General features: G+C 41.3%; 12 protein-coding genes and 1 non-coding gene across 17 annotated transcripts; 5 read left to right on the forward strand and 8 right to left on the reverse strand.

The window, feature by feature from the left end:
* The first annotated feature begins 1,118 nt into the window (after positions 1 to 1,118).
* Positions 1,119 to 6,059, forward strand: LOC121976546 (protein PHOSPHATE STARVATION RESPONSE 1-like). Its single transcript, XM_042528738.1, has 7 exons — positions 1,119 to 1,202; positions 4,400 to 4,586; positions 5,014 to 5,099; positions 5,208 to 5,256; positions 5,361 to 5,415; positions 5,538 to 5,607; positions 5,813 to 6,059. The coding sequence occupies exons 2-7, from the start codon at positions 4,406 to 4,408 to the stop codon at positions 5,918 to 5,920; spliced, it is 549 nt and encodes a 182-aa protein (XP_042384672.1). The 5' UTR covers positions 1,119 to 1,202; positions 4,400 to 4,405; the 3' UTR covers positions 5,921 to 6,059.
* Positions 6,060 to 6,443: 384 nt separating this feature from the next.
* LOC121976547 (PRKR-interacting protein 1 homolog) lies at positions 6,444 to 8,792 on the reverse strand. Of its 3 annotated transcripts, none has more exons than XM_042528739.1 (3): positions 8,542 to 8,792; positions 8,151 to 8,446; positions 6,444 to 6,950 (listed from the first exon to the last, which is right to left on the reverse strand). In XM_042528739.1, exons 2-3 carry the CDS (start codon positions 8,415 to 8,417, stop codon positions 6,663 to 6,665), a joined length of 555 nt encoding a protein of 184 aa, XP_042384673.1. In that variant the 5' UTR covers positions 8,418 to 8,446; positions 8,542 to 8,792; the 3' UTR covers positions 6,444 to 6,662. The 3 variants fall into 3 exon arrangements, with proteins under 3 accessions (XP_042384673.1, XP_042384674.1, XP_042384675.1); XM_042528740.1 differs by having other exon boundaries at positions 8,151 to 8,457; XM_042528741.1 differs by having other exon boundaries at positions 8,151 to 8,457; positions 8,516 to 8,792.
* A 2,241-nt stretch (positions 8,793 to 11,033) lies between these two features.
* On the forward strand, positions 11,034 to 12,363 carry LOC121976548 (transcription factor MYB44-like). Its single transcript, XM_042528743.1, has one exon. The coding sequence runs from the start codon at positions 11,169 to 11,171 to the stop codon at positions 12,234 to 12,236; it is 1,068 nt and encodes a 355-aa protein (XP_042384677.1). The 5' UTR covers positions 11,034 to 11,168; the 3' UTR covers positions 12,237 to 12,363.
* A 23,375-nt stretch (positions 12,364 to 35,738) lies between these two features.
* On the forward strand, positions 35,739 to 37,329 carry LOC121976549. The gene is made up of 5 exons (XM_042528744.1): positions 35,739 to 36,130; positions 36,205 to 36,304; positions 36,512 to 36,611; positions 36,911 to 36,999; positions 37,073 to 37,329. The coding sequence occupies exons 1-5, from the start codon at positions 35,980 to 35,982 to the stop codon at positions 37,260 to 37,262; spliced, it is 630 nt and encodes a 209-aa protein (XP_042384678.1). The 5' UTR covers positions 35,739 to 35,979; the 3' UTR covers positions 37,263 to 37,329.
* Positions 37,330 to 37,423: 94 nt separating this feature from the next.
* Positions 37,424 to 38,198, reverse strand: LOC121976550 (30S ribosomal protein S21, chloroplastic-like). Its single transcript, XM_042528745.1, has 2 exons — positions 37,754 to 38,198; positions 37,424 to 37,669 (listed from the first exon to the last, which is right to left on the reverse strand). Exons 1-2 carry the CDS (start codon positions 38,146 to 38,148, stop codon positions 37,558 to 37,560), a joined length of 507 nt encoding a protein of 168 aa, XP_042384679.1. The 5' UTR covers positions 38,149 to 38,198; the 3' UTR covers positions 37,424 to 37,557.
* Positions 38,199 to 39,413: 1,215 nt separating this feature from the next.
* On the reverse strand, positions 39,414 to 42,416 carry LOC121976551 (mediator of RNA polymerase II transcription subunit 11-like). The gene is made up of 4 exons (XM_042528746.1): positions 42,262 to 42,416; positions 42,006 to 42,122; positions 41,359 to 41,547; positions 39,414 to 39,768 (listed from the first exon to the last, which is right to left on the reverse strand). The coding sequence occupies exons 1-3, from the start codon at positions 42,307 to 42,309 to the stop codon at positions 41,377 to 41,379; spliced, it is 336 nt and encodes a 111-aa protein (XP_042384680.1). The 5' UTR covers positions 42,310 to 42,416; the 3' UTR covers positions 39,414 to 39,768; positions 41,359 to 41,376.
* Positions 42,417 to 47,312: 4,896 nt separating this feature from the next.
* On the reverse strand, positions 47,313 to 50,956 carry LOC121976553 (RPM1-interacting protein 4-like). Of its 2 annotated transcripts, none has more exons than XM_042528747.1 (4): positions 50,748 to 50,956; positions 48,275 to 48,694; positions 47,694 to 47,897; positions 47,313 to 47,622 (listed from the first exon to the last, which is right to left on the reverse strand). In XM_042528747.1, exons 1-4 carry the CDS (start codon positions 50,751 to 50,753, stop codon positions 47,587 to 47,589), a joined length of 666 nt encoding a protein of 221 aa, XP_042384681.1. In that variant the 5' UTR covers positions 50,754 to 50,956; the 3' UTR covers positions 47,313 to 47,586. The 2 variants fall into 2 exon arrangements, with proteins under 2 accessions (XP_042384681.1, XP_042384682.1); XM_042528748.1 differs by lacking the exon at positions 50,748 to 50,956 and adding an exon at positions 50,475 to 50,728.
* Positions 50,957 to 53,908: 2,952 nt separating this feature from the next.
* On the reverse strand, positions 53,909 to 55,116 carry LOC121976554 (ethylene-responsive transcription factor 3-like). The gene has a single exon (XM_042528749.1). The coding sequence runs from the start codon at positions 54,842 to 54,844 to the stop codon at positions 54,215 to 54,217; it is 630 nt and encodes a 209-aa protein (XP_042384683.1). The 5' UTR covers positions 54,845 to 55,116; the 3' UTR covers positions 53,909 to 54,214.
* Positions 55,117 to 86,719: 31,603 nt separating this feature from the next.
* LOC121976556 (cytochrome b-c1 complex subunit Rieske-4, mitochondrial-like) lies at positions 86,720 to 92,740 on the reverse strand. The gene is made up of 2 exons (XM_042528750.1): positions 92,553 to 92,740; positions 86,720 to 87,593 (listed from the first exon to the last, which is right to left on the reverse strand). The coding sequence occupies exons 1-2, from the start codon at positions 92,719 to 92,721 to the stop codon at positions 86,950 to 86,952; spliced, it is 813 nt and encodes a 270-aa protein (XP_042384684.1). The 5' UTR covers positions 92,722 to 92,740; the 3' UTR covers positions 86,720 to 86,949.
* A 564-nt stretch (positions 92,741 to 93,304) lies between these two features.
* LOC121978658 lies at positions 93,305 to 94,210 on the forward strand. The gene has a single exon (XM_042530972.1). It carries the CDS (start codon positions 93,305 to 93,307, stop codon positions 94,208 to 94,210), a length of 906 nt encoding a protein of 301 aa, XP_042386906.1.
* A 3,967-nt stretch (positions 94,211 to 98,177) lies between these two features.
* On the reverse strand, positions 98,178 to 105,175 carry LOC121976558 (pyruvate dehydrogenase E1 component subunit beta-1, mitochondrial-like). The gene is made up of 15 exons (XM_042528753.1): positions 105,031 to 105,175; positions 104,747 to 104,801; positions 104,570 to 104,647; positions 104,155 to 104,235; positions 104,047 to 104,073; positions 103,902 to 103,964; positions 103,714 to 103,800; positions 101,838 to 101,963; positions 100,512 to 100,645; positions 100,361 to 100,433; positions 100,191 to 100,256; positions 99,089 to 99,127; positions 98,881 to 99,005; positions 98,687 to 98,801; positions 98,178 to 98,563 (listed from the first exon to the last, which is right to left on the reverse strand). The coding sequence occupies exons 2-15, from the start codon at positions 104,795 to 104,797 to the stop codon at positions 98,495 to 98,497; spliced, it is 1,134 nt and encodes a 377-aa protein (XP_042384687.1). The 5' UTR covers positions 104,798 to 104,801; positions 105,031 to 105,175; the 3' UTR covers positions 98,178 to 98,494.
* A 1,254-nt stretch (positions 105,176 to 106,429) lies between these two features.
* LOC121976557 (serine/threonine-protein kinase PBS1-like) lies at positions 106,430 to 110,791 on the reverse strand. Of its 2 annotated transcripts, none has more exons than XM_042528752.1 (5): positions 110,403 to 110,791; positions 109,833 to 110,035; positions 109,431 to 109,620; positions 107,820 to 108,211; positions 106,430 to 107,161 (listed from the first exon to the last, which is right to left on the reverse strand). In XM_042528752.1, the coding sequence occupies exons 1-5, from the start codon at positions 110,521 to 110,523 to the stop codon at positions 106,682 to 106,684; spliced, it is 1,386 nt and encodes a 461-aa protein (XP_042384686.1). In that variant the 5' UTR covers positions 110,524 to 110,791; the 3' UTR covers positions 106,430 to 106,681. The 2 variants fall into 2 exon arrangements, with proteins under 2 accessions (XP_042384686.1, XP_042384685.1); XM_042528751.1 differs by having other exon boundaries at positions 109,833 to 110,038.
* Positions 110,792 to 137,504: 26,713 nt separating this feature from the next.
* Positions 137,505 to 137,614, forward strand: LOC121978844. The gene has a single exon (XR_006111183.1). It is a non-coding gene; the product is annotated as a small nucleolar RNA R71 (small nucleolar RNA).
* Positions 137,615 to 142,135: the final 4,521 nt, after the last annotated feature.

A 142,135-nucleotide genomic window follows, 5' to 3' on the forward strand; every position in this document is an offset into this window, starting at 1 on the left:
CAGAAACTATTTCGAATGCCCTTGCTCGCCGGCATTGCTGTGTGAAGTCCGAGACTTACGCTTTCCTGCTATTCGTTTGGTTCAGGTGTAAGTCACTTATTTCAGTTGGAGGAGGAGGAGGAGGAGGAGGAGGAGGAGGGAAATATTGGGGAAGTTTCTTTATTTCTCTGGGCTGAAGCATTTTTGGTTGCGGGAAAGGAGAAAGAGGTAACAGTTCGTTTAACAATGATTGATGCACTGGGTGGTCTTCGAAGTTTTGTTAACTTGATTTCAGTTACTGAATCCTTGAGTTGGTTTCAATGGTGTTACAGTATCATTTTTTTTTCTCTATATTGTAATGGGGGTGCTTCTATCGACAGCTGAATTCTTGGTATTTCTTTTCCATTGACTATCACTTACTCATGCTGACAGATGAGATCACTGTTTTTTAGTTTTTTCATATCATCCAAGTTCTGAAACTTCTTAGACATACTAGGTGGGGTGGGTCATTGATGCAGCTCCAATATTAACGGTGGCAGCCAAGTGCTCAAGTAAAGGTCTTAGCCATATTGTGGACTGAAATTAACTGGAGTACTTCTAAATTTCCAACTCTATGCATGATCATGAGCAACTTAATGATTGTTTGCGTAGTTAGTTATCAATATATTAGAAACAAACTGTTGTAATGCCAGTAAAGTTGGTTTGTTATTGGTTTCCATGGTAACCAGGTTCCTTTATCTTTGGAAACTACTGCTGAAAGGTAGCCATTTTGGATAGTGGTGTTCACACTCATTGTCTCTCTCATGGATGGAAGGAATTATTTTGGAAGAAAATTAATTATTTTATTGAAGACAATTAAACTTCTTAATGTCAGCTATTTTAGTTTATCAAACATGTTTCTTTTGGTAAAAGTGGATGAGATCGAATTGTTTCATATTCGTACAATGCTAGAAGAAGCCAATTATCTTTGTCATCAGCAGTTACATGTATTCCTTGTTTGTTATGTTATTTATATATTGAAATAACTTGTGGTAATTCATATGTTCATCAGGACTTCTATAACAATTTTCTACAGGTCAGTTTAAACATTTTTTTTTAGATTCTATAATTAAACTGAGCTGAGTTTTTTTATCAGTTAACTTCGACATTACCTCATTCATCCAAGGGTTGTCGCTGGTCTGCATCGGGAATCAATTAACCGGGAAGTGATTAGGAAGAAAAAGGTTGACCAAATATACTAGTACAACTCCATTATTTTTATTTCTTCTTATATTACATTACGTTGTTGTACATAAGTAAAGATTGTTCCTGGTTTTAAAAAAATGTAACAAGCTCAATTGTGTTTGCTTGTTAAATTTTCCATATTACTTCATTAGCATAATTATATTCAGTCCACTGTCAGTGGCAATAGGATCTTTTCGTTGTATTTTGAAGAATCAAGTAATGACCCTAAGGTTGTTATCTTTAGGAGTGTGCATGGATCTGATTGCTTCATATTCTTACCCAAAGCAAACTCGACCCAAATTATATTGGGTCATTCCAAGCGTGGTACCAGACTTAATTACTTGAAGAACTATTCTGTGGCAAATCTGATCAGTAGAGCCAATCCCACAAATCATTTGTGAAATATTTACTTGATAAGATGATTCTATATGGTAAATATCATGCTAAAGATTACTAAAAGAAAATGAAAATAAAAAATGTTCTATATAGAGTAAGTCATGAAGGGGAGTCTTGGCGTAATAGTAAAGTTGTTGCTGTGTGACCTATATGCCATGAATTCGAATATGGGAAATAGCCAGTTACAAAGCGGGATAAGGCTGCGTATAATGGGCCCTTCTTAGGACCTGTATTGACAAGAGCACCGGATTGCCCTTTATCTTCTACGGAATAACATCTTTCTACACAATGCAACTTCTTTGAAAATCATGAGTATGATATAAAATACCTTTAAAATAAAGTAGGCTTTCTAGCTTGAATATCAAGAACTTGTACTAATCCTACATATTGTTTATTTGGAATTAAAATCAAACTTATTGGTGGAGTATTTATATTATGTAGAATATCTTGATTCATGCAATTAATAATCATAATAAACTCATCTAGCTAATGAATCCACCTCTTACAATCTACACAATCTGTTGACGGTGATTTGAATTTATTGGTTTAGTTGTGCCATATAATCCTTGAAAAGGTATTTTCATTGAGTTATTTCAACTCCATATCCTCCTCTTGTATCCAACTTATAAAATTAAATCTCTCGTGTAGGAAGTTTCACCTTAATGATTAAAAGGTAAAAACATGATTGATGAAATTTAACAAATCTAGGTCCTAATTATTATTTATCAAGAAAGCTAGCTCATAGTGATCATGTATCAATTTTTTGGACAAATATTTTTCCATCACCACAATTTTAGGGCACATAGAAATGCCACAATGACATGCTATTTTAGTCTCTTCTTGCTCTTGAGTGAGTTATGAAAATACAAGACATGACGCACCTCCCTATACTTTGATTGGTTACCTTTTCCATCTTGGTATACAAAATTGCCTAGTCGATCTCTCATACCATACCAAAGATTAGGATGATTGGTGTTCACTAGCGTACACTATTATGTCGTCTACTACCATAATATTGACAATATATTTCCACCATTATCAAAAGTTTCATTGGGAAACTCTTGTGTCACTTGTTTCTAGGGACTCGATTGATTGTACCACCTCTCCGATTGGCTCTTATCTTCTACGCGGTCAATTGTAGGCTTCTGTGACATCCTTTAATGTCATAGAAATAGTATTGATATTAAATTCTGGCACCACAAGTTGTACACCACTCTACCTGCCTAAGTCTTCAATGCTTTTTTTGTCCTTCTTTTCTAAGGAAGCATGTCAATTATTTCTTACATTAACATTGGATCACCCATCCACTAGCACATCTCTCTTATCCACCTTGCTACCGTAGCTGATCTCAAAACTCTACCAACTTATATTTGTTTTCCTCACTCCAAATCATGACATAATGTGCTAGTTATCTACTACCTTGGTTCTCAATACGTCAATCATATCGCTCATCATTTCCTGTGATGGAACACATGTGAAGCAATGACATGCTTTTGCCTCTTAAATGACAAGAAGATTCAGGTTTATAAACCGACTCCTTATGTAACCTGGAAATGGAAGTTAACGGTTGTTCTTCCTTTGCTCTTTTGACCGGCATAGGAGACTTGTCATGGGGTGGGTATGGGGTCCTATATGTGCTCTGGTATGAGAGGAGCCACAATTTGTAGATGTTGTCTTCCTATGGTTCATTGCCAAATCAAAAAACTGGAGAGTCCCTTGATACTTCACTCTTCAAAATCTGACATGGCGTGTTCATAGAGAAAATAGTTTCTTTCTTCTATATCTTGCCTCTGTAATTTGTACATTTGTAGTAGGGATAAACCCCTCCATTTTACTATACACTTGGCAAATTACTAAGTAAGCATCTTAACCACCATATCTTTGAGAAGATATGGTTATGTTTTGTGGATTACATAGATTTTTATATCAATGTGATGTAAAAGAACTTTGCAGTAGGAATCTTTCATCTTGCTAAATATTCATTTAACTTTTAAGATTTTCCATAGATGAATCTAATGCCCGTCTTATCCATTCCTCTCCATTAAAAGATTATAGCTTTTCAAATTAAATGAACAGTAATGTTGACAATGAACTTCTATTTAAAGAGCAAGGTTATGCATTCATGTACTGTGATCTCTAGGAGAATCAAGTATGTCTATTTAGATTATTGTAAGTTGAGAACATTTTTAATATCTTCATTTAAGAACGTCTTCTAATATTCCTTTCATATCCATGATTATAAATGGAAAATTGATACATTCCATGATCTCTTCTCTTAGAATATTTTAAAAAGCATGCTCAAGCTGTTAAACATATTGATTTATATTCTCATCCTCAAATCCAACAGTGTTTCTTTCTTTCTTTCTTTAGACTGCTTGTCTGGATTATCCTGACTTGCAGTAAACATGTTGCTTCCTAGTTTCACTCTCAAATCCGACAATCATAGTATTGTTCTATTCGTCTAGATTATCACTAGCGCTTGTACAGTTGAGTTAGTTAGAATTGAGGTGTATTCATAATTCAAATTTCAGAGTAAGATTAGCATGATTCATCCGATAAGATATTGTATTTTATTATTGTATTACATAACAAACAAGAACACTGTTTTTTTTTCAATAATACTTGGATACTAAAGATTGTGTTGGGCATTAATAACAGAGGTTAAAATACCAAGATTGTTTGTAGTTTCTATTCTCTTTATTTTGTAAAATTTACAGCTTAAAGAGTTCCATGCTTTCCTACAATTTCACATTTATGATTAATTTCTCACCTAATTAACTTAATCTCAATGGTTTGCTAGAAGGAGATGTCTTACAATCAATTTCAAAACAATGGATTTACGATGCCCAGCAGAGAGAACTTATGCCCAGTTGCCGCCACACACCCATTAGGCACATCCAAACAAAATCCAAACTTCCGCATTAAGTGGACTCCTAGTCTTCATTGGATATTTGTCGTGGCCGTTGAGCGGCTTGGAGGAGCTACTGGTCCGTGTTCTTTTCTTGAAATTCATAGTAAATTACAAGTTTTACAAGCTTTTCTATCATGCATCGCAAGTATAATCCTAAAAATCCTTTAGATTGTGAGTCCTATTGAAATGATTTCAAATGGCAATAAACTACTCAGATATCAAACATAGACATTTCTTGAATTTTTTTTTTATTTTTATTTTTATTTTTTTTTTTTTTTTTGGCGTTCATAAGTTACTAGTAAGCAGTAGTCCTAGCATTACATTTACTATATTATACTGGAGTCACTTGATGAGTGCCATTTATAGTTTGCATCTCGTTGATATCCAATAACACTTGGCCTGGCAGCAACCACATTCAGGTTTTTCGATGCAGAAAATTTGTATTTTGTGTGCTATGCACATCTTTGGAATGTTTTTTTAAGAGCAAATTGATAAAATTGCAGAGGCCAAGCCTACAGCCATCGTTCAAGCAATGGAAACAATGGGAGTTTTTGGCCTCACCCTTCAACAGGTGAAGAGCCACCTTCAGGTACTTACGTGTGTTTATGTTACCTAACACAAGAAAATTACTTGGATGGTAAACTTCATGGAATTTTGTTAACTAAGTACTGATTTTTCTCTAATATTATACTATCAGAAATACAGGAACCAAAGCAAATATGAGAAGAGGGAACAACACAAACATGGTACAATTACCTTGGACTTTCTATTTTCTACAAGTTTTGAATGACTATCATTAATATCTTAATCTCATATCTGCTATTGAACACCGCCGATGGTGACACTGAAGGAAGTGAAAGTGATGAAACTTTGTCAACCTTTTTGGTGCCATCTCCAGACATCAGGTATGATGAGCCTTGTGTCGGATAAGCTTAAAATGTCCTACAGTTCTTCATGCGCTTACTACTAAGCATATTTAGAGGTGAAAAGAACTTCTAAGCGTGACGGGATGTACTGATATTTACAGGGACCATGAAGTTCACGCCTGCAAAACAAGTCTGACAGAAGTAGGCAGACAAATCCTGGAAGAAATAGAGGTAAAACGTTTCATTGCATGGCTTCGAAACAACAGAGTGGAATTCTATACATATGTATGTGTATACAGAGTATTAGTCTTGCTCTTATAATATTTCTGAAGATATATTTATCAGTAAATTAGCTAGGGATCTGCTATTCACATCCTAGTCTTAACTGCTTTTAACATCCATAACTGCAATATTTACGTTCTTCCTCTGGAAGCAGGTTGAGGACTTCATGCTGCAGCTTAACGGAACCCCACAAGACACATATATGGAATCTTTAGTCGAGGATCCATATGATAAGGCGATTAGAGAGTTTCTGAATGCTTAAGTATTTAATTTACTCCTGAGTGATCTGTCTAGTTTACCTTGTCTCCTTATTACTGGGTGTGTATGACTTAAAACTAATCTTATCTTGAGAGTTCTATATATACATAAATGGAAGACTGCTTGAGTATTCCTGTTGCTGATGAGTAGTCGTAATTCAAGTGTGTAGTGAATCCCTTGCAGTCAGTTTAAGATTAGCTGCAATGCGAGTGTCTGTCGATCATATGTTATGATATGGATTGATAATCTGTTCACGCTATCAATTGCAGAATAAGCTTTCTTGTGCTTTGCCGATCTCACGCGAGATAGATTGGCAAGTTGAACCTTAGATTTAGAAAATGTAGATGAATTATAAATTTAATAAACATACGTAGAGCAAACGAGAACCATAGAAACAAATTGTTCCAAATAGCAAGAAAAAAAACACTTGTAAGAGCTAACAATTTGGGATGTCATGCGATTGAGTTATAAGGGAAACAATGATTTTCCATAAAGAAATCACAACTTCGGACCATTACCCCTTGATATCTATTGAAACAGTCAGCATCCCTTTGGTTATCTTCTTAAAATAACAAATTTCGCTGTTTAGGTGAACCCCAGAAAACCAACAGCTACAGCATCTCTACATTAACATCATGTCGACATTTCATCAACAATAAATAGAGAGAATCTAACATGTCAACTGAATTATTTCAGTTCAACAAACATCTTGGTTATCAGTTTTAAGATACAATGATGCCAGTGTGTTACTTCTTCAATTCTTCATCATCATCATCATTGTCGTCGAAGTCTTTATCATCCGAGGATTCTTTCTTTCTAGTTTCTTCCTCTCCTCCATGGCCAGCTTGACTCTTCTTCTCCCTCTTCCTTTGTTTCTTCTTTTGGCGTTTCAAACGTTTCTTTGACGTCCTTTCCTCAGCAGCTTTCAGCCTTTCTTCCCTCCTCATATTGAACTCTGCTATCTCTTTTCTTTTCTGGTAATCAACATTCATCCTTGCAAGTCGATCTTGCTCTTTCCTCCTCATTTGCCGGTACTGTTAATAAACCATTGTCAGAAATGGACAAACACCAGGAATGATATACCAAACTAAAGTGAGAATATTTAGATAGGCAAAACACAGTTGAATGCCTAAAACACAGTTGAATGTCTCCATATCATCCTGTTCTACTTACAGACAGACAAAAGAGATCTAAATAGTACTAATTATTTCGTAGTAGCATGCAATAACTGGAACTCACACAGCTTGATGACAATGACAGAATTCTGATAGAGCATTGAGGTAGACAAGTAGCATAAGTTGGTAGTCTCAGTGTTTGAAGATTATAGAGGCATGGTTGCAGTAAATAGCATACAAGCAATTGCTATATGTAAAACTGAAAATAATAAAATGTTTGGCCTAGTTGCTCTATCAAGTTTGACAAAAGCTTCAAGATTATATCGGCAAGCCAAGTAAAACAAGGTCATAGTTTGTTCGAGTGTTGTGAATATAGACATTGAATTGCAGAGCATCAAATCTTTAGTTAGAATTAGTTGGAACATTTGCTGCAATATACTAATTTGGATGAAATTTCACCAGAAGTGTCCTCTATAAAACATAATGATTTAACCGATACACATGGTCATATGTACATAGCATACAAAACCGTTAACGATCTCAAATCCAACCAGTGGCTTGCCATGCATAAATCTAAATTAATAGTGGTTCACTTATCAACTCATGCCACAATGAATTGGCCCACTATCTCCATAGAGGACTAAACTAGGGTGTCATAATCTTGCTCATTTAAAACTTGGGTATCCGCAGCAAGATCCAAATTCAGCTCATAACTCAGAACCATTCCTTCTCAGCAGCAATAATATTTGCACCATCAAACAGGCAACCATTTCCAAACATCAAATCATGGTTAGGACTTGGATTAGGATTAGGTTTGGTTTGATACATCAGTAAACATCAATATGAAAAATAACACAAGACTAAATAACCTTGTCAATTTCAACCAATGACTCAAAATCCTCCAGTGCAAGTTAATAATAATTTCCTCATCTAAGCTAATAAACACCCTTGCTCAAAGCAGCAATCCTCAATTTTATGGTGTAGAAACAAATTTGAGATTGGAATTCAAATTCTTAGCATTATTTGCTAACACGCAATTCGAATGCTTTCCAACATGAAGTAGTTCCAACCAAACTGAGTAACAAACAAGAAAAGAGGAAGGAGAGAGGAGAGATATACCTGATGGAAATCGCCGGAGCCAGATCCAGCAGAACTCCCCGAGGTGTTGCTAACACGGACAGGAACGTTCTCCATGATCCGTCTAAGCTTGACCTCAAGGTCCTCTTCGTCCTCCCTCAGAACAGGCCCGCTCTTGGCGTACTCCACAATCGCACCATCCCGTCCTCCCGGCGCCGCTTCCGCGACGGCGCCAGTCTTGGAAGAAACAGCAACCAACTGGAGATCGCCGAAATTCCTGCCGCCTCCGTCCCCCGACGCCCCGGACATCGCGATGGATGAGGAAGGCGTATCCTCCCCTGTAGTAAAGCTAAAACACCGCTCAATTAGCTTCCGGAAAGAATGATAGGAAACAACTCAGCGAAAACCTAGAAGTAACAGCCTAAAATGCAACCGGCGAGCGTCGCCGGTAACAAGGAGATAGATAGGGTCGTCGATCGGACGACCCCGGCCAGAATCGGACTAGGGTTTTGTAGAGATAAAGCCGCCGTAGATGCGCGGAGCAAACCGGCCCGGTCCAATTCGTTTCGGGCGGAGCGGGCCGGCGAATTTCGCTTGGTCTAGGAATAAGAAGGAAATACAGTGATGCCCTCGGCGACGGCGAGCAAGATTCGCTGAAGAAAATTGGTCGGCGACGGAGATTCACGGACGAATACAAGATTTAACACATAGAATAGGATTTTAATTTATTAAAATAAAATAAAATAAAATAAATTTCTTTTTAATTTTAATTTCCAAATCGTATTTAATTTTATTTATATATATTTTTTAAATTCTTGTTAGCTCGTTTTAAATTCCATCTTAAATATTCTTTTATATTATAAGTAATTCATAATAAATTCATTTCTAATTTATTAAAATTTAAAATATATTTTAATTCTGTTTTAGAAATGAATCTTTGAAATAAATACAGAGTTCTCTGGGCAAGATCGAACCTCGCTGTGAGATCACTAGTGAGGTTCGATTTCATTGTGAGGTCGTCACCGAAGCACCTGTGAGTTGTGACCTCGCAGCGATAGTGAAGACTCACTATTTTGATTTACTTTCCTTTTTCCTTATTTACTTTTATACTTCATTTTTTTCATTTCTTTTTTAAAAAAATATTAAATCAGATAATATCAAACTTGAAGCACTAGTCTGATCTATAAAAATTTTCTATTACTTACTACGGACGATCTAGAAGTTAAATATCCTGTTATTGTCCGTCCATGTCTACTTGCACGACTGCACTCTTTAATTTATTCCCCATATTATTTTATAATCTGAATTCATCTAGAAAATAATTCAAAATGCTATTTATATCATTAATATCATATCAATTGGCCCATAACACTCATGATGGAGATGGAACCCACAAAATTGCGACATCTGTAAGAACCTGTTGACGAAAGACGACGGGGTGTTAGTGATTGGATCATGAAACCAATTATATGGTGCCCAATGGTTGGCGCAAGATGGCAACAGTTGAAGTTATGGCCATGAAATGGGAATTGGAGGAGATCCCCAGATCCGAGTCGGCCATTAGATACACCTCCCCTGGGACAGATTTCAGTACGCGCAGGTACGCAGCGTGACGACGTCAATTAACGCGTGGGAAATCGATCGCACCTATTCAACTCACTTTTCCCACGTGACGCTGGGCCCCACATCGCTGAAAACTCCAATCGGTGAGAAACGCATCGCAAGCCAGAGGGCCACGTCGCCGATTCTCACTGCTTTGGGGACATGCGGGCCCCCCGCATGGGCTGGCACTACTACTAGTTCCTGCTTGATCCATATCCTCTCCGCACACGTCACCAAACTGCCTGCCGGTGCGTGAACCACAACCGAATCGAACGGCGAAGGAATCCAAACCGTAGCTTCTCGCCGCTTTCCTCACACGTGCTGTCCAGCGCGAAATGACTTTTGCACCCTTCTCCGATTAGCACTGCAAATTAATCTACATTTATTTATTTAATTTAATATAGTTTTCGATCCAGGTAATAAAATGAATAAATAAATTTTTAGCACTTTTAACGTGGTGGCGAAAGTCTTCCCACGTGTGTCGGGAGACAACAGCGACGCGGGAGCACGTGCTGAGTAACTGCCCTCTCTGTTCTCTCCGCGGACAGCTGTCAACATGTAACCGAAAGTACGATTCCGAAATCTCGCCTCTTCCTAAATATCTGCTTCCGCACCGGCCACCGCCATTTTAAAACGGACGGAGGAATCGGCGGTTCAATCAGAGACCCGGTCCAGCTGAGCGACTGGGTCGGTTAACAGCCTGTCTTGATGGGACGGCTGTGATAATCCTTAGCTGGTTTTGTCGCTTTCTCAATTATATGACACAAGACCTATGAAATATATTTTCCAGGATATATAATTATTTTGCAGCAATATGCTCTCCAGCCTGGTTTGTCTCTTCGAGGAAAAAAATAATTTTTTAGTTTTTAGAAAAAATATCGGATGTTTAAGTTCGTCGGCCACTGCCCCAACAGCTGTCCCCAGATTGGCACTCGTGTGTTCGGTATCGTACGCGAGTCGAGTACGTGAATGAGTACGGAGGTGACGACGGACGGCAGGGATCGGGTCTCCGTTCTGCAGGTCAGGGGCGGTGAGAATACCGCGGTGCACCGGACTTGGTTTAAAGAAGCAAATGGATCGGGATCCGTACGATAGCTGGGGAGGCCGTTACTGGTATTAATTAATTTATGGTCAAAAAGGCGCGGCAGCGAGGGTGACGGTTTGCATGGACAACCGACGCGTGTCCACGTGCCAGCTGTATTCTAGTAGCAGCTTACGTGGGAAAGGCGGGTGCGCTCGACGCCCTGCGATCGGTCACCTCACCGGCTATTGCCCCTCAACTCGCCCCCGTTTGTTTCATCCTCTATATAGATACCATCGATGAACGCACTAAGCCAAGCCACGCCGCGTTAGAGTGGATTAGAATAAACAAGGCGAGGCACTTGAAGTCGTACCTTTCAAACGAACGATCGATCGATCAATCGTTAGGTTTTGCTTCGGCCGGCGGTGTTGAGCTCGATGGCGGAGGTGGTGTATAGGAGCAAGGATATGGATCGGATCAAGGGGCCGTGGAGTCCGGAGGAGGACGAGGCGCTGCAGAAGCTTGTGCACCGCCACGGGCCGAGGAACTGGTCATTGATCAGTAAGTCGATACCCGGGCGGTCGGGGAAGTCGTGCCGGCTCAGATGGTGCAACCAGCTGTCGCCGCAGGTGGAGCACCGCCCTTTCACGCCGGAGGAGGACGAGACCATCATCCGCGCCCACGGCCGCTTCGGCAACAAGTGGGCCACCATCGCCCGAATCCTCTCCGGCAGAACCGACAATGCCGTCAAGAACCACTGGAACTCCACCCTCAAGCGACGGTACTCGTCCTCCGCTACCGCGGATGCCGACGACAATATGGTGGAGAGGCCGCTCAAACGGACATGCAGCGACGGGTCGGGCGTCTCGTCCGGTGGAGCAGAGCGTAGCCTGAATGCCGGAAGTCCATCAGGGTCCGATCTGAGTGATTCCAGCCAAAACGTGCCGATAACTTCTCCGATCTCCACTGTTCCCCTGATCTACCGGCCTCTTCCGAGAACAGGCGGCGTATTTCTTCCTTCTGCCGCCGCCGCCGCCAACTGCCAACAGGCCGAGCCGTGCACCACCGCCACGGCTACCTCCCCATCTCCTCCTCTTAAGAGCATGGAAGATCCGGCGACCTCTCTCACTCTTTCCCTCCCCGGTTCAGACATAAAAGACGCTTCCCACCACAGCCGGACCTCGGACGGCGGCAACAACAATAAAAAGCAAAACAGTCTGACTCTTCTTTCCACGGAGATGCCAGCTGAGGCGCGGTCAGCGACTCCGGCTACGAGGTCCATGGACGATGGAAAGATCTGGGAGGCGGAACGGCGACGGCGGGCGTTGTCGTTTCCGTTCGGGCAGGAGTTCCTTGCGGCGATGCAGGAGATGATCCGGCACGAGGTGAGGAGTTACATGTCGGACTTGGAACGGAGCGGCGCTATCCCAGGGCAGTCGCCGTTGCAAGCGGAGAGCGTTTGCAGTGCTCTGTTTAGGCGGATCGGAGCATCAAGGATGCAGTAAAGTCAAAAGAGAAATATAGTGGGGGAAAATAAAAAGAAAAAGAGAAAAAGTTCTCCTTTGTAAATTTTCCTCCTTTATTTCGCAATGTTAGAAGAAATAAACCAGAGAGAATGAATGGGTTGCTAAATAGAAGTTTTCGCAATTTGGCTAATTTACCAAGAAATTTATGTAACTTTCTCATCCCCCTGGGAAATGCCTAAACAGGATATGTTAATATTATATTTTAAATATAAAACGTGTGTTATTATATTTTTTGAATAATTACGGGACAATGATCCTTATTTACAATATGTGACGTTAAGTTACGTATTTGTCGATATTTTCCTTTTAATACGACGTGGTTATTGTAGACGTGTAACCATGCGATACATTTATCTGCGGTCAATAAAAAAATTTTATGAACCGAATAAATGCATCGTGACTCCCGAGTCAATCTGACAGTCCGTTGAGATAAACAGGTGTGAAGATATTTTTATTTATGTGGGGCCATTTTGAAAGGGCGACGGTTTTATGAATCTCCAATCGGTTCGGTTCACTAGAGGACGAGCGGGTTAAAGAAGCATGAACTGAGATCGCGATCGTTAAACCCGAATGAAGATAGGGCACGCGTTCAGGCTGCTCTCGTCACCGTCTCATTTCTCCTCCGCCTCCCAAATCCCAGGCTTCTTCCCCAAGCAGTTCCTACAGGCCTGCCTCCTCCTCTTCTTCTCTTTGCCGGTGCAATGATTCATTCATGTGATGGATGTTGTTCCTGTCGGATCTATCCTGTAGCTAGATCTTCGTCTAATTCATGGCCTTTCTTGGCGGGTTTTTTATATATATTTTTTCGTAGGATCTTAGGGTCAGTGTTTGGTTGTAATTAGAGGAAGATCATTCTTTTCTTTTTCTTTAGAATCGTTCTGTATTCTCTTTTTTGGGAGGAGTTGGATTTTGGTAATTTGGTGATCGTAGCAGACGCTGCTGCAGACTTGTGGCTGCAGGCGAGAGTGGAGCGATGGGGATCCAGGATTATCATTCCAATGGGGATTAATCTTCCGTTATTTTCTGTCGAGTTAGTTATTGCATTTGGAAAAATTGCCCTCTTGGATGCCTAATGGTAAGATGGATCTCTTGTTCTTAGAACAAAATATCTAAACAATATAGGATATGGCGCCAGCGAGGCCGATTTCATCAAACTGACCATTCCCTTTTCCCTTAGACATGACCTTGGTTAATACTAGTTGGTAACCAAGCATGTGCATCCTCTTCACCACAGCTGTCGATCAATGTCTAAATTGGTCATCACCTCAATTTCAATCACCACCAGATTGAAATATTGGCATCCATCACTAGTGCTAGTTGATGTCTCCCAATATTGATAGATTCTTAAGTTTTAAAGTCTAGTCTTTTCTAATTACCTTATTAGTTTATTTGTTTATAAAATGCAAAAAATTCTGTGCATGAAAAAATTCATCCGTGGTTAACTTGAGAAGAAGAAATTCTAGTACTAAGGCAAGAGATTTCCAATGAGATGCAAAGCGAGCTACAAATTTGAAGCGAAGTATGAAACTAAATTTATGAGATTAACTCCTTGCTAGCAACCTTCATCAGAACATCAGAAGTACAAAAGATCTGGCACTTAACTATTCTAGCTCAATCACTGAAATGCTATGCTCAACAAACTATGAGATGATTGTTAACGTACTCTGACAACTACAACAAAATAACTAGTGACAACTATGTCAGAATTCACTTGTTTGGAAACCTGTAAGGTGTTACTTGTCTCATATATTTCTCATCTGTAACCCTTTAAAGTGCGATTACTTGGTCGGAATGTTTCAACTTTCAAGACTGTTGTTTGAATTACTCAAATGGCTTCTGGAAGAGGCATCAGCCAGCTCTTGAGAGTTGAGAAGGCACCTTTTCTTCCAGTCATCAGTAAATACCTCTTTCTTACTCCATTTTAAAAAAATTTCTCCTCGCAGTTAGTTTGGTATCATATGCTTTTGGACATCCAAGGTCAACATCTTTTTTTTTTTTTGCCTCAATTGATATAGACACTTATGGGTGAAAGGATTATGTTAGATTCTTCTAAACATGCGATTATCTGTGTATCTTCACATCCTTTGAGGAGAATCAAATGTTTCAAGACACTTCTCTGACTCCATCTCCTCTTTTTAATTTCTATGCTTGCTATTTTTGTCAATCCAGAATAGCCAGATATTCAAACAGTTAATAAATTCTCTATTTATAATAGGAGTTTTTTTTTTTTTTTAATTTTTGTGTTGACTGTTTTTGTCAATCTAGGTTAATGTCACAAGGGTAAATTTTCACCTTATAAAATTTCTTGCGCGGCAATCAAGTCCCGTACTTGACTCAACCTACCAATGAATGCACCATCGAGGTATGAAGAATGTCTAATGCAAAGGTACAACAAAAGCCTCAAGAAAGCAAACAACACCAACGAGTACGAGAAAACTCGCAACCTTTATTATCCCTATTACAAAGGAATATAAGTGGAACAATACAGAATTGCTTACAAATCTCTCATGATTCGTCTATACAAATCCTTCACGATCTTACTCACAATTCTTCACGATTCGCCTAGACAAAACCCCCTTGGCACTTGCCTAGAATCTCGCCCAAGATTTGCCTCAATGCCTCTCCCCTTGGCTCTCCTTGGCACCACTCTTGGCACCCTCTTGCCAATAACCCACCTTGCCTATTTATCATGCATAGGTAAGTAGTTACAAGGAAGTTACATGGTAGTTGTCCCAACCACTAATGTCACACGTACAAAATTGACTCAACTTCTACAAAATCGTTTTGTCCACATGTCTTAGTTGCATTGGCTCCATGCCAAGTGGCAGCCTACACACCTTGTGCTTTGTCTTATCATCATGCTGCATTGACTCATGCCAAGTGTCAGCATGCACCGCTTGTGCTTCACCATGATCTGGTTTCATTAGCACCACGAACAAGTTCGTCTATCCACCCAGTGTTCGCACAATGACTTCTTATCTTTGGCACCACGGACAAGTCCATCTGTCCGCTTCATGGCTCTACTTCTTTGGCCCCGAGCCAAAGTCTGTATGCACACCAAGTTCTCGGCCCATGACTCTATTTCTTTGGCACCACGGACAAGTCCATCTGTCCGATCCCTTGGCGCCACAAGCAAGTCCATCTGTCCGCACCTTTGTTGCCACAGACAAGTCCATGTGTCCACTCCTTTGGCAACACGGGCAAGTCCATCTATCCGCACCACAGACAAGTCCATCTGTCCGCTCCTTTGCTGCTTAGAATGCCTAGCATACATGCCTTGCTCGCATGATCACCAAGTCTGCTCTTGCATGTTTGGTGCTTTGGACAACACCCTGCGTACTGTCACAAGTCTCCACTATTTGGCATGTCTTGCGTATAGGCCATGCTCGGGAGATTGCCAAGTCTGCCTCCTGCATGACTTGGGCTTAAGTAGCGCACCGCTCCAATGCTTGGCATGCCTTGCGCACATGTCATGCTCATTGGATTGTTAAGTCTTTGCCTTCTGCATGACTTGGGCTTAGGCAGCCCCGCGCTGCCAATTCACTGGCTGCTTGGCATGTCTACGCACATGTCATGCCCGCTTCTTTGCAAAGTCTGCCTCCTACAAACTTGGGCTTGGGCAGTGCCCCGTGCACTGCCAAAATCCTTTGCCGCATCTAAGCATGCCTTGCACGCACGGACATTTGTCAAGTCTTCCTCGTGTAGACTTGGGCTTGGACAGTCTCGCGTTGTAGCTTTGCTTGGCATGCCTTGTGCACATGTCACGCCTTGAACATTTTCTAAGTCTGCCTCCTGCAAGACTTGGACTTTGGATAGCACCTCGCGTTCAGAATCCTTACTGTTGCTCGGCATGCCTTATGTGTATGCCCGGTTCGGATGTGTGTCAAATCTTCCTCCTATAGACTTGGGCATGGATAGTGCCCTGTGTACTGTCGCTCCGCTGCTTGGCATGGCTTGCACACATGTCACGCCTGCTGGTTTGCCAAGTCTGCCTCCTACAAGACTTGGGCTTGGACAGTCCCGCGCTGCCCAAATGCTTCGTTGCTTGGCATGACTTGTGCCCATGCCACGCCTGTTGGAATGTCAAGTCTACCTCCTGCAGACTTGTGCTTGGACAGTGCCCCAAGCACTGCCGGTCCGCTGCTTGACATGGTTAGCACCCATGCCACGCCCATTGGAATGCCAAGTCTCCTACCTACAAAACTTGGCTTGGACAACCCCGCGTTGCCCAAAGTTAGGGGGCTAACAGTTAACCAGCCCCATTCAGAGACATTAATTAATTTTTTGTTAATTATAGAAGCATTTTTCCCCTCTGTTTTTTTAGGAACTATACTTAGCAAAATGTTAATTCCTAGAGAACTTAGGTAAGCAATTTTTTCTTAATGGACAGTCTTAAAATATACCAGTTAAAAGATAATGCAGTAAAATATTTCTATAAATGATAATGACAATTGGCATAGAAAGAAATAGGCAATCTATCTAAAAGTTATCCATGTGATACTCTTATTTCAGAATTTACTTAGGAGTGTTTTTTTTTTTTTGGTTTCTTTTTCAAAAAATATGGAAAACCTTACTTCTGTGTTTTAAGGAGCAGTACACCGTGTTGTTGGTGTAATCGACATCTAAGATTTTAATGTCCGATAAATATATTTAAGTATGTTTAATAGAAATTGATTATGGGAAGTCCTAGTCATGACTAAGCAAGGGTGATAAGTCAACCAAGTGACTAGTCCTAACTACGGTTAGACATGGAAAGTCCTAGTTGTGGGCTAGGCAAGGGAAATCTCGATAGATCGTGGAAGCCAGGTGGATTCGATAGGTCTGGAGGACCTGATCCCTAATAGCCGAATACTGAGTCCTAGTTGTAGGTTAGGGAAGGGAAATCTCGGTAGATCGTGGAAGCTAGGTGGATAGGTTTGAAGGACCTGATCCCTGGATAACTGAATACTGAGTCTTGGTGAGTGAAGCAGGTGGAGAAAATCCTAGGGGGTGGTAACCTTAGGTTTTGGTGAGTGATGCCAGATGGAGAAAATCCTAGGAGGAGATAACCTTAGGTAACAAGAAGTCTTGGAGAAGTGAACTCCAAGCAAAGTTGATCGGATGGTTTCCGGTCGACCACAAGCGGTTGACTGGACCAGCGAATCTTGATGATTCTAAATTTAGTTTTACCATAGTATTCTGTATTATTATTATTGTTGCTGGCTAATGTAGTATTGCAGGAAAAGTCTTAGTGGATCAGGTGATCAGACATTGAGCAGAGAAAGTCCAAACAAGTCTGGAGGACTAATGTTTGATAGGTAAGTTGAGCTATGCAACTAGAGGAGCGACAGTGAGATCGTGTTCCGGAAAAGACCAACCTAAGGTCGCTGATCCAACTGAAGAAATCGAAAAGGTTTTCAAGTTGAGATCAAGACAGTCTTAACTGTTATACTCATACATATTACTACTCATGTATTATAACTGTGTTAATTTTGTTTTGCAGGAATATTATTGTTATATCGAACTAACTTTATGTTGCAGAATCATATGACCTCTTGAATTTCAAAGGGTCATAACTTTTGACTCAGAACTCAGAATCAGGCTCTGTCAGCGCCCACGCGTCCAGCACTCAGAAACCTTCATTTGACCAAGGGTTCGATTGACTGAACAGGAGGTTCAGTCGACCGAAAAAGGTAATTTATCAGTCGACCGAATAGGCAAAATTGGCAAAACAGATCAGGCTCGCAAACATGGTATCACAGCATAATCGGTCGACCGAACAATAAAAGCATTAATGGAGCTTTAAGTGTGAATCTCGGCGAGAAGGGAAAGTTCACCATTCGGTCGACCGAATAAGGTTATCGGTCGACTGAATCATTAAAGATCAGTTAATGCTCGAAGATCAGACCTCGGTGAATCTCAACAAAGAAGGAAGGGAGCAGATTTGGTCGACCGAACCTGGGGATTGGTCGATCGAACATTGACGATTCTTATAAAAGAGAGCTCGGGGTCCGAAGTTGGGGATGGATTCTGATTTATTTGAAGTGCATCTCTGCACAAGCTACTCATGCTACAAGTCTTCTGCACATCTTCAAGCAAGCAACTTCATCTGGCCGATTGAGCTTCATCTTCTACTCTTGTCGGTATAATTATTTAAAGCTTGCATTGTATTTGATTTAAAAGAAGATAGTAGTCTGTTACTATGTACAATCTGCTTCTTTCCGAGGATTTCGGAAAGAAGGGTTTTAATGGATTGCCCATCGGTGCGGTCAAGGATTGCAGGCCTTGGAGTAGGAGTCGACCTAGGTTTCGAATCAAGTAACCAAACTGAGTATTTTACTTTCCGCTGCATATTCTGATTATCTTTAAAATACGAAAGAAAAGTTTTTTAAAAGAGCGCGATATTCACCCCCCTCTATCACACTCATTCGATCCTACAATTGGTATCGAAGCCCTGTAGCTTTGGAAGTACTTAATCGTTTTTCGAGCACCTTTTAAAATTTTTTCTTTTCCCTTATTTTTTTTTAATTCTCTTTCCAGCACTACTAATCTCAAGACGAAAGTCTTGGAAATATTTTTCTTTTAATTCTTTGATTGCAAGAATGTCGATGTCATATCAAGAAGGACGAAGCATTTACGACCCTCCATCGTACTATCAAGTCTACTTCAATTCCTGGAGGCAAATGATGGAATGTTTCATTGGAAGTAACAATTTTGACAACTGGATCGTAATGAGACAATCTTCTCAAAGCTCATAAACAAACACAAAAGTAATAGATATATTAATTAGTGTTTTGCCTAACAAAATTTTGTGTCAATTAGAAGATTACAAGAACGCATTCGAGTTATGGACAAAATTGATCGAGCTTCACGAGACTTTGTCAAGGCTAGAAGATCAAGGCGAAGGTGAGCTCGAATCAGAGTTTGAATCCGGAGAGCTATCCTTAGAGCCAGGCCTAGAATAACAAGATCAAATCAACTTCATCGCACTAGTGGCTGAGGAGGAGACTGATGGATCTGAACTCGAGTCAGAACAAATGTCCAAGTCCGAATCCGAGACGACAATGACCAAGGGCGAGAATCCTAACGAGGATTCAGAAGGTAAAATTGTCAATTCTAAATTTAAAGATCACATAACATGTTTTGAGTGCAGTGAAAAAGGATACTACAAAAGCCAATGTCCAAAGAACAGATTCGCACAATCGGAGGCAAAGGAGGAACCGATGCCTAGAGTCCGGAAAATGAAGGACCATATCGAATGTTTCAAGTGCAAAAAGATGGACACTATAAATCACAATGCTCGGAAAGAAGATCCAAGGATCCAAGGGAGCAATTAAGGTAAAACAATTTATTTTACATGAAAAATTGCATGCTTCTCGTTTGAATTGTTTTATAAATTTTAAAAAACATGAAAATCCTACATTAACATTACTTAACAAAACTAATTTAATTAATAAAGATTTAAATAATTCAAATGTAATTAAAATTAATTAAATCAACCAAAACCTTAATCAAGACCTAGATCTAATTAATCAGAATTTATTTATTGAAGATAATTTGAATTTAAATCAAAATAATAGTTATCTAAAATTAATTAATAATAAACAAAATTCAACTAAAAATTCAAAAAATAAAAATAAGAAACTAAACTATAAATTAAATACAAAATCAAATTTTAGAAAACTAGAGAAATAATATAATCTTTTGAAAAATAAAATTGATAAACTAGAAAATATTATTAATAATTTTATAAACTCACAAAAGCTAGATTTAAGCTACGAATCAAAACCAAATCTAAAACAAAACTTCTACAAACCCAATTATAATCATGTACCATTTAATTATAAACTAATCAATAATAACAATAATATTAAAATAACAACAATAATATTAAACAAAAATATTAAAACAACAACAATAAAACAATAATAATACTACAATAATAAAACAACAACAACAACATCAACAACACCAACAATTGGTATCATGCATGACTTGTTTGAATTGTTTGACTTGTCATGATCATGCATATACTTATCTATAACATGTCATGCATCTTCTCTTAATTTAGAACGATTAGTTAAAAAGGTTTACCAAACCCTGACAACATAGTATCGGAATGGATTGGGATAATAGTACGTCAAGGAAACTTTGTCGAAGACATGTCTGGGCTGAATCTTGTATATTCTACCTGGTGCACTAGACTTAGTGGATCTGACCGAAGCTACCCCAATCAAACATAGGCTAGTTAAACCAAAACTTAGTATTAAATTTTTTGGACAGAACTATTTTAGAAAGTACTCAGCAAGTGGTCTACTGTTGATACACAAGAAGACTATATGCCTCATTGAAAATTTATCCTTACGAAGTTTGCTTGATTAACCTAAAACTAAGTTTGAATCTAACATGGGTTGAACAACTTTTTCAAAATTCAAAACACTTAACTAAAGTTTAACTTAATTATTAAAACATAATTACATTTAATTAATTATTAATTTTAAAAACTTAATTAAAATTATTTTAAACATAATTAAAAATTTTTTAAACATAATTAAAAATTATTTTCAAACTTATTTTAAAACCTGATTTTAAACTTAATTAAAATTAAACTTAACCAAGTTATTTAAAACTATCAACTTAATTATTAAAAATTTAATTAAACAAATTTAAAACTCAAAACTTAATAAAATAAATAAAATCTAAATTAAATGATTAATCATTTAAACTTTAACTCACTAATTAATGTCCATTCAATTAATAAATTATCTTAACAATTAATATTTAAAAACTTAAATTTAAAATTCTTAATTAAAACTTATTTGAAACTTAAAATTATGTTAAAACTTAATTAAAAATTATTTTAAACTCATTTAAAAATTATTGTAAAAACTTCACTAAATTAAAACTTAATTCAAACTACTTAGTTGAAACTTAAAATTAAATTAACTCAAATCTAATTTAAAAACAAACTAAATCAACTTAAAATTAAAATACATAATCTTTAATGAGTTTAATCAATAAATAAAATAGTTTAAACTTAACCAATAATTTAATCAATAATTAATAATTTTAACTTAATTAAATTAATCATTAATTTTAAAATTTAACGTAATACATCATTAATGAATCTCTGTAATCTTAACTTTAGTTAGCTAATTAAGTATTTTAACCTAACTAATTCTTGACTCAATTAATAATCATCTACTTAATTAACTTAAATTGATCCTTAATTAATTATTTAATTAAATCTTAAAGTTTCTAAAGTAAACATAAATTTATAAATTCAATTAATTCAAAATAATAATAATAATAATGGTATCATCAATATCAACTTAATTAATCTTAATAATATAATTTAACGCACAATTAACTTAGAATAATTCAAGTAAAATTAAAATTCAAACTCAATTTTAACTTAATTACAACGAAATTCACAATCAATAAAGTCATCTCACACAATTATAAGATTACTATATGATCCGGTAGTAAGAGCGGCCCCCCTGTAAAGTCAACGCCAAGTGGAAGTCACCGGAGCAGCCGCCCATCCGGGGAGAGTGTGGTCCGACCAGACGGACGGCCGTAGACGGCCGGTCCGACTGGACTGTCGGCCGGCCGATGGAATTGAATACCCGTGTGGGTCCGGCCGGCTCGCACTTATGGTTGGAAGGCACCCTGTGAAATCGGGGTTCCGACGCTCAGTTGAAAAGGTCATGGACCGAGCTGACCTTTTGACCGATCAAAGTCATAAAGCACCCCTGTTTATTAGTCTCCACAAAGCACAAGTAAACCGCTGCGGATGTCCAGTCGGATGTTAAGGGAGCAGTCCGCCCGGACGACAAGTTTGGAGCAAGGGAAAAGGACAGGGGACTTCTTTCTCTGACAACCGGTAGGTTTCACGTGTGTGCCATGCTCCAAATCTTGTGACAGGGGATTCTGCTGTCCCATCAAGGGCATGCTTTGACTGTAGCGATATGGGTCAGGTAAGCTTTCTGACAGCCGCATACCTAGGAAAGGACAGAGGATACGTATGCACCTCGATACACGTGCCCAAACCCTTCACAGCTCTATATAAAGAACCTCAGACTTCGCCGGAGGTAAGATTTTTTCTACGTATTCTGAGACTTTGGAAGCCACCTTTTTCATCGTTGCTTACCTGACTTGAGCGTCGGAGGGCCGTCGCCGGGACACCCCTCCCGGCTCGGTTTTTCTGCAGGTTCGCCGGAGCACTCGAGGATCCAGCAAGAAGCGCCACACCCCCAGCTTCCGTTGACTCCTGGTTCGGACAGGATCAATTCAAAGTTTCGGAATGTAGATACCTCGTGGAGAGCACTCTGGTCGCCGTTCTTGCATACGAACACAACCGTCCCCTTGCCCATGAGCTCAATGGTTGATCCATCGCCAAACCTCAACATCTCGGTGATGGTTCATCTAGTTCTTGAAACATCTCGCCATGCCAGTCATCCGGTTATTTGCACCCTTGTCAAGGTAGAGATAGAGGATCTTCTTCAGACGAAATGCCAAGGCGAGATGACAGAAAAGGGAAAGCCCCCCGGGCGGACTCATCTCCCGAGCGGATCAATCGCCAATTCTCGGAGGCTATTCTACAAGACCCTCTACCCAAGCACTACGTGCCTCCGACGATCGGCGAGTACAACGGAACAACGGACCCGGATGATCATCTGGGTAAGTTTGATAACACAGCTACGCTCCATCAATATACAGATGGCGTAAAGTGCAGAGTCTTTCTTACCACTCTTTCTGGATCAGCTCAACGGTGGTTTCGGAGGCTGCCGGACGGATCCATCACTAGCTTCAAAGACTTCCGAACGGCCTTCCTCCACCACTTCGCCAGCAGTAGGCATTATCAGAAGACAAGTGTCAGCTTGTTCGCCATCAAGCAAGAGCCGAGAGAATCGCTTCGAGCTTACATCCAGCGATTCAATCAAGTGGCGATGGATATTCCAACGGCCACATCGGAGACGATGATGAATGCCTTCACGCAAGGCCTTGTGGATGGGGACTTCTTCCGGGCGCTCATCCGAAAGCCGCCCCGAGATTATGATCACATGCTACATCGAGCCAACGAATACATAAACGTGGAAGAAGCGCAAGCCGCCCGGAAAAAGGAAACTCCAACCGAGCGGGCACCTATTCATGCCGAACGGAAACAGCACGTCGCTCATCAACCACCGAAAGGACCAAGGGCCGAAGCAATCCGCTCCCCTCGTGCAAGGTCCCAAGTGCAAGAAGTAGCTGCCGCTCGGAGCAAGCCAAAGAAGAAATGGACCCCTATGTTCTGCTCCTTCCACCGGACGGACACGCACAACATGAGGGATTGTCGAAGTCTTCCCTTCGTGGCTAATCCCGTTCCCAGGAGTGCCGAACGACGGTCTCCTTCCATCGATAGGAGACAAAGGATCCATGAAGCCGACCGGACCCGCACCGAGAGACGACATCAACAGACGCCCGATCGACACCGATCTCCAAGACAGGAGAATCGCCGAGCGTCCAGAGATCGGTTCCGACCATCCACTCGGGAAGAGGAAAATAGGAGCAATACTTCTCGGGGCGAAATCAACGTCATTGCTGGTGGGCCGACCGGAGGTGACTCCAACCAAGCCAGAAAGGCGGGCGTCCGACAGCTCCAGATCCACGCAGTCGGTTGCAGCCAAGAGCGGGCAAGTGGACCGGAAATCACTTTCGGGCCCGGGGACTTACAAGGAGTTGAAGTGCCCCACGACGATGCTCTGCTCATTAAAGCGGTAATAGCAAATTACACTATTCACCGCATATTTGTTGACACAGGGAGCTCGGTCAACATCATATTCAAGAAGGCGTTCGATCAGTTGCAAATTGATCGAGCCGAGCTGCTGCCCATGACAACGCCGCTCTACGGGTTTACGGGTAATGAAGTACAGTCGGTCGGACAGATCCGGTTGGCTACCTCACTGGGAGAAGAGCCGCTCAGGAGGACCAGGACAATAAACTTCGTGATGGTCGACTCTCCTTCGTCCTACAACGTCATTTTGGGACGACCGGCGCTCATTCCGCTCTTCCATCAGAAGATCAAGTTCCCCGTGGAGGACAAAGTGGGAGAAGTACGGGGAGATCAGCTAGCAGCTCGGCGGTGCTATATAGAGATGATCCGAGCAGAAGCCTGTTCCGCTCGGAAGGCGCCCCGAATCGAGGTACACGCCATAACCGAGAAACCTCCTGTTTTAATTTATGATGAAAAGGAGGAGGTTCAGATCCATCCGACCCGATCGGAGGCCACGACTTTTATCGCCTCTGATCTGGAGGAGGAGCAGAAGGAGGAACTGATCCAATGCCTCCAACGAAATCATGATGTCTTCGTCTGGTCGACACATGAGTTGCCCGGAATTTCGCCGAGCCTAGCGCAGCATGAGTTGCATGTCCGACCGGACGCTCGGCCAGTGAAGCAGAGAAAAAGGGATTTCAGTGCCGAGCAGAATGCCATCATCCGGGCGGAAGTAGAGAAACTTCTGGAGGCCGGCCACATACGCGAGGTGCAGTTCCCGAGCTGGCTGGCTAACGTAGTATTGGTCTCCAAGCCGGGCGGCAAGTGGAGAGTCTGCATCGACTTTCGGGACTTGAACAAAGCATGCCCCAAAGATTTTTATCCCCTGCCCCGGATAGATCAGCTGGTGGACTCTACGGCCGGCTGCGAATTAATTTGCATGCTTGACGCCTACCAAGGATATCATCAAGTGCCGCTCGCCCGGGAAGATCAAGAAAAAGTAAGCTTCGTAACGGCCGACGGCACATATTGCTATAATGTGATGCCGTTCGGATTGAAGAATGCCGGGGCCACCTATCAACGCTTGATGAACAAAGTGTTCAGGGAGCAGATCGGGCGTAATCTGGAAGTGTATGTGGACGACATTCTTATCAAATCCGTCCGAGCGGCCGATCTCTTCAAGGACATGGAAGAAACCTTCCGAACGCAAATATGGAGTCAAGCTAAATCCCAAGTGCCTGTTCGAGCAAAGGAGGCCGTTTCTTGGGGTACATAGTGACCGAGCGGGAATCAAGCAAATCCCAGGAAGGTGAAAGCTCGCAAGACATGCCGCCTCCAAGAAATACAAGGAAAGTGCAGTTGACCGGTCGGATAACCGCTTTGTCCAGATTCATCTCCAAAACCGCCGATCAAGCCTACCATTCTTCAAGATCTCGCAAGGCTACTAAGTTCCATGGGATGAAGAATGTGACCGAGCGTTCGGAGAATTGAAGACGTATCTTAATTCCTGCCTGTACTAGCCAAGCCGATCGGAGGTGAGTCACTTTATATTTATCTGTCATCAACCGAGCATGTCGTAGGCTCAGCACTTGTGAGGGCGAAGAGCAGCCGGTGTATTTTCTAAGCCACATTTTAAAAGATGCTGAATCTCGTTACACCGGGCTCGAGAAGTTGGCCTTTGCTTTGGTTCTAGCCGCTCGGCGCCTTCGACTATATTTCTTGGCTCATACCATCATTGTCCGAACAAACAGCCCGCTAGGAAGAGTGTTGTTGAATCCAGAAGCGTCTGGACGACTCATCAAATGGACTACAGAGTTGAGCGAATTCGATATCCAATACCAGCCCCGCTCGGCGATCAAAGCGCAATCCTTGGCTGATTTTGTGACCGAAGTGCAAAGGCCAGAGCCGGAAGCTATGTGGAGAATATATGTGGATGAGTCTTCCACTCGGCTCGGAAGTGGGATTGGAATATTGCTGCTCTCGCCTCAAGAAGAAAAAATGCACCTAACCGTCCGGCTAGATTACAAAGCTACCAACAATGAGGCAGAGTATGAGGCCCTCATAGCCGGATTGCAGGCGGCACGGCATGTGGGAGCCGGTCGGGTGACACTTTATTCGGATTCACAGTTGGCCGCTCAGCAACTATCTGGCACCTTTGAAATCAACAGTGCTCGGCTTAAACTCTACGCTGAGACCTTTGAAAAACTCAAAGCTAATTTCCGCGAGGTTCTTATTCAGAAGATTCCCCGAACGGAGAACCAGGCAGCCGATGAGTTGGCCAAACTAGTAAGTTCTATAACGCCGGTCATTATCCCGAAGCCAATTGAACAAGTATCTTTGGTGGCACAGGTTGACCGGATGGAAAGCCTCATGTTTCCGGACAACTGGAGGACACCCATCATGGAGTTTTTGCGCTCGGGCACCACTCCTGCCGATCAGGATGAAGCCCAGCTGCTCAGGAGGAGGGCCGGTCGGTTCACACTCATCGGCGATCAGCTCTACAAGAAGGCTTTCTCTCGCCCGTTGTGTGTGAGCTCGGAAGACTCGGCTTACATCCTCCAAGAGGTACATCAAGGATCGTGCGGAGGACATTCGGGCGGACGATCACTAGCCAAGAAGATTTTGCTATCTGGATACTTTTGGCCGACCTTACAAATGGACGCCGCTCGGACAGTATCTACGTGCCTTTCATGCCAGAAGTATCACAACTTCTCGCACCGACCGGCAGAGGAGATGAAGACATCAGCCGTTTCATGTCCGTTCGATCAATGGGGAATGAATATTGTGGGTCCATTTCCGATGGCGACCGGGCAGAGGAATTTTTTGCTGGTGGCGGTCGATTATTTTTCTAAGTGGGTGGAGGCCGAGCCACTAGCCAGGATCACCGAGCAGATGGTCAAAAAATTTATCCGCAACACATCATCTAGGTTCGGTATCCTCACCGATTGGTTTCCAATGGGCGGCAATTCATGGGAAGGTGCTAGAAGATTGGTGCAAAAGCTACGATCGAGCAACACTTCACGTCCGTGGCTTACCCCAAAGCAACGGTCAAGCAGCCAACCGCAAATTCTGCGCGCTCGGCTCGACCACGTGGGAGGAAGTTCCGGATGAAGTGCCGGGCGTTTTATGGGCCATCCGAACGACTCCTAAGGAAGCAACGGGCGTCACACCTTTTCATCTGGTGTACTGGTGTACGGCGGCGAAGCAGTCATTCCGATTGAAGTCGGCGTCGAGTCCGTCCGGGTCCAATTGTACGATGAAGGCAACGCCGATCGGAGGAACATGGAGCTGGATTTGATTGACGAGGAGCGAGCCAAGGCATCCGTTCGGCTGATGGCATACCGTCAATGAATGAAGCAAAACTACAACCGCTGCGTCATTCCCCGATCATTCCAGGTCGGCGACCTTGTCTGGAAGAAAGTCAAACCGGTTGGCGACGTCGGCAAGCTTGAAGCTCCGTGGGCAGGTCCCTTCAAAATCATCGAAAAGCTCCGCTCGGGCGCGTATTATTTGGAGGATGAGGACGGTCGGCAGTTAGATAGGCCGTGGAACGCGAACCACCTCCAGCCTTACCGGGCGGGGTGAAAGGTGTGCCAATGTAAATCATCCTGTGTATTTTTTTTCGACTGAATACTGGAAATGCAGAAATGAAGAATCAAGAGAACAAATATAAGGCATTGTCAACAAGAATCGAAGGCCCCGTACCGTCCGGACGGAGGTAAATTATCCGAGCCAAAATGTTCGACGAAGCAGACCCTGAGCCGTTCGGCCAGGAGTATGTTCTCCAAGTTGGGTGAAAGGTGCGCTAAATATAAATTTATATACTTTTTGGTCGCCTATGTACTTGCGATGCAGGAAGCAGAAAGATGAACACATTGAGTATTCTCGGCCGAATGGAAGGCCAAGGTCGCTCGACCTGGTAAGGAGTTAGCCTGGAAGGCCGTCTAGCCCAGACGTTAAACCGTAGAGCCGCGCCGACCGGCTATAAATATCCGCGCCGACGAGCTCCGTCGTTAAAGATCGAGAGCCGCGCCGTCCGGCTATAAATATTCGCGCCGACGAGCTCCGTCGTTAAAGATCGAGAGACGAGCCGGCGTCTATAAATGATCCGAGCGGACGAACCGACGAGCTCCGTCGTTAAAGATCGAGAGCCGCGCCGTCCGGCTATAAATATTCGCGCCGACGAGCTCCGTCGTTAAATATCGAGAGACGAGCCGGCGTCTATAAATGATCCGAGCGGACGAACCGACGAGCTCCGTCGTTAAAGATCGAGAGCCGCGCCGTCCGGCTATAAATATTCGCGCCGACGAGCTCCGTCGTTAAATATCGAGAGACGAGCCGGCGTCTATAAATGATCCGAGCGGACGAACCGACGAGCTCCGTCGTTAAAGATCGAGAGCCGCGCCGTCCGGCTATAAATATCCGTGCCGTCGAGCTCCGACGTTAAACATCGAGAGACGCGTCGGCGTCTATAAATAATCCGAGCGGAATATCGTCGACACTGCAATTATCCGTATTCTCCGTCGATATCGTTAGACCGACGCTAAGTTCCGCTCAGACTTGAGGTATAAAAGGTTCTGGTCGGCTTATAACGAGCGATTCTTGCTAGCAACACAGAATGATATTCGGCTGGGGGAAACACTTGCAATAATGCACCTCGAATGTCAAAGGTGTGATAGTAGACGAGCGAGCAGCACAAGTATTAGCAAGGGGACAGTGCAAAAAGATAGAGTACACGAAAGAAAAGCATTTCATTAAAATTAAAACCTTAGGCCGAGTGGCCTAGGTACAAAAAGATTCATGTTCAGCCGAGCGGCGAAATTACAAGAATTACTCGATGTATTCGTAGAGGTCCCTCGGAATGTTGCTCAGGAGCTCCACCTGATCGCCGGCTGGAATATTGGTGGACTCCGGAAGAAGGCCCTTCGACTTCAGATGGGTCATAGTGGCCGTAATGGCCAAGTCGAAAGCTGAGTACATCCGCTCGCAAATTTTCTCCGAGAACTCGGGCGATCGGATATGGCTTTGTCGGAGAGCGGCAACTCGGCTCGGCTCGGCATCTTGGTATTCTTTGAAGGTCGCCTGGGAGCTTGTGAGGGCCTCATTTAGATGTTCAATCTTCTCTGCATCGGTCGAGCGGCCTGCCTTCTCCCGGTCGAGCTGCTCCGTCAGCTCCTTTATCTTCAACTCCAGGCCCCGGGCCTCCACGTTTTTCTTCTCCAGATCGGAGATGGCTGTGTTCTTCCGAGTGGTGGGCATGGGCTTGGTCAGCTGTTTTCTTCTGCTCAGCAGCCAGCAGAGTTTGAGCTTTCTTCAGCTCTTTTTGCAGCTCGGAGTAGGAAGGGCCTTGGGAGCCGCTCGGACCGCCTGCCGCCTGCAGTTGCCTTATCTCCTCGTCCGCCATAGCCAGGCGGCTGGAAACTGCTATCTCTTCCACCCATCTCTGAAGCAAGAAGGCGCAGTTGTTAAAAGCCGAGCGGAAATATTCAGGCAAAACTTCAAAAAAAAAAAAACAACAAACTTACCCCCGTAGCCGCTTGCATGTGGCTGTTGGCTAAGTTCCGGAGGGGGATCATTGCTACGTGCGCCCGAGCGTCGGCCCATATTTCGGCGAGGGGCCGACGCAATTCTTCAGTCGGGAGATGAAGGGTGACCCGTACTGTGCGGCCGTGACCAGGGATCGTCCGACCGGGATCAGAAGCCGGCGCAGAAAACTGCGAATGGATAGTTGAGCTCTTGACCGAATGCCGAGCGGGTGGGCGGGTGCTGACCGGAATAGCCTCAATGGGGGCTTCCGGCTCGTCCCATTCAGAAGGAGTCCGGTCGGACGAAATGACTTCGACCTCTGGCGCCTTGCCTCGAGCGGCGGCGGTTGCTCGCTCGGACGGTTGGACCGTTGACGTGGCCGAGGGCAGAGGAGTCTCCACTCGGCCCCTCTTTTGTAGAGGCTGCTCCTCCTCCCGAGCGAAACCTTCCTCGGGTGCAGTTCGTTCTTGGGGAGGGGTGGCTCCGCTGGCCACATTTTGTTGAGAGGCCTGAGCGACCGACTCAGCCTGAGTCCCGCTCTCACCTTCGTGGGATCCGACCGGATGGATGCCCAAAGCTTCCATTTCTCTGGCCGCCGCGGCTTCCAGAGCGGCCGCCTTTCTCTTCAAAACGCCGGCCATCACCGAGTCCATGACGATGTCAGCTGCATGAAAAGAAGAAGAAATCAGTTAGCAATTAAAGCAAATGCCCAAGCAAAATTCTTACCGAAGCCGGTCGGAAGTGGGGTCCGTATAGGACTCAGCCCAAAAATGTACATCACTCCCTCGTGAAGAAGTTTGTTGATGTCAAGCCGCAGACCGGCTAGTACATTTGCGGCGTGAAGATAATCCGGTCGGGTCTTGAATTTCTTCAACTCTGGAGTAGGAGGTAGACTGACCTGCCACTGGGTCGGAAAGTTTGGCTGACTGGGCATGCGGATGTAGAAATAATAGTCCTTCCAATGTTTATTGGAAGTGGGTAGTTTATTGAAGAAGACCAGACCGGGCCGAGCTTGGAACATAAAGGTGCCCGGCTCGGCTTGCTTAGGGTAATAGAAATAAAAGAAGACCTCCGGTCGGAGGGGAATGTTGTGAATCTTAAACAAAACGACAACACCGCAGAGGAGACGGAAGGTATTTGGTACTAAACTTCCGAGCGGCACGCCAAAATAATTACAGACGTCTACTATAAAAGGATGCACGGGGAACCGCAGACCGGCGGTAAATTGGTCGCGAAAGACACAGAAACCGCCACGCGGCGGTCTGTGTGGCCGAGCGGCGGGACCAGCTAGGCGAACTTCGTAATCCTCGGGGATTTCGAAATTGTCAGCCAAAATATCAAAATCCCGTTGTTCGAAACGGGACCGCATGGTAGTATACCATGGGCCTAGGGATTGTTCTTCGGGATGAGAAGAACTGGCCATGATCCGGACAGAAGAAATCAAAAAAGAAGTTTCAAAGATGAAGAAAAGGAGTTGCAGAGACTGGAGCTAGGGGAAGAAATGCGAATTAGATACCGGAAAGGAAGAAGGAAAGATCCAAAACCTTACTGAGGGGAGAGGGATCGAGGAAAGGCGCTGGAGAACGTCAGAGGGCATAAACAAGATCGCCGGAGCTCCAAAGCGCAGAGGGCAACAGTAGAGGTAACGGAGGCGAGTGAAGGTGAGAAGGAAACGAAGAATTTATAGGGTGAGGGCCGGGCGGCCTCCACCGTCGGATCCAGGTCACGGGAATCAAAGCATGCATCTAGCCGTTTATTTCGAATTGCTTCGATCACATCAAAATATCATGCCACCGCCTCCGTACTCTGATGGCATTGCTCCACGTGGCAGTCAAGCATTCGGAACATTTAATGAGGGTATGATCAACCTTGATGTCGAAGATTGGCGCAGAACGCGAAGAGATCCGTTGAAGGCCATCATTGATTCATTCAAGGATATCTCTACGGCTAATCGGTCGGAGGGTATTAGCATGGAGGAGCCGTTCGACTAGACTCACAGTCCAGTCAGTCGGACTATTCGCCTCCTTCGACTAGACTTGAAGGGGAGGCAAGTGATCCGGTAGTAAGAGCGGGCCCCCCCTGCAAAGTCAACGCCAAGTGGAAGTCACCGGAGCAGCCGCCCATCCGGGGAGAGTGTGGTCCGACCGGACGGACGGCCGTAGACGGCCGGTCCGACCGGACTGCCGGCCGGCCGATGGAATCGAATACCCGGGTGGGTCCGGCCGGCTCGCACTTATGGTTGGAAGGCACCCTGTCAAATCGGGGTTCCGACGCTCAGTTGAAAAGGTCATGGACCGAGCTGACCTTTTGACCGATCAAAGTCATAAAGCACCCCTGTTTATTAGTCTCCACAAAGCACAAGTAAACCGCTGCGGATGTCCAGTCGGATGTTGAGGGAGCTGTCCGCCCGGACGACAAGTTTGGAGCAAGGGAAAAGGACAGGGGACTTCTTTCTCTGACAACCGGTAGGTTTCACGTGTGTGCCATGCTCCAAATCTTGTGACAGGGGATTCTGCTGTCCCATCAAGGGCATACTTTGACTGTAGCGATATGGGTCAAGTAAGCTTTCTGGCAGCCGCATACCTAGGAAAGGACAGAGGATACATATGCACCTCGATACACGTGCCCAAACCCTTCACAGCTCTATATAAAGAACTTCAGACTTCGCCGGAGGTAAGATTTTTTCTACGTATTCTGAGACTTTGGGAGCCACCTTTTTCATCGTTGCTTACCTGACTTGAGCGTCGGAGGGCCGTCGCCGGGACACCCCTCCCGGCTCGGTTTTGCTGCAGGTTCGCCGGAGCACTCGAGGATCCAGCAAGAAGCGTCACACCCCCAGCTTCCGTTGACTCCTGGTTCGGACAGGATCACTATACTTGAAAATTTAGAATGAGTGAGATGTTAAGAAAATTAAAATTTAAAATATTTTTAAAACTTATAAAAAAAAAATTTTATGAAATATTTTTCAAATTTTGATTGATGATTAATTGGGTGTATTATATATAAATTATTGTTATTCACCACTTAAGTCTTTAGATCTTAAAATCAACCATGACCCTTAGATACATCTAGGAATATCTTCCTTATGGGTAACAAAGATATCTAAAAAGAGTATCTGGTTAAGGGGGAGAGACTATACTTAAGGACATATTTTTTTGAAATATTTTTTTTTAAAAAAATATATATATATCTTCAAAAAAGGTTTCAAAAGTTTTGATTTTAAACATTCTTTTTTTTTTTATAAAAATTATTCAAAATCTTACTTTTGGAAAATGTTTTAAAACACTCCTTGGAAAAATGTTTGATAAAAATTCCTTACAAATCTTTTTGAAAATTATCTTTAAAATCTCTTAATTCTTATCAAATATTTTTTTAAAATTACTTTTACAAAATTTCTTTGAAATTGTTTTTTAAAGCATCTTGGTTTTGAAATTAACTTTAAAATATTTTTTAAAAATTTCTTACAAAAGTAACTCAAAATATTATCTTTTAAACATAGCTCAAGCATTATCTTTTTAAAATCATATTCTTCAAACTCATACTTTTTGAAAACATTTTGAAAAATCATAGTTTAAAAAATACTTTGAAAATTCCTTTAAAATTTTATGTTTCATACTTTGAAAAACTCTTTGCAAATCTTTTTGAAAATTATTTAATAAATATTTTTGAAATTAACCTAGAAATATTTTTTTAAAAAATATCTTTATCTTGAAAATGATATTGAAAACTCCTTCAAAAGAATTTTTTGACAGTAAGAACCAATATTTTTCAAAATATATTTGATGCATGTTCAATTTGAAAACCGAATATACATCTTATTATTGTCTTTCAAAAGAGTGAGAGAATACCTTAGGGAATATCTTGAGAATGTTTAAGGTTTTACATTATTGTTGGTGCAAAACTTAGGGATATCTTAGCAATCAATGATATTTATAAAGTATTCTTTTTGATGAATGACAAAAGGGGGAGAAGAAGGTTTTAAGTTAGAAATCTAAATCTTATGAATAGACCTAACTTAAACGTATTTGTCAAATATCAAAAAGGGGGAGATTGTTGGTGCAATCGACCTCTAAGGTTTTAATGTCCAACAAATATGTTTAAGTATGTTTAATAGAGCTTAATCATGGGAAGTCCTAGTCATGGCTAGGCAAGGGTGAGAAATCAACCAAGTGACTAGTCCTAACTACGGTTAGGCATGGAAAGTCCTAGTTGTAGGCTAAGCAAGGAAAATCTCGGTAGATCGTGGAAACCAAGTGGATTCGATAAGTCTGGAGGACCTGATCCCTGGGTAGCCGAATACTGAGTCCTAGTTGTAGGTTAGAGAAGGGAAATCTCAGTAGATCGTGGAAGCCAGGTGGATAGGTCTGAAGGACCTGATCCCTAGATAGCCGAATGCTGAGTCTTGGTGAGTGAAGCCAGGTGGAGAAAATCCTAGTGGGTGGTAACCTTATGTTCTGGTGAGTGAAGCCAGGTGGAGAAAATCCTAGTAGGTGGTAACTTTAGGTTCTGGTGAGTGAAGTCAGATGGAGAAAATCTTAGGGGGAGATAACCTTAGGTAACAAGAATTCTTGGAGGAGTGAACTCCAAGCAAGGTGGATCGGATGGTTTCCGGTCGACCGCGAACGATTGATCGGACCAACGGATCTTGGTGATTCTAAGTTTAGTTTTACCATAACATTCTGTATTACTATTATTGCTGCTGGCTAATGTAGTAGTGCAGGAAAAATTTTAGTGGATCAGGTGATCAGACATTGAGCAAAGAAAGTCCAAACAAGTCTGGAGGACCAATGTTTGGCAGGTAAGTTGAGCTATGCAACTGGAGAAGCGACAGTGAGATCGTGTTCCGAAAAAGAACAATCTAAGGTCGCTGATCCAACTGAAGAAATCGGGAAGGTTTCCAAGTTGAGATCAAGATAGTCTTAACTGTTATACTCATACATATTACTACTCATGTATTATAACTGTGCTAATTTTATTTTGCAGGAATATTATTGTTATATCAAACTAACTTTATGTTGCAGAATCATATAACCCCTTGAATTTCAAAGGGTCATAACTTTTGACTCAGAACTCAGAATCAGGCTTTGTCAGCGCCCACGCGTCCAGCACTCAGAAACCTTTATTTGACCAAGGGTTCGGTCGATTGAACAGGAGGTTCAGTTGACCGAAAAAGGCAGTTTATCAGTCGACCGAACAGGCAAAATTGGCAAAACAGATCAGGCTTGCAAACATGGTATCACAGCATGATCGGTCGACCGAAAATGAGGTTCGGTCGACCGAACAATAAAAGCATTAATGGAGCTTTAAGTGCGAATCTTGGCAAGAAGGGAAAATTCACCATTCGGTCGACCGAACAAGGTTATCGGTCAACCGAACCATTAAAGATCAGTTAATGCTCGAAGATCAGATCCCGACGAATCTCAGCAAAGAAGGAAGGGAGCGGGTTCGGTCGACCGAACTTAGGGATCGGTTGATTGAACATCGACGATTCTTATAAAAGAGAGCTCGAGGTCCGAGGTTGGGGATGAATTCTGATTGATTTAAAGTTCATCTCTGCACAAGCTACTCGTTCTACAAGTCTTCTGCACATCTTCAAGCAAGCAACTTCATCCGACCGACTGAGCTTCATCTTCTACTCTTGTCGGTATAATTATTTAAAGCTTGCATTGTATTTGATTTAAAAGAAGATAGTAGTCTGTTACTATCTGCTATTTGCATTTGTACAATCTGCTTCTTTTCGAGGATTTTGAAAAGAAGGGTTTTAGTAGATTGTCCATCGGTGCATTCAAGAATCACGGGCCTTGGAGTAGGAGTCGACCTAGACTTCGAACCAAGTAACGAAACTGAGTCTTTTACTTTCCGCTATGAGCAATGATATGCACAGGGAAAAAAACTCAATGAAAACCTCAAGGATAGACACATAAAGTCATAGCCCACCATTTCACTTTTTGTGGGCCCCATCATTTTATGTGTCTATCCTTGAGGTTTTCATTGAGTTTTTTTCCTTGTGCATATCATTATTTTTAAAATATGAAAAGAAATTTTTTTTAAAGAGCACATATTCACCTCTCCCTCTATCCACCTCTCCCTCTATCGCACTTGTTGCACATATCATGAGGTGTAAACATTGAATTATTGCTATGAAAATTAGTGTTACACATCTACATTTTGTTTTATCATCATCACTCAAGGGTTGACTGGGATTGTTTCCATTATGAAAAAATTATTCTTGTTATATGAAACAAGGCTAGAGAATGGCAATGGCTTTCCGTCTCTTTCTTCTTCCTCCGTCAAGAATCTCGGAAAGGACAACAAAAGCGAAAGAGAAAGCCAAGAGGAAGAGGAAGGCAAAGCATTGCGTGTGCATCGATCTTAAGCACCCATCTCCTCTTCTTCTTCTGCTTCTTCTCGTCTTCTCTCTCTCACTCGACAGTGTGAATCGAGAGCGAATGCGGAGCGATGGCGAGGCGCGCCGAGCGGGAGAAGCTTCCGGCGTCGGAATCGCACCACTCGACGCCGATTCACTGCCGGCGCAGCAGCTTCTCCTACCGACGCCTCCCCGAGCAGCGCCTCCGCCTCTCCGTCCTCAAATTGGACGGATCCTCTTTCGGTACGTACCTTTCTCGACTTCCAATTTTTTAGGGTTTTTGGCGCCACCGGGTTTCATGGCCGTGATGTTTCCAGATCTGGAAATCGCGAAGGCGGCGACCGTGATGGAGCTGAAAATGAAGATCGAGATCATCTTCGATAAGATCGCCGTGGAAGGGGGTTACAGCATTTCCTGGTACGATTAATTGCTCATTTTCGACGATATGAATACAATTTCCAATCTTCCTGTCATTACTCCACCGAGATTGGAACTGCATTCTTATTCATTTTATTTGACAATTCCAGTAAACTTTCTCTCTTTTCTTCGAGATATCAAGCGTTCTGCCGAGATTTGAAACTTCATACTCATCACCTTGAGAGATGATTTGAATGGTTTTGCCAGGTCTCATGTGTGGAATCGATTCTGCTTATGCTACAATGGGTATAAATTAATCAACGATGGAGAACAACTGATCGGATTTGGAATCAAGGATGGTGATCAGGTTTGTCTGTCCTACTCTTTTACTCTCGATTCGAGATTCTTCTTCAACGGGACTGCATTGGCCTCTGATTTTCGAGTCAACCGGTTGAATCGATCAGCCCAATTTCTTCAACTTTGCTAACATTTATGCATTTAGACACTAGAAAAGCTGTATCTACCTAAGTAAACATTCTTCTATCAGAGTTCTATGTTTCAACAGTTTCTCATTATTCAAAAATGGTTGATCCGAGCCCTACTATATCTATCATCGACTCTATGGATTAAGGTAGCTTAACCCAATGAATCACTCTTGCCATGCAGCTTCATTTTGCAAAGCATGCTTCACCTAACCAAAATCAACCCGAAAGGAAATCGGGAAGTCGAGTAACAGATATCGCAGAGCATAGGATGTAAGATTTTTTACTCAGTTTTCGTATTTCACCTCGAGTCACCATGTAAAAATGCTTTATTTCCTTTTGGTAGGTCATCAGCATGGCAACATGCCGAGGAGAATGATGAACATTTTCACGAAGAAGAACAGCAAGGTAGTATTGTAGTACAGAAGCAATTCAACTTGGTGGATCGCATTCGAGAGTGGTATGGAGGGTGGGGGAGCCCTCGTAATGCAATTGTGAGACATCGCAAAAAGATTTCTTGGGCAATATGTTATTAGTATAATGGCGTTTCTTCGATACAAAAGAGATGGAATTCAAAGTGATATTTGCACTTATTTCCTGGTATTTGCTGTTCTAGCTATCGAGGAAATTCTTACGAGACTGTCATGGAAATGTACTGCTAGCCAGGATTGCCCGTGTGGTAATTTCAGATAATAACTTGACAGGTAAAAACACTCAATGATCAATTCAAAACATTCTTCAGAACACAAAGAGAGCATTGAATCATCTAGATCATGAACATTGTACCGGGAAATAAGTGGAGATGAATATTACTGGCGGATCAAGTAACTTTCAGTAAGGAATAGCACCATCAGGCAAATCCCAGTTGTCGTCGTCTCTCACCTTCTGGGGCGCAGAATCATCTTCCGCTGAGAATGGTGATGAAAATCTTGGCCCAAATCGTCTGAAAACCAAATGGAATAGCTATTTACACACAAACATATATATACAGAGAGAGAGAGAGAGGATTAGGGATGAAGCAAATCACCTCCTGCGGTTCCTTCTTCCGGCCTCCCGAACCTTCCTCTTCTTCTCCTCCTGCTTGTTCTCGAAGAACCTCCTCCGCTTGTACTCCTGGATGACACCCGACTTGGACACCTCCCTCCGGAACCGCCTGACCAGGGCTTCCTCCGACTCCGCCTCGTCCACCACGATCTGTGCGTGGTAGCCCGAGTTGAAGACGATTACCTCCGACTGACGGAGGCCGGGGTCGACGACGGCCGGCTCGGCACGGTCGAACAGTTCGGTGGCGGCCGCGAGGGGGCGGAAAGAGGGGGAGGAGAGTGGGAAGGAGCGGCGAGAGGGAGGTGGAAATCGAATAGAAGGAACGGGAAGGGTTTTGGAGAGGGGGAAGCGGAGGAGATTGACGCCGGTCGCGGCCATTTTAGGGGAAAAGAGAAGACGAAGAAGGAGAAGCTTATCCGTTTAAAAAGGAGCGGAGCTTGTGATTGTAGCTGCAGGAGCTTTTTGTCCACAAGTTTGCTATATACTTAATTCATTAACTTAATTTTTTAAATATAATTTTCAACAATTTATAGATAGGATTTATTAAATTAGTATTTAAATTGAATTAGAAGATAATAATTTCAGTAGTTAAAACTTAATAAAATCTTAAATAATTTTGACCAAACTCAATGAGTACACCATCTTTGAATGTTCAAAATCCATATTATTATGGAAGGAATTACTCTCGTTCATTAAATTACAATAATTAGGTATTAAGGAGGTAAATGGATTAAATGATTCGTGAATTATTCAAAATTCGATTCGATAAAAAATTTATTCGAGTTTGTTCGTTTAGCTTATTGAGCCAAGCTCGAGCTCGACAATTCTATCGAGCCGAGCTCGAAAAGATATTTGGCTCGTGAGCTCATGAACATGCTCGTTTTTAGGCTCGTGAACTCAGACTCGAGATCGGTTCGTTTAAAGGGCTCGAGAACATGCTCATTTATAGGTTCGTGAACTCAGGCTTGAGCTCGGCTCGTTTAAAGGGATCAAGAATATGTTTGTTTATAAGCTCGTGAATTCGAGCTCGAGCTCGGCTCGATTAAAGGGTCGCGAACATGTTCAATGATGTGTTGAGTTTAGAAGTTTAATGTAGTAATTTGAGATGTTTAATGACGTGTTAAGTTTATATTATTATAGTTGTTAAGTTTGTTGAATATTTATTCAAATGAGTTTTCAAGCTCGCTTAACGAGTTAAACTCATTAACTATAATAATCAAGCTAATAATGAATAGAGCTTGAATTACTCACGAGCTCAATAATTCCAAAACGAACCAAACTCGAGCTTCATACTATTCAACTCAGTTCAACTCATTTACATCCCTAACAACAATATTAAGACAATCTAGCATGCATCATATGTTATAACCCACCCTCAAGGTTATCGTCATAGAAAAAACTGCTGAACTATCCATTATGGACAATTTATCCTGTAACATTAAAAACACTTTCATAGAATTAAATCTATCATTTAAAATTAATCGGATTATAAAAACAAAATTTCTGAATTATCATATATATATATATATATATATATATATATATATATATATATATATATACCCAATGATTTCAATTTGAGGTTTTTCTTTTTTATAAAATCTAAATTGAAATATATAATGGACTAAGAAAACAAATTATCAAAGTACAAACATTATAATATAATATACTCAAGGAGATTTATCAATGCATAACATACGATACTATTATATGTTTTAACATTATATCAAAAGTCCATTATGGACTCAGACAATGGTAGCACGTCATGGCTTGATCTCCCAAAAACAAGAGCGTCTCTCAGCTATGGAACATGGTTTCATGGCAAACTAAAATAATTTATGGGGGCAGTTGACTATATCTGAAGTTTGGAAGTTAAACATTCACAAAATTTAGTATCACAGATCATGTCTTCAATGCTAAATCATCATCCAGTTGATCGCCCAACATGAAAGAATCCGGTTAGTCTCATCCTGCAAATATCCGCAGCAGCTGCATCACCTGAACAAGGCAATTTAGGTTAGCAATAGGCCTGGTTGCTTTTGATAAAATCAATGAGCAAAGAGAGCTTCTACTAATCATTGAATCCAAACACTAATTAGATTTATCGAGTATCAACCATGCAACTGTTGTCTCTCTTTTTTTTTTCTTTTTATCTTATGAAGATGAACTCCTCTAGTGCATTGTATACCTCTCAAGAACTATAATAATCAGCATCATCCGATATGAACAATTATGCAAGGGATGTGTGTAAATGTTCACTCGTAATATAACATATGTTGCAGCAAAAAGGGTAGATATGAAAAACAGGAGGAAGAAAAAAAAGAGAGACAAATACAGTATAGGAAGGGGTAGGCATTCAATAAAAATGATCGTAGTTAAGCAGGTGAAGTTGAGAAAGCAAAATATGTCTATTGGACAGTGATGTGTATTTTGTGAAGTCATCTGGCTTATTGATTTTTCTAGTCGTTGAATCTCACTAGACAGTTATCAATTGATGATACTTAATATAGAGAATGCTTAACCAGTAGAAGTTTATACGATAAAAGCCCGAGCAGTATTTGTAAGACACATAAGTGGTAAGGTTTTGCTTCAAGAAAATAATTTTATCAAAATCCAAATCCAGGACTAGATATTTGTGTCTCAGGATCTGTAGTAGCTTGAAAGGTCAAGATGTTTGGAAGTTAATATGGAATGAGGCTTCATACCACTTTATGTATAGCAAAGCTGCGCTAGAAACAACCAGGTAACTTGCTTTGTCTGCATGGTGGATAATTACGCTCAGTCTTTTCAGTTGTGTTTCAGCTCAAGAATCATGATGTTCACCAAGCAGGAATGTACTTTAGCCTCAGATTTGCCTACAGAAGTTCTAGGAAAGGAGGCCAGTTCAACGATGATAATCATTTTACCAAAGAGAACTGTCCAATATGTGGCTTCACTCGATTTATCTGTTGAACTGATCAGTGTTTTTTTCTTCTCTTTTTCCTCCAAGAATCAACAGTAATGCCTCATATTTTTGTAAGATAACAGAAGGTTAGGCTTTATTGCTGCTGATTCCTGACCCCGTACTTCAGCAGCCTTCTTCCTTGGTAACCAAATTATGGACTGCTAAGAGTGCTTTAATGGGGCAAATTAAACACTACTGCTAAGTGCTCACTGTATAGCTAAAATGGTGGAGATTTGTAAATTTGTTTTCCTCTTCTAAGGACCATGATGCAATCTGTAATAACATCCTTGGCCAAGTTCTTGAATTAAAAAGGTTTGTCTGAAAACAATCAAAAATTAAGGCTTAACATACTCTAGAGGATCAGGGTCAGTCTAAGTAGAAGAATATGCAACGCCATCTTAGATTATTAAATTATTTTCAAATTACATGAACTTTGAGCATAGAAGGTAAAACAAATATGCTTTCAACCTTCAAGAACTTCTAAGTCTACATATCTAGGCTACACAGCAAGAGAGGCAAGAAACAAACTTTAACAAGCAACGAAGCTTTGGCCGTCTAGTATCATGAAAAATGTCTTCTGACAAGAGTTGCATGCAGTTTCCATCAAACTAGTCATTTTCAGTGAATGTGGTAAGCATGCTCACCGCAATCAAGAGTGCAGTTCAATCTTCATAATTATCGATGCTTTCTTTCAAGCCATCCAACTGGTCAATGATGTATTCCAGTTTCTTGACGCATATCTCGTTAGCTATTCTGGCACTATAGTCACATTTCTCAAACGGACGATATTCACAAGCACTCTTGATTTCTTCACGCAGTGTTGTCTGAATTTCCTGTAACAAGAATAATCCAGTCTATTAAAGTATTTGCAGAATGAACAAAAGTTGAACTTAACAATTTCTACAACAGAGAACAAATGCCATAAAGCTCCTTCATCAAACATCCAAGACTTAAAGACCAAAATTCTGCACAAGTCCAGCAACTAAAAAGAGCATAGATTACAACCGTCAGCCATGAAAATTTAGCCCAGGTTCACGGATTCTTAAGCTAAATAGCCTTTCTTTGGCATTTGCACAAGCACATTGTATACCTCATCGATTAAAGCAAGGACGACAGATTACCACAGGAATAGACTCCCAATAATTAAAATCATAAAACATTTCCCGAATTCTTAAACAGTTCCCTAGATCGAAGTCTCTTCATAAATTTAAGTTGTTTGCCAAACCCTACCACGATAATCGAAACCCATTTCCTGGCAACAGAAGGTAGTAACAAAGGGGAAATAGGAAACCTTGATGGACATCATGAACTCTCGACAGTGTCCGGCGAGGAACTCTGCTCGGGGCCCGGTCGAACTAGCGAGCTCGTCCATCACGGCGCCGGCGAGCTCCAGTACGCGCACTAAACGCTGTTAATGGAAATTAAGAAAAAGGGCACAAATAGCATCAAAACAGAGGAGAGAAAAAAAAGTACCCTGTGAAAACAGCAAGAAAAGTATTATGCGAATATGGAGGAGAGACGGCTGGAAGGAGGGTTCAAAAAATAACCTTCTCGACGTTGTGGAGGCGTTGCAGAGAAGTTGGTTGCGAATCCATCTCCGATGAGCCGGAAGTAGAGCGATAGTTTGGCCGACCGCCGATGAGCAGCAGAACTGCAGGAGATGGAGATCTCGACGACGAAGGCAACCGCAACCCTATCGAATAAAAGTAACAAGAATACAATAATAGGCAAATATAAGCAAGCGGAATTTTACTATCAAGGATCCAGGTTTTCAAAATTTACCCTCAACAACGTCTCACAATTTTTAGTTACAATGTCTAATAAATTTAGCATTATAATATCATTATTTAGGACTTATAATTGATCGGATTGTAGTCGATCCGATCATAATTAATTATGATCTCTCCTTAATATCATCGTCCCAAGGTTGTTAGACGCTAACGATGGGCAAGTGGTTAGGTTATCGGGCGCCGAGTGGGGGGCGACCTCCGCGCTGCCTCCAACCACTTGTCCCGACCCAAACTATACATGAGGGGTGGTAAACCCAGAAATCCAGAGAGGGATGTTACGTCACCGCAAGTACACGATTACATCGTCAATAATACAAAAGATATCGTATCCACAGAGGTTATTGATTAAGCACTAGTTAATTTCGCACGGCGAATTATCTAGACAATCTAAAGTTGTAAACAAACACTTAAAAGAAAGAGAAGATAAAAGAGAGAAAGAGTAAAGAGTGTAAGTGAGTAAGGGGAATGATAGATACTAGGATTTGGGTTCATTGTGATGCTAGTTAATATCTCTATGCATTGCTCATCTCTCTAACTCCATGCTTATACTCGTGTAGGAGTTCTAACTAAAGTTCGGTATTATCCCGCAAAGATCGCACCGAAGAGTTTAGCCAAGTTCTGCCGCCATTAAGTAGAAGAGGTAATTTAGGAAGTACGATTATAGGGAACATCCTTCTGTCACAAGGGCCCACGGTCCAACGTTCCTAGATTACACAGATCACTTCCTAATAGTAGATTAATGTAATTAAGTAGAAGAAGTAATTTAGGAAGTCCTATTATAGGGATCATCCTTTTGTCACAAGGGCCCACGGTCCTACGTTCCTAAATTACACAAATCACTTCCTAACATTAATTTGGGAGAATTCTCTAAACTCTAATTAGTTTTCCTAGTAGAGAGTTGATCCCCGTTTCAAAGAAATATCGTAGAAGGTAAGGGATACCTTCTGTCACAAGGTCCCATAATCTTACATTCGAGGACTCTTCCTCTACATGGTGATCTAAACTCTACATCTACATGGATTGACCTTATACACATCTCATCAAACGCACACAAGGCACAACACACATAGATGATGATATAAGCACTTCATTGCATAGGAAAATGCCCAAATACATAGTTCATACATTCACAACACATCACAACTACCTCTTATATCCTAAACCTAGAGATCTACTCCATAGCAAAGGATTTACAAATAAGAGACAAGAAATTAAGCATTACACACTCCAAATCAAGAAATAGAGAAGAGAGGAATGCTTATCTATGATCCGCCGGTCTTCTTATTGCAAACCTTGCTCCGGAGGTAGAGGGATTAGCGAAGATGAAGGAGATCTAGGGCCTCCCCAAAGGGGAGAACCCTTCCCCAAGCAATGGGGAAGAGCCCCAAGCCAAAGATAAGCCAAAAGATCCTTAAAGGGGAGAATGACCTCTTTTATAGAGTAGGGCATGGCCACCACACGACCCATGATACGACCGTGTAGATCTCACACGGCCTGGAGGTGTCTGTTCTCGGCCAGGGTCACACGGTCATGTGGCCTTCACACGCTCGTGTCATGCTTCCTCCCTGGATGGCTTACACGGTCGTGTGGCTCACACAGTCGTGCTAATCTTGGCCTTTGGAAATGTTACATCGTCATGTGGCACACACAGCCTGACAATGCTTGGCCTCTGGAAATGTTGCACGACTGTGTAGATCTACACGGCCGTGGCTGGATACATTGCTGAGGTGACACGGTCGGTCTGCACCACATGCCCATGTCATGCTCCCTCTCTGGTAAGGCTACACGGTCGGTCTGCACCACACGACCATAACTTGAGTTTAGGGGTGTAATCGAGCCGAGCCGAGCCGAACTCTTGGATGTTTGAGTTTGGCTCGTTTATAATCGAACCGAGCTCGAGCTTTATTTAACGAATATATTCATGGCTCACGAGCTTATTCGAACTTTTATCGAGCCTAAACGAACTTAATAAATATAAATTATAAATTTAAATATTCATTAAAAACTAAATTATATATTTTTTAAAAATTATAATATTCTTATTAAAATTTATAATTTTATTCTAATAAATAAATTTAATATATTTATCTATGTTTTTCATAAGTAGAGTATAAAATCTTTAAATTCAATATCAAAACTATTATTTTTTTATTTAAAAGTTGATTCATGAGCTTAACGAACATGTTCACGAGCTAACGAGCTGAATATTGTGAAACTTGAGCTTGATTTGTTTATCTTAACGAGCCTCATTAAACGAGCTCAAATGAGATTTTATCGAATCGAGTTTCGAATAGTTCACAAACGGCTTGACTCATTTACACCTCTACTTGAGTTGCCTCTGGTGGGGAAGCATGACCGTGTGGGTCACATGGCCTTGGCTTAATTTCTTCTAAAGATGTTCTTGTGTGCGTTTTCGTTCCATTTTCGCTCCAAACAGCGTCCTATCAATAAAAACAAGTAAAGAGCAGATCTCCGAACAAAATATAATGGAAGTATGACATTATAAAGAAATAGGGTGCAATAAACATAGATTATGCTCATGAAATATAACATGAGGGGACGATAAATTCAGAAATCCAGAGAGGGATCACAATTAATTACGGTCAAATTATGATCATGATCCATCTATAATTATAAGTGGTCAATCTCTTGATCCATTTTTTTATTTTGACCCAAAGATATGATCTTATTATTTAGGACAACAACCTGATAATATAATTAATTGATAATAATTTTTTAATCCAGTAAAAAATAAGTGATTACGTTCCTATGACCCTAATCTATCCTTAATTTATGTGAAAGAAGATAAATCACAAGGTCAATTTATAGTCGACCATCAAATAACTAGGAGTGAGAATTTTTTTTTCCCCAAGGAGATGTCGGCAATTGATTCCTTACTCTATTTTAATAAATCTGTCATCCTTTAGCCAACTGAACACCCTTGTGAAGATGATAATAATTTTTTTATTCAGCAAAAGGTGAAACCTATCACTTTGACGACTACCTCACACCTTTGAGAGGGAGTAAATTAAAAAATTGAAATTAATCATTACATGGAAGGATAATTCCTTTGTTTTTATTTGCTCAATTCATAATAATGTGATAATAATTTTTTATTATCATTTATAATTGTATTTTTTAAAATTTAAATTATTTAAATAAAGTTATGGATGTTTATTAAATTAAAGATAAAAATTAACAAACTAAAAATCATATAAACAAAAAAAATATTAAAAATAGTAGAAGATTAAGAGACGGTTGTCGGTGAAATAAAAAATAATAATGTGTGATTCACACGCATCACCAGCTGATTTAATTTTTTTTTTAAATTTATTTATTTATTTTTTATTTTTTTTATTATAACAACGTCCCGTCAAATTTTAACGTTAAGTCTACTACAGTAGGAAATCGCAACAGTTCAATTACTATAATTATAGCACTTACATATCTATTACTGTTAAAATGTTAAATCTGTATTGTAGCGATTATAGACTCGTAGTTGCTACAACATCAAGGGTAGTCCGGTGCACGAAGTTCCCGCCATACGAGATCCCGGGAAAGGATTCATTGTACACAACCTTACCCTGCTTTTTATAAGAATCTGTTTTCAGGATTCGAACCTGTGACCTTTTGGTCACATGATAATAACTTTACCGTTGCGCCAAGACTCCCTTCACTCATAGTTACTATAACATGATTGAATAAAATCATGACCAAGTTCTAACAGCTACGAACATGTAACTGCTACAACATGAGTAAATAAATCATGACCACGTTGTAATGAATAAGGTAGTAATTGCTACAACGCAAATTTAACGTTGTAGCAACTACAATTGCAGCAGCTACGATTTCATAGTTATTACAATTCAGATTTAGCATTGTAGCAACTATGGTGCAAAAAAGGCGGAATCCGCCGCCCCGACGGCCCCCTACGCCTGCCCCACGGTGATGTAGGAGGAGGGTTAATCAGGGTGAATGCTGGGTTGACAAGTGGCTGGGGTTCGAGGCTTTAAGCCGGCAGACGAGGATATTATCCCACATTGCAACCGTCGACACTCGAACCGTTGCGTCATGGTGCAAACATCCCAGCCACTTACCAACTGATCCAGCCCCTAGGGGCGCATTGTAGCATTGTAGCAACTATAAACTTATAGTTAGCTACAATTCCATATCTACTACTATATATACTTAATGTTTAAATCTAATAGGGGTACTCTACATTAGATTAAAAAAAAAAAAATCTGCTATAGTAAAAATCATGCATAGTACAATGTGAGTCGCGCAACGTATTAGTTATACTCTATATATATCTATCTTGTCTTCATACTTAAAATCTAAAAATCCTTATATCTGATTATTTAATTAGATTTAAAAAATCCCTCCATATCCTTTTACATTTGAATTGGATATCGAATCTGATCCAGATTAGAAAAAAATTATCATCCCTATCCCTAATAATGAATTGTAAAATTTTGTATATTCTCCTTCAATTTATATGTTTTATGGCACTTAGAATTGATGTTGTTTCAATACATTTAATTAATTTTTGACGGCCAAGATTTCCATCTACGATTAGATAAAATAACTTTTGGACATATGAGGAGTAAATTGTAAAATGAGTGCATACTCAACCATCTAGTTGTGCTCACAAAGGATCCACTAATGTTGCAAAACAGCAATTAAATCATTTTTTTATCAACACCTTTCTGCAAATCTTTCTCTAAAAGTCAACAACAGCAGTTTAAATTACCAACAAAGTCAACCCTGCTGTAATCTCAGGTGAAGACGGAAGACTCATGAAAGGGTCATTAAAAGAACAAAGGAACATTGAACACTAATCAATAGATAAGGAACACAGATGAGTTTTCTTATGAATCTTACACTTTGTTTCACTAGATCACTCCACTCTCTCTGAGAACTGAACCTCGATTATTTGAATCCACAAAACAGCAACAACAAACTGAACATATCAAACAAATTGGCCATCTAATACTTTGCTTATATGCATCATCCTGTACATAAACAAGAATGAGTAAACACTAAGGAACCGTCCATCTTCTCGCCTGATGTGGCTTCATTTGATCAGTTAGATGCCCTTGGATGAAAGAATCGACAGAGCTGCAAAAGGATCCATAGGTTTACATAAGATCAATTGTCGAGATGAAAGTGTAGCACAATTTAGAACTTACCCAGCTCCAGAAGGACTTCTTTTGCCTGTGTGACGGGTATGTTGGTGGATGTACAGGCTGAGGGGAAATTGGTGGAATGTGAGTTGCAGCGCCAGCCTTCCTATCTTCTTTAACTTGGTTGAAGATGACTGTGTATCCATTTGATTTAGGATCCGGTGCATCCCAGTCTCCAAATTTGGGAATCGCTGTGGCTCTTTGGCGTCCCTGTCGTCATTAAGCATTGAGGATCAAATGAAGAGCAAGAAAAGATAATGAAGTTAATGATTTTGGCTCATGATCAACTTTACAACAGAAATCATGTTATTATCTCTTTGTTACTGGTAAATCCCTATTGCTATATCCATGCTAAACTAATAGTTTAGCTCTTTTTGTCGCTTGGCCCAACCTGATCATGAGAGCAAGCTTAGACTATAACATGATTTGTTAGACTGCAAATATAGACATCCTTTTCCAACTGACAAAATGAAAAAAATATCATGTAAGGTAGCAGTTGATATAGTCATAAGTTTTTTTTTACAAGAACTAGCATGATATTATTAACTTTAGGATGAAAGCTCATGAATACGAGGGAAAAATCTTACAGTTGTTCCTTGTAGAGCGTTTGCTGCTCTCCTCTGTGTCACTGGTGATTGGGAAGGAAATTGACCAGCTTCTTCCATGCTCCTATGAGTTCCATGGTTCCTACCTTGCTGATCCACATTAGATCGCTGGCTACTATTTCTAGACTGTGGTGGAGCTTCCCTTTCTTCTCTGCCATAGTTTGCTCTCGGATGATGATTTGCCCCATCATACTCTGTCGGTTTGTCCCTGTGGCCTTGATTGGGATATTGAGGCTCTACAGGCTGACCTCCAGCTCTGTGGAGCTCTGCCATCTGCTCTGGATCATTTGGGTTGAGAATGGTTGCTCCAGGAGCTTTCCCCTTGCGTGCCGAATCAAAATATGTTGTGTAGGCAGCATTTTGGTTCCAATCACCAAAACGCGGTACATGTCCACCACGTTGCTGTAAAATTCAAAACAACAGTAGTTGAGTATATTTTGAAAATGTGTGAAGGTCTAGTGCAAGATATCAGGAGTGATGAATTAGTCAGTCGATAAAAATGATATAGCATTGGATTTACTGGTTTGCCACTAGTTTTGCCTCCTATACCAAGTATATGAATCAAAAGCACTTCAAGCATTGAAGAGCTGCAGATTAGCATACAAAATGAACAGTGCAACAGGTTTGCTCAATTTGAAAGATACAGGATGTGTGGATGAGCTGGGAAGTGCATCCAATCTGGGAAAAAACAGGTTAGACCGGCCAGTTTTTATTGATCCCGTAAGACCAACCATTTAAATAAAAGCTGCCCTGGTTTTGTTTCTATAAGTAGCACCCTAATGGTCAGTCAAATCTTCTGTTTTTCAACTACTCTCCCTCTCCTATTCTGATTTTTTGATCTTGCACATAGTCATCCACCAGTACTGCACACACCGTAGTCAGTGTGAACACCTAGAGCTACAAACTCTTCTCTTCCTCATATCTCTTACTTCTCACTCTTACAGCAAAGGAGCCACATCGATGCCATCTCACACCGCCCGGCGAGAACACCCAAAGCAATGGCCTCCAATCTTGTTCACCCTTCACTCTAGTTGTCCTATTCTTGCATTGCAGTCGCTACCTACAGTCAGACATCAATTGTTTCGAAGCCTTCTTCTTTGATGCAGAGCACAACCATCTAAGTTCCTCCATCAAATTCCTTTTGTTGGCTTTAAGATTAAAGTAAATGAAAGAATGCTTGTTTATATGCAACTCTCTAAGACTTTTAAAATAGTTATTTGTACTATCCTCAATTTTTGGTTCTTATGTTGTCTGGATTGATTACCGGCTCTAAAATGAAATCTGACCAATTGGTTTGACCACTGAACAAGTTGACCTAGAGCTTTTCTGGTTGGATTTTTTGGTTCGGTTCTGATAAGTATGTTAAAAGGTCAACTTTTTGAGCTAATCAAAGATAGCAAGTCCATTTAAATATACGTTCTCTAGATCATCAATCTGCATGTCATTGTCATAAAATTGACAAGGAAGCAAATTCACAAGTAGATGAACTTACAAAAGAAAGAAAAATCAATGACAATGATTTTCCATGCTAAAACAAATGAACTCATGGCCTCATACATACCGCAAATTCTTCTCAAGTAATATGCAGGAATAAAAAAGTAATACATGTCAAAATAAAACAAAAACAAACAAACAAAAGCATTTAAACACAGCCTACAACTGGAATTCCAATTTCACGGCCATAATGAATTCCTACATTTGAAATCATAGAAAATTGAGAATTCAAATTTAAGTTGTCCAAAGAGTTGGTTTCTTCAATCCCCCAAAAGTTGTTGGATTTGTATATCTTCCTTTTCCTCAAAAATAATTATTTGTGCATTTATCTAATGTACTAAAGTTCTCTAGCAATGGAAATTGCATGATCAATCAATGCAAACACAATTTTAATGTTTTAATTATCAATAATTCAACAGTCGATGCAGTTCTATTATTGCTTTTATGAATCGATTCCAAACAGGTTGAGAGGAATCAAGTGGTTTATAGAGTTTGACGGAGAAAAGTAATTAGAATAAACTTACCACGCTTGAGCTTTAAATGTTTCAAGCACAAGTTACTAAATAATTATAGAAAAAGGAAGGAACTTCTGATCACAATATCAAAACTGAAAAACAAAGGTAGAAGATTATAAGAGAGAAAAGCACTATTCTTTTTTTATCTGAACACAGAAAGAAGCATCTTGTACCATTAAAGCAAATCAAAAAGCCAGCTTCAGCGAAGAAAACCCAAGTGGCGGAGTCATACAACTACAAGAATAAATGAACGATCTTGCAAGCATTAAAGAGCAGTCTGACCAAAACAAAAACCTAGCAACAAACAAACAAACAAACAAACACCCAATTTATCTGACCAAAGTCCCGCAGCTCCCATTTTTTTTTTTAAATATTAAATAAATTTCGATCATTCAGCAATCAAAACGACCAAACCAAGAAAGATTTGGGCGAAGAAATCGACTCACAGCCATGACGACGCGAGCAAGGAGATGCTTTCGGAAGTTACGGAACCTAGTAGATCGAAAAGGAGATGAGAAGGGAGACAGAGCGCGGCCAGCGAATGGAGAAGACGTCGCCTCTCCTCCTCAATAAAAAACGTGGAGAAGGCGAAGCCAGCCACGGAGACAGGCGACGCGCTGGCGACCGAGACAACGCGGACGCCCACCACGTTGGATTTACTGGCCTGACTAAATCAATCGCTTGTCTTAATAAATAAAAGTCAACGTCAATTAGGCCCCATATCTTCTTATTTTTCTAGAGTTTGCCCCCGTGTTGCGACTATTTTTTTTTATTCCGCCCCTAAAAATTTTAACTTTTCAATATTTAAAATTTTTAAATGCCAATTTGAAAATATAAAGTTTTTCTCTCTCTCTTTCTCGCAGCTCATATACGTTGACCTAGAAGCCTGACTGTTTGCTCTCCCAAGACCTGGCCAAAATTATTGGTCAATTGGTGGACGGTCAGCTCCTCTTTACCAGTTTTGTCCTCCTCTTTGCTACTAATTTACACCCCCAGCCCATCTTGACCGTCCTTACAATATCCTATGCTAGATCAATTTGGGTCAAAATCAAATTGATAGGATGAATCAATTAAGATCGGATTAGTAGGATCGGATCTTTAGGATCTAGAGCCTTTAAGTAAAAAAATAAAACAAAACGACTCAATTTAAACGTCAACAAAATAATCCTCAATAAATGATTTCAATCACTCTTGGATTGATCGGCTACTTCTAGATCGTAGGATCACACACAAAAATAAAGTCAAGATTTTCATGTTGAGAGGCGAAAGGTGTATATTTACGTTTTATTTTTTATACTCCTACACCTTTTGTATCTCAAACTTGAGGGGGGCGGCCACCCCCAAATGAATTTGTCTTTGATCATGCGATCCTATAATCTGAACTACGATTCTATAAACTATGGTTCAATCTATCCGGTCGCCTAGTTTGTCCATCTCACTTGCTCAATTCATCTAATTCGGAGCCTATTTTGAAGAACTTGAGACTTATCCTATAACCACATAATTAAGGTTAAAATAAAACTAGAAAAAGACTATACAACCACCATAATTAATGTATATGCATGATGGAACTAAATCATGTTCTCAAATTTACTTACTTTCCAACCAACCCTTAAACTAGAGATTAAAATAGCATAGAAAACCTACATATTCTTAGCACCTTCCACCTACATGCTTTCCCTAACACCAAACACATTCATCAAATAATCTTTTGGATTATTGTAGAATGAGCAACACAGATGAAAGTTTGATGGAAGGGTGAGTGCTTTCTTAACCACCACAACTTTTTTCCTTTCTAAACCAACCATATAAGCGAATTTACCTCGATTGCTATAAACCAGTCAAGAGTTTGGTCTAACCACTGCATCGACTTTGCTTCGCAAACTGGAAAAGACTCACACAGCACCTAAAGTTGATACTGAGATACGAGCACATCACCAGATTAGGGGTTGCTTGCGATACTTACAGGGAATACAAAACCACATAAATGCCTAAAGAGGCTAACACATACCAGTTATATTTTCTATTGTCAGCAGGAGCTCTGAAAGGTTAGGAAAGATTTAGGTAATGAGTTGGGAATAAAGCAAGCAGCTGAAAATTGAAAGGTGTTTAACATACCTCAGTTGAAGCCTATCGCACGCGGGTCTTGGTTGAATGAACCGAAAAAGAGAGATCTGAGTCTGTAAGTGATAGAATTTTACAAAAGAGAAGCATTGCAATAGCCTTCATAGTGGAATCATATTATGCCATATTCTTAACACCACAACACAATAGACAGAAGAAAAAAGCAAGCAATAACTTCTATTTCAAATAGCCAAAAAAAAGGAAAACTAGAATAAGCAAATTGCCAAGGTGAATATTTCAATAAATCAAAATTAAATACTGATTGGGGTTTGTTTTAGTTCACAAGTAGATATAGAAACATTATATATCCAGTTATAGATTTATGGATTGATAACAATGACATTTGGCACATCAAATTGTAAGGTCTAATGGTAATGTTGAAACCTATTGTAATCAATATAAGACTAAATTAAATGCCAAAAACAATAAATCCAATTAAACATAAGCAATCAACATAAAATACCAGCAGAGTCAAATGGATGTGTAATAATCAAATGGAAAAAACAGCATATTCAACAGCAAAGCAAAGTTGACCATGGTGATATCAGGCTATCAATCATTAGAGTACAAACTGTACTGATCAGGATCCAAAAACACAAAATTAGAAGCAAGAAAGATTGTGCCCACTGTACATTGAATTGTCTTGTAAAATTATGCAACTCAATCTACACCACAAAGAGATGTGAATTCTCAAATTGTCACCTCTGATGCTAATCTCAAGTTGTTTTGTCAAATAGTTAATGGAGAAAGCCAATTTAGAAAATAGCAAGACAACTTCTAATGAGTAAAGCAGTGGAGCATAACCCAAAGTATCACATCAGTTATGCAGTTTTATTTAACAACAAATAACCAGATCAAAGTAAAGTGTCATATAGAGGAACAAGCAACTAGCAATTTTAGAAGTGTGATAAAAGGAGACGATAAACGAGCACTACAAAATGTGATTCCTGGAGTATATTGAACCAGAGCAGCATGCTATTAACCTTAATCATAGCAGACAATGAACAAGAACACAGGAAAATGAGGAACAATGAAAAGATGTCTTGGAGATGTCTAGATTCCAAATACTTGAGCAAACAGTTGATCAGCTAAGCAATTAATATTAGCTCTAATACAGCACAAGAAACACGGATGGCAAAATCTTCCGCAAGTTAAAACAAACAAATATAAGCTTTCTCACAAACTATGCCAATCCAATAGAAAGTAAATATTTAGTGATAGGAGATGAAGTAGATTATCCTTGAAGCAATGAGGCAAATTCCAAATCTATATACTCCCAACACCGAATGCAGATAAACATCAATGGACTTGTGAGTTCATAATCATCAATGGGTTCGGATCATGAGCATCTTTCATGGGGCTTCTCATGACATGATTCAGATAAATAAAATATTCTTCAACCGTTCCACGGAGGCATAGACATGAAGAAGAACATGAAACTTGAGGAGAAAAACATCAAACTATTGGGAAAAACAAGCTAAAGTTAGATTCTTCTTTAATTTTTTTTCCTCTTAATTGAATAGAGATTTGTTTGTACATTGAATAATGAAAACAAGAGCAACAGATCCAAGACAAACCTCAAATCTGGTCTCAAAATACTACCCGATCCATAATCCTACCCCTCATAATTGCTATCACACCTCAAATCCAACCCCGTACATTTAGATCTAGGTATTAAAACCTAAGTCGAATGTATTTGTGAAAGAAGATATGGGAAATCATAAGGAGAGAAGAAAAAAAACAATTTTTTAATCTATTTTGTATCTTCTCTCGGCGGACAGAACGCAAATCAGAGGTGGAGAACTGTGTCCTGGAAGTCTTCGTCAGGAAGGAGGTTGAGATCAAAGGGCAGCGCCTTCCGATAACATGATACGACGTCGCCGACGTCATCATCTACGATGGGGGAGGATCCACAGTCGCTGTGGAAATCACCGTCGCCGTTCAGCACGCGCGGTGGAGGAGGGGGTTTGGCCTGTCGCTTGCTCATTGATTGCCTCGCTCGGATGGGAAACGCGGAGGGGGGCAGCCTCGGCCCGCTGAAGGACTCCACGGTGCTGCTGTGGCTGCTAGAGGCCGGCCGCGGAGCAGGGGGCGAAGGTTGGTGATGCTGGTGATGATAAGGGAAATGACCGGAAGCCGTCAAGGGGAGGAGAGGCGGAATTAGGAAAGTGGACGCGGAGGAGGGGAAATTAGTCCTGGCCTTGGGACCTCGTAGGGCCAGGGCCGCAGCATCGTAAGCTCGGGCGGCGTCCTCGGCAGAATCAAAGGTGCCGAGCCAGACTCTCGTCTTCTTCAATGGGTCGCGGATCTCCGCCGCGAACCGGCCCCATGGCCGCTTCCTCACGCCACGGAACCGTATCTCCACCGCCGTCGGCGCGGCTGCCGCCGGCTGCCCCACATGCGCGCGGCCCTTCCTCATCAGCAGTGTTCAGATCGTCGAAATTGAGATCGATCTCAAAAAAAAAAAAACTGAACTTCTCTCTCCGATCCGACGAGCTCAGATAAGTTCAACGCCGCCTAGAAGCAGATGCAGATGAGGAAGGACTTAGAAGACGAATCTGGAAGGACTTCTCACAATATTTAGACTTTTCGGGCCGCAATCGCCGACGCCTAGAGCTTCAAGCTCTCTCGATCTCGACCTGCTGGCCGTTCCACTTCGCCTCGCCCTCCCCTCTTCGCCGGCCTCCTCCTTATATGGCCTGCCGTCGAGCATTTGGCCGATGTAAAATGACTTCAATACCCATAACAAATTTTAAAAAAAACTCAAAATTTATTTATTTTTGACGCAAAGTCGCTTTTGTCGGTAGAATTCCAAGCTACCCTTCCACTGATTCGTCTTCACGTGGGTCCCAATTCCATACACCGTAAATACGTGACTAGTAATGGTTGGGTTCCATGTGGCTCTGCGGAGACAGCACGATATCGGTTCGGATCCAAACACAGCTCCGAATCGGAATAGGAATCGTGATCGGCGTCACCGCATCACGGCTTGTGGCTTCGGCTAGGCCACAACTCTTATGGCCAGTAACAATTTAGAATATGAATACTCCATAAAATAAAATATTTTTTAAAAAAAAACTAAAAGGATATATATTCAATAAATTAACGGATAATTAAATGGACAAAAAGAAATAATAAATCTCATTCACAATCTTGGCGAGCGATGCGTTTGAAACGCGCAGTCAGTCCAAGTCGGCGCGCAGCCCGCGTGACGCAAAACCACCCGCATACTCGCCAAAACCATTCCCATCAGAATCTCATTCCACCCCGGCGTCTGATGCGGACGCCACAAGCGCACAGCTCGCGCGTCAAGGCACCGATACCCACCCACCCCCACCCACGTCTGAACGGCTCGCATATACAGAAGCAACCGGGAAGCCACCCGTCACCCACGATCCGTCTCTGGCCTGTGACTTGCTCTCCCTTATTTATTGTTGCACACGTGTAGCACGCGGATGAGCGTCCTATAATGTATAGCCTAATTAAATGGAATTATTATTAATTTAAGTTTTCTTCTCTGCCTATGTCGGGGCCATAGATATAAATATCCGATCCTCATGAATATAAGTTACGTTTCATAGGACGTAATATAATTCAGTTTATAATGTAATTAAATTTATAATATAATATAATATAATTAGAATTATATTATTATGTTTGGTGAAATAATTGTATACTATAATTAGGATTATGTAATTTTTTATTATAAAAATAATTATATTATCTTATTTTGTGTACATTATTTTTTATAAAGAATGTTGATCTTGTTTGAACCAGAAGTCAAAGGACGCTGGGGACATGGCGCTCCCTGCTGGATCCTCGAGTGCTCCGGCGAACCTGCAACAAAACCGAGCCGGGAGGGGTGTCCCGGCGACGGCCCTCCGACGCTCAAGTCAGGCGAGGAATAACAAAGAGGTGGCTTCAGATATTCAGACCAGCGTACCTCCGGTGAAGAAATGGAGACCTTATATAGACCTCTCGAAGGAGCCTGGGCGCGCCAATCAAAGCAATCACCTGCTTTCGACCATGCCCAGGTATGGGTCTGTCAGAAGGACATCCATAAGGTCATACCGTTACTGTATCAACCTCTCCATGATGTGACGGCGAGATCCTCCCTCGTGCAAACTTGTGTACGGCATAATCATCAGACACGCCTTTGCTGACATCTCATATCCCGAGCCGAAAGAATAGGCTGCTTGGCTAACCTTTGTATCCTCGCCCTTATCCTGGCCGAACGGACCACCCGCTCGGCCCTTCGGTTCCAGCCGGGTAGACACCCGCTCGGCCATTCGGTTCTCCCGCCTTGGCGTTGGAAACCCAAGCCCATGGCTGGGTTATCTCTGGCTCCGCTCGGACCTGCTTAGCGCGGCCATTACCCGCTTGGCCAGCCCTCCATCTGTTCTTAGGCCGGGACCCTTCAGGAAGTGGGTCCCCCATTCTTACCGCCGGATCACTTGCCTCCCCTTCAAGTCTAGTCGAAGGAGGCAGTGAGTCCGACTGACTGGACTATGTGTCCGAGCGGGTGCTCGTCGCCTTTTGTTTTAAAAGTATTCCACAGGCCGCTCGGTGTGTGCGTCGAATTCAGCCGTTCGGCGCTCGCTCAGATGTGACTTATGCGGCCTGTCGTCGTTGCCTCCTGTCTAAATCCCCTCGGGAACGGCGGCAATCCATTCCATTAAGGCTGCGCGTGCGTGGCATGGTGCACATTAAATGCGCCGAATCGCTCAGCGCCACGTGTCGACCATTGCGTGGCGGCGGCGTTACTTCTGATGGGACGCCATCGTTTGAAATGGACGGCCCGATGGTGTCCTTGTTTCTCGTGACCTGGATCGGACGGCGGAGGCCGACCGACCTCGGCCGTATAAAGCCTCAGTCTCCCTCTTTGGGCGCACGCTTGCTCGCGCTTCGTCCTTCTGCTTCTTCTGTTGCTGCGGCCTCCGGCGATCCAGTTTCTGTTTTTAGGCGGCTATCATCTCACCGGTGATCCTTTCCGCCCGTTTCCTTCTCAGTGAGTCTTCTTCCTTCATTTACTAGGTCTTCCCTGCTCATTTTGCCTCTTTCGTTCCCATTCCTTCGATTTCTTGCTATCCTTTTGCCTCTTTCGTTCCCATTCCTTCGATTTCTTGCTATCCTTTTGCCTCTCCGAGATGGCAAGCTCCTCCGAACCCGCCACCAACGTTCACGGTCCATGGTATGCGACCATGGAGAGTCGGTTTGATGAAGAGGGCGCTCGGCGTCTTGTTCGGACGTACGGGATCCCGGACGACCATGAAATAGTTGTAGCCGACCCGACCGACCGACCCCATAACCCGCCGATCGGTACCATTTGTTTTTTTCTGGACCAATGCGGCCTTAGATTTCCTACCCATCCTTTTGTTTTGGAAGTTTGTAATTATTTTCGCATCCCGCTCGGCCAACTTGTGCCGAATTCCTTTAGGCTGCTGAGCGGGGTGGTCATCCTCTTTAGGCTGCACAGTATCCCACTCGACCCCAAAATATTCCACTACTTCTTCTACCCCAAACAATCCGAGTTGGGTACTTTTATTTTCCAAAGTAGAATAGGCTTCAAATTTTTTGAGAATATGCCGACCTCCAACAAGCACCTTTGGAAGGTCCTTCTTCATATCGACTTCGGCGGCATTCGAACCAAATGGCGGACATTGTCGAGCCAGTAGGAGCTCGGCAAATTGAAGCGATCCGACCTACCTTCATGGCCAAGCGGTTGTCAGCGGTACAAAATCGACCAGTTGCTTCTCAAGGGGGTGTTGTACATTTTTGGATTATCTCCCATTCGGGCCAATCTCCCCTACCGCATGGGTAAGGACTCTTTATTCCCTTCGCCTTTTTTATCTAACTGATTTTAATTTTTTCTACTGCAGCTGAAGTCATGTGGCGCTCCAAGGCTACTGATCATCTGAAATTGAAAGCCGTGGAAATTGAGGCGGCTACCAAAAAAGAACTCGCCGAGCAGGGTCTTATCCCCAGCCGCCCGGCAGATGCAGGAGAGGGGGGGGGGGGGGCGCAGTCCGCCCCTGAAACAGAAGTTGCCTCATCCGCTTCAACGGAGGTTGAGGCGAATCCTGTTTCCTCTGCTCTAGCCGAGCTGGGAGTCCCCAGGCCGGGGATTCACCACTGGAAGTTCGGCGGAAACGTCGAAGAGACCCTAGCCTTCCGTCGACCCAAGAGGGCGAACCACGGGCGTCGATCGAGATCGCCCCGCCCGATCGCACGGAGTCGTAGATCGGGACCCCCGTGGCCTCGCCCACCGCACAGCCCTCTGGCTCTCCTCCACGGACCCGTCGTCGCTTACGACGGTTGAGCGAGACTTCAACCATAGGGGAGTCCTCGGGCCAGGCGACTGCGGCTAAAGAAGTGCCGACCGACCATCCGACCATCAAGACTACCCTTCGATTCCCATCGGAGGAATATTTATTGTCTGCCGATCGGCCATCGAGCCCCGTTCATGAAATAACCTTGACGGGTCCGCTCGCCAAACTTTTCGAGGACGCCCAGATTCGGGTGGCCCTCATGACGCCCAAGCAGCTCGGCGATAACCATATGCAGCAAGCCACTCAGGTAGGTTCGTTTTTCTTCCTGTGCCATGCTACTGTTCAGTTCCTGATTTTGTTATTTCTCTTACAGCATTGGGCGGAGCAAATCGCCACTAGCCATCGGCTGGCCGAGCTGGAGGACCTCATGGAAAAACTCCAAGTCTCGGGGGGTCCATCGGCCGAGCGGGAGAAACAAGCCCGTGAGGCCGAACAGAAGAAGGCCGCCGACCTGGCTACAGAGGTGGCTCGACTTGAAGGCCTGGTGAAGAAGCGCGACGAAGACGTGAAGCGCGCCAGTAGCCGGAAGAAGCGGGCGATCGCTGATATGGACAAGATGAAAGTTGAAGTCCGAGCCCTAGATCAGCGATCTAAGGAGCTGGAAGCCCAACTAACTGCCGAACGGGATGGGCGCTCAGCTGAACGCACGAAAGCGGAGGTGGATCAGAAAGTCCTCCACGATTCACTGATTGCCTCCCGGGCAGCGCTCAGAAACTACAAGGAAGGGGAGCCGAGTCGTCTGGCTGCTACACGTCAAGATTACCTCCGCTCGGAGAGGTTTGGCACGAAATTTGGTGGCAACGTCTCCTCAACTTTCGCCGAAGCGGTCAAGGTCACCATGGCGTACTTGAAGAAGGGGGGGCACCTTCCTGCTGACCTGACCATTCCCTCTTCGGATCTGGCGGCTATGATTGACGATATCCCGGACGCATTCTTCAACTTCGAAGACCCTGAGTGAGGAGTGTTCCTTGTCTGTACCTTATTTTTACGTTTCCTAAGCCCAGCGCAACTTTTTGTACTTGTCGTTCGGCATGCTTTCCTTTTAATGTAATCATGTTTTTGCTTGTGTCTTCCTATCCATAATATTCTTCTGTTTGCTTAACGTTTATGCTTAGAGTTAGTCATGCTCTTAAGCGTTCTCCGTCACGCGGCCGGTCAGCTTAACCCATTAAACAAAGTGCGAGCAGGAGGGCCTACTCGCTCTACACATATCTAGCAAGTGTGAACTCAACAAACGCCAAGTATCGCAGGACCAACGCCCGAGCGGGCCTAAATGTTTTAATACTTCAGGTTTCCGCGGTTTCTTATTCTCTGGTATTCGTTCGTCCGCCCGGGGTATTTATAGTCGCCGGACCGACTCTCGATTTTTAACGATGGTGCTCGTCGGTACGGATATTTATGGCCGGTCGGCGCGGCTCTCGATCTTTAACGACGGAGCTCGTCGGCGCGGATATTTATAGCCGGTCGGCGCGACTCTCGATCTTTAACGACGGAGCTCGTCGGATTTTTATAGCCTAGGCGCGGCTCTCGATCTTTAACGACGGAGCTCGTCGGCGCGGATATTTATAACCGGTCGGCGCGACTCTCGATCTTTAACGACGGAGCTCGTCGGTCTTCCGCTCGGATATTTATAGCAGGTCGGCGCGGCTCTCGATCTTTAACGACGGGATTCGTCGCGGATTATTTATAGCCGTCGACGCGGCTCTTGATGTTTAACATCGGAGCTCGTCGGCGCGGATATTTATAGCCGGTCGGCGCGGCTCTCGATCTTTAACGACGGAGCTCGTCGGTCTTCCGTTCGGATATTTATAGCCGGTCGGCGCGGCTCTCGATCTTTAACGACGGAGCTCGTCGGCGCGAATATTTATAGCCGGTCGGCGCGGCTCTCGATCTTTAACGACGGAGCTCGTCGGCGCGGATATTTATAGCCGGTCGGCGCGGCTCTCGATCTTTAACGACGGAGCTCGTCGGTCTTCCGCTTAGATATTTATAGCCGGTCGGCGTGGCTCTCGATCTTTAACGACGGAGCTCGTCGGCGCGGATATTTATAGCCGGTCGGCGCGGCTCTTGATCTTTAACGACGGAGCTCGTCGGCGCGGATATTTATAGTTAACGACGGAGCTCGTCGGTCTTCCGCTCGGATATTTATAGCCGGTCGGCGCGGCTCTCGATCTTTAACGACGGAGCTCGTCGGCGCGGATATTTATAGCCGGTCGGTGCGGCTCTCGATCTTTAACGACGGAGCTCGTCGGTCTTCCGCTCGGATATTTATAGCCGGTCGGTGCGGCTCTCGATCTTTAACGACGGAGCTCGTCGGTCTTCCGCTCGGATATTTATAGCCGGTCGGCGCGGCTCTCGATCTTTAACGGCGGAGCTCGTCGGCGCGGATATTTATAGCCGATCGGCGCGGCTCTCGATCTTTAACGACGGAGCTCATCGGCGCGGATATTTATAGCCGGTCGGCGCGGCTCTCGATCTTTAACGACGGAGCTCGTCGGTCTTCCGCTCGGATATTTATAGCCGGACGGCTCTATCACTAGCTTCCAGGAGTTCCGAACGGCATTCCTTCATCACTTTGCGAGCAGCCGACGTTATCAAAGGACAAGCGTCAGCCTGTTCACCATCAAACAAGAACCAAGAGAATCTCTCAGGGCGTATATACAGCGGTTTAATCAAATAGCGATGGACATCCCCACAGACGGCGCCAAATTGATCCTGTCCGAACCAGAAGTCAAAGGACGCTGGGGACGTGGCGCTCCCTGCTGGATCCTCGAGTGCTCCGGCGAACCTGCAACAAAACCGAGCCGGGAGGGGTGTCCCGGCGACGGCCCTCCGACGCTCAAGTCAGGCGAGGAATAACAAAGAGGTGGCTTCAGAGATTCAGACCAGCGTACCTCCGGTGAAGAAATGGAGACCTTATATAGACCTCTCGAAGGAGCCTGGGCGCGCCAATCAAAGCAATCACCTGCTTTCGACCATGCCAGGTATGGGTCTGTCAGAAGGACATCCATAAGGTCATACCGTTACTGTATCAACCTCTCCATGATGTGACGACGAGATCCTCCCTCGTGCAAACTTGTGTACGGCATAATCATCAGACACGCCTTTGCTGACATCCCATATCCCGAGCCGAAAGAATAGGCCGCTCGGCTAACCTTTGTATCCTCGCCCTTATCCTGGCCGAACGGACCACCCGCTCGGCCCTTCGGTTCCAGCCGGGTAGACACCCGCTCGGCCATTCGGTTCTCCCGCCTTGGTGTCGGAAACCCAAGCCCATGGCTGGGTTATCTCTGGCTCCGCTCGGACCTGCTTAGTGCGGCCATTACCCGCTTGGCCAGCCCTCCATCCGTTCTTAGGCCGGGACCCTTCAGGAAGTGGGTCCCCCATTCTTACCACCGGATCAAATGTAATTCATATTATTATAAAATGACTGATCCTGTCCGAGAGTCAAGGCGATGGATGCTGGGGACGTGGCGCTCCCGTTGACCGTTGGTGGGCTTCTCGTCAGTGAAACCTGTAACCATAGTAACGTAAGTGCTGAGCCAGGGAGGGGTTTCCTGACGATGACCCTCCGACGCTCAAGTTAACCACTGACGATGTAGAAGAAACGAGGAAGCAAAATGGTAAGGGTAATTATAGCTACAGTAGAGATTATGCATACCTCCGTCGAAGCTTGGAGCCCTTTATATAGGGTCTCGGGGAAGCGCGTGAAAGACGTATAAAAAAAGTGTCTCTGACACCATACATCAACAACCCGAGCATATCTCTGACAAGACAGTGGAAGTTTCCTTCGTATGATCCTCTATTTAACCATGCCACCAGCCACGCCGTCTATCGGTAGCACGGGCTCCCATAAAGATATAGACTGATTCGTCTTTTGTCGACTATCAGGTCGAGCGGAAGAGCCGCTCGGTCGATCCTCGTCCATTTGGACGGCTGTCCTTCCTGGGGTCGAGCGGGAGAGCCGCTCGGCTGATCCTCGTCCATTCGAACGGCTGCCCCTCCTGGGGCCGAGCGGGAGCTCGGCCATCCTTCCACTGTCCGCTCATTTGTGACTCCACTCTGTTGGTTGAGACTTCAGGCAAGTCCGAGCGGATTGGCCGCTCGACCTCTGGATTCGCTGATACTTGGATTTTCTGAGCATCGGAAGCTTGGTACATGACCGAGCTATGCTAACATCTGCTTCATGTAGGCTCGGCAATTCTCCCTCCCAGTCGGGAAAGGGGGGGTGCCTGATCGGGAGATAATACCGGGGCGTTGACTAGCTTAATTGACTTTGACCTCCATCATATCATTGACCACCCTGCTGACTGGGCCTCTCCTTATCACCGGATCACATGCCTCCCCCTCAAGCCTAGTCGAAAGAGACTGCAAGTCCGACTGACTGGACAAGCCAGTCTGGAGATCTGTTGGTCGCTCGACCATGATGCTGGTTGGACCCCGATCGGTCCGCCTAAGGATGTCGGACAACCCTGAGATTACCCATTGAGGTCGATCGGTACTTCGCACACTCACACTGGGAGCAATTTGCAGTTCTTGTCCTTGGCTGAGAGCGGTCAACGCTGACATCATCCGAATCTTTTCGGAATCCATGCAAATAATCTCCATTAAAGCCGAGCACGTGCCCACGCCTGTTAATGGTGTTCATTAAATGCTACCCTGTAGGCGTGTGCCATGTGTCACTGTCGACGTCACCGCACGCCCGAAGCGATAGACGTTGACGTGACGTTTGGCGGTTTGAATTCAACGGCTGGATCTGCGCTCTGGCTTCCGTGACCTAGATCGGGTGGCCCCAGTCGGCTGAGCTCAAGCTTTATAAAGTTGTGATGGTGGCTTCATCTTCTTACTCTGCGTCCTCCGCGATAACTGCCACCGTTCCTCTGCGTGGCAAGTGCTCCGACGACCATTTTCTCTCCCCAACATCGATTACTCTTCTGTAAGCTCCTCCGAATCCTCTCTGTCTCCTATCTTTGATCTGTTGCGGCCTTCTTGGCTCTCTGTATTTCTCCCGTGCTCGCGGTGTTTTCCGTTTGTATTTCTCTCCATCGGACTCTTTGTTTTCTTATTTTCCGGCAATGTCCAGTTCTTCGCAGTCGTCGGACCCCTTGCTTGGGCTCTGGTATTCTACCATGGAGATCAGGTTCGATGCAGGCGATGTTGAAAGTCTTAGAAACGATGGAATCCCCTATGATCATGAGGTCATTTTGGCTTCTTCGTCCGATCGGCCAAATTACCCGCCGACCGGCACCATCTGCTTGTTCCGAGACTAGTTTGTGGTCGGCCTGCGATTTCCTATCCACACCTTTGTCATCAAAGTTTGTAATTATTTCCATGTTCCTCTCCCCCAACTAGTACCAAATTCCTTTCGTCTACAGTGCGGCGTTGTTGTCCTATTTCGGCTGCATGGCATCCCTTTGACCCCCTCAAGTCTTTCATTATTTCTACTACTCCAAGCAGTCCGAGCTGGGGACCTATCTCTTTCAGTCTCGGGTCGGGCTAGTATTTTTTGATAAGATGCCCTCTTCCAATAAGCATTGGAAAGAGTATTTCTTCTTCATGCGACTTCCCGAACGACCAAGCTTCTGGACCCAATGGCAGGTCGGACTACCACCTCAGCCTGACCTGAAGAAGTACAAGAGTCGACCGGATTACCTTCACGCCACGAACATGCGGCCGGACAGAAATATGATATCCACGAGCTGCTGCTAGAGGGCATTATGTATATCTTCGGGCTGAGCCCGATTCGCACGGGGCTCCCGAGCAGCTTAGGTATGAAATTTCTTGGCTCCTTTCCTTTGAGTCTAACTGATTTGCTTTCTTTTTTTTTTTTTTGGCAGCCAAAATCATGATGCGAGCGCACGCAATCGGCCTAACGAAGCTGAAGGATGTTGAGATTGAAGTGGTCGCTGCCAAGGAAATGGCGAGCCTGGGCCTGACGTCGGTCGACTCCCACCAAGGAACGCAAGCCGAGAGCGGGGAGACCCCCCATCGCCGTTCAGACAGCCAGCATCGAAGAAGTTGTTGAGCCGCTCCTAACTCTCGAAGCACAGCCCACCGCTAGGACCGAAGGTTCTGGGTCTTCAGATGATGGGTTGCCACTCGTTAGGCACAAGAGGCGTCGCACGGAAAACACCTCCCGATCCCCCACCTTGGCCGTGGGTACCGCCGAGCGGGTTGGCACTTCTTCCCTTGTGGTTGTCCCAACAGTGGAAGCCACTTCGTCTGATCGGACACCATCTATAACCGAGTCGCCGTCAGAGGCCATTGTAGCTCCCCCGGTCTCATTTTTACCGCTCCCCGAACCCTACGAAGACCACTGGTGTGCAGGATTGATCCAGTGTTTGTCGCCGCTCCTTTGGGTCCGGCGGTCTCCTCCTCGTCTGACCCGAGTGGCTGGCAATCGATGACAGCGACTCTCAATCTTCCGACGGAGGACTACCTTGAGCAGTGCGCCCGTCCGACCATCCCTGAACACAAGATACTGATCCGCGGGCCGCTCGCCGATATTTGGGAGGAGGCAAGGGCCCGAGCGGCCATGATGTCTCCCGGGCAGCTCGACAATGGCCATCTGCAGATGTCCACGAGAGTACGTTTTTCAATAACCAATTTAAGCCTTACCTCCGATTGGGGCTAATTTTTTTGTGTGCTAGCAGTACTGGATGGAGAGCATGTCCATGTGCCAACGCCTTGCTTTGGTAGAGGACAAGCTCAAGAAACTCAAGATCTCTGGCGAAGCATCCTCGTCCCAAGGGTCATCGGTCGCCGAGCTAAAGGCCAATCTGGAGAAGGCCCAACAACTCCTTGCAGCAGAGCAGCAGAAGTCTGCCGATCAGGCTATCAGGCTGGGCCAGATCGAGGTACAGTTGAAGACCTACGACAAAAAGCTCGAGCTGGCCACCACAAGGAAACAGCGAACCATCGCCAACCTAGAACTAATGAATCAGGAGGCTCGGCGGCTCACCCAAAAGCTTAAAGAAGCCGAGGACTATTTGATCGTCGAGCTGGCCTAACGAGTGGCTGGAGAGGAGTCTTTGAATAAAAAGCTCAAGGATGCCAAAATTGCCCTAGAGGCCTCCTGTTCTACCCTGACGGTCTATCAACAGGACGAGCCGAGCCGATTTGCAATGATGAAACAGGAATACCTCCGCTCGGACCAATTTACCGACAAGGTCGTCCATCGGATCATTTGGGCCTTTGAGTTGGTTGTTAACGGGATGATCGGTCAGCTCAAGGCGAACAGTCACCTCCCCGAGGCCCTGATTGACGGCGTTATCAATCACAACAACTCAACGACTCGATGCCTGATGATGTCTTCGATTATCTTGAGTGAGGCGGAGAGTCTGTAAGAAACTTTTTGAAGTATGTCTGTACACCAGCCGCTCGGTTGTTCCACTTCTTCTTAATGAAAGATCTTATTTTCTGTAAATTTTTCCTTGCTCATATGCCCGCTTTTGATCCCCCCAGTCAGCATAACCACTAGTTTGTCTTGCTCTCTTCGCCATTAGCAAAGTTTTTGACTGTATCATCCCGAGCAGACAGTATATTCGAGCACGGGTTGTAGTTCGACCGCTGATAAAATCAGTAGGGTTGTACCTCTCGAGTTTTAAGGTCGCAGCTCGACCTTATGAGGACTCGCACTTGATCGTTGCCATTCGATGATTTGATGAAGTAGTGGGTTTAGGGTCGCCACTCGATCGCTGATGGAGACAGGGGTTTAACGTCGCAACTCGACGATTTGATGAAAACGGGGGTTTAAGGTCGTCGCTCGATCGTTGGTGAAGACTGGGGTTTAACGTCGCCGTTCAACGATTTTATGAAGACTGGGGTTTAAGGTCGCCGCTTAACCGTTGGTGAAGACTGGGGTTTAATGACGCCGCTCGACAGTTTGATGATGACTTGGGTTTAAGGTCACCGCTCTATCGTCGGTGGAGATCGGGGTTTAACTTCATCGCTCGACGGTTTGATGATGACTTGGGTTTAAGGTTGCCGCTTGACCTTCGGTGGAGATCGGGGTTTAATGTCGCTGCTCGACTGTTTGGTGAAGACTTGGATTTAAGGTCGCCACTCGACCGTCGGTAGAGACCAGGGTTTAACGTCGTCGCTCGACGGTTTGGTGAAGACTTGGGTTTAACGTCGCCGCTCGACGATTTGATGATGATCTCGCGTTTAATGTCGCCGCTCGATGATTGATTAGGTCGTTCGACACGAAGCTCAAAATTTGAGTTTTTTATTTCTGCCCTGCACACCAAGAGTACAAGGATATAAAGATACATTTGATTGTTATATCGGCGCACCTTTCAATCGGCTCAGTAAGACTGGAGATGGTTAGCGCTCCATGGCCGCTCCAGTCGTCGTCCATCCTCATCCTCCAAATAATAGGCGCCCGAACGGAGCTTCTCCACGACCCTGAAGGGTCCAGCCCACGGGGCTTCTAGCTTGGTGACGTCGTCGACCAACTTTACTTTCTTCCACACCAAGTCACCGACCTGAAACGATCTTAGGATCACCCTTTGGTTGTAGTTTTGCCTCATTCTTTGTCGGTATGCCATTAGCCGAACGACCGCTTTAGCGCACGCTTCGTCCACCAAGTCCAGCTCCAGAAGATTCCGCTCGCGTTGTCTTCGTTGTAGTGTTATATCCGGTCGGATTCAACCTCGACTTCAACGGGGACGACTGCTTCGCCGCCATATACCAGGTGGAAGGGCGTTGCCCTGGTCCTTTCCTTGGAAGTCATGTGGATCGCCTATAGCACGCTGGGGAGTTCATCTACCCAGCTCCCTTCGACATGGTCGAGCTGAACGCGCAGGATCCGAAGTATTTCACGATTGGCGACCTCCGCCTGCCCGTTGCTCTAAGGGTAGGCTACCGAAGTGAAAGCTTGCTGAATGTCGTACCCTTCGCACCACTCCTTGAGCTTCTGACCCGTGAGTTGTCTCCCATTATCAGAGACGAGCCGGCGCGGGATCCTGAACCGGAAAATGATGTGCTGCCAAATGAACTTCATGATCATCTGCTCGGTTATCCTTGCTAGCGGCTCAGCTTCAACCCATTTGGAGAAATAGTCAACCGTGACGAGCAAGAACTTCCTCTGACCCGTCGCCATGGAGAAGGGCCCCACGATGTTCATGCCCCATTGATCAAATGGGAAAGTCACTGTGGACGCTTTCATCTCCTCGGTCGGTCGGTGCAAGAGATTGTGATACTTCTGGCAGGACAAGCAGGTGGAAACCGTCCGAGCGGCGTCCTCTTGGAGGGTCGGCCAGAAGTATCCGGCAAGTATAATCTTTCTTGCCAATGAGCGGTCGCCCGGGTGTCCGTCACAGGGCCCTTGGTGTACCTCTTGTAGTATGTAGTCGGCATCCTCCGACCCGGCGCATTTAAGTAAGGGCCCGGAGAAAGCCTTCTTATAGAGTTGATCTCCGATCAAGGTGAACCAACTAGCCCTCTTTCTTAATAAGCGGGTCTCCTCCCGATCGGACGGTGTAGCTCCCGATCGCAGAAACTCCGTCAGCGCCATCCTCCAGTCGTCTGGAAAGGTAAGTCCTTCCATCCGGTCAATGTGGGTCACTAAAGACACCTGCTCGATCGGCTGTGATATGACGATCGACGATAACGAGCAGCCCAATTTGGCCAACTCGTCTGCAGCTTGGTTCTCTTCTCGGGGGATCTTCTGTATTACAACTTCCCGAAAGTTGGCCTTCATCTTTTCGAAAGCCTCAGCATAGAGCCTGAGCCGCGTGTTGCTTATCTCGAACGTCTCGGCCAACTGCTGAGCGACCAACTGCGAGTCCGAGTGGATGAAGACCTTGACAGCTCTGATGTGCCAGGCAACTTGTAGGCCAGCTATAAGTGCTTCATATTCGGCGTCATTGTTAGTTGCCTGATAGTCTAGCCGAACGGACAGCTGCATTCGCTCCCCTTGGGGGGAGATGAGCAATATTCCGATCTTGCTCCCTTGTCGAGTGGTCGAACCATCTACATATATTCTCTAAACGACTTCTAGTTCAGGATTCTGTATCTCAGTGACGAAATCCGCCAAGGATTGCGGTTTAATGGCCGTTCAGAGCTGGTATTGGATATCGAACTCGCCGAGCTCCGTCGTCCATTTGATTATCCGTCCGAACGCTTCGGGGTTGAGAAAGACCCTCCCCAAAGGACTGTTGGTCATCACCATGATGGAATGCGCAAGGAAGTAGGGGTGAAGCCTTCGAGCGGTGAGCACCAACGCAAAAGCAAGTTTCTTGAGATCGGTGTAGCGGGATTCAACATCTTTCAATATATGACTCAGGAAGTACACCGATTGTTCCTCGCCGTTCGGCCTAACTAGTGTCGAGCCGACCGCATGCTCGGTCGAGGATAAATAAATTCTGAGTGGCTCGCCAACAGTTGGCTTAACCAATACAGGTAATGAATTGAGGTACTCCTTCAATTCTTCAAACGCCCAGTCGCACTCTTCGTCCCATTGAAATTTGGTGGCTCGGTGTAATATCTTGAAGAACGGCAAGTTCTAGTCGGTTGACTTGGAGATGAACCGAGATAGTGCAGTTATCCGACCGGTGAGACGTTGGGCTTCCTTGAGATTCCTTGGCGGCGACATATCTTGTAGTGCTTTCACTTTGCTGAGATTCGGCTCGATGCCCCGTTCGGTGACGATGTAACCCAGGAATCGCCCGCTCTTTGCGCCGAACAGACACTTGCTTGGATTCAGCTTGATTCCATACGTCCTGAGTGTCTGGCAGGTCTCCTTGATATCTACACATAGGTCAATTGCTCGGAGGGATTTAATTAGTATGTCGTCGACATATACCTCCATCTTGCTGTCGATCTACCGCCGGAACACCTTATTCATCAACCTCTGATAGGTAGCGTCAGCGTTCTTTAGCTCGAACGGCATGACATTGTAGCAGTAGGTTCCATCGACCGTGATGAAACTGACCTTCTCTTGATATTCTCGGTCGAGCGGTACTTGGTGGTACCCCTGATACGCATCCAATATGCATATTAGCTCACACCCGGTAGTGGAGTCTACCATCTGATCGATTCGAGGCAGCGGGTAGAAGTCCTTCGGGCACGCTTTGTTGAGGTCCCGGAAGTCGATGCAAACTCGCCACTTGTTGCCCGGCTTTGAGACCAACACTACATTCGTGAGCCAGCTCGAGATTGAACCTTGCATATGTGGTCGGCTTCCAAGAGCTTCTCTATTTCCGCTCGGATGATCAAATTTTGTTCGGCGCTAAAGTCCCTCTTTAACTGCTTCACCGGTCGAGCGCCTGGTCGAACGTGAAGCTCGTGCTGTGTGACGCTCGGCGAGATCCCGGGGAGATCGTGCGTCAACCACACGAATACATTGTGGTTTTGTTGGAGACAGGCGACTAGCTCCGCCTTCTGCTCAGCTCCCAGGTTGGACGCGATGAAAGTTGTTGCCTCCGCTCGGCAGGGATAGATATGTACTTCTTCCTTTTCTTCATAGCCTAGAGTAGGAGGCTTTTCAGTGATGACGCTTACCTCTAGTCTGGGCGTCTTCCGAGCAGACTTGGCTTCGGTTTTGACCATCTCGACATAACAGTGCCAAGCGGCCAATTGGTCGCCTTTGACCTCTCCTACCCGGTCTTCTACCGAGAACTTGATCTTCTGGCAATACGTTGAGACTGCCGCTCGGAATTCATTGAGGGCCGGTCGACCCAGAATGATGTTGTAGGCTAAGGGGCATCCACCATAATAAATTTTGTGTTGGGTTGCAAGGTTGCAAATATAGTCCGACATTGAAAACACATGGGAAAGATCATGGATTTATAAGAGAAAAGATATCTTCATTGGTATGAGGCCTTTTGGGTATAGCCCAAGAGCAAAACCATGAGGGATTAGGCCCAAAGTGAATAATATCATGTCATTGTGGAGATATTTAAATTCTTTTCGATCCTACAATTGGTATCAGAGTCCGGACTGTCAGAAGGTTTAATCGCCGACTGTGTACAAGAGTTATGGTCTGATTGAACCATGTGGGTACAATATTGACCTTGAACAAAGGAAGTGAGGGCTCCTATGTTCGGATCAAGAGGATCAGACACCAGGTAGGAAGTCCCAGTTACAGCTAAGCAAGGAAGTCCTAGCAGGTCAGGTGGACCGAGGGGCAGGAAGACCTGGTGGGTCGAAGATCGGACGTGGGAAGCCTGCGGTCCTTTGTGTTGAGTGAGGGATTGTTGGGTTGCAAGGTTACAAACATAGTCCCACATTGAAAACACATGGGAAAGATCATGGGTTTATAAGAGAAAAGATATCTTCATTGGTATGAAGTCTTTTGGGTAGAGCCCAAGAGCAAAATCATGAGGGCTTAGGCCCAAAGTGGACAACATCATGCCATTGTGGAGATATTTAAATTCTTTTCGATCCTACAGTTTGTGGTCTTGGTCCTTCTGAGTGGCTCCTCTCCGAGTGATATGACCAACTTGGCTTGGCCGATCGACAAAACTTCGTTGTCGGTGAACCCATATAGTGGGGTCGTCATCGGCAGTAGCTCACCTCGGTCGATCTGGAGCTGATCGAAAGCCTTCTAGAAAATTATATTCACCGAGCTCCCTGTGTCAACAAAAATCCGGTGAATTGTATAGTTGGCGATTACCGCTCGGATGATGAGGGCGTCATCGTGAGAGACTTCCACTCCTTCGAGGTCCCAGGGTTTGAAGTTGATTTCGGGCATGCTCGCCTTCTCCTGACTACAGCCCACAGAGTGAATTTCTAAGCGCCGAGCGTATGACTTCCGGGCTCGGTTAGAGTCGCCACTAGTTGGTCCGTCGACGATGATGCTTATTTCTCCTCGAGCGACATTGCTTCTATTTTCTTCCTCCCGAGCGGTCGGCCTATGTCGCTCGTGTGAAGCTCGGGGATGGTCATTGCTCCTCTGTTGATGGTGGTGCTGCCGCTCGGGTGACCGCCTGGCATCCTCTTGTCGCCTGGCGGTTTGATGCCCGTGTCGTCGGTCGGGTGAAGGTGATCAACGACGATAACCCCTTGGTGACGGTCGGGAGACTGGCGTCAACCCACGACAGCCGCGGGTGTTGTGAGACGCCGATTGGTGGAAGGAACAGAACATAGGTGTCCATACCTTGCCCTTGGATGTCTTTGGCTGATCGGAAGCCACGTGTTACACGGCCTGTGTCCTCATTTCTTGGTGCGGTCAGCCTTCGCCTCTCAGCCCCCTTGGCAGTTGGTGGTTGCTCGACGGTCATCGTTCGATTGGCACTGAGGGCTCGGATGGTGCCTCCTTCCTTCTGCCTGCCCGGGCCTCCTCCACGTTTATATACTCATTAGCCTTCTTGAGTATATGGTCATAGTCGCGGGGCGGCTTCCTGATGAGCGACCAGAAGAAGTCTCCCTCTACGAGCCCCTGGGTGAAGGCATTCATCAGGGTCTCAGATGAGACCGAGGGGATATCCATAGCTACTTGGTTGAAGCGTTGGATGTATGATCGGAGGGTTTCTCTCGTCCCTTGCTTCAAAGAGAACAAACTGACGCTCGTCTTTTGGTAGCGCCTGCTACTTGTAAAATGGTGGAGGAAGGCCGTTCAAAAATCCTTGAAGCTTTGTATTGATCCGTCCGGTAGCCTCTTGAGCCATCGCTGGGCCGAGCCAGACAGCGTTGTGAGAAAGACTAGGCACTTTACCCCATCTGTGTATTGGTGAAGTGTAGCAGCGTTGTCGAACTTTTCTAAATGATCATTCGGATCGGTTGATCCGTTGTATCTCTGATTGCCAATGGAGCGTAGTGTCTCGGCAATGGGTCTTGAAGTATTGCTTCGGAGAATTGGCGGTTGATCCGCTTGGGAGATGCGTCAGCCCGAGGCGCCTTGCCTTTCCTTGCGTCCCGAACAGGCGCTTCGTCTGAAGAAGATCCCCTCTCCTGATTTGCTTGCGCAATCTCTAAGGGCGTTTGGAACAGAGCCCGATGGAATGGAATAGGCACGGGTGGAGCTTTTCCATGTGTGTCGGTCGGCAGTTTATTTTGTCCCTAAATAGAATACTGCTCCAGTCGGTCATCGTGAGCCACTCGGCCTCCAGAGGTCGACGTTGCTTGTTGCGCTAGCCGGCCGACTAGTGCCTTTTGCTGCTATTACTCGACGATCTTTGCTGCTCGCGCGTGTATTAGCGCGTCGAGCTCCTCTTGAGTGAGCGCCACGGTGTGAAGTCGCCCAGCTTCTTCCATTTTCTCGGCTCGGATCCAGGTGCGTTCCACAGACAACGCCAAATTTGATCCAGTCCGAGAGTCGAGGCAATGGATGCTGGGACGTGGCGATGGATGCTGGGGACGTGGCGCTCCCGTTGACTGTTGGTGGACTTCTCGTCAGTGAAACCTGCAGTCACAGCAACGTCAGTGCCGAGCCAGGGAGGGGTTCCCCGGCGATATCCCTCTGATGCTTAAGTCAACCACCGACGATGTAGAAGAAATAAGGAAGCAAATTGGCAGGGTAACTGTAGCTATAGTAAAGATTATGCATACCTCCGTCGAAGCTTGGAGCCCTTTATATAGGGCCTCGGGGAAGCGCGTGTACGCTCCTCAAAACATACCCTGAAAAGATGTATCAGAAAAGTGTCCCTGACACCATACCTCAACAACCCGAGCATATCTCTGACAAGACAGTGGAAGCTTCCGTCATACGATCCTCTGCCTGACCATGCAGCCAGCCACGCCGTTTGTCGGTGGCATGGGCTCCCACAAAGATATAGACTGATTCGTCTTTTGCCAGCTCTCGGGCCGAGCGGAAGGGCTGCTCGGCCGATCCTCGCCTATTTGGACGGCTGTCCTTCTTGGGGTCGAGCAGGAAAGCCGCTCGGCTTATCCTCGTCCATTCGGACGGCTGCCCCTCCTGGGGCCAAGCGGGAGAGCCGCTCGGCCATCCTTCCACTGCCCGCTCGTCTGTGACTCCACTCTGTTGGTTGAGACTGTTGGGATGTATACTATAAGCGTAGCTTTTGTATGAACATCTGTTTTGAAATATTTTGAAGTGAGAATCACTTTGGTCAAATGTCCGCATTTTATATTTATATATATGTCAATGCAGTTGCTCATTTAATTTATATTGTAGATAACATAGTGTGTGGTGCCAAACAGAAGATCATGTTATCAGTTCCTTATAAATTATAAATAGTAGCTCACAACCAAAATGGATAGGGACGAACCATTGGAACGGTTGTAGTGTAATTGAGTATTAGTTTGTCTTGACTATAAAATTACACTAGTACACTATGTGTGTATTGAGTAGGACCGTTTGAGGTTGTTCGATTTGTACTGACTACGTAAAAGAACAGAACCTCTGTTATTATGGATGTGCGTCCTCTTAATTCATATATAATAACAAACACATATACTTAGTATTTGTTTCTTTAACTTATCAATGGGTAAGATTTATTCATTAAATCAATAGATCCGATGACTTGAGAGATAGTATTATTTATATGGTGTGTTGTTGGTTATAGAAGGAATCCGTGTCCTAATTATTTAGGTTGATGATGTCCCTTTGAGGAGCTCATAAGGATTATCTGTTAGGACCAAAAGTAGCTAGAGGGGGGGGGGGTGAATAGCTCGTCGCGCTCGCTCGGTGCGCTTCGTTGCTTGGCGTTGCTTGTTTCTTCTTAGATGTGCAGCGGAAAATACAGAAATAAACACAAAACGCTAACACTAGGATTTTACTTGGTATCCACCTCACAAGAGGTGACTAATCCAAGGATCCACACCAACACACACACCCTCCACTATGAATAACGCTCATTTATGGTAACTACCAAAGGCGGAGAAGCCCTACAACACTCTCAATATAAGAAGAAGAAAGGGAAATACAAGTTAAGCAAAAGCTTACAAGATGTGCAGTAAAAACCCTAACCCTAACTTCTTCCTCTTGCAATAGATCCGCCTCTTGACTTGGAAAGCCTCCAAGAACCTTCAAGAACTGGCGATCACGTGCTTGTAGAGAGCTGTGGAGGAGCTGGAATGAATCTGAGAAGAGCTCGTAAAGAGATGCCGAAGATCACGCTCGCCTGCGGCTTTAAACCCGACGCAACGGTCGGATCCCGATCGATTCGAATGTTCCGAATCGATCGGGGAGGCTTTGGATCGATCCAGAGCGCCTCTGTGCTCAGGAAACGCGCCTGGATCGATCCACGGATCGATCCAGCGCTTATCGCGCGAAGCAGCATCGTCCCGATCGATCGGCTGATCGATCGGGACCTCTGGATCGATCCACGGATCGATCCAGAAGCTTTCTGTTCGCTGGGAAGAATCTAGATCGATCCACTGATCGATCCACAGCCTGGATCGATCCACGGATCGATCCAGCACTTGGTTTTTGCCCAAAACCAAGTCCCAAACCTCCCTAACCAACATCCGGTCAACCTTGACCTGTTGGTACATCATGCCTCGCATCTGGTCACTCCCTTGACCTGCCAGGACTCCCCACCAAGTGTCCAGTCAATCCCTTTGACCCACTTGGACTTTTACTCGTCGTGCCAAGTATCCGGTCACTCCATTGACCTACTTGGACTTCCACCAGATGTCTGGTCAACCTTGACCCATTTGGACTTTTACTCCTTGCCAAGTATCCAGTCAATCCTTTGACCTACTTGGACTTCCCAACACCAGATGTCCGATCATCCTTGATCCATCTGGATTTCCTTCCTTGCCTGGCTTCACTCACCAGGACTTTCACCTAGCTTCACTCACTAGGGTTTTCCATCTGCCTAGCTTCACTCACTAGGACTTTCCATCTGCCTAGCTTCACTCACTAGGACTTTCACCTGGCTTCACTCACCAGGATTTCCTTCTGCCTAGCTTCACTCACTAGGACTTTCGCCTGGCTTCACTCACCAGGATTTCCTTCTGCCTAGCTTCACTCACTAGGACTTTCACCTGGCTTCACTCACCAGGATTTCCTTCTGCCTAGCTTCACTCACTAGGACTTTCCAGTCAAGTATCCAGTCAACCTTGACCTACTTGACTCTTCTTCAATCAATATCTTATTGTCAAACATCTAAACCCTAACCAAGACTCAGCTTGGTTAACCATGTCACCCTTGACCTGAGGGATATTGCACCAACAATCTCCCCCTTTTTGATGTTTGACAATACCACAATAACACTTACAATCCCACATGTAAGTTAGGCTAATCCTATAGCCTCCTTCTTCATGCCACTAGGTAATAAACCCATAAATTAAGCTTTTCATTCTCCCCCTAAGAGGGCAAACTCCCTCTAGGTAATGAAAACCTAACTTACTTCCTTTCATTCTCCCCCTATTGGCACACATCAACCCCCTACTAATAAAACACATCAACCCGTCTTTGGACACACATCAACCTATGCTCCAATTTTGGGCACACTTCAACAACTCCATTTGTTGAAGACTCCCCCTGAAGAGTTGCTCATCGTGATCACAATTTCACTCATTGTGATCAACTCAATATTGAAGGTCCCATACCCTTCATTATCCTTAACTTCTCCCTCAATGTTGACAAATACCCAACCTTGAGCATTTTCAACCACTTGAGTTGCCACTTGAAATGATGAGGATATCCACTCCCCATTTATCCCCATTTCAAGTTTAAATGCTCAACCTTGAGCAAGTTCACAACAGAAGGTTAACCACCTTCCAAGGTTCATGAAAAATAATTTTCATGTCTTTAAAGAGTCCCTCCCCCTAAAGACATGGTGGTAACTTCTGTCATTGCACCAACAATGACTTGGAATCCCTAAACCATTAGGAAAACCAATTTTAGAAGTTTTGAGGTTCAAATATTCAAAATTTGAAACAAACCTCAACCTAAACTTCAACTTAGCCTTCCTTAACCAATCCATCCTTGTTTTCACATGAAAACACCCTTTTTATGTATACAAATGTATTTTATGGGTTTGGAATGGTTACCTAGACTAAAATCGGTTCAAAGATGCTGAAATCAGGCCTTCCCAGCCAAAATCAGCAACTTGGATCGATTGGAGTTGGGTTCCAATCGATTGAACCTCTCTGAATCGATCCACTGATCGATTCAGACACCCTGGATCGATCGACTGATCGATCCAGCGAGCTTCTGCTCGCGGGAAATGCCTTCTGAATCGATCCATGGATCGATTCAGGCACTCCAATCGATCCATGGATCGATCGGAGCTCTGATAGTTGCTGAAATTCCATTTCAGTCAACTTCAGAAACCCCTAGAAAATTCTACAAAAATCCAAAAATTATGAAATTTCGTGTAGACATTGTTTAGGGCATATATTATCAAGGAAAAATAGTTTTCTATGAAAATACATCATATTTTCAAAGATTGACACAAACTTGAAAACTTGCAAAAACTTTAGTATTTTCTTCAAGTTTGTGTCTAACTATTCAATGGTGATTACTATCAAAAGATAGCCTTCACCAAGGTTTTCCAAAATCATTTTGAAAACTTTTTCAAAACCAATATCCCACCATATTCCTTGGGCTTAATGCACATGACTTGTACATTAGCTTTCCCAATGATGGGAAAACACATATCTATGTGTTTTGATGAAACTAAAACTCAAAAGAATGCACTAAATCAACATCTTGAGTTTTGTTCATCATCCTAACATCTCACTTGTATCTAATGTGCACTAAAACACATACAAGTCATCTTATAGGTCTTTGTGAGATGTAGAGATTTTGGTTTTTGCCCTAATCTAGGGATCATGCATATCTATCTAGGCATTTTGGAGATATTAGACACCCACCTAGGATGTCACTTGTTAATAAGTGTTGTTAAATGCCTTTTGTCCTTAATTACAAGGAATTAAACTAATGCATGATAATGTTATGGCATACATCAAAAGGAAATAATTTTCAAAAGAAAATATCCTATAACTACATGATGTATGAATGTCATGACATGGTATTTTTGTATTTTTCATAATAAGTCATGAATGCAAAAGTAGACATGATGTCATGGCATATGATGGGCAAACAATCATGGCAAGATTTAGCATAAATAAAATATACCTAGATTAACTATCTAAGTATCCTTAAAACCTTACCTAAACTTACAACTTAAACCTAGATTGCCCTTAAGTGCGTCAAGAAAACGCCAAAACCTAAATTGGCATTTCTAATTCCCTTGATTAATTTATGCCAATTGAAATTAAGCATATTCCTCAAATGTTGGCATATTTCATTTTTCCACAAGAGTAGCACTTTAAAGTTAAGGCCCGGATTGCCTTAAATTTCCTAAGAACATACCAAAATCCCAACTTGGTAGCTCTTATGAATTTCCCAATATGTGCCTTTTAAGATTAAAATCAAATTTTCACCACTAGGCACATTTTACTCTTTCAAGGAGTAAATAATAGTTCCATTTCATTTTCAAAGGTTAACAAAACCTTGAAAATGCTCCTTGAGAGTCAATTTCCTCAAAGTTGGGTTAACTACCCTTCTAATTGAGTTGACACTCTCTAACCCATTTATGGGGTAGAGAAGATGCTCCTAGGAACCCAACACCTATTGGTGCTCCTTGGATGCTCTAGGTACTCACTAGGGATAACTTCCTAGATACCTTCCTAGTGACCTTGTTGGGCTTCTTAGAAGCCTTGGTCACATTTTCTAGGTCAACCCTAGGGATAGCCTCCTTGTGACCTTGTTAGTGACTTTCTTAGACTTCTTAGAAGTCTTAGTCACTTTGGTTGCAAAAATACTCTTAGGGATGACTTCCTAGTATTCTTGACTTGACCACTAAACCTAGGGTTTGTTCCATAACTATATGGAACCCTATGATAACTAGGCACATCCTTCTTAGCCTTTGGTTTGTATCCCAAACCTCTATGGCTATTTGATGGCTTTGACTTTCCTAGCCCTAGGTTTTGCTCATTTTGCCCTTTTAGGATATTTTCCATCCTTTTTAGGGTCTTTTCCATTTTATCAAGTCTTGATCTCAAGACTTGATTTTCTATCATTAAATCCTTAGAATTTGGTTTTTCATTAAGTCCATGAGCATTTTGGTTTCTCGGCTTGTATCTAAAATTCTTAGAGTTATTGCCTAGACTTTTACCTACATTCCTAACCCTAGGAGTGATAGTCTTAGCATGTAGGGCCACATGCTTTTCCTTAAAGCCCTCATGCTTTCTATTCTTATGGTAAATTGCATTAAAATGATAAAAATTAGAACTATCATGCTTTTTACCATTTTGCAAAGGAATAGGCTCAATGAAAGTTACCTTCCTTTTTACCTTGGAGGCTCCCCCTTGACTAGTGCCTCCTTGAGCCTTGACCACCTTCTTCCCCTTGGGGCATTGACTCCGGTAATGCCCCTTTTGATTGCAAGAGAAGCATATGATATGCTCCTTGCTCTTCTTTGTTCCGGGAATGGTCTCCTCGGGCTTCTCCTTGCCCTTTTGCGTCACTTGACCCTTCTTCTTGGCCAAGTTGGGACACTTGCTCTTGTAGTGCCCACTTTCCCTACACTCAAAACATATTATATGATTTTTATTTTTAATTGAAACATTTATACCTTCTTGTGTAGGGATGGCACTTTCTCCTCCATTTGCTATTTCTTGAATTTCGGAGGTGGCACCATCTTCTTCTTCTTCGGAGGTTGAGCATTTTTCAACCTCGGAATCCTCCTCTTGGTCTTGCTCCAAAGAGTCACCCTCTCTGGATTCTTCTTGATCTTGTACAGTGGAGGGGATCTCTTCATGAAGCTTGGCCAATTTGCTCCAAAGCTCCTTGGCATCTTCGAATTCTCCAACTTGAGCCAAGATGTGGCTAGGCAATAAGTTGACCAAAAGCTTGGTCACTTTGTCATTTGCCTCGCCCCTTTGAATTTGCTCCGAGCTCCATCTGCTTTTCTTTAGAAGCTTGCCCTTGGAGTTCGTTGGAGCTTTGAAGCCTTCCATTAGAGCAAACCATTGCTCTATCTCCATCATAAGAAAATTTTCGATTCTTGATCTCCAAGAATCGAAGCTTGTCGATGTGTATGGTGGAGCTACCCTTGTGTCAAATCCAAGTCCATCTTGGAATTGCATCTTGAAGTTGAGCTTGATAAAATCTTGAATTTGAAGAAATTGCTTCAACTTCTTCACCCTCTAGCTTTTCTTGTTACGCTTGACCCTTCCGGCGATGATTCCGGTGAAGAGCGGCCTCGCTCTGATACCACTTGTTAGGACCAAAAGTAGCTAGAGGGGGGGGGGGGTGAATAGCTCGTCGCGCTCGCTCGGTGCGCTTCGTTGCTTGGCGTTGCTTGTTTCTTCTTGGATGTGCAGCGGAAAATACAGAAACAAACACAAAACGCTAACACTAGGATTTTACTTGGTATCCACCTCACAAGAGGTGACTAATCCAAGGATCCACACCAACGCACACACCCTCCACTATGAATAACGCTCCTTTATGGTAGCTACCAAAGGCGGAGAAGCCCTACAACACTCTCAATATAAGAAGAAGAAAGGGAAATACAAGTTAAGCAAAAGCTTACAAGATGTGCAGTAAAAACCCTAACCCTAACTTCTTCCTCTTGCAATAGATCCGCCTCTTGACTTGGAAAGCCTCCAAGAACCTTCAAGAACTGGCGATCACGTGCTTGTAGAGAGCGGTGGAGGAGCTGGAATGAATCGAGAAGAGCTCGTAAAGAGATGCCGAAGATCACGCTCGCTGCGGCTCCAGCGCCAGCGGTCGGATCCCGATCGATTCGAATGTTCGAATCGATGGAGGCTTGGATCGATCCACGGATCGATCCGAGTGTCTGCGATAAGCGCTGGATCGATCCACGGATCGAACCGGCGCTATCGCGCGGCAAGATCGTCCCGATCGATCGGTGATCGATCGGGACCTCGATCGATCCACGGATCGATCCAAGCTTTATGGGAAGAATGGATCGATCCACCGATCGATCCACGGCTGATCGATCCACGGATCGATCCAGACGTGCTTTTTTGCCCAAAACCAAGTCCCAAACCTCCTAACCAACATCCGGTCAACCTCGACTGTTGGTACATCATGCCTCGCATCTGGTCACTCCCTTGACCTGCCAGGACTCCCCACCAAGTGTCCGGTCAATCCCTTTGACCCACTTGGACTTTTACTCGTCGTGCCAAGTATCCGGTCACTCCATTGACCTACTTGGACTTCCACCAGATGTCTGGTCAACCTTGACCCATTTGGACTTTTACTCCTTGCCAAGTATCCAGTCAATCCTTTGACCTACTTGGACTTCCCAACACCAGATGTCCGATCATCCTTGATCCATCTGGATTTCCTTCCTTACCTGGCTTCACTCACCAGGACTTTCACCTAGCTTCACACACTAGGGTTTTCCATCTGCCTAGCTTCACTCACTAGGACTTTCCATCTGCCTAGCTTCACTCACTAGGACTTTCACCTGGCTTCACTCACCAGGATTTCCTTCTGCCTAGCTTCACTCACTAGGACTTTCGCCTGGCTTCACTCACCAGGATTTCCTTCTGCCTAGCTTCACTCACTAGGACTTTCACCTGGCTTCACTCACCAGGATTTCCTTCTGCCTAGCTTCACTCACTAGGACTTTCCAGTCAAGTATCCAGTCAACCTTGACCTACTTGACTCTTCTTCAATCAATATCTTATTGTCAAACATCTAAACCCTAACCAAGACTCAGCTTGGTTAACCAGGTCACCCTTGACCTGAGGGATATTGCACCAACATTATCATGTAAACCCTGCAGGTGGACTTAATCCGGCATGATAATAAAGTTGAGTGATACTACTCTTGGAATCAGATGTTAATTAATTGAGTTGTCAGTAACTCATTTAATTAACGGACATACGATTTCTTAAACACGAGGAGATTAACGCACTCATGATAAGAAGGAGCCCATATTGTAATATGAGATTGGTGCGGTAGTTCAATAATAATCCTTTAGTGATATGAGTTATTATTGATAGACTTAGGTTAGGTGTTCGGGCCGAACACAGGAAGCTCAAGACCATCAGGAGGCCTAAACCAATTCCTCCTTTAGGTGCCTATTGTAGCCTCTATATAAAGTCTCACATCCGCCCATCCATAACTTGGTTTGGTTTAACTGGATTTGGTTTAACTTGGTTTAGTTTAACTTAACTTAGTTTGGTTTAACTTAACTTGGTTTGGTTTAACTTAACTTGATTTGGTTTAACTTAACTTGGTTTGGTTTAACTTGGTTTGGTTTAACTTGGTTATAGAAAGAGAGATTTTTTCTAAACAGAATTTGATTATAGAAAGAGAGATTTTTTCTAAACAGAATTCTGTTATTTTTCTATTTGTAACCGATGACAAGCCTATAAAAAGGAGTAGGGGGTGGCCCCTAAAACCTAATTTTCCTAATTCCACAATTCTCTTCTCTCCTCCTAGGGCCGACGGCACACATCCTTCTCCTTGTGGTTGGCGCCCCTCAACTCCCCTCTACCTCCTTGGTGGTCGGCGCCACCTTCACCTCCACCTAGGGTCAGCGCCATTCTTCCCAAGCTAGGGCCGACACCCCTCCCCTCATCCTTGAGGCCCGACGCCCCTCCTTGCTAAATCCATTGGTGGCTGGCAGCTTGAAGAAGAGGAAGAAGGTGCCCCATCGTAGAGCCTCCTTTTGTAGCCGGCGGTTTGGAAATCGAGAAGAGAAGGAGGGTGGTGTTGTCTTGGTAGATCGTCTCCCACACGACGTTCAAAAAAAAGGAGAGGAATACGGCAGAAGATCAAGAGGTCTTTAGCTACAAAGAAAAGGTACAACTAGTTTTTTAATTCCGCTGCGTATGTAGTTAGTTTTTCTTTATATTATTTTTGGAATACCAACACAAGATGCCAGCGATCTTGTACTTCGATCAAGGTGTGCTTTGATCATTCAAGAACTTGCTTGATTGATCAAACACATGTTTGATCGAACATGAGGGTTGCTAGGAAAAGTTCTATTCTTGTATAATTTTTTTTGTATAGGGAAACTGAAACAGAACGGAATTCCAGCGCCCTTCAGAGACTTCAGGCAAGTCTGAGCTTATAACATAATTTAAATAATTTTTTTCTTCCTTTCAATTAAATCAAATTTAATCCGACTAAATTAAATAAGATGAAATTAAATAAAATTATTCACAAATACTGTACGGTTGGTTTTACAACAGTAACTTCTGAGCTCGCCCTCTTGATGAAAAATGGTTAGATAAGTAAATTATACTGATTAATACTAGAGAAAATGACATTAGATTTTTCAGGTCAGACCAGCATCATACCATGGCGGAAACAAATTGGATCATTGTTGCAAATACATCTAACATGAGAAACATAGAAGTCGCGTCTGCATATGCTATACAATACATTCTCTGACTTGATGCATGCACGAGCTCCTAACCCCATCAACACCTATACTTTCATCATTATCAACTACAACTTTGTCTATTTCTTCTACAATATCAGCAGGAACTTGAGCATCTTTCTCAGATGCATGGTCTCCACCAAAGATGATAGAAAGTTCCTCATAGTAAGCCAATGACTTGTATCTAAATTGTTCTGCATCTCCATGAGTCTATAAAATAAAATTTATATTACTAACTAAACAAAGTAAAATAAAAATAAACCATTTTAATAATAAAATAAATTACTTTAATATATTTATCCCACACGGAATTCTCAGCCGTAACAAGTTTTTTTTCTGAGTCCCAACCAAAACTGCTACTACCAACTCCATACAACATGTCATGCACAACATTGTGTAGCTTCTAGAAAGTTCTTAACCTTGATTCAATGTGTGGTTTTGCCTTAATTCCATATCTAGGCAAGCTAACCTCAAGCATTTGTTGTAGTTTTAGTCCATGTCCTAGTCTAAAACCTTTCTCATTCTTGTTTCTAAGATCTCCAACATTATTTAATTGCATCAATGCTTCAATAAGTGTAGAATTTTCTATAGCAGACCATTGATGTTTGTTTTTTCCTGGTCTTTTTGAATTGTAAAATTCTCCTGAAGGATTAGAAGTCATGTTCACCTATAGCACAAAAAATTAATAGCTCAAATAAAGAGAAATAGTAACCGACCTTCTATCGAGAAAAGATTACAGAAATGATTGATGATATGCTTTCTATTAATGAATGGAAAATAGAAATAGTATTGGTACTGCTTTTTATATACATAAATTATTGGCACTGCCCTTATAATTTACCGTTGGTTCCTATTGTGTTTCTTAATGGGTTGGTCAGAAAATACAAGCTTGAAACATTGTAATTCAACATACTCAAAATAAGCTAAACAAAAAATTAAAAATTGTAAGACATGTCACATGTAAATTACAAAGAAACAGAATAAGGACTATGGTCTTTGTCCATTTACAAAAATCTAATAATTCATAAGAATTAAACAAATGATCTCATCTAGATCTTTTCCATTCATTAAGCATGTCATTGGCCAAATTATCTCGTCAATCATTAAATTCACTCGAAGTCTCAATGGTTAACACCATGTTTTCACAAATATCATCTACTTCATCTGGTTGACTATCCAGCCTTCTCTCCAACTTTCTTTCTGTAAGATTCTCAACCATTTCTCTCCTTATAAAATTGTGAAGAAGGTGACATGCCATAATAATTCAATTGTGAGTTTGGATCGGATAATAAGCTGGACTTCTAAGTATTGCCCAACGTATTTTAAGTAGCCCATAACATCTCTCTATCACATTTCTAGTAGCCGAATGCTTCATATTGAAAAATTCTCGCGGGCTTCTAGGTACTCGGCCTTCTTTCCACTCATTTAAATGATATCTTTGGCCCCTATATGGTGCTAAAAAGCCTTCACAGTTTGTGTAACCGACATCGACAAGGTAATAATATCCTATAAATTGAATAAATGTATTAAAATAGATCACAAACTCAAAACACAGTAAAGTATTTAGGATATTTTGAAAAATTAATTAGCAAACCATGTGGGACTTTTAATCCATTTTTCCTTGTGATTGCATCTCGCAGTACTCTACTATCTGCTGCCAAACCTTCCCATCCAGACAACACATATGTAAATTGCATATCTTGGGAACAAGCAGCAAGTACATTAGTAGCAATTTCACCATTTCTTGTCTGATATCTAGGTCTATCCTCTGTTGGTACTCTAACTTTAATATGTGTCCCATCCAAAGCTCCCAAATAATTCTAAAAGGAACAACAAGAAGAAAATGAGAAAAAAAAAATCATAAATCATTACTTTAAAAATAAATATAATAATTATCTTAAACCATTTTCATCTCTAATCTATTGAGTCTGCTGCAATTGGCTCTGAATTTTCGAAAAGTACATTTTGTAGACGAATAACAGCATTCAAAAATAGGGGAAAATGCCTACTTCTTGTTTCACCAGACCTTTTAAATCGAAATTGTATAGTTCTATTCTTGACATGATGAGCTAGCAAATGTAATGATATTTCTATGTGCTCATCTACTTCCATATATCTTGTTCCTTTCAGGCCCCCTTCACTTTCGAGCATATAACACAACTTTCTAAAACTACTCCTATTCATTCTTAGCTGTGCTATGCAAGTAGCGTCACTTTTATATGCTAAATTATATATCATCCCTCTCCTAGCAAAAACATCATTCACATATCGTCTTTTCAAGCAATACAATCTATTACACTTTTCCACTAAAATACAACACATTTGAAAACACCAATTCACTATATTCAAGATCTCCAACCAATGTATTAACACAACAACTAGTTTCCTTTTTCTCATTATATTCTTGGTCTTTAAACTAAGACGAGTCATGGCTGCAAACGAAAAAGACAAGATATTTTAGAGGGGAAATAAAAGCATGTTACTTTAGGAGGAAAAAAATGCATGTCTAGTTGATGCATAAAAAACCCACTCGATATAGATAATATACAAAGCAGTAACCTAAAAACAGTGTAAGTAATGGTTGTAACTATTATTATATCTCTTGCACTAACAGAGTCCATTTCGGAGTATGGTATATACAGAAAATTATGAGAAAAGAATACGACATTCTATTTATACCTTGCAATGTTATGTATAGATCATACACAGATGGCAGGACATGCGATGATAAAAGTTCAAACAGTACTCTAGAAGATGTTAGAAAATGTTCTCTTCATAGTCTGGTATATGAAATAAACTAGGTATGCTGTCTTTAAGCAAAATAGTGATCTATGAACTTACAGCGGTGGATCAAAGCCTTGGCAAGACTTTAATAGGAAGCAGAGACAAGGATGGCGTCGGTGTCGATGCTGATAGAGGGGTTGGATGGATGTGGTGTCAGCACCAATTCTGATGGAGGCACTGGATGAGTGCGCGAGGCGAGGGAGAGGTGATGTTGATGTCGTTGCTAATGGAGGCGCTGGGATGAGTGTGCGAGACAAGGTATGTGCGAGGCAAGGGAGAGTTTCTGTCGGCGCCGTTGAGAGGCGAGGGAGAGGTTCTGCCGAGGCAAGGGAGAGTTGTGTCGACATCGTTGCAAGGCGAGGGAGAGGTTCTGCCGGGGCAAGGGAGAGGTTCTGTCGATGTCGTTGCGAGGCGAGGGAGAGGTTCTGTCGAGGCGAGGGAGAGTTGTGTCGGCGTCGTTGTGAGGCGAGGGAGAGGTTTTGCTGAGGCGAGGGAGAGTTGTCGGCAATTTTGGTGAGGAATTGGTTCGATGAAATGAGATTAGGGTTAGATTTAATATTAAAAAATTTTGAATTATAATGTAATCAGATTCCGTGCTATTTGGTTTGTAATATGAATTACAAAAGGTTATTACCTTTTATAATCCAAATTACATTACATTACAAGTTTAGAATTATACCAAACAAAATAATCAACTTTGTAATATAATCCTAATTAGATTACAAGACAGATTACACCATATCAAACCTAATCTAAATGGGGACGGAAGAAATCATGCAGTGAAAATAATTTTTCATGACTAAAATCGGATAATATGAACAAAAAAAAAAATTAACCTACTTACACAAGAGGCAATTAGTCTCGGGTAAAAAGTTGGCACAATAGCAATTAATAACAACTTCCGATTGAACTTCTTTTCTCTTCCCAAAGAATCAAATAGTTCAGAAGTAATGTTTGAAACAAACTTGCGCGCCATCGTTCTAGTAATTCAAGCGCCAATACCATCAAAGGCAAATAACATTTATTTAAATTCAACTGCCAACGATTCAGGCAGAAAAATATGGAATATTAATGTTATAGAAATATCGTAGAAAAATGTGAATGTGACGGAGTGGAACTCAACCGATGAGCAGCTTGTTCTCATCCAAGAAGGAATACTGGGGAACCTCAAGGTTGAATGGAGCTGGGCCCCTCCGAATCCTCCCTGAAATATCGTAATGGGAACCATGACAAGGGCAGAACCACCCGCCAAAGTCTCCGGCGTTGGGCAATGGAATGCATCCTAAGTGGGTACAGACACCGACAACAACTAGCCACTCAGGGTTCTTCACCCTATCTGCATCCACCTGCGGATCACGAAGTGATGAAATATCGACGGTGTTGGCCAACTTGATATCTTGCTCTGTTCGACGTCTTATGAAAACAGGCTTTCCTCGCCACTTCACGGTCACTGTGGAACCTAATGCAATGTTGGAGAGATCTACTTCCAAGGAAGCTAGAGCCAGGACATCTTTGCTAGGTGACATGCTCAACACAAGCTTGAGAATCAGGAGACGAAGCAACGATGCATACACAAATCTACCGCCAGTCAAAACAAAGTATGCAAAAGCCCGCTTGCTTGGATCTCCTGGGGGATAACGCTCGTGGTTATGTTCATCATAAGTAATCTTTGAGGTTGGATTCTTCACAGCGGCTACAGTAGCAGGAAGATCAGCTAAACCCAAATCCTGATGCCTAGGCACTAGGGTCTCAGAAGCATACCCTGCACGTTTATTTTCAGTAAACATATCAAGAAAAAAAAATTCTAGATCATCAACTAAAGATGATAGGCATCAGTGAGTTCAGGAAGATCACAAAAAATAAATAATAAAGAATTCAAGATCATTGACAACAATAAGGAATAGATATCAACGATCATCTGAAAAATTGAATGACGCAAATTATGATTCGTCAACTAGAGCAAGACAAAAGTGATATTTAGATGATGTTAGCTCAAATGAAAGTTTGCATTTGTGTGAAATATTCTAAAATCCAAAACAGGCAAAGATGCTTGTCTCAGAGATAACAATGTATAACCTTAATAGGTTTAGAACCAACTCCCAGGATCTTTCCAAATCTAGCCTAAACTTTAAAGTGTTTCAGTATGTATACAAATTGCAAGTTTCCCAATCTTATGTGCCTTGGAAATCTCACATTAACTCGAATTCTAACAACACTGAAATCCGCAAACTAAACATGACAATTGAGAGATGTTAAATTTGAACAATTGTAATTTCATATAATGTGGCAAACTGTAAGCCATCTGTGACATCTGGGTAAGCATGGAATGCTATCATAAAAATAGGCAAGTTGAAGAGGAAATAACAACAACAACAATAACAACAACCAAACTTTATCCCACTAGGTAGAATTGACTATATGGATCCTTTTATACCATAGAGTTCTATTTCCTACTATATTATCATTTATACTTAAATAAATTTTATCTTAATTTATTATTACTAACCAAGTCTTTTTTGGTCTTCCTTTTCCTCGTTTGATATACATGTTTGTTATAGTTTCACATCGTCAATTGGAGCATTTATAAGTCATCTAGGTACATGCCCATACCATCTTAAACGTGTCTCTTAGAATTTTCTCTCAATAAATGCAACTCCAACTTTCTCTCTAATGCTCTCATTTCTTATTTTGTAGATTCTCGTATGTCCACACATCCACCTTAATATCCTTATCTCTACAACTCATATCTTTTGTTCATGTGCTCGAGTCATAGCCCAACATTTAGTTTCATATATCATAGCACGCCCAACTATAATTTTGTAGAATTTTCCTTTAAGTTTTAGAAGCGCTCTCCTCTATTTCAATCATCCTGCTTGTATTTTAGGTAAGATCTCTCTCAATCCCTCTATCATTTTGAAAAAATAATCTTAAATATCTAAAGCTCTCAGTTCCGGGCAACTCATCATCTCCTATCTTAACAATTGTCTCATTACATCTAATATTACTAAACTTAAATTCCATATATTCTGTCTTTATTCTACTAAGTCTAAAATCTTTCTCTTCCAGTGTTTCCAGCCAAGATTCTAGTTTAGCATTTACTCCTTCACGTGTTTCATTTACCAAAATAATATCATCTGCAAATAACATGCACAACGATATTATGTCTTGAATGTGTGCAGTGAGTTCGTCCATAATTAATATAAAAAGATAGGGGCTTAGAACTGATCCTTGATATAACTCTATATTTATTGGAAATATTTCTGTTACCTGAAGTTTTTACTCTAGTCGTTATATCTTCGTACATATCCATAATTAGTTCAATATATGTTACGCTAACACATCTCTTTTAAAGAATTCTCCATATAATTTAACTTGGAACTCTATTATAAATTTTTTCTAAGCCAATAAATATCATGTGTAAATCTTATTTTTGTTCCCAATATTTTTCAATTAATTATCTAAGAAGATGTATAGCTTCTATTGTCAACCTTCCAGACATAAACCCAAATTGATTTTCAATCACCGTGATCTACTTAATCTTTTTTCTATTACTTTTTTTCCAAAATTTTATGGTATGACTCATTAGTTTAATACCCCTATAATGTGCACAATTTTATACATTTCCCTTGTTCTTATATAAGAGAACTAGAGTACTTATCCTCCATTGATCAGACATTTTTTTTTGTTTTCAATATAATGTTAAATAATTTTGTAAGTCATTCAATACCTTGTTTCGCTAAACATTTCCATATCTCTATCGGAATATCATCTGGTTCAACGACTTTTCCATTATACATTCCATTTAAAGTTTATTCTACTTTTGAAATTTGAATTCTACAATAAAAATTTAAATTTCTATACTCATTCGACCTATTTAAATTACCTAAGTTAAGTTGGTCACCTAAACCTTCATTAAAAAGTTGATAAAAATACATCTTTCACCTCTCTTTTATTTCTCTATCATTTACTAATACTCTATTACATTCATCTTTAATACATTTTATTTGGATAAGATCTTTTATCTTCCTTTCTCTCACTTTAGATATTCTATAAATGTTTGTTCCCCTTCTTTTGTATCCAATTTTTGATATAATCATTTAAAAGTTTCATTCACTACTCTCTTAGCTTCTTTCTTGACTATTGTATATTTTTTGATATAAGGTGTTTCCTCGTTCTTACCAATATATAATTTCTTATAAGTTATTTGTTTTTCCTTCACTTTCTCTTGTACTTTCTTATTCCACCACTAAAATTCCTTATTTAGTGATGCATGTCTCTTTGATTCACCGAATATATTTCTAACTACTATTTTCAACTTTGATATCATCTTAGCCCATGTTGTATTAGAATCACCTTATATTTCACATAATGTTTGTACTCTTACCTTCTTAAATATATTTTGTTTCCCATCCTTTAACTTTCACCACTTAATTTTAAGAGTCGTATATATTTTTTTTCTATTGATACCATATTTGAGGCGTATATCCAACGCCACTAACCTATGTTGGGTGGTTAAGCTTTCTCTAGGGATAACTAAGGATGACAATGGGACGAGTTGAAACCCGACCCCGTAACAAATCCGCCCGGCGGGACGAGTTTAGACCCACCTAAACGGATCTCAAGGCGAATCCGGGGCGGGTCACGGGTTTAATCGGACCCGCCCCGTATAATATTTTTTATTTTTTTATTAATTATTAATTGAATAAAAATTGATAATTAGTTTTTAATTGAATCAAAATTGATAGATTTTAATTTATGATAATATTTTTTGATTACAAAATATTATTAATATAAATGTTGAAAATAAATTTAATGTTTAATTAATTTTTAAAAGTTTTTATTTTGTATTTCAAAAAAAATAAAATATGGCGGGTCTAGCGAGTCTAACTTGCAGGGCAGGGCAGGTCCAAAGGGAGGCGGGCAGGTCCCGAGTTTGGCCAAACCCGCCCAATCCTGACCCATTGTCATCCCTGATGACCTTGCAATCTTTACAAATATTTCTATCCTTCCTAACCATAATTAAGTCAATTTGCAATTTATTATTCTCACTTTTGAATGTGACTAAATATTCTTCTCTTTTCTTAAAAAATATATTAGCTAATATAAGGTCATATGCTATTGTAATATCTTAAGTTGAAGAGGAATAATAGTTTTGGAATAATTCCGTAGCCACCTGGAAAGTCAATGCTATATGCAGTAATCAATCTAAACAATTCACAGCCTTATAAGTTTAACAAAGAATATTGTTAACAAAAGTTTCACCTGGTTCTCAGGCCTTAAGTTTCACCTGAGAATCATTGCTTCCAATTCTACGGTCACTTGAAAGTTGCTCAAACTCTGCCATAAACACCATTATATTTTTGACAAGATGGAAAAACACCTTTCTATAGGAAAGCCAGAATAGCTTAAGAAGGTTTCCAATAACCAAGTCCTCAAATATGTTACTGTAAATCTGTAATATTGTAACTCAAACAACAATAATATACCACATCTAGTTATCCGAATCTAGATATTACAATGAACTGATACCATTATCGAGCAAAAATTCAGATTCGCTCAATGTTGTCTTCTTGTTTTATGGGTCTGGCAATGGAAAATGAAAGAAAAAACAAGATGACGACCATAACAGTAAAGGATGCAAACTAATATGTTCAATACTAGATCATTAAATGTGATTTTTCCGCACTTTAGGCTTTTCTAAAAATATGTTCCTAAGTTATTGTGACATATGACCCTTAACAACTAAAAGAACATAGTGTCATAATGCCTAAACAGTGGCAGATATCTTTGCCAATGCCATCATTTTTCTCCACCAAGATAGCAAGAGAAACAAAGGATAGACTGAAGCAAGGACATGATGTCATCTACCTTAATGGAATTAAATTATTGTGAGTTGTGACGAAAACCTAGAGAGATTGGCAAAGATGAAAGTACACTAGAGAGATTTTTTTTTAAAAAAAACCAAGCTTCTAATTTTGAATTTATTTCGTAATTGGTTTCTAAGTTATCAGGATATTGGCTGATATTATTTGGCATGTAACTCAAAGACACAATGTGACGAAATATTAATCTAACATTCCTCTTTGATAAGAAGAAATAATGTGTTGATAACTAAGATGAAGGTACATGGTTTAGTATCATTCACTAGTGATATTAGAGAAAAATAGTGGAACTACTTCAAAAAAAACAAATGAAACTTGCCCTTCTTAGCAAAGATCCTTCCAAACTATTTAGTTCCAGTTTAGTATCATCCTTTAAAAAAATGAATTTCTAATAATCGAAGTTGATTCCATTTCCCAGACTAAATCTTTTTAACTACCCAGTGCAAGAGTACTCATCTCCAAGTTTGATATAGTATTTCTGTGATCTATAGACAGAAACCCATATGATTAATAATATGGGTTCAACAATTCTTAAAGACTGAAAGTTCTACCTACTGATAAGATAGTTAAGAATTTCTGAAATTGGTTAAGTAAGCATGAGCTACGAAATCGAAAATCCTGCCAAAAAAAAAAAGGATCGTGATCGAGACTAATTTACATGCCTACCGAGCTAATAAGAAGATAACGGACAAAGAAATAGAAGCACAAGCAGAAGACCGAAGGAATCTAATTTCTCCGATCCTGAGCCTAGCAATATACAAAGTTTGATATGTTTTTGATCGTTAACATACAAGGCTTCTATAACGACAAATAAAACGAAAGGGTAAAGAATCTCTCACCTCTTACAGCCCCAACGAGAGGTGTTTGAAAGGTGAACCGAGACACGGAATCGTCGGAGATGGGCGAGTCCACCACTCCTTGTGCACGATTCCTCGAGAAGAAGGCAGAGGCGGCGGACGTCGGCCGCCATGAGAGCCCAGATAGTCCTCTTCCGGCGAGCCTCAGCATCGTTTCCACCAATCGAGATCTCTAGGGCTTCGAACATGACGAGGTTAACATAAATAGCCGAAGTTGATATGAAGTGCCTCAGGAACAACGCTCTTAACATATACCTTTCATAATTTCGACATGGTAGTGGATTTTAAACTCACCAATTTGAAAAATAAAATAAAATTTATGTCATGCTTTATTTAAAAATTGCAGTTAAAAAATAATTATATAAGTTTAAAGAAAGCTAAAATCAAGTATTTTGATTGATAAATTCAAAAAAAATGAAATTAAATTCAGAATTAATATAATTAAAATTTCAAATATTAAGGTTTTTGACTTTGCTCAGGTCAAAATATTCAATTCCTTGAAAAAAAATCGCCGGATCAGGTACAAAACCGCATTACCCCTTCGCGACTCTCAAAGCATTCAATCACCGAAATGACCGTTCAATGTAACGATCTAGGGCCAATTCTTCCCATTGAACATTCAAGTTTCCAAGGCGTCTTGAACGGCATCGTCCCACAAAAGCTTAACCGAGTACTAGCATTGATCAGTCACTCGGGACTCGGCTCGTTTGGGACCATCATCCGCTTAACGCCCGATGGATGACCTCCCACCGCCGGAGCCGCCTTCCAATGGCGGCGCCGCTGCCGCACCACCAGTCGAGGCTCCGGCCGCCCCTATGCCAGGAACCAAGCGGCAGCGTCGCCCAAGTGTGCGCCTCGGGGAGATCGGCGACCAGCCCGCTGCTATCCCCGCCGACCCCCATCTCCGCCGCCCCAAGCACTGGAAGCTCTCTGCGCACCGAGATCACACCAAGCACCGCGTTTACCACCATCCTGCCGCCCACAAGCAGCCTTCCAAGACCCGCCACCTCGCAGCCATGGCCCCGGGTGAGGAAGACGGCACGGACGCGCTTCCTCCTCCGCCGCCGTCGAATCTTACTGACGATGGTGCCATCCTCTCTATCGACGAGAACCTTGATCCTCTCAGTGCTGGCATGAGGAGGGTCAGTGGCGATCCGAAACCGTGGCGCGGCGCGAGGCGGGTTCGATCCAGCTGGGTCTCGAAGGAAGAGGAGGGACTGGAAAGCGCCGACTTCAAAGCTGGCGGCGGAGAGGATGCTGCGGATGACGGATTACCAGAAGGGGCTGGGAGCCCATCGGAGAGGGAAGACAGGAGGACGGCTGGGCTTAGGGTTAGGGTTTCTGAGATTAGGGACGGCGGACCTGATGCAGCAGGGGATGGTCCCTCAGATACGGATGGTGGAGATTGGTATGAGCGGGACGGGCATTGGCGATCTGGAGAGGACGGCGGGGTACGGTCCTGGCTCGACGGATTGGGGCTCGGCAGGTATGCCCCTGTTTTTGAGATACATGAAGTTGATGATGAGGTGCTGCCACTGCTCACTCTGGACGATCTGAAAGACATGGGGGTCAATGCTGTAGGCTCTAGGAGGAAGATGTTCTGTAGCATCCAGAGGTTAAGGAAGAACATGGATTCCTAAAGTGAATTTCAAGTTTTTCTGAACTTGGCGACAAGGCATCGTCTAAATAGTTTTGGTGAACTCTAACTTGGATCAATTTGGTTACAATGTTTCTCAGAATCATATCATCTTGCTTGGTGTAAGCCATATGTCCTGGACTATTGTATACTTTGTGTTGCTTTAGTTCAAAAATACTATGAGAGATGCCTTCCAATACGACTCTTTGAAACACTTGATTATGTAGTGTTCTCACAAAGGCATCCTTGAAATATTGTTGAGCGCTAATGATGGAACACAGTAAGTCATTGAACCAAGAGAAACACAAGCATTACACCTTTTCAATTACCTCAATCCATGTGATTACTACCTCCATGTTGTTGATAAGGGTATTGCATCTCTTCTAATGGGTTCTTGTTTCCCTTTTCTATGAGTTGTTTGCTTTAGGTTTGGTACTGACATCTGGTGGAAAGTTTGATTGGTAACAACTTTACCTTTGATATATGTTTGCAATGCATTGGTATTTTTTGTCAATGCACATGAAATCACATCCGTCAATTTCTCAAAATCATGATTTTAGCATTCGTCTATGTTTGGAGTAGAAATTTGTTCTATGAAATCTGTTAGATCAGGAAATTTTTATTTGCTGCACAAGGAAAAAATATGGATAGTTGGATCATTACTTAATTCTATTAGTTCGAACATGATGGTTCTATAGTTGGACCTTTACTCAAATCTGTAAGTTTGAGAATGATGATCCTATCTTCTTCATTTGTCGATTTCAAATGAGTACAAATATTCTGAACTATCCAAGATGCATAAGTATGCACACTTGATGTCACAACTTAAACTGAGAGATCAGCTATTATGAATTACAAGTTTAGTATTCTTATAATCTGTTCTATCATAATGTATTTTTTATTGACACCCCATGAAAGAATCAGGATGGACATGGAAGAGGTGCAGTATCAATTCCCTCAAGTAGGTGAAATTAAGAATACACACAATGGAAGGACATGAGGACTCTTGCTCCTATATTTCCCTATCCTTCCCTTATATGAGATTCCAGGTCAATTAGAACAAAAAGAAAAATTCTCATTCTTTCCTGATCGATCAATCTAATTATTCTTTTATCAATAAAGTTGTCAACCATTCCCATTTGACCACACCACTGAGATGGTTTTTTGCCCATCAGAGTTTGCAACTTTGCATTAGTGTGACTTTGTGGCTGAAAGTTTTGAGGCCGGATCCTCTGGACCGCAAAGCGCGGTCCAGAGGATGGACCACTTCATTCATAGGTGGAAATTCATGGATCCTACCTGTTATACAAGTAGGGTCCATGAGATCCCACCTATCAGTAACCTCTGGTCCAGGAGCGGATCAAGGGTTGCGGTCCAGAGGATCTGGACTGGAAGGTTTTTAGCCTGAGTGACTATACCACTTCTTGAACTTGGCTAACCATAGGCTTTTTGAAGCACGTTTGTTGTTGTATCATGCAATAAAGTAATAGTCATTGAAACTTAAGTTTGTTGCATATATGCCCATGTGAGATTATGATGTAGTGAATTTGTCATGCAACAGCACCTTAATGTTAGGAGATTCTTCCATTCAATAACACACCTAAAATAATGTTAGCATAAATTAATATCTCTTAGATACTATATTGAAGGCCAATTAGGTGAACATGGAAATGAGAGAAAATAGTTTGAAATCTAATTAACATGTCCATGATTACTAAGCTGACCCTAAATCGTTTGGGACAAACACAACTTGATGATGTTCATGATGACAAAAACAATAATAATATCCTGCTAATTTTCCTCGTACTCAACTTTTATAATGCATGCCTACTACAATGACTGCTTTGCAAAAACATGAGTTGAATGAGCATGCTTTTAGTTTATTGCTACATTGAAAAAATCAAGTGTGGCTATGATTATTCAAATTCAAGTAGCTACACTGTTTGCTGACTGTTTGGAAGCCAATATCCATATCGCAATCAGATTCAATTAGTGCCAATAAGGTTTTAATATTGGAGCTGACTGATAAGTGATACCAGAAACCTCTGGCCACAAGGTATGACATGTTGGAATAATCTCTTTAGCCTGCTTACAGGATACTAAACTTTAGTCGCCTTCAGTTACTTTTAGCGCACAACTCCTGAAGTAAAAAGATCATAAAGTGCATCTGTTATTTGGTCCGATATTATATTCCAAGATTCAGTGTTTATGACATCTAGGTCGGTGTACGAAACCTTGGAGCTAAAGATTTTTCTTCATGATGTAAACAGATTGTGTTTAACATGTAGCTGAGTAGAAGTTTTCCCTTTGCTGTTTCAGTCATTTGAAAAGAAAGAAAAGGCTTACTTTTGGCTTCAGCATCGATCCTTTCAAATCTTTGGAGGCTCTTCAAGGTTTTATACCAAATTTCCACACTGGAAATTGTTTCTTGTTGTTGTCGAATGAGTTCCCAAACTATATGCCAATTATCATTTAAAAAAAATCCTTTTCTATTGTGGTTCAGATGAAATCTATTGACACGTTCTCCCCAGACATGGGACTGTAGGCTCTTGCTAAATTCTGGTGCTGATGTTTTACCAATTTGGACAAGTTGAGATTCTTAGAGAACTTGAATAAACACCTTATTTATATTGCTGTAATTTGGTTGTGTATATAAGTCGATATTGCTGCTGTGGTATTTTTGGTCTATGAATTTGTTTGCCAGTCTTAGGGTGAAATAGAATGGAATGGAAGGATGATTCATTTCAACAATTGTAATCAAGGTGATTACGATTAGAGGTGTAAATGAGCCAAGCCGCTCGTGAGCTATTCAAAGCTCGATTCGATAAAAGCTCGTTTGAGCTCGTTTAATGAGGCTCGTTAAGACAAACAAACCAAGCTCAAGCTTCACAATATTCGGCTCGTTAGCTCGTGAACATGTTCGTTAAGTTCATAAACTAATTTTTAAATAAAAAAATAATAGTTTTGATATTGAATTTATAGATTTTACACTCTACTTATGAAAAATATAAACAAATATATTAAATTTATTTATTAGAATAAAAATTATAAATTTTAATAAGAATATTATAATTTTTTAAAAATATATAATTTAATTTTTAATGAATATTTAAATTTATAATTTATATTTATTAAGCTCGTTTAGGCTTGATAAAAGCTCGAACAAGCTCGTGAGACATGAATATATTCGTTAAATAAAGCTCGAGCTCGGCTCGATTATAAACGAGTCAAACTTAAACATCCAAGAGTTCGGCTCGGCTCGGCTCGATTACACCCCTAATTACGATTCATCCTAAATATCCCTTAGAGTCCATCTCCAAATTATGTGAAGACTGCCAAGTAACTAAAAGATGAGAGGAGTTTTTCTCCAAAACCATGCGTCCATTAAAAATGAATCTTTATTCTGTTATAATAAATCTGTTAATCTCTAATCTGGACATCTCTGTAGGGACTGATTCAAGGTGGAATAGAATAAAATGTAAATATGATTTATTCCATCTTGGAATGTATTTTGATATTTGGATGGATGGACAATTTATAATGAAATGATTCTCCTTAATGTTTGTTAGTAGTCATTCTTAAACCAAAATTAAGATAAAATAGATCATCTGACAAGAGTGAGTAAAACAAAAAAGCAGACGATGAATGGATCGAAAAGAGCAGACCAAGTGAGATTTGAAGCAAGTTAGCTGGAATGGATCGAGACAAAATGAGAAGATAAAGAACGAAAAGAATTCCATGCGATTAACGATATTATAAGTAATTAAACCTTTGTATACATGCTCCAATGTGAAATAGTTTCATCAAACACGGGGTAGAGATACTTGTCAAAATCAAAAACAAAATGACAAAAGATCCTCAAAAGAATGAGAATCACTTTGTAATAAAAATGGCATAAAAGGGCAAACGTTGCAATGTTTTCCAAATATTTTTTAAAAAAAAAAACGAGGGAAATTTTTAAATGTCGTCCATTCAAGGAAACCTAAACACAAACTCTTTAATTCAGTATCATTAGTCAATACAAAGATCCAGACTAAAAGGAATACTTTCTCAAGGAAACTTGTGAGCCAGATTAATAAACACTTTTTGAGGATTCTGGCATTATACATTATTGAAGACTCTCAACAATCTACATGGATGAGTTTTCGAAGATTTATGACCAGCAGCATCTGCCGTCACATAGATAAATGCAAAAGAATAAGCCTGCAACACGAATTTCAGGCTAAGATCAGTCTTCACGGAAATCTCTCCAATAACCGCAAAGACAATGTTGGTATGAAGTGTCTGACTAAGCTGCAGCAGCAAGAGGCACTGCTCGATAGCATGCCCGCTTCGCAGCACGGACAATGTCATCTACCTGCAAGAAACAATTCATAAGCATCTCAGGCACGACAAGTTCACTCTGTTCCAAACTGTAATCTTATGCTAGTGGTTCAAACATTTTTTAATTCTTTGCTAGGAGATGCAAAGGGATAATTACCTGAGGAACAGCCATTCTCTCAAGATTGGCAGCGTAAGGCATCGGGACATCGGCTCCAGCAATCCTTTCAACTGGTGCATCAAGATACTCGAAGCTTTCTTCCACCACTGACATGCTGTTCAATAAGTGTGCAGTTAGATGTTTGCTTGCAAAGTGCATTCAGCGAATAAGCAGATAAAGATAAGAGTGCAAACCATATTTCAGCTCCTACACCATGTTGAGGGAAACCTTCTTCAACGGTAATGAGTCTGTTAGTTTTCCTGACAGAGGCATTGATGGTGGCTCTGTCTAGTGGCCTAATTGAACGCAGATTTATAACCTGCAAAATAGCAATTTAGACTAATAAATAAGCAGGTACAGGAATAGTGTTATGTTACATATCTCTGGTAGCAAAAACTTTACCTCGGCACTTATTCCTTCCGTGGAAAGTACATCAGCAGCCTGATCATTAACCACAAGGATAAATATATGATTAGCAAAAAAGGGTTTCCTCCATGTTTGTGAATAGTAGTAGCATATGAAAAAAAAAAACAAATTAACAGTTGATTTTTATGAACAATGGGAATATTCACCAATATCAAAACCTAGATATAAAAAATACTTCAAATTGGTCGACAAGAGTTAATAGAATAAACCAATTAGGTACTTGTTGACATAGGAAAATAAGAATGGTATCGATAGTGAAGCTGGTCTAATCTTGGAGTTGCAAGTACAACCAGTGTCCCAACCAATACAGCTCAATATTATAAATGGAAAAAAAAACTCAAAATAATAAATGAAAAACAGTTCTCGTGTCAGTTTTCTGCCAGTACAGTTGCTTTGCTGATATCTGAAGTAATAGTTTATCTAAATCGAAGTTAAAAATACACAAATATTAGTGCTATTGGCCATGTCAAAAAAAAATAACTTTGTGCCCTATAACAAGATTCTATCTACTCAACTTTGAGCCATTAGCCCTTGAAACAGATAAAACCATCAAGCCCTTATGTCTGTCATGGACATTAACGCTTCCATAACTCTAGGATAGGGTAGCAGATCATTTCATGGGTACATCAGTAAGAAATTACTGTACTAGGAGATTTTGTTTCTTTGTAGTATGTCATTTCATATTTTCTAAGAAAAAACTATTAAAAAATTTGATACGTGTTCTTTTTTTCCTAAATATAATATTGTGGCTGGGAAGACCAAAGAAGACTATTAACAACAATAAATCATGATAACATTTATTTAAATATAGATGATGATAGAGTAGGGGATAGAGTCTAATTGCGTAGAAAGATCCATATAATTGACCCCACCTAGTGGGATAAGACTTGGTTGTTACAATCTAAATGATACATGAGAAAATCAATTAACATAATCCATATATAACATATAATGTTATTTAAAGTCAATTTTCTCACATTCTCTTGGTAACTCCAACAAAACCAATATCTACAGAAGACTACGAACATGTAAAATTAAGAAGCAAGATTGATACTGATTAGAGCTAATTTTTACATACCTGCAGAGCATATCCAACCATCTTTGAGAATGCTGTGATTGTTACATCCTTTCCTTCTCGTTCAATCTGTCAATGGAGACAAAGAAATTTGAAAAAGAGAGAATAAGGGATGAGGTAGATTAATGAGAGGATTTTACACGAGCATATTGATTTTATCATAAAATGTGTACCTTAGCCTTCCCTATGGGAAGACAGAAACTAGAATCAAGTGCTTCAGCTGAAACAGGGAAAGACTCTCCGTATCTGAAAATCCAAGTCTTTACAATTAATATTGCAAACCTTTAGAAGGTTGGAACTTGGAAGTCTGGTTTTTATACATACAAAAGTTCATTTTCCAGAAAAACAACTGGATCAGGATCCCTAATAGCAGCCTTTAGCAAACCTCGAGCATCTTCAGATGAATATGGAGTTAAAACTTTCAAGCCAGGAACATGAGCATACCATGCTCCAAAACACTGTAAAAATGGCAAAATAATAAGATCTTCGCAGAAATCCCCCATTTTATATTGTTAGCTAATGTTGGTAATCAAAACCATAAATAAACTCTATTGTAATGCATAGAATGTGAAAAAAAAGTAATCGTAATAAAAATAAACCTATATAACCACCATTATATAAGAAATGTGGATTGACTAGGAAATCTTTTTATTTATAGAAGCTCAACTTTTACAGTGGGCAAAGCACACACAAGTTTATTTAACAATCTGTGAGAGAGGTGCAAACACACCGGTACACCAAAATCTAGTAGAAGTACAAAATGGATGGTAGCAAAAAACATGCAAAAGTACTACACACCTGAAGGACAGAGATGAAAGGAACAAACAACAAAATAAGAATGAAGCAACAAATAAATTTGTACAAATAGTTTTTTATTTAATAGTTGAAAGGAAAAGTGCACTTAATTGCATCTAGTATCTATACATTCATGCCTCCAACATGACATCTACTATACTAATAACCAATGTCAGATAATCTATTCTAATACTCTAATGGCGAGGAATAACAAATGGTGGAGTTAGGAAAATTGGAACATTTTCTCTGTAAGGAAAACAATTAATCTTCTTGAATTCTTACAATCAATATGTTAAAAACATGAATGAAAGAAATCTTTATAGCAAATTACACAATAATGCAATGCAGAATTTTTTGTGACTAGCTTTAAATAGCATTACACAAACACCATATTACTCGATACACTTTTAAAATGGAAACAATTAATTCCAAACCTTCACGTAAGTTTTCCTACCAGAGTATGGAACCAGCAAAAGGATAAAATAAAAAGGAACAAGGAACTGAAATCTCAGAACATAGTATTTATCATCTTAACAAATAACAATAAGCTTTGTGAGCTCAAGTTCCTATAAGCAATTTGAAAGGGAAAATCCATCAAATATTAGTAATTTTAGATGATAAAAAAAAACAAAACAAACACTTTTATAGGTCATTGTATGGTTTCTACTTGTTTTTCCTTGCCTCATGAACATCAGTCCAATTGTCCGAGATATAGCTTATGCGTGTCAATCATGTTGATTATAGTGGAATATGGGAATATAAACATTTAAATTGCAAGAAACTAATAATCTATGTCCATGTGCAACACAATGAAACAAGAAAGTGAGATCATATGAAAAACTGGTTCCATAATACCTGTGAATGTTGTGCACCAACTCCAGCTGCAGCACCATTTGGTCCTCTAAATACAATAGGGACAGATATCTGACCAGCTGACATGTAGTTCGATTTTGCAGCAGAATTAATGATATGATCAATTGCCTGCACAGAATATAAGTTCCATATATCTGTAAGAAAATAGAATAAGTTCCATATCTGTCTGGATTATCTTTCCATGCATGTTTGTTTGCTAAATGCAACAGCACTTAAACATAAAACAAAAAAATAAAAAAATAAAAAAATAAAAAATTGAAGTATACAGGATGCAGTCTACAATGTTAAATTTCTAAAGTATTCTACTGCTAGCACCGAAGCAAGTCCAAAGGAAATGGCATGCAAATGAGACGCATCCTAAATTACACAATATAAATATTCAGAAAAACTACCTCGAAAGCATGATACTAAACATCTATGCATCCAGTTAACAACTCATGCATATTCACAGAGTAACAATGCAATACCATCAGCAAATTTTTTATGATGATGGTCAATATGACCAAACCAATATGAACCTCCTTGTTGGGTTTTGAATTTTGAATTTAAAATGAACAAAAATCAGTCTGTGTCTACTATCATGAATTAGACAATACTCATCAACTCTATTCTAATTTTTTCTCTCTATTTTTCCTGACTTATTATGGAGGGAATCTTTCAACCTTAGTGGATCCTCAACTCATTAAATTGTTAGTATCATATCGTCCGTGTAGAGACATGGTACCATAGCCTAAAAACTAAAAGAAGTAATTTGAGAAGTCAAATTGGATAGCTTAAGTGGAGTGGTACCTTTGTCCTATGTACCTTGAGCAAGACATTCATGCTACTAACACCCAAGAGACTACTTTAGGCATTGATTAACCTAAAGTGAAGCAGGTTAGCTCAATCAATCTATAAATTTATAATTACTACCTTTATAACTTATTGGCATACCCTCTAATAAATAGTCATAATTCTTTACAAGGAGGCAACAAAAAATGCTGCAAAGAGAAAGAGAACTGCTTTTTTAGTGATCAGATAAGCAACAAAATCATTCTAAGAATACAACTCAATGGGGGGAAAACTATTCTTGATTTTCTTTTTCTGTCCATTAAGCTTCATTTAATGTCCGCCATAAACAAAAACATTGTACTAGTTGACGATCAGAATGCTTTTGCTACCAGTATCATGTTCAGTACTATATAAAAAGGTGACATTCTGTTCAGAGTTGATTGACAAAGAATGCATCAAGAAACTTCATTAGGTCACTTGTTCGGTAGGAAAAACCCACAAGGCATACATTTAAAATAATAACAATCAGAAGTTGAGCTTATAATGCATATCAAAGTCCACAAAGTCATTGTATAACAGGTCAAAGTAAGTTCTACTATCTGACCATAATAGGCCTCAAACTACCCAACACTTGCATTAGATACACCTACATTGATGAAGAAAGCTTTCGTGTGTGTGCCAAGATCAAACATATCAGTATTTCTTGCCACTCAAATGGTAAATAGTTGTTGTAGGTATATCAGATAAACATTCAATTTCAAAAATTTCACTGCTCCATAAACTATGGTGGCGATATACTGCTGAACCTATCGCATTAAAAAGATAACAGGCACTTAAACATAATTTCAAATTGTTTTCTATCTCATTCATTTCATAATAGTAATACATTATATAGATGTAGCCACAGCCAGGAATATTTGTGTTCCCACATCGATCATAGACATCCACAAAAACTAGTTTATTTCCATTTATTCATCCGACATAGCACCTATGACTACTGAGCTTATTCTTGTCCAAAAAAAAAAACTATATTATTTTTCTTTAGAACATTAATCTAATTTCAGTTTATCATTGTAGAAACTCTAACCTGCATAGAGAAGTTAAATGTCATAAACTCCACAATAGGCCGGAGACCATAATAAGCTGCACCAACACCAATCCCCGCAAATCCAGCCTACAAGTGTAGACATATTAATGACTTAAATGCAGGCTGCAGAGTAGTAGAGTCCAGAATAACTAGATTAAATAAAGGAGAAGAAAGGTTATTATGTGTACCTCAGTGATGGGAGTATCGAGAACTCTTTCAGGACCATACTTTTCTAGAAGACCCTTTGATATCTGTACAAATAAAAATGTGTCAGTTATTGCATGAGTAAACGATGTAGAAGTTGGGAATAATCTGAATGCAATCATATCTAACCTTATAGGCACCTTGGTATTCTCCAACCTAAGAAGTAAAAGTTTCATTAGAGAAAACAATGGAGACCAGAATTAAAAGAGGTCACTTTTAAGTTAATTACTGTTTTACCTCTTCACCCATCAAGAAAACTTTGGGATCTGCTGACATCTCCTCATCAAGCGCAGAGTTAAGTGCTTCACGCACTGTAATCTACAAGGAAGATGAACACAAAATTAGGCATGGCGGATATGCTTAAAAAGTCAAAAGGCAATGATGCACAATAGGAATATGTCACCGAGCTTAACAGGAACATAAATATTGAGAGTGTATAGGATGTTAACCATCCAGTTAATGCAATTGCCTATTGCTTACAGAGAAAAAAAATATCACTGCCATGACAAACGTAAATCGTAATGAACCCATCAAAATTCAGTAATTGTTTCGACTAGAGACCCCATATCCCGTACTTTCATGTAAACTCTGAAGTATATCACCTGACGATATACGTACTGATGCACAAATTTGAAAAACAACTGAAAATCACCTCTTTTGCACTTGTCGAATACTTCTTGGGCAAAACTGATCCTGCAGGCAATACCCTATTCAACCCCTCCTGTAGAATCTACATATACAAAATAAAGATGGTGACGAATGTTAGCATCTGCAATCAACACACATGATGAATCACAACCAAAATTGACGCGCATATAAGAAATCGTACAGGAGCACGGAACAGTCCCAGTCCGACCTTCCGTCTCGCGATCCCCAACATTTTCCTATCAATAAAGAAAAAAAGGAAACTTATTTCAGACCACGAGATCCGACCTACACATCTGCACAATTTCAAATCGCTTCAGCAACCAATAAAAGAGGCCACGAATTGGATCGACAAACACCACGGTCGTCGCAACTCTTGATGTCGGAAATCGGCATCAAACAATCGAGAACGAAATCGGCTACGAAAACACGGCGAATCAAGGGCTAAAGCGAGAAGCGGCAAAGTACCTCGGAATCGAAAGAAGCAAGAGCGATCGGACGAGAGAGGGAGGAGCGCAGCCGATGTGGAAAAAAGGCGACAAGCCGGTGGTTAGCCTGGCAGGGAGAGAAAGGAGACACCTTTGCCTGTGCACCAAACGCGATATGATGTGACGGCAATAGTAATAGTAGAATATCTAAGGAGCAAAAGGTAAAATCAATATCAGGAACTCTACTCACAAAACCCCCCTCATTTGTCACTATTTTCAATGACCTCCTCACTCCAGTTAAAAATTTAAAAGAATGCACTTTGGTGGATCATGTCAAAACAAATTAAAAAGAGTATTATGTTCTAAGAATAATACCTATTCGATTAGACGAGTATTATGGATAATAACATCTCAAAATAATATACTTGAATGTGTATTTATTTAATTATAGAAACTATTATTTTTAAAAAAATAACTTGAACATCTTTATCTAGTTATAATATATGCCTTTATTTATTTATAAAATTACTTTACAAATTATGCATAAATCACACTAAAGACACCAAAGAAAGAAAGCTTGAAAATTATATGATACCCTGGGTAATTAGGTCCATCTTGCAGCATGATGGTGTCACATATGAACTTATTTGGTTTCGATGTACCTGTTAAAATCTTAATTTTCATATCAAATTTAGAATATCATTTAAAATTATGGATTCTATTGATAAGTTGATTTTTGTCTGATATCTTATAGCTATCCTTCTAAAGTCATATTGCCTTGGGAGGCAATTCTTGTTACTTCAGTTGAAAATTTTAATTTAAAAGCTTCCAGCTGCTTGCAGTTTCTAATTACTTCATAACCATGGTATTCTAGATTAGTCTTGATATCTCATAGTATTAGGTTTTTCTTAACCAGGTTACTCGAAATCGAGTTAAGTATTCTATAGAATTTCTCTTGGTGAAATTCGAAAGAGCTACCTAGACTAATAACTCAGTAATGGAGTTTAACTGAGTATTTTCTGCATGTAGACAGTGCTTAAAGCTATTTGGTTTAGGAGGGTTTCTTGTTTGCTGCAAATAGACAGCATGAATGCCTTTGCTTCATCAATAGTAGAATTGGTAGCTCTGCAATCAAGAAAAGCATCAGTGTGCCAGGAACATTATCAGTGTCATGCTCAAGGTCATGTGGACAATCCCTTTGATCTGATCAAAGATCTGTCACATTTTGTGGGATAAAGTGAGAGAACATTAGATCCATATCCTCAGATTGGTGGTGGTCTAGCTGATCTTCTAAATCCTCAATTCTGATGGAGAACTTTCAAAATGGTCTTCTTCTTCTTGGAGTGTATAAATTTGTTATAAAAACCATATTGTTGGTTAATCAAACTTTATTGTACCGAACACCAAGTTCTTAAACACATGCTGCGAGGTAACCGGTCTGTTACTGAAATCAGAATGGATAGAAGCTTTCAAAGGAATTATCAAAGTCAGATACATTATGCTTTCGATTCAAAATTTCATGGCATAGGAGTCTAATGTGGCCCTCAGTCTCATCATATCCTTGGTCGACTGAAGTAAAATATGCTAACTTGTCGATGAATACTTGCTGTAAAACTCCCCATAATTTTCGTAAACAGACTACAATTTTTGTTTTGATTTCCCTGTAAAAGGGAAAGATAAGTGTTAACTCTTCAGCTATTTGTATTTGTAGTATTGCGTGCATTTGCCCGTATTTTCTCCCGCCAGTTCTCTCCCCACATTTTTGCCTCTGCCACGGCTCGTTCTCGATCGAAATCCTTCTTCAAGAGCCCAACTATTTCTCTCGGTGAGTCCTCTTTCTCTGATCCTTCAGTGTCCCATTTTCGGCCAGAACCTCCACCGTCCTCATTCTTTGTGAAGATTGTGCCACCTACGCGGATTTTTGTTTCATCATTGTCACCTCCAGATTTATTGCTGGAGGCAGGTGAAGAATTGGGATCGTAAGCTTGCTTTGCCAAGTAGGACAATGCAGTGACCACATCGGCGATAAGAGGACGGCTGGCAGCTTGTTCTTGGATGCACATTGAGGCAACAGCGAGTGCTTGGTAGAGCCCACGCATAGGAAACCGGCCTTGCAGTTTGGGGTCAGCTAGCCTCTGGAGTTTTCTTCGATCATTGAACATGGGCCTTGCCTGGAAACACAGGATAACTGGTGAATTTTTTTAAGCAATGGCAAATTTAAACTGCAAGTTTAGGCATTACAACTATCGAGCATCAAGATATGCACTCAAAATTAAGCATTTTCGTAACTATTTTCCCCCAATCCAAGAAATATTCCGCCAGTTGGCAAAAGAAGATGAATGTATTCACACTGTTTAATCAATATTTCATCAGACTAGAGTTGATCCAAGAAATAGAAAGATGAACTTTTGAAACAGAGATCATCCAATATCAAAATGCATATGCGTGGATCACAGTGTTCGACATAATTGCTTCTAATCATTGTACATGGTCAACAGGAACATTAAGTGTCTATCAAAGTATTGGTCTTGGAGCATCAGTCTCAAAACTGGGTACAAAGCAGATAAATGAAGAATGCAATTAGTAGAGAATAAAATGATGTTTGTCCCAAGACAAGGGAAAATTAGCTACATTAATGTTTCATTCTGATTTTGTCCCCAGTATTGCATACCTAAACACTAGCAGAAATAGGGTTTACAACCATGCCTCACATAGAATTAGATTTGATAAACATGCGAGGTAAGTGCAACTAATCTCTATGGTATCAAAAATCGAAGTACTAGCATGAAACATTCAACTTAATGACTATGCAAACATCACGAAGCATACCCATGCAACAAGATTTTGTTCACCATGTGATTTTGTGTTATCAATTGCCTTTCGCCCAGTTATCAACTCAAGAAGTACGACTCCAAAACTATAAACATCAGATTTAACTGTCAGCTGCCCTGTCATAGCATATTCAGGGGCACAGTAGCCATAGGTGCCCATCACTCTTGTTGACACGTGAGATTTATCGCCAGTTGGACCAAGCTTTGCAAGACCAAAGTCTGACAGCTTTGGGTGAAAACCCTCACCCAATAAAATATTGGAAGATTTGAAATCCCTGTAAATGACTGGCGGGTTAGCTTTATCATGTAGATACTCCAACCCTTTGGCTGCGCCTGAAGCTATTTTCATCCTTGTATTCCACTCCAGTGGTTCCTTGTCAGGTGGGAGATCTGAAATCATTCAAGCTCTAATTAATCCAAAGGATTGTGAGGTTAATGAAGTTATTCAACTAAAAGACTATTTCCAGTTTCGTTCTAATTAAGCAAGACCTTTTGCTCGAATAGATGCATCATAATATGTTAGTCAATTTGGCTGTGCAAGGACAACAATCAAAAGGGTGGGGAAATGCTATATGGCATTCATGAAAGAGAATAAAGGCATCACCAACATTAAAAGGGTCAAATAACAAGTAGCAAGTAATAAACAAAGCGCCACATTATAGTCGACTTAAATTTTCATATAGAAACAATGCTGATAAATAGTATTGCAGTGTCACTGAGGTTTATTCCTTAAAATGAAATTGGAGCTCGGGCATCTTGATTTGATATCCAGGAGGTAATCACCAGAAGATGTAGGCCAAATTACTTTGTAATGCTGGAAATTGGCATGATGGTTATACTACATAAGATCTATTTGGTATCAGGAATGGAGTGCTCAAGGTTAAAATTTAAAAAAGAGCAGACCAAAGAGTCACGAGGATGGTCAATGCATGCAACTAGACAAGCCATAGATAACAGCCGCTTGGGTCTTGCCACATGGAACTTTTGAGTTATTGAGCTTTATAGAATAGAAGGGGGGAAAAACTCTCATGCAATAATATAACATATGTAAATCCCACTAACTCTTATGCAAAAGATTGTGAGAAATATTATAAACAACTATCTGAGAATCAACCTGACACATACTGCAACTAAGTAATCCAGATGGAATATCTTAAGATTGGTTGTAATCATGGCAAGTGAACCCTTTGTTTACTAAAATCTTCAAAAGAAAAATATTCAAACCATACGTAAAGCCCACTTAACTCTTTTGCAAAAATTGTGAGAATTATTATAAACTAAGAATCAACCTGACACATATTGCAACTAAGCAATCCAGAAGGAATATCTAATGATTGGCCATAACTGTGACAGCAAAAAGTTTGTTTGCTCAAATCACCAAAAGTAAAATGACAAAGCTCTACAAACATATTAAGTCCACACCTTCCACGAAATTATCAAGTCCATAGTCTCAAATGTTTTGAATTGAGACTGAAACAATAAAGCTCTTTCAAGGATCAGTGAGTAATATATTATATACGATGTGCACAATTCAGTATAAGAAAATGACAGTAAATGGAAATTAGAATTTTGAAGACAGAAACGTTGGAAAATGAGAGAGAAATAATACCGTGTAAATGATCTTCCAATGATCCTAATGGCATAAATTCATAAACAAGAAGTCTTTGATCTCCATCAGCGCAGTAACCTATAAGATTTACAAGATTTTGGTGATGCAATAGGCTGAGCATCAACACCTCCACAAGAAATTCTCTATTTCCCTGAAGTCCATTTCTATCTAACTGCTTCACAGCCACAATCTGAAACAAAATTAGATACCTAAGGCTTAAATATAGTAAACCCAAAACAAATGTCAACTCTTAATAAGCACAAAAAAGAATGTGGGCATTCAAGCAAATATCTGAGACGGATCTATAATCTTATCCAACTTTCTTGGACAATATCAGTTTCTTGTCCAAATTAATGAAGAAATTGTATTGCAAATTTCACAAAGTACTCATGAAAAACTGACCTGACCAGTGCTTTCAAGTTCCCCTTTGTACACACTGCCAAACCCTCCTTCTCCAAGAAAGCATTCGTCTTTGAAGTTTCTAGTTGCTGCTGCAAGTTCCCGGAAGGTAAATGTGTGTGCTGAAATGGTAACGCCAGACAGTTCCTTTTCAAACTGCGCATCCTTCTTGGATCCTGACTTGCTTCTAGGGTTTACACTATCGGCTACTATAAATGAACGAGCAAACATAAGAGAATAAGATTGATGTCATGTGAAACAGTATCGATCAAACAGCTATTACATCACAAGATAAATAATAGCAATAGAAAAAACGCATCAAGACGCATACGCTAGATTAAGCATAGGATCCGAAAGCAAAAAAAAAAAATCGAGTTCATAAATTGTTTCCCTGAGTAACCACATTAATCAAGTTGAAATCTCGTCAAACGACCCAGCATAACAACACATCAAAAGATCAACGGAGGCCAAGTAGTTCTCCGCATAAACGCCTATTTGTTCCCCATCAAAGACCAACATTGGGGAAATAAGTGAAAAGGGGAAACAAAGAGTAAAAAGGACACAGAGACAAACCAGGAGGCGCTCGAACGATGTGAGAAGGAACCATGGGGTGCTCCTCGTGCGCATCATCCTTCTGCCTCCTCGGGTTGAGCGCCTCTCGACGCCTCGATCCGAAGCACGGGAAGCAACCCATCTGCCGGGAGATCAGATTCGAGCTGAAGGGGCGGACAACCCCTAAAGATTGGATTTTTGCGTTGCGCCGCCCATACACTACCCCTGACCTCCTCCGCCGCCGAATCGATTCCGTGCATCAAAGTGGACTGCTCGTTGACTGGCGGCGATCGATCATCGATAAAAACCGATCTTCAGGTCCGGATTACGGGAGAGGATTAGGCGAAGAACAGTGCGAGGCAAAAGCGGAAGGGATGGCGTGTGCATCGGCTCCACATGCGCAACTTGTTGCAAGAATCTATCAATATGTTTTTATTGGGAGAAAATTTCGTTTTGCTCCCATAATTTATATAATTTTTAACTTGACCGTCATTGTTCATAGTTTACATTTCGGCTTTTATTACTTTCAAAATATCAATAGAATACCCTAACAATAACACCTTTTCAATGAAAATATTTGCAATATAAACAAAATACATGCTGTTGTTTCATGATCTTGAACTCGTCATATAAGTCACTTTCAAATATTTCTACTAACTAGCATTTATAAAAAATAATTATTCTTCAAATACAATAAATGAAACTACTTTAATAAAATAAAATAATAAAGTGATATATAAACTTATTTATAAAAAGTTCAAGAAAATAAAACAATACATAAACTTTTCTTTTTGAAAACAAATGCACACTCCTTTTAATTAAAAAGGGCCCTAAAGTTGCAATTAGTTATGTTTTGGGGAGGAAAATGTAAGGCCAATAAATATTATGACGAAAAAGAATATAAAGGTGTCTTTTGATAAACAACTAATAATTAAAAAAACTACTTTTGGTAAACTTCCTAAATACATGATGTTTTTAGGCAAATTAAATTCTTAATTAGGTATTACTTCTTTCTATCCACGTAAATTATTAATCAAAGTCGTGTTGCTTGTTTTGATTATCGTTGGGAAAGAAATTAAGACCGTTAGGTAGGCTTTTAATTGAATTTTATTATTGCACTTTTTTGCATTATTAGTTAAGGATAAAATTAATAATAGTAAATTTAAAACTAAATGATGAATTCATATCGTGTGCATTAATATTTCATACTAGTCTATATTGAATTATAATAATTAATAAACTTTGAATATATCGCGTCTCATATGGTTTAGCATCACCGGTCCTATGATAATATAGGAGTGTGAATTTTACCTCCTATGTTCATAAGACAGTCCTTTATATAGGAGAGGTCAAACATCCAATAAAATATTCTGTATCTATTGAAAATTAATCTCAAAATCTATTAAAATAAATATCTATATAGGTACCAATTGTATCAATTCATCGGGGTAATAATCGATTAATGTTAATTTCATATTTAGGTAGCACCCATTAGAATAATGGAAAAGGATGTATTTTTTTTATCATCGAATGGGTTTTGGAAAAAAAAAAAAACTTTAAAGATTTTCTTATATATATATTTTGATAGAGGAATGATAGTAGGGTGTCACGTGAATAAAATATTAGTGAATCTATTGAAATGGTTCTAAGGTCAAATTAGTACCTGGGTACTCAAGCCTCTAGACTAAATAGCTATGTTAGAGTTTGGTGACCCGAATTCTATTTTAGATCGGCTTGAAAATTTCATTGTGTGACATTATGGATTAACAACTCATTAAACCGATCTGATTTCTCAATTCATATTTACACTACTAATAAAGTGTATTTTTAGGATACAATGACATTATCTTCTTTAGTCATTATTTTTCCTTTTCTTTGAAAGTTGTACCAAAATCATTTGATAGTGAAATATTCTTTGCTTTCTTGATGTGGTTTTTCGTTGTCAAGGGATTTTCACATAAATTTGTGTGTGTTCAGAATTTTGTTTCTTTTCATGCTTTATTTTTCGTTTATTATCATAAATTTCTAACAGCTACTCAGACCTTCCTATCCGATTATTACTCGAGTCTCTCGGCTTCATAGCTACTCGAACCTCCTAGCTGCATAGCTACTCGAGCCTCCTACCTTATTAGCCACTTGGGATATAACTACTCAGACCTCTCGACTCCATAGCTACTCAAGACTCTTGGCTCCATAACTTCTTCAACCTCCTGGCTCCATAACTACCTAGGTCATAGTTACTCAGGCATCCTAGCTCCATAGCTACTCGAACCTTCCGGCTTCATAGCTATTCAAGCCTCTCGGCTCCTTAGCCATGCAGGATAAGGGGCCATTTCAGGAAAAGAAATCATTGCACAAATCTTAATTATTTTAGAAGAAAGACAGTCGCATGAATAAATTTTATATTATTTAAATAATTAAATAATAATAGCATGAGAATCAAAATTGAAGGAAAAAGTTTATCAATCTCGATTATTTTAGGAAAAAGACAATAACATAAATAAATTTCATATTATTTAAGGAATTAAATAGTGACTGCATGAAGATTGGAATGGAATAAAAAGGTATGTTTTCCCTCTATAAAAGATAATTCTTTTCAATCTCCAAGGTACGCATACAGATATGCATCACTACATATATTGAAACCCTAATATTCATTTTCTTCATCCTCTAATTTGAGCATCACAGTGGCTATGTCGGGAAACCCTTGGCTGTCATTCTAACCCTCTTCTTGTTATTTCTCTTCGTCTAGGCCTTCAACCACATCATCATCCTCATTGTCATTGGCGATTAGCGATTAAATTGGCAACTAAGCGAATTCATTAGTGACTCGTCCTTCGACGCTCGTAGACAGGATCAAATTAGCATCGTCTGTGGGAACACTAAGTTAAGACCCAAATCAAAGAGTGAAGATAAATGATGCTGGAAGACATAATGTCATAGTCATAGCGATAGAGGATTTTGTCAAAGTGATAGCCGCTACGGTGCAAGCGGTGTTAAAGGGGCAACTCTCGCATCCCTCAACAGGCAATCCTTCAACCGAGCTACCGTCTTAATCGATTGAAGCGATGTTAGCGCATCAAAAGGTGACTTGGCCGATAGGAATGCCGTGAACTGCTTCTCCTCTACCCATTGGTAAGACCGTGGTTAGAAAACCCTATGTAGAATCTTTTAGTGAAACCTCTCATCATGACTTTCCAAGGAAATCCAGTTTCAAGTTTGGCAGTTCAAAAGTTCCTTAAGGTCTTCCGTTCTTAAAAGACATCCTTCAGGACGAATTACCAAGACACTATCAAGTATTGCAAATTGAGTATAAATGTATTACAGATCCTGAAGATTACATATGCAAGTTTGAGAACGCTTCCTTATTACACCAATATATGGATGGTGTCAAGTGTCGAGTTTTCTTAACTACGCTCTCAGGTTCGCCCCAGAGGTGGTTTAGTCGACTCCTCGCTTCTTCAATTCGGACCTTTGAAGAATTTAAAGTCATATTCATATAACACTTTGCAGCAAGTCGGGCATACCAAAAAACACCACATGAGTTGTTCGCTCTCAGGTAGAAATTCAAAGAATCCTTGAAGGAATACTTACAACAGTTTAATCGATTAGTCATGGATACCCCCTCGATTACCCCAGAAGTGCAGGTTAGTGTCTTCTCTCAATGCCTGATTGATGGAGATTTTTTCAAATCCTTGGTAAAAAAAGCCTCTAACAGACTTTGAAGGGTTACAAGTTCAAGCACTAAAATTTATTGAAGTCGAGTAAGCTCAGTCAGCAAAAAGAAAGGAGTTATCGACTCTGACTCCGACTCGAGAATTCAGTCGAAGAGGAGAAAAAAATGATGTAAGTCGTGGAGGTAGCCCAACTATTCTCAAATATGGCCAACAATCCCCCGAGGTGACTCAGTATTGTGCTTATCATCAATCAAATGCTCACTCCATTCGAGGTTGTCAGTAGTATGCAAGGGAATTGAAATGAATAGCTGACTAACAAAGTGCCAAGCAAAGCGAGTTGGGCAAGAGGAAATCTTCTGAACCTTTCAAGCATTGTCGCCACCATGATACCGACTGATCTGTAAGTCGATGATCTCATTCTCTGAAAGAACCTCGAAGCTCCTCTCGATCTCGATAGAATGTTGAAAAAGAGACACTAGCAAGGAAAAGATTAATACTCGAGGAACTGTAAACATAATCTTAGGTAGACCCATAGATGGAGACTTCACTCGGGCTTAAAGGGTTCATGGCAAAAGGTTAGAAAGTTATGTTATTAGTGCCAGTCGGGGAAGAGGATAGGGTCCTTCCATAAATTTTGAACATGAGGATCTGGGGGAATCGAGGCTCCACATGATGATGTTTTAGTGATCGAGGCTTTCATCACTAATTATCGAGTAAAAAGAGTATTCGTTGACACGGACAACTCTGTCAACATCATCTTTAAAACAACTTTCAATGAGATGCAGCAGGACAGTACGGAGCTCCATCCCAAACATACTCCAATGTATGATTTCACAATACATGAGGCACAACCTATAAGTTAAATTAATCTCTCTCTTTCCTTAAAATAAGAATCATTAATATGAACTCGACAAACATCCTTTATCATCGCGAATATCGTCTCGGCCTACAATGTCCTACTAGGGAGGTCGACATTAAATGTTTTTCAAGCAGTAGTCTCCACTTTTCACCAGAAGTTAAATTTCCGATAGGGAGTCAAGTAGGGGAGGTGAAAGGCAATCAGTTGGTGGAGAGAAAATACTACGTGGACATAATTTGAACCAATTCGCGTAAAATTGAGAAATTACATTTTCAGTCCTGTAACTTGCATCTTTTTCAATTTTAGTCCTGTTATGAGTTAATTTACGTTCTTAGTCTTGTAACTTGTAATATTTTCCAATTTCAGTCTTTTTTTCTCCAAAATTAAAATTTTTCAACGAAAAATATCTAGTTTGTGGTTGGAATATAAAAAGCACATGGGTCATAAAAATCAAAATCTCCAAATTCAATTTACAACTCATCATTTTCGATTGAAAATTTTCAATTTTAGAGGAAAAAAAGATTGAAATTGAAAAATATTACAAGTTACAGGACTAAAAATGTAAATTGACTCATAACAAGACTAAAATTGAAAAAAATGTAAGTTACAAGACTAAAAACGTAATTTTCTCCGTAAAATTCACTAAACTCAAGATAGTGTTGTTCAAGACGTCCAAAAGACGTTAATATCTTTACCAGAGGAAAATCATGAAAATGTATGGATATATCCCAACCGACCAGACAAGATCACTTGAGTGGCATGTTGGATGCCTCTTACGCAATTATAATGATTTTGCCTGGTCCTCCAAAGATGTTACATGAGTTTCACTTACTATAATGGTTCACCGACTAAACGCACTTCCAGAAGCTAAACTTATTTGGAAGAAGAAGCATAGCTTTTCATCAGAGTAGGATCAAGTAATTCAAACATAAATCACTAAGTTAATGGAGACTGGGCATATACGGGAAGTTCAATTTCCTATTTGGCTTGCTAATATGGAGTTGGTATCTAAATCCAAGGGTAAATGGAGAGTCTGTATCGATTTTCATGACCTCAACAAGACGTGTCCAAAAGACTATTACTGTTGGTGCAATTTGCACTAACAGTCTAACTCGAATTTTGATGAATGACAAAGTGAGTTAAGTTAGGTGTTATCATGATCTAATGCATTTACCGAGTGCATAGGTTCCAGGACGTTCGATTCCTGATTGGCAGTCGAGATGTTCGATTCCCGATTAGTGAAGCCCGGATGTATGATTTTGGCAAGTCGGGGTATGTGATTCCTGATTGGAGAAGACCAGATGTGTGATTCCGGCAAGTCGGGATGTGTGATTCCCAATTAGAGAAGACCGAATGTACAATTTCGGCAAGTCAGGATGTGCAATTCCCGATGGATGAAGACCGGATGTTCGATTCCGGTAAGTCGAGATGTGTGATTCTCGATGGATGGAGATCGGATGTGCGATTCCAATAGGTCAGGATGTTTGATTCCCGAAGTCTGGATGTGTGATTCCATAGGCAACTCTACACTTGGTAAGTAGAGGTTGTAGGACCGTTGGGCCGGCTAGGAGGGGGTTGTTGGATATCCTGCTAACACAAAAAAACAAACCCTCCTCGAACTCTTTAAGCTAACACTTGCATAAATAAACTAAGCAGTAAATTAAAAGCATAAAGAAAAAAGTGAGGCACAAAAGGTTTACTTGGTTACAACCGATGTGGTTGTTAATCCAAGGAAGATTAAGCTCACTAAAAACTCCTTCAGGCGGAGAAACCTCGTACAGCAATGTAGTGCAGAAAATAGAAGCTAAACTAGAACTGAAGCGCACAAGTGTTTGGAATTACAAGTTTTAGTTCATTCAAAAGCTTCTGGACCAAGGCTATATTTATAGCCTTGGTCGGGGCGCCTAGAAGGGTTCCGGGCGCCCTGGGGGGATAAAACTTTATCCCCCAACGTTCAGATCGCGTAAATCGCGATCTTAGTCAAAATCAAGGTCCGGGTGCCCGGAAGGGTTCCGGACGCCCCGGAGGGCTCCGGACGCCCCGGAGGGCTCCGGGCGCCCCGGAGCCCAAAGTCAACAGCGTTGACTTTTTCATCCGGGATCTCTTCTCTGGTTCAGTCCCGCCTCGATCCGGTTCTTCTCCTCCGGATCCACTCTCTTGGGTGATCTCTGCCATCCGGAAAAGGGCTCACCCGAACCCAACTTCCGGTCTTCTCGAGCGAGCTTCCCTCCGGCTTCTCGTCCCTCGGAATCGCCACGTGTTTCCTTCTCGTCCGCCGGCGTACTCATCCGCAGTCTTCGTCCCTCGGATGCACCGCGTGCCATCCTTCTCGCCAGCTACGTCTCTTGCTCCCCGAGCAATCTTCCGCTCCGGCTTTCGTCCCTCGGAACAACCGCACACTTCCTTCTCGTCCGCCGGTGTACTCTCGTCCGCCGTCCTTCTCGCTAGCTGCGTCTTCCGCTCGACTACCTGTGTTCCTAAGCTCCTGCACACTTAGACACAAGGTTAAAACAACGCAGGACCTAACTTAACTTGTTGATCATACCAAAACAATCTTGGGGTTCCAACAGAGGTAAGTCACTGGAGGAGAGTGACCAAGTGAGGACGCGTCCCCATTCAAAAGGATAGTAGGAGTCAGTCCGATTTAGGTTCATTTCAAAAACCTAAATCTAGACCTTGACTAGATCCTGGTCTCAAGGAGACAGGATCTAATTACTACTCTTTATTATTACTGTGTTAATATTTGTCTTGTAGATTTATTGGACTAACATGTTTTACAGGGCAAGAAAAGCACAAAAAGCCTCGGGTACTGTTCACCTGAGGCACCTTCCAAGTGATGAAAGGTGCCTTCTGCTGGGTCACTTCGGGAGCTAGGGGTGAATAGTTTGTCATGCTTGTTCGCATACTTCGTAGATGATAATGTTGCAGCGAAAAATCTCACAGCAAGCTCATAATGCTAACATCAGGATTTACTTAGTATCCACCTCAAGAAGAGGTGACTAATCCAAGGATCAACACACACGAGCACTCTCCACTAAGAAAGAAACTCCTCGATAACTATCAGAGATGGAAAAACCTTGTACAATCTCCACACAACAAGATGCACTCAGACAAAAAGAAAATACATAAGTGTATAAACTAAAAACCATCTCTTGCTTGATCTGAACCTTGGAATTGTAGCAGCACTTATCCCCAAGAACATCCAAGAACTAGCGAAGAGTGGCGGAGAAAATTGATTGAAGATCGGGAAGAAGACTTCATGTAAGCGCTGCCTCATTTGAACTTGCTGTCGCTTTTATATTACGCGATCTAGGGCTCCCAATCGATTGGGTTTCCTCCCAATCGATTGCCATATTAGATCCCAGTGATCCCAGCCATCCAAAATTTACATCTTGCTCAACGGTCATATCTCAATCGATTGACCAATCGATTGGGGAGGCTTGGATCGATCGACAGATAGATTCAGAGCGCCTCTATGCTCTCGCTGAAAAAAGCCTTGAATCGATTGATCGATCAATTCAGGCTTCCTTGCATTCCTACGAGAAATCTATCCACAATCGATCAGCTGATTGATTGGCGTGGCCCAATCGATTGACTAATCAATTGGGAACCTTTCTGTGCTCACGAGAAGGTCTCCCCAATTGATCGGCTAATCGATTGGGTTGCTTTCACTCGCAGCATACTCCTAATCGATCGGCTAATTGATTGAGCTCTGGTTCAATCGATCACCTAATCGATTGACCAACCCTAACTTGCCTAACTTAAGTCTAGGGTTCCCAAACCCAATATTCAGTCAACCTTAACCTATTGGGACTCCTCATTGTTTAGCATCCAGTCAACTTTGACCTGCTCGGACTTTTTTATCAAGTGTCCGGTCAATCCCTTAACTCACTTGGACTTTTCAACTTATGCCAAGTATTCGGTCAATCCTTTGACCTACTTAAACTTCCAATCACCAGATGTTCGGTCATCCTTGATCCACCTAGATTTTCATTGTCTAGCTTCACTCACCAGGATATTTTTACTGTCTAACTTTACTCACTAAGGCTTTCACCTAGTTTCACTCACCAAGATTTCTATCTGCCTAGTTTCACTCACTAGGTCTTTCACCTGGCTTTACTTGCCAGGATTTTCTCATGGCCTGACTTCACTCACCAGGACTTTCTTTCTGTCTGGCTTCACTCACCAAAGATTTTAACTAGCTTCACTCACTAGATTTTCCTTCTGCCTGGCTTCACTTACCAGGACTTTCAACACCAAGTGTCCAGTCAACAATGCCCCACTTGAATTTTCCTCTTCTGCCAACCTTCCCGTTGGACTTATCCTTGCCTAACCTCCAGTTAGGACTTTCCCAGTCAAGTATCCAGTCAACCTTGACTTCCTTGACTCTTCTTCTTGTCAACCTAGTCAACCTTGACCAATCTCCCAAACGGACGATTGCTCCTGCAATCTCCATACATTGTCAAAATAATCTTCATATATTGTCAAATATCGAAACTCACACATTACAACTCAAGCTTGAGTCAATTCAAGCTTAGTCAACCTGATTAACCTTGACCCAAGGGATATTGCACAAACACCTTCATAGAAGGTGCCTTGGTACTATTAATAGAAGACGTCTTTAGTGCATAGAAGATGCCTTTCACGGGATAAAATTTGGACCTCATCCTAGATAAGGCACAACTTGTTCAGGATCAAATTTGTCAGGTTGGAGGCACCTTCAAGGCCTTTAGAGGCACCTTCCACACCCTTTATAAGGGGGGCTCAACCAAGCTTCAAGATAGAATTGAAATAGGAGCTACTACATGTCCATTTGAGGTTCCTACTGCTCCAACTTCCTGCTGTGACTCTGTTGTAAAGCTTTTGTGTCCGACTACTACTCTGAGGACTTCCAATCACGGCTGGCAGACTGATACCAACACACGAGCGTTCTCACTTGGATCCCTACGTGTCGGTAACAAAGTTGTTTCTTTGTAATTAATTACTGCCAAAGAACAAGTGCGGGGTGTTGCATTTGTTTTAACTTTTCTTGTACTCGATTCCCTCTTTCGGAGGTACCGGAAGAGGTATTTTAGTAGATTACCTATCAATAGGTTTGTGGGGCCTGGGTCTTGGAGTAGGAATCGCCGAAGACTCCGAACCAAGTAAAACCGATCATGTTTTCTTGTGTTCTTTTTCTTACTTAATTTATGTTGTGCGCACTTTGTTTTCAAAATTGTAAAGAATGAATTTTTAAAACCACATGATTCACCCCCCCCCCCCTTTGACGTGCGATTCGATCCAACAAGTGGTATCAAAGTAAATTCTGCTCTGAATTGGTGCAACCACCAATCAAGCTCGGGGAAATTGCTTTACTTTCTTTTCAAATTTCAATTTTTCATACTTTATTTGAATTGGTAAATTTTTACCTCTTCAATAACTCTTTCTCGTTCGGTTGTTACTCAAAGTTGGTGCAATACCACTCGAGTCGTCAATATTTTTTTCTTCAAGCACTACTAATCTAAGAACAAGTCTTGGTACCTCTCTTTAGTTTTTTTTTTTTCAGGAATTAAATGGATCAACTGGAGGGATTCAACACCACTCAGCCTCCTTTTTTCAACGGAAATGACTTTCTGTACTGGAAGAAAAGAGTGGAGGTTTATCTCAATATTGACATTGAGCAATGGTTCATTATCCTATGAGAGCACCGTGCACCTGTAGATGAAGCAATAAAAGTACCACTTGATTCTGAAAGATGGAGTTTAGGAGATAAAAAGAAGACCCAGACCAATTCCAAAGTTTTCAACATGATCCAGTGCGGACTCACAAAGGAAGAGCTCAATCGAGTCGACCCTCACGAGAATGCAAAGGAGCTTTGGGACAAGCTCATCGAGCTACACGAAGGAACTCCCGATTCAAAGGTAACAAAACGCGACCTACTCCTAAATTCTTTATTTAATATTAAAATGCAGGATGGAGAAAATGTGAGCCAACTACATGTGAGAATCAAGGACATCCTCAATGGCCTTCACCTAATCGGACACCAGATCGAAAATCGAGACATAATAAGGTACGCTCTTATCTCGTTCCCCTGAAACACACTATGGGCATCGATCATAGATGCTTATAAGGTTTCAAGAAACCTCTCCAAATTAAAACTAGACAAATTATTTTGTGAGTTAGAGCTTCATTAACAAACTAATGGCCCAAAGGTCGAGAGAGAAATTGTTTTTCTTACACGTACATCAAAAGAAACTAAACCTAAGGCTGAGACTAAATCCGAATCAGATAAAGAAGACCAACTGGTGAACCTGGTGAAGAAGATGCTCACTAGACGCAAGAAAAGCCTCACCAAACAAGACACAAAGAAGACGTCCAAATCAGCATCCAACAACATAAAGGCAAACATCACGTACAATGGTTGCAACAAAAGAGACACTTTAAACATGAATGTCCGAACGTAGACCAAATCAAAAAGAAGCAAAAGAAAGCACTAAAAGCAACTTGGGACGAATCTGTTGGTCCCTTTGGAGGCCGGCAAGAGGGGAGAGGTGAATTGCCCTACAAAATAAAACTCGAACCTTTCTCGGATTTCAACTATATCATAAACACTTGTAATAAAAAGTAGAGACTAAGTAAAGAAATCATACACCAGAGATTTACTTGGTTTGCAATCAGAGGATTGCTAATCCAAGGAAAGTAAGCGCACTATGATCTCCTCTGGGTGGAGAAGCCTCTTTACAACGTTGACAGCACAAATGAAAAGAACACAACTGAAAGCACAGAAAGAATTGATTACAAGTGAGTTTTATGATCTGTGCAAACCAGTGCTATATTTATAGCACTGGTCGGGGCGCCCCGAAGGGGTTCCGGGCCCCCTGGGGGGATAAAACTTTATCCCCCAATGTTCAGATCGAGTTTGACTCGATCTGGTCAAAAACTTCGATCCGGGCGCCCCGGAGGATTCCGGGCGCCCCGGAGGGTTCCGGGCGCCCCGGAGGATTCCGGGCGCCCCGGAGGATTCCGGGCGCCCCGGACCCCAAAAGTCAACTCTGGTTGACTTTTTTCGTCCGGTCGCTCCGCTTCGGTTCAGCTCGTCTCGGTCCGGGTCTTCTGTTCCGGCTCCACTAGCTTGGGTGATCTCGGTCATCCAGAATAGGGCTCACCCGAACCCATGTTCCGGCATTCTCCTCGAGCAGCCTTCCTTCCCGGTTTCTCGTCCCTCGAACGCCACGCACGTTCTTCTCGTCCACCGGTGTACTCTTCCGCGGACACCTCGTCCCTCGGACGCACCGAGCCCGTCGGCTCTCTCCCGTGCCGTCCTTCTCGCTAGCCGCGTCTTCCGCTCGACTTCTTGTGTTCCTAAGCTCCTGCACACTTAGACACAAGGGTTAAACAAACGCAGGACCTAACTTAGCTTGTTTGATCACATCAAAACACCTTGGGGTTCCAACAATTTCCCCCTTTTTGATGTGAGCAACCCAAGTTAAGTTAGGGTAAACATATGCAATAAAAATAATTTATATTCAAATAAGTCCAAATATTTTTCAATTGAAAAATTATATTACCTCCCCCTAGACTTAACATACTTCTCCCCCTTTGATCACATAAAAATTGGGGTTATTAACAAGTCTAAGGTAAATTCAACCAAAAACTTTGAGTGTAAAATATTTAAAAATGTCTAAGTAAAGACACTCTTCAAAAATTTTCTTTCGAGAAAAATTTAAGTAAAATATTTTTCAGATAAAAAAATTCTAAGTTAATTTTAAGAAAAATTATAAGGCAATATTATCAAAAAAGAATTCTAAGATAACTTTCATATAAAAAAAATTTCTAAGTCAATTTTCATAAAAATTTCTAAGATAATAAAAAATTTCTAAATCAAGTTAAAAATTTTACCTATTTTCTAACACAAATTGAATAACTCTTTTAAAGCATTAAGTAATTTAAATTAATGCTTTTTCAGTTAGTCAATTAAACTTTTCATTTCGATACTTGGCTTCCAGGTCGTGGCGAGGCACTAGGCCTTCTTGGTTATTGGAGCAACAACCACTTCCTTAGACAAAGCCTCATAATGAAATTAGTTGTTTAATTTCCTTGCTGAAAATGCTAAGTCTGACTTTAATTTTAAATTAAACAGATTTTTGGAACCCAGTAGAGGTTCCTACCTACAGGATTAACCAAGTATTTCCTAGGTATATAGATTTTTGATATATTTCTAATTTGACTTTGATGAAATCTATAATACCAATTTAAACCTCTATAATTTCTAAAAGTAGAAATATTTGAACCATTATATTTTTTCAATCTTTCTATTTCTTTTTTTAGCTTTTCATTTTCAATTTTCAATTTTTCAAAATCCTCTATAAGACATGATTTTGCCAAAATTCTCTTTGTTTCTAAAATTTCATTTTCTAATTTGGCATTTTTATTTTCTAATTTATACATGGATTTAGTCATTGCCTTAATACCAAAGTAAAGTTCATCAGGGGGTAAGAGGCATACCTCACTTACCATATCAGACTTAAAGCATGAATCTCCCCCTGCTTCGCTACTTCCATCTGAGGTCGCTCCCCCTTCATCGATGCTGGGTTCTGATGTACTTTGTCCTTCGTAGCTTGCCATCAGTGCAATCCCCGCATATTCTTGAGCTTCTGATTCGGATAAAGAAGTGTCGTCCCAAGTTGCCTTTAGGTTGTGTTTCTTGGGTGTCTTCATTTTGACCTTCTTGAGTTCTGGGCAGTCTTCCCTTAGGTGTCCCTCCTTCTGACACTGGTAGCACCGCATCTTTCTTCTACCTTTTTGATTCTTTTTATTCTGCATTTTAAATTTATTAGATCTAAAAAACTTTTTAAAGTTTCTTACCATGTACGCTTCTTGATCGTCTTCGGAGTCTGACTCGGGTTCATCCTTGTTGGTTGCGTTCAGCGCCATAGTCTGGGTTGTGTCCTTTGACGTCTCTGCACATCTAGTTTCATGTAATTCAAGGATAGAAAAACATTCTTCTAATGTGCTTACCTCCAGGTCCTTTGAGATGTAGTAGGCGTCGATGATTGACGTCCACTCTGGAGTTCTGGGAAATGCGTTGAGTGCGTAGCGTATGCTGTCCCGATTTGTTACCGTTTCTCCGAGGTTCTCGAGATCAGTAATCAGTTCTTTTACCTTTGCGTGTAGATTGGCTACCTTCTCACCTTTTTCTAGACAAATGTTCATCAACTTGTTCCAGAGGATGTCTCTTCTAACGAGCTTCGCTTCAGACGTGCCTTCATGGAGTTCCAAGAACTTCTCCCAGAGTTCTTTAGAAGATGAATAGCTTCCGATGCGGTTGACCTCTTGAGGTGGTAACACACTCAGCAGGTGATATTCCGCACGGCTATTTGCTACAGATTCACTCTGCTCTTTCTTTGTCCAATTGCTCTCTTCTTTTTCTTTTCCATCTTGATTCGTCGGAGCTAAAAAACCATACTTCATTATAAACCGAATTTCGAAATCAGTTCTTAGGAATACCTCCATACGACGCTTCCAGTCTGCGAAGTTCCCCTCGAATTTTGGTGGGACGATGCTTGGTCCGCCATCTTGTTGCTTCGATCGGCGGTTAGTCCTCCTGAAGCGCGCCTTGCTCTGATACCACTTGTTGGTCCCTTTGGAGGCCGGCAAGAGGGGAGGGGTGAATTGCCCTACAAAATAAAACTCGAACCTTTCTCGGATTTCAACTATATCATAAACACTTGTAATAAAAAGTAGAGACTAAGTAAAGAAATCATACACCAGAGATTTACTTGGTTTGCAATCAGATGATTGCTAATCCAAGGAAAGTAAGCGCACTATGATCTCTTCTGGGCGGAGAAGCCTCTTTACAACGTTGACAGCACAAATGAAAAGAACACAACTGAAAGCACAGAAAGAATTGATTACAAGTGAGTTTTATGATCTGTGCAAACCAGTGCTATATTTATAGCACTGGTCGGGGCGTCCCGAAGGGGTTCCGGGCGCCCTGGGGGGATAAAACTTTATCCCCCAACGTTCAGATCAAATTTGACTCGATCTGGTCAAAAACTTCGATCCGGGCGCCCCGGACCCCAAAAGTCAACTCTGGTTGACTTTTTCCGTCCGGTCGCTCCGCTTCGGTTCAGCTCGTCTCGGTCCGGGTCTTCTATTCCGGGTCTTCTGTTCCGGCTCCACTAGCTTGGGTGATCTCGGCCATCCGGAATAGGGCTCACCCGAACCCATGTTCCGGCCTTCTCCTCGAGTAGCATTCCTTCCCGGTTTCTCATCCCTCGAACGCCGCGCACGTTCTTCTCGTCCACCGGTGTACTCTTCCGCGGTCACCTCGTCCCTCGGATGCATCGAGCCCGTCGGCTCTCTCCCGTGTCGTCCTTCTCGCTAGCCGCTTCTTCCGCTCGACTTCCTATGTTCCTAAGCTCCTGCACACTTAGACACAAGGGTTAAACAAACGTGGGACCTAACTTAGCTTGTTTGATCACATCAAAATACCTTGGGGTTCCAACAGAATCCTCTTCAGACGGATCATGAGCAGACGAACCGAAGCAAGCAAGTTACCTTATATTGATTGCAACCGGAGGAGAAACAGATCAAAATGACGAGTCCAAAAATGAGTTGAGCTACGAATCTTCATCTAGGTCAGATCGACTCGAGGTAAATTCCTTTATTAGTATAAATTCATTCAAAATAATTGCCTATTTAACTAAAGATTAGTCAAAACTGAGGAACACGCTAAACAACTCATAAAGGAAAATAACCTTCTTAAGGAACAACTGAACATGAGCTTAGTGACTAGTCAAGTTCAAGATAAGATTCAAATCAAGTTGCAAAACTTGAGAAAGAAAACTTTATCCTGAAAAGTCAAGTCAATGAGCTCAAAGGGCAATTAGAAAAGTTTACCTCGGGAACCAAGTGTTAGGATCTTCGGATGGCTAGAGATGGGGGGGTGTGAATAGCCTCATCTAAACGCTTAAGAAATTTCTTCCTACAAATCGTTAGCGCAGCGGAAATATGCAAACAAAAATGTAATACACGAAAAAGAAAGACAAGCACCACTAACACTAGTATGTACGAGGTTCGGGGATAACTTGTCCCTACTCCTCGGCGTGTCCGTAAGGTGGACGATTCCTTGATCTTTCGGTAGATCACACCCCGGATAGATTCCGGCTAAAGATTTCCTCCTTCTCGGTGGAGTAACCTCTCCACAAAGTCTCCAGAGATATGTAAATGAAGCACAAGACTTACAGCAATCAGTGGCTAGAAAGAATGAAGAATACGCTCACAGCCACACGAAGACGACAGCAGAGCGCAAGAAGGAAAACAACAGCTTCTCAGCCAAGAGCTCGAAAAAACCTTTTTTTTTTCTTGATCGATTGATCGTTCTTCTATCATCTTCCTTCTTCTTATGCCTCTGTTTTTCCACTACGTTCAACCTGTACAGAATCACTGTCAACCTGCACCGAATCGCTGCTGCAAGCTAAGGCGTCGCCAATCACTCTTCCTCCTTATCTGATTCTCTGAACTCATACCAATAGAACCCATGTTCTTCACAGGTGTCTCTGAGCTCGAACCAATAAGCAAGAGTCAAGCTGACTGTCAACTGATCGCAGCCAGTGAACGTTGATGCTCCAATTGCACCATTTGCAGCGAAACACAGTAGAAAGAATACTTTGTCTTATTCTCCTGATTGAGTTTAATTTGAATTTAAGCATTGGTATGATACCTGCAACCTGCAAATTAAAAAGCTCACAGCAGATGATTAAATCAGACGAATCAGAAGTTGCAGAGAAACAGCAGAAACTTCATTCATTATTGTGGATCGGTCAGCAGACCGATCCACAGCCTTTCTGACCGATCAGGCCATAGCCTGATCTGTCCAGGAAGGATCTGATCGGTCTATGGACCGATCAGGCTATAGGTGGATCAGTCCACAGACTGATCCCCCTATCCTTTCTCCTGAACTCCGTTGCCTCCTGATCGGTCTACAGACCGATCAGGAATTCTCACAGAGAGTTATTGATTGGTTACTGATCGGTCTGGTGACCGATCCGATAACCATAGTATCACTGGATCGGTCAACAAACCGATCCAATGCCTATGTAGGTTTAGAGCTTCCCAGCCCTAAACCCTAAAGCCTTCCTGGTCTAGAGAACGAGCTACCGAGCCCTCTCTGACCTAGTCCGGAGAACGAGCTACCAGCCCTCTCCGACTTCCACGTCCGGTCTAGAGAACGAGCTACCGAGCCCTCTCTGACCTAGTCCGGAGAACGAGCTGCCGAGCCCTCTCCGACTCTGTCCGGTCCAGAAAACGAGCTACCGAGCCCTCTCTGACCTAGTCCAGAGAACGAGCTACCGAGCCCTCTCCGACTCCGTCCGGTCCAGAAAACGAGCTACCGAGCCCTCTCTGACCTAGTCCGGAGAACAAGCTACCGAGCCCTCTCCGACTCCGCGTGCCAAGTTTCCATACTTGGACTTTTCCCTTCCACCTGATCAACCTTGATCAGTAATCAATCTGAGTTTAATTAATATCTTATACAAACTTAAATCAGTGTCAACATCAAAACAACAGCCATGTCAGACTGTATCAATACCAAATACCTAAACATGATGCTTGGATCTCAAAGAGCAGTGCACAATAAATTTGAACTCTAATATAAACCCAACATAAAATATAAATCACTCTTAACTTTGACTCAAAATATAAAAATAATTATAGCTTGGATTCCAAAAGGGTGCTTAACCACCTAAGTAGGACTCAATCAATACTACATACCAAAAGATAAAATTCATTACATAAATCAAATCAAATAACTCTCTCTTAATTTCTAAAATTACACCTTCAAAAATAAGTACAAATCAAAAGAATAAAATTAAATTAAATTAACCTAACTTAAATAAATACAATCTAAACATAAGCTATAAGCAAGTAAACTACAACTATAAAACAAACCAACAAAAACCCAAAACTTAAACCCAAACGCTCAATAATTCAGGGGGGCTCCAAATTAGTTGGTACCTCCAAAAATAATGATTTACCCGGCTAGGTAATCAGGATTAGAATAAATAGGGATAAAAATTTAACTTGATAAACGGTATTGGTGAAGTTTTGGATGATAGTAAGTTAGGGAAACTCTGTCTATGCATGTTGATCCTGTCTGAAATCTGTGAAGTGGTGCGCTGACTCTGGTGAACGATGATCTTTGATGAAGATAGTCTCCTAAAGATCTAGAAAAACCTCTCCACGATCCTGCGCACAGTGAGATAAACCAACAAAACATTAGTGACCTAAGACCGAGGTGAGGATCCATGGCTAGGCCCTCCGATGCTCAAGTTAGTTTCTCTCTCAAGGGTGGAAGAAGAAGAAAAAGAACAGTAACTAAAGAACTTTGAAACAGAGTTTAGATGATAGAACTTGCTTACCTTACCAACAGAGAGGATCTCCCTTTTTATACTACCTCATGTAACCTCCGTAGTCATGAAGTGGTCCCTAATTTGTTAGAGTTTGTTAGAAGATGAAGTCATCTCCTAAGCTTCGTGCAATAATCTTTTTAAGGAATCTTTTTTATACCTCAGATGTATCTCTTTGTCGTTTGTGACTCATATTTATGATGAGATATGCATATGAGCACGTCATTATAATTGAAAAAGCTTCTAGAAGACATTTCCCGCTGAATTTACTAGGTTGTCACATTTATATACTTCTGTTAAGCATTTCTTGACCGATCATTCAAGACGGTCGTATATACATTGAGAATACCTTAAGAATACCTTTTGTTAAGCATGTTCCGATCAAGAATGTTTATGAGCTTTATAAGGATGAATGCCCTTACATTCGGTCAGGTTTTACCCTGTCGAGCACATATACACACACTGGTGCTTGCTTAGCTTTCAACCGGCTGATAATATACTAAGAGCTTCTATACGGCTAATGCTTTTACGCTCGGTCGAGCTTTACTTGACCGAGTGCGTGTAAGCACATGGGTGCTTGCTTGGCTCTCACTCGACTGGGATCGTACTAAAAACTATAGATAAGGCTAAGTACCTTTACGCTCGGTCATACTTTATTCGACTGGGCGCATATACACATACTAGCACTCGTTCGGCCCTCACTCGATCTGTAATATATTACGAGCTTCTATAAGGCTAAGTACCTTTACGCTCGGTTGGGCTTTGCCTGATCGACCACGTGTAGGCACATTGCTACTCGCTCGGTCTTCGCTCGGCCGGTAATATACTACGAGCTTCTATAAGGCTAAGTACCTTTACACTCAATCGGGCTTTGTCTGTCCAAGCGCGTGAAGGCACCTTGGTACTCGCTCGGCCTTAGCTTGGCCAGTAATATGCTACAAGCTTCTATAAGGCTAAGTACTTTTACGCTCGGTCGGGTTTTGTCTGACTGAGCGCTTGAAGGCACCTTGGTACTCACTCGGCCTTCACTCAGTCAATAATGTACTACTAGCTTCTATAAGGCTAAGTACCTTTACGCTCGGTCGGACTTTGCCTGACCGAGCACGTGTAGGCACATTGATGCTCGCTCGGCCTTCACTCAACCGATAATATACTATGAGCTTCTATAAGGCTAAGTATTTTTATGCTCGGTCGGGCTTTGCCTGACCAAGTGCGTGAAGGCACCTTGGTGCTCGCTCGGCCTTCACTCGACCGGTAATATACTACGAGCTTCTATAAGACTAAGTACTTTTACGCTCGGTCGGGTTTTGCCTAACCGAGCGCGCGAAGGTACATTGGCTATATACCTCTCCTATCCTTCTCGATCATGACTCCTTTTTCATTCGACAGGTCGACCTATTATAACCCGTATCACATGTCTAGGAAGATATGACTTCGACCTGATACATTTGGCTTAGCGAAACTAACTAAAGTTACCCCTTACAAATCCTAATTTGTTAGACCAAAGTTTTGTATTAAGTTTAGTGGATATGACTATTTGAAAATTTTCGAAGGTGTGGTTACTCTAATGATGTCCAAGTGACTCACCACAGCTTAGAAGTTTATCCAAAAAAGGAATGTTTGTTGAACCCAAAGCTAAATTTGAATCTAACACAAAGTTAAACCAAACTCTTAAATTGAACATAATTCATCGTACAAAACTATAGGATCCCTTAACTGAAAAATATAGATCGAGTGAGATGACTAAGGATCTTAACTCAAAATTCAAAATACAGAATCTAAACTTCAAAATTCAAATTTAAGATTTAAAATTTAAATTAAAAATTAAAATTAAACTCAAACTTAGGTCACACTTAAACTGAATCTTTCTTTCTACCTTTCATAGGAAATTAAGTGGATATTGGATAGTGGTTGCTCTCAACACATGACCGGGGATCAAGCAATGTTCACAACCCTAACTATGTGAAAATTTGCCTTTGGAAACAATGACAAACTTAAGATAATTGGAATAAGTAACATTGAATTAGAATCTAACTTCATTATTCATAAGGTACTCTTTATTGAAAATTTTAAATTTAATTTATTCAGTGTTAGTCAACTATGTGATTCAGAATATAAGGTTAGGTTTACATCCACTGATTATATAATTAAGTACATAAAAGACCCTACAATAAAATTAAAAGGACTAGGGAATAATAACATTTATACAATCAACCTAGCCAGCTCCTCACTCAAGTGTCACTTGGCACAAAAAGAGGAAACCTTGCTATGACATAAGAGACTATCCCACACTAACTTTAGAAACCTCACTAAATTAAATGGGTTAGTTAGAAGACTACCAAAACTACTCAACTTAAACTCAATAATTTGTAATGCTTGTCAACAGGGAAAACAGACTAAGTCAACCCATAAACCGGCCAATCAAACTCAAACTAATTCAATCCTTGAAATACTACATTTAGATTTGTTTAACTCATACAGGGTTAAGTCCATTAATGGAAATTTATATTCTCTAGTAATAATTGACGATTACTCAAGATTCACTTAGGTAAAATTCTTAAAAAATAAAGATGAAACATTTGAAATATTTAGCAACTTTTATAAACAAATTGAAAATGAAAATGATCAAAAAATCAAGAGAATTAGAAGTGATAACGGTGGTGAGTTTAAAAACCATAGGTTCACCAAATTATGCCTAGAAAATGGATACCACTAAGAATTCTCGTGCCCCAACACACCTCAACAAAACGAGATAGTAGAAAGAAAAAATAAAACTCTCCAAGAAGCCACTAGAACAATGCTTAATGAATACCAATTACCTAAATATTTTTGGGCAGAAGCTGTTAATACAGCCTACTATGTACAAAATAGAACAATAATAAATAAAAATCACAATAAGACCTCATTTAAAATTTACTATAATAAAATACCAAATATTAAATACTTTAAGGTATTTGGATGTCCTGTTTACATATTAAATACAAGAGAATATTTAGAAAAAATTATCTTAAAAGTAGAAAATAGAATCTTCGTAGAGTACTCCCTAACTAGTAGAAGATATAGAGTTTACAATAAAATTATACTAAGAATTAAAGAAACAACCAATGTAAAATTTGATGAAATAACAAACTCTAAAGAATCTAACTCAACTCAACCCTAATACCAATTGACTTTGTTAGGGCTAGCACATATCTAGGGGGAGTAAGGGAAAATCCTACACATGAGTACGAAGATGAACAAAATCAATCACATGAAAATAAATAAACACAAGTTGAACCTAAAACAATAAGAGTCAGCTCAGATCACCCAATTGAACAAATTATAGGTGATCCAGACCTAAAAGTTCAGACCAAATCATCCGTCAGAAACCTAAGTCAAGTATCTCTAATTTCTAAAATCGAACCCAAAATAGTAGAAGAATCCCTACTTGACCCAGATTAGATCACAGCCATGCAGGAAGAACTAGCCCAATTTTAAAAAAATGAAGTTTGGGAATTAGTATCATTACCTAAAAATAAAAAGGTAATATAAACAAAATGGGTATTTAGAAACAAATTAAGTGAAAATGGAGAAATTATTAGAAATAAGGCTAGACTAATAGGTAAAGGGTTTAGTTAAGTAGAAGGACTTAACTATGATAAAACATATGCTTCAATAGCAAGGCTTAAGTCTATTAGAATGTTACTAAGCTATGTAGCCCATAAAGGATTTAAGCTTTATCAAATGAATGTTAAATCAGCCTTCTTAAATGGACTAATTAAAGAAGAAATGTATGTAGGTCAACCACCTAGGTTTGAGAGCTTAGAACATCCTAACCTTGTGTTCAAACTAAAGAAAGTCTTGTGTGATCTTAAACAAGCACCTAGAGTCTGGTATGAAAGGTTAACTTCCTATCTAATTTCCAAAGGATTTAACCAAGGTCAAATTGACTCAATCCTATTTGTTAAATCACTCAAACAAGAAATCTTTATAGCACAAGTATATGTAGATGACATAATTTTAAGTTCAACCAACTCAGAACTTTTACAAGAATTTATAACATTAATGGAACAAGGGATTTGAAATGAGTCTAGTAGGAAAATTAACTTACTTCTTAGGATTTTAAAGTAAATAAACTAATGAAGAAAATTATGTTTACCAATAAAAATACATAAAGGAATTACTTAAAAAACTTGGAATGGATAATACTAAAGAAATAAAAACACCAATGGTAACTAATACCCTCCTAGATAGTGATCCAAATGGAAAACCCATAAATCTAAAGTATTATAGAAGTGTCATAGACATCCTTTTATACTTAACTGCAAGTCGATTTGATATTTTATTTGTAGTTAGTATGTGTGCTAGATACCAAATCTGCGTAAAAAAATCTCACCTAATAAATGTAAAAAGAATTTTGAGATATTTGAAAGGCACAACCAATGTAGAAATTTGGTACCCCAGAACATCTAATTTTAAACTAATAGGTTACTCTGACTCAGATTATGCCAGCTGTAAACTAGATCGTAAAAGTACAAGTGGTGGATGATAATTACTTGGACCATCACTTGTCAGCTGGTTTAGTAGAAAACAACACTATGTTGATTTATCTACTACTGAAGCCGAGTATATAGCAATGGGTGAGTGTTTTTAGCACAACTATTATGGATGATGCACACATTAAAAGATTTTAACTCAGAATATAAAAATATAAAAATACATATAGATAACATCGGCACAATCAACTTAACTAAAAATCCAGTGTATCATTCAAGAACTAAACACATTAAAATCAAACATCACTTTATTAGAGATCGTGTCACCAGAGGAGACAAAGAAAAACTAAAGCAAAAAAGAAAATAAAGAAATTCTTGGATTGCCTCCCTAGAAGTTCTCATTTAAGGTCATGAGCTCAACCTCAACTCAGTTCAACTAAGACTTGTGGCCTTGGAGGGTTGGTTTTCCCCTCTGAGGATGGATGTTTTCTTGACTCTCTTTGATCCAAGCTCTCACTGGACAAATGTATTTCTCATTTGGGATGGGAGGCCTCCTCTTGTTACTTGTCATACTAGGTACAACATCTGGTGGCCTCCCATGAGGGTAAAACATGATTCCTTTTTGTTGGAACTTGTCTAGCCTGTTGCAAAAACTTTCGAGAGAAGAAACATAGTTAAAGACTTAGATAAATCAAATTCTAATTTTCCCATGCCCATTTCCAATGACAGTTTACAATTTTTAATATCTATCAAAGCTCCCGCGGTAGCGAGGAAAGACCTTCCAAGAATTATGAGAATCTTTGGATCTTCTTCCATGTCTATGACAACACAATTAGTAGGGATAGTGCAACCCCTTACTTCCACCAACACGTTCTCAATGATACTCATTGGGTATCTGCATGAATGGTCAACAAGTTATAGTGTCATGGTGATCAACTTTAAACCATTAAGTCCAAGTTTATTGCAAATTGAGAAAGGAATGAGACTTATGCTAGCACCTAAGTCATAGAAAGTCTTTCCAATAATTGTAGGTTCTATCTTGCAAGGAATAAAAAAAAATCCTAGGTCTTGGAGCTTTAGAGACAAAGTCTTTAGCAGTAGAGCATTATACTCCTCAATCAAAGCGACGGTCTCATATCCATCCTTCTTGCATTTGTTGGAGATACTCTCCTTCATGAATTTAGCAAACTTTGGCATTTATTGCAACTCATCCATTAAAGGGATCTCAATGTAAAGTGCTTTGATCTTTTCTAGAAATTTACCAAACTCTTTATCTTTATTAGCATTAGCTAGTCTTTGAGGGAAGAGAATCGGTTGCATTGTTCATGAAATGGGAGGAAGCTCTTCAACCTCAACAGTATTCTCCTCCTCCTCTTACATGTCACCATGGTGAGAGGACGGAGAAGGCTCTCCATGAATATCCTTTCCCTTGTTGAAAGCAGCCACTTGAGATTCCCCCGAGGTTTGTCCGCTTTGTAGCTCAACTCTATTACAATGTTCCATTGGGTTTACATCCGACTTTCTGGGAAATACTCCCAGTGCTCTTGAAGAAGATGAAGATATCTGAACCACTTGACTGTCAAATATTTTCATGCATTTTTCAGAATTCTCCATCCTTTGATTGAGTTACTGAAGGCCATTCTTCATTTCTAACTTAGTAACTGGAATCTCCTCAAGCATCTTTTCTATCCGAGATGATTGATAGCTTTGTTATTGTTGTGGCTGATAATTTTATTATTGTCCTGATTGATAGTTTTGTCATTGGCCTATTAGTTGTCCTTGATCTTGATTGTTCTTGTTGGAGAAGTTCAGATGATTTTTCCAACCTAAATTGTATGTGTTGGAATATGGATTGTTTTACCTCACATTGAAGTTGCCAATTGCATCGCATTGTTCAATCTAAGCTAACTATGCTAAGATATCTCCAAGGAGGGCAAGCTTCTTGTATATGTTATGTACCTCCACATGATTCATAAACTCTTACAATTGCATTTATCGGATTAGTTCCAATAGATTTGAACTTCTTTGTCAAGGCATCCATTTTTGCAGAAATTAAACTTAAAACGTCAACATCGTATTTACTGGGTAACTTGATAGAATTGTAAGGAAAGGAACTTCCATTTCTTTCAAATGCCTATTGATGGTGATTGATAGTCACACTCTTAATGATTTCCTCTGCTTCGTCAAGACCTTTATGTTGGTTGCTACTCGGAAAACCCAATGGATCCACTGTACAAAAATTTTGTACGTGATCTGAACCTTTCCTAGCTACCATGTGTTCTTTTAAGTTAAACTTGTATCTCCTGCGGAACGTAACGCGTTTGATTCCAAGTTTAACTTATATGTTCTTTTAGGTTTAGATTTGGATCTCCTGCGGAACTTAACACGTTTGATCCAAATCACCTAGGTTATAAATTCAATTAAATATTAGTTTCCAAAATTGGCTTCCAGTACTGCATGGCGAGGCACTTGGCCTTCTTGGATATGGGAGCAACCACCACCGACTAGACAAAGCCTTTTAAGGAAAGTTAATATTTAATTTCCTTATATAACTCTAGGTTAACCAAAAGGAGCAATCAAATCACAAGGAAAAAAGAAAAAGAACACAACATCGAAATTAAATTCGAAAAACAAGAATCGAATGCCTCTTGTATTTGGTAAAATTAACTAGTATGATGCGGAAATTAAATACTAGTTATACCTCTTCCTTGTATGCTAAAAACCTCGAGATCTTCTGCCGTATCCCTCGCCTCCTCTTGGACGTCGTGTGGGCGACGATCCTCCAAGACGAACACCACCCGGAAAGCTTCTCCTCCTTCTCTAGAATTCGGTCACCACCACCACAAAGGAGCAAAAGAGAGCAAAGGGAAGAGAGGGAGAGGGGCTGGCCACTTGATGATCTCCAACAACACAATATCAATTATTATATTGTTCAAGGCCTCCCCTTCCCCCCTTTTTATATTAGTTTCCCAACGGAAAATTATGGAAAGAGTTTTATAAAAAATTAGACTCATTCCTATTTCCTTTTTTTTCTTTTTCTTTCCTTTTAATTAATCAATCCTAGATTGATTTATTAATTAAACAACTATTTGTTGATGTTTAATTATTTGACCGGCCCCTTGCTTGGGCACCAAGCAAGGTGGCCACTTATTAAAAGGGAAAGAAAGAAAAAAATTTTTATAAAATTTTAAAAGAAGAAAACTTCTAATAAAATTTTACAAACTCTCTCTTTTTTCTAATGTGGATATTAAAAGGAAAGTTTTAAAATTTAAAATAAAGTTTTAAAATTTAAAACATCTCTAATAATATTTCTTTTTAAAATAAAGTTTTATAAATTTTACAACTCTCTTTTAAAACCTTGTGGCCTAATTTAAATTAGGAAAATTTTATAAATTTTTAAAATCTCTCTTTTTACAAATTGTAAATATATGAGGAAATTTAAAAATTCAAAAACAACCTTCCTAATTTAAATATTGCGGCCGGCCCCCTTGCCCAAGGCAAGGGCTGGCCATTTCCAGAGAATATGTGGCCGGCCATTGCTTGGTCACCAAGCAATGAACCGGCCCCTTCTTGGACACCAAGATAGGCTTTTCTTTGGATGGACTTGAGGCTTTATTGAGGCTACAACAGGGACCTAGAGGAGAAATTAGTTTTGACCTTCCAATGAGCTTGAGTATATCGTGCTCACCCCGAACACACAACTCAAGTTCATCGATAATAGCTCATTCCACTAGAGAGTTATTACCGCACTACCGCACCAATCCCAAATTACATTATGGGCTCCTTCTTATCATGAGTGTGTTAGTTTCCCTGTGTTTAAGATTACGAATGTCCACTAATTAAGTGAGTTATTGACAACTCATTTAATTAATATCTAGCTCCAAGAGTAGTACCACTCAACTTTATTGTCATGTTGGACTAGGTCCACCTGCAGGGTTTAACATGGCAATCCTTATGAGCTCCTCTTGGGGACATTCTCAACCTAGATAACTAGAACACAGATTCCTTCTATAATCAACAACACATACTATAAGTAATATCATTTCCCAACTTATCGGACATATTGATTTATCGAGTTAAACCTCACCCTTTGATAAGTCAAAGAAATAAATATTAAATATACATGCTTGTTATTATATTAGGATTAAGAGCACACACTTCCATAATAACTAAGGTCTAGTTCTTTTACTGAGTCAGTACAAAAAGAACTTACCTAAATGATCCTACTCAATACACTTAAAGTGTATCAGTGTAATTTATTAGTCAAGATAAACTAATACTTAATTATACTACGTCCATTCTGATGGTTTGTTCCTTTCCATCTTAGTCGTGAGCAACTGTTTATAATTTATAGAGAACCGACAACATGATCTTCTAAGTGTGACTCCACACTTCATGTTATCTACTATATAAATTAATTGAACAATTACATTTAACAAATAAATGTAAACATTTGACCAATGTGATTCTTTATTTCAAAATAAATGTGTACAAAAGCTAAATTTTTAAGTATACACTCCAACACTTTATTCATCAAAGCTCCACCAGCTGCGAAGTCAAGAGATACCTTGGTCTGATAATTGATTTCATTATAAAAGGTGTGGATCATTATGGCAAAAAGGCGAATACGCTCGCCCCCAGCGCCCCCGCCAACTCATCCCAAGGCCAACACGGAGGAGGTAAATCACGGACGATAAAAGGTGTGGATCATGAACTATTTCTCTAATTCATAATGTGAGCATAATCTAAGCATATTTTTGAATCTATCTCATGCTTCATAAAGAGATTCACTGTCATTCCGCTTGAAGTTAGCAATCTGATTTCACATGTATGTTATCTTGTAAGGTGGGTAGAATTTGTCAAGGAATAATTGCTTGCATTGCTCCCAGGATGTAATGATGTTGGCTAGTAATGAAGTGAGCCACAATTTTGCTCAATCCCTCAATGAGAATCCAAAAAGGAGAAGTCTTATTACTTCAGCCGGAACTTCGTTCATGTTCATCTTTCCACAAATCTCATAGAAAACCTCTAAATGTTGGTTTAGGTCCTCACGTAGTCCTCCAAATTGATGTTGTTGGACCATGGTAATTACAGCATGTTTAATCTCAAAATTATTGGCCTTTATGAATGGTCTGATAATGTTAGACTGGAAACCATGTGCATATGATGCCATCGATGATTGGAAGTGGGGAGTCAGCAAGGAGCTTCCTGTATTCTACCAACTGCTTCAAGGTGCTATCAATGTCATGTTGCACCATGCAAATGAAGTGGGTGTTGGCTATATCATAAACTTCCTTCAATTGAAAGAATTCCTTTTTCTTGATGGCCCATCGCTCGTCTTCTGCCCTTAATACTCTTTAAACTCAGAAATTTGGCCCTCCAGTTGCTTCCTCTCGGTCTCTATCTCCTCCGTAGAAGCTTACAATACCTTCAGGGAAACCTCTTGGCTACTCACCTCAACACGAGCATTTTCAATTGCGTCAAGGGTAGCCTCCATGTCATAGTGATGGGTTTCCGTCAAACATTTAGCTAATTCAGCCACTCCCAAGTGACTCCCAGCTCCACCTTTAGCATCCCCAACTCCTACTAACTAGACTCCAAATTAGCTCAAGTGGCCACCTCCTTAGCTACGGCTACTTCTAATTTCTCCTGATTGTTAGTTGCGATGGTGGTCAGTATGCTATCTCTACCTGCAGTTGACTCACGAAGTACGCTAGACTGATTCTTTGGGTTGTTACATTCGTAATCCCCCTTCATAGTCGGGTAATTGTCACTTGATCAGAAGTAATATCTGCTTGTAGTTGCTTAAAGTGATCAATCTCTGATTGTGCAGCAATTATTTCTTGTTGAGCTGCAGCTTATAAAACTTATGGGGAGGGAATTGCGGCTAGCAGGGCCTCTAGTTCAGCTATGTGGGCCTTCAAATCCTGACAGCTCTAGCGGAGTTTAGGGTATCGTCGTTCAAAAATCATCAACTCGGACATGTGCTTAGCATAATTTCACAAAAGTTGTTTTGCTAAATCTCAAAAGGGCATGGTTTGGATCATTGTTTCCTTGTCCTTCTAAGCAAGGGTTGCTAGACGATAGATATAAAGATCTATCCAATGCTCAGCCTGGACTGGGTCATGGACAAGCTCCACCAGAGGAATGTCTTCATCTAGCAAGTCCTCGGGAACACGAGAAGAGCTAGCTCCCATGAGAGGAGTTTTTGCTTTAACGAGAGGATGGGAGCTAAAGTTTGGGGGATAGGGAAGAAGTGCAACAAAGGAAGGTCAGTCGTAGTAAGGTAGCCGCTTGATCCTATATGTGTTCGTGATCCGGTGAGAATATGTACAGGGGGAGGAAGGGCCTGCTTGTTCAGTTGAGAAACTAGACAAGCAGTGCCTTTTCCTTGAAACTCAGAGGGGAGCCTTTGATTCCATGGACAATATCTATATAGGAACATTTGGTGGACCGACAGCAAATCATGACTCCGTAATTGGGTTGGGTGCCCTTGCTACCAGTCGAGAAGCCCTCTTTTGTTGGGGATGGAGTCAAAGTTGGTGATGCTCCCTCCTTGGGACTCACCTTAGTAAGATCTACGATTTTAACACAGCGCACTTCCAACTCTGCGGTCATAAGATTCATCACCTTGTTAAGAGATGCCCTCATTGTGGTGTCAGTTGTCAAATAAATTTTCAGAATCCAAGCTTTAGTTAGTTTCTTATTTTGAGTTATTAATGAAATAAAGGTTTTATTTATTGATTTGGATTTGTATCCAATTCCAGATTTATTGTAAATGTGATCGAAGTATCATATCCAGGTATTTGGATTTAGTTATGAATTTTTCTAATAATTATTTTAAATTTTCAACTTCACCCTTCAAGTTGAAAATTTTCTTCCTCAAGTTTTGTAACTTGAGTTAAATTTTCAAATTGAACTAGTTCGGTTGTTTGATTTAAGTTTAGTTATTCCTTAAGGTATTGATTTTCCTTAAGGATCACATTTAATTGATTTTTAGTTTTTGTTAGTTTTCTATTTTAAAAAAAAAAGAAATAATTTTAAAAAATTTAGAGGTAAGTGAGATTCGACCTCATCAGAATCTTCGGAAATGGATATGGATCTGTGGCTTGATTCTCTTTCAGACTCATCTTCTTTGTCTAGTTCGCTGTCTGATTTGGTTTCGATAGCCATCAGTGTGAGGTAGTTCTGCTTCGATTCATCATTGTCTGATTCAGAGGATGACTCATCCTAAGTGGCTTGTAGTGCATTCTTCTTCTTTGGTTTCTTAGACTAGTCTTGATTTGGACACTCGTGTTGTAGTGTCCTTTCTTATTACAGTCATAACATATGACATTTGCTTTGTTGGAAGTAGGCTTAATCATTTTCTGCATGTCCTTATTGGAGAAGTCCATTTTTTTAGTGAATATCTTTCTTACTAAGTTCACTAGGTGTTCTTCTTGGTTGGAGTCAGACTCAGTCTCTAGTTCAGGTTGGGTTCTAGTCTTCACTTCTTTTGAGGAATCTGCAAGAAGGCAATACCTTTCTCAGTCTTTTGGGAGGTAGTTTGTTCGTATAGTTCTAGTTCACAGAATAATTCGTTTAATTTTAACCTAGATAAATTTCTTGAAGCTTTATAGGTATATACTATCGATGCTCACAGTACGTTTCAGGGAAATGAGTTTAGGGTGTACCTTATGATATCTCAGTTCTCCATCTGGTGGCTGATCATGTGGAGTCCATTAAGGATGTCCTAGATCCTCGCATGTAACTGGTTCATTGTCTCTCCATCATGTATTTTAATATTAAATAAATTATTTAAGAGGAGGTCAAATTTCGTTACCTTAGCGGCATTTGTTCCTTTGTGTAATTCGACGAGTTTTTCCCATAGCTCTTTTGGATTCTCGTGCGGGCCAACGCGGTTCAGTTCTTCCTTTATGAGTCTACATTGAATTGTGTTCATTGCCTTCAAGTCGACTTGCGCTTTCTTCTTCATTTTTAGATTCCACTTTTTCGAGTCAAGTGGAATTCTGGTGTTGTCGTCAATTGAGGTCGTATATATCCTCTTCAAATGCTAAATCATTGGTCAATATCGGTCTTTACGTACACTTCCATTCACTTCTTCTAATACGGGGAGTCGTCACAGTTGAAGAGTCGGGGAGAGCGGTGTTGTATCCTTCAGTTTGGGCCATTAAGAAAAATAACCTGGCACATAAAAAAACTACAAAAAAATCTCAAAACTAGGTCTTAGATTAGTAGTGTGGGAGATAATAAATGTAAAGAATGACTCAAATGGTATTGTACCAATTTTGAGAAAAATAAGAAAATACTTGTAGCATCGATGCACGTGAAAGGGGGGAGGGGAAAATCACGTATCTTTTAAAAACTTAATCTTTTTTCTTTTTGAAACAAAGTGTAGCGGAATAAAACAAGATAAGTAAGAAAAGGAATGTGAGAAAATAGAACATAAGTATTTTTTTACTTGGTTCAGAGCCTTCGTCAACTCGTACTCTAAAACTCACAATTATTCAGACCATATCAATGGGAAATCCACTAAAAACCTCTTTCAGAACCGCCAAAAGAGGGAATTGAGTATAAGAACGAAAAGGACAGTGTAGCTGACCTACACTTCCTTATACAATTATAAAAATAAATGCACAATTCAAGAATTTATTACCAACACTAGAATGATTGACTTTGATCGAGCTTGTATGTTGGTGTCGGTCTGCTTGCAACGGTCGGATGTCAAGCAGAAGGATCTTTAAGGCTTGAGGATGAATTCATTCCATTATGTCGGTCGAATAGGACAATTATAGGTTGTTTAGGGTGCCTCCAACCTCCATGGAGGCGCCTCCAACCTCAAAATTGATCTCGAGGAAATCAAACTCAATAACTTGCTATACCTTTGGCTTATATCTGTTGGAACCCCAAGGTCGTTTTGATGTGATCAACCAAATTAGGTTAGGTCCTGTGGTGTTTTAACCTTGTGTTTAAGTGTGCAGGAGCTTAGGAACACAAGAAGTCGAGCAAAAGACGCAGCTAGCAAGAAGGACGACACGAGAGAGAGCTGACGAGCTCGGTACGTCCGAGGGACGAGGTGCTGCGGAAGAGTACGTGGACGAACGAGAAGGAAGCGCGCGGCATTTCCGAGGGACGAGAAGTCAGAGCAAAAGGTTGTTCGAGAAGGCCGAAATTGGGTTTGGGTGAGCCTTATTTCAGTTGGCCGAAATCATCCAAGTGAGTGGAGCCGGAGCGGAAGACCCGGGCCGAGGCGAGTTGAACCGGAGCAGAAGGCTCGAACTGAAAAGGTCAACGAGGTTGACTTTGAGGTCCGGGCGCCCGGAACCCTTCGGGGCACCTGATAACCATGATTTTG

The sequence above is a fragment of the Zingiber officinale genome, chromosome 4B (genome assembly GCF_018446385.1).
Source record: "Zingiber officinale cultivar Zhangliang chromosome 4B, Zo_v1.1, whole genome shotgun sequence".
Classification (NCBI taxonomy): domain Eukaryota; kingdom Viridiplantae; phylum Streptophyta; class Magnoliopsida; order Zingiberales; family Zingiberaceae; genus Zingiber; species Zingiber officinale.

Bases quoted from the DNA above. Each gene is read 5' to 3' on its own strand.
- LOC121976553 (XM_042528747.1), bottom strand. The intron at 47,898-48,274 runs GTAAGATTTTTC...TAATGACGACAG, and splicing joins ACGCTCTACAAGGAACAACT to GGACGCCAAAGAGCCACAGC. The intron at 47,623-47,693 runs GTAAGTTCTAAA...ATCCTTTTGCAG, and splicing joins AGAAGTCCTTCTGGAGCTGG to CTCTGTCGATTCTTTCATCC.
- LOC121976554 (XM_042528749.1), bottom strand. From the start codon at position 54,844: ATGAGGAAGGGCCGCGCGCATGTGGGGCAGCCGGCGGCAGCCGCGCCG.
- LOC121976546 (XM_042528738.1), top strand. From the start codon at position 4,406: ATGTCTTACAATCAATTTCAAAACAATGGATTTACGATGCCCAGCAGA. The intron at 4,587-5,013 runs GTCCGTGTTCTT...ATAAAATTGCAG, and splicing joins GCGGCTTGGAGGAGCTACTG to AGGCCAAGCCTACAGCCATC. The intron at 5,608-5,812 runs GTAAAACGTTTC...CTCTGGAAGCAG, and splicing joins AAATCCTGGAAGAAATAGAG to GTTGAGGACTTCATGCTGCA.
- LOC121976557 (XM_042528751.1), bottom strand. From the start codon at position 110,523: ATGGGTTGCTTCCCGTGCTTCGGATCGAGGCGTCGAGAGGCGCTCAAC. The intron at 109,621-109,832 runs GTCAGTTTTTCA...ATTTTGTTTCAG, and splicing joins AACTTGAAAGCACTGGTCAG to ATTGTGGCTGTGAAGCAGTT. The intron at 108,212-109,430 runs GTATTATTTCTC...GAATGATTTCAG, and splicing joins ATTGGAAGATCATTTACACG to ATCTCCCACCTGACAAGGAA.
- LOC121976549 (XM_042528744.1), top strand. From the start codon at position 35,980: ATGGCGAGGCGCGCCGAGCGGGAGAAGCTTCCGGCGTCGGAATCGCAC. The intron at 36,131-36,204 runs GTACGTACCTTT...TGATGTTTCCAG, and splicing joins ATTGGACGGATCCTCTTTCG to ATCTGGAAATCGCGAAGGCG. The intron at 36,612-36,910 runs GTTTGTCTGTCC...CTTGCCATGCAG, and splicing joins GAATCAAGGATGGTGATCAG to CTTCATTTTGCAAAGCATGC.
- LOC121976547 (XM_042528739.1), bottom strand. From the start codon at position 8,417: ATGTCCGGGGCGTCGGGGGACGGAGGCGGCAGGAATTTCGGCGATCTC. The intron at 6,951-8,150 runs GTATATCTCTCC...GTTTATTAACAG, and splicing joins GCTCCGGCGATTTCCATCAG to TACCGGCAAATGAGGAGGAA.
- LOC121976548 (XM_042528743.1), top strand. From the start codon at position 11,169: ATGGCGGAGGTGGTGTATAGGAGCAAGGATATGGATCGGATCAAGGGG.
- LOC121976550 (XM_042528745.1), bottom strand. From the start codon at position 38,148: ATGGCCGCGACCGGCGTCAATCTCCTCCGCTTCCCCCTCTCCAAAACC. The intron at 37,670-37,753 runs GTGATTTGCTTC...TTTGGTTTTCAG, and splicing joins GGAAGAAGGAACCGCAGGAG to ACGATTTGGGCCAAGATTTT.
- LOC121976551 (XM_042528746.1), bottom strand. From the start codon at position 42,309: ATGGATTCGCAACCAACTTCTCTGCAACGCCTCCACAACGTCGAGAAG. The intron at 42,123-42,261 runs GTTATTTTTTGA...TTCCATTAACAG, and splicing joins GCCTCCACAACGTCGAGAAG to CGTTTAGTGCGCGTACTGGA. The intron at 41,548-42,005 runs GTTTCCTATTTC...TTCTTGTTACAG, and splicing joins AGTTCATGATGTCCATCAAG to GAAATTCAGACAACACTGCG.
- LOC121978658 (XM_042530972.1), top strand. From the start codon at position 93,305: ATGGATGACCTCCCACCGCCGGAGCCGCCTTCCAATGGCGGCGCCGCT.
- LOC121976558 (XM_042528753.1), bottom strand. From the start codon at position 104,797: ATGTTGGGGATCGCGAGACGGAAGGTCGGACTGGGACTGTTCCGTGCT. The intron at 101,964-103,713 runs GTTAGAGTTTCT...TATTCTGTGCAG, and splicing joins CATTTAACTTCTCTATGCAG to GCAATTGATCATATCATTAA. The intron at 98,802-98,880 runs GTTTGCACTCTT...CTTATTGAACAG, and splicing joins GGTGTAGGAGCTGAAATATG to CATGTCAGTGGTGGAAGAAA.
- LOC121976556 (XM_042528750.1), bottom strand. From the start codon at position 92,721: ATGCTGAGGCTCGCCGGAAGAGGACTATCTGGGCTCTCATGGCGGCCG. The intron at 87,594-92,552 runs GTGAGAGATTCT...ATAAACGTGCAG, and splicing joins TCTCGTTGGGGCTGTAAGAG to GGTATGCTTCTGAGACCCTA.